Below are 144,179 nucleotides of genomic sequence, written 5' to 3'. Positions count from 1 at the left end.
AGAAAGTTAACCAGAAATATTAATAGAAATAACATAAGTGGGACTCTTACTAGGATATCAGATTGTAAAACAGGTTAAATAATGAGGGCTGGAATTCAAACTGTCGCTAAATAATAAGACAGTGTGCTTTGCAGAGTCTTCGCATATAGGCACTGGACTGGGACAGGATTTGTGGGCTCTTGGTCTAACAAGGGACATACATGAGTTCCAACCTCCTCAACCTTAAAAAAAATGACACTTGAAATTCCTTCAACTTCTGAGAATTCTTCCTTCAATAAGATATAAGGGGCATAAAGTACAAACAGATTGTTTTAATATGATATTGTGAATGAGGTTCAATAAAAGCATAATTTAAAACAAAATCAGACTGGTTATCAAACTCTTCCTCCTTAAGAGGACTGGATCTTTGAAGATGTTCTTCAAATATCAAAGGGAAAAGGTGCAAAAAGCTGACTTCAATTGAATTTTCATATTCATTTTCAAACAGGTTGGAAAAAAAGCTATACTGCTTTCTTTATGCATTTATGACATGTTCTGCATGTTTACAAAGCAGTGATCTTTATATGTTGTTGACGGCATATCATCATCCTTTTTCAGCACCTGTACTCTAGGTAATAAGGCTTGCTTAAGATCCTGCCACATGCTGTTACCACGGAGCTTCTCCCACTGAGTTGTAAAACCCTAAAAGATACCTGTTTTTGAGGGCATTGTCAGGCAGCTGTGTATCTAATAAAAACAATAATGATTTAATTAATTTGCCTTCCTTCAAAGGGTCTCAAGTGCGTTAAAAGGTACTATTTCCCAAACTTGACTGAGCACCAAAGTGAACTGGATGATTTTGAAAACACAGGTAAATAGGCTACACTCTGAAGATTCCATTTCAATTTGTATGGAGTGGAGCCTAGGAATCTTCTATTGTCACTATGGTTTTATTTAAATTCAATAGGTCACTTCCAACCAGGGAAGAGAAACACTAAGAGACTTCCAATCTGTTGCAGAAGGAATATTTTAAATTACTCTGGTAGTCTACCTTAGCATTTCTAGGTATTGGGACACTAAGGAATTAATCTGGAGGAAGCAAATGTATACACCAGGATTTTTCTAAGCCACAAGATTTATAGTAAATTGACTTGAATTCTAATCCCAGACCTGTCATTCAGTAGCTACAGAGTCTCATGCAAATTTCCATCTCTGAGCATCTTTTTCTTATATATAAAAATAAGATAACAATATTTATTAATTCACAAAGCTGTTGATAATTGATGTAAAGTTATTCTGTAAGCATTAGACAAATATTTTTGTTCTTCCATTTCAACCTCAATCTGATCCTTAGTTAAAAAGTTCACGGCTTTAAGTGCACAAATTACCAACTGGCGTGTTTATTTTTCTCACCCATTACCATTCCTGAGCTTTGAGATCTACAAGCAGCTGAAAATAGTTGGAATATAGCTATGTAAAAAGACAATGGGGCCAGGGTTGTTTCTGGTCTACAGAAAGAAAGAAACCATTCTGATTTGCAACAAAACTCTTCTGCATAACAAAATTAACAGCCCCTCTGGGAAAAAATTAGATTTCATAATAAAATGCTTAAGCAAATTTGGGGTAGATTTTAATGTAATTAAGAACTCTCATCTAGAAAGTTAGATTTACCTCGACTATCAGTTTTGAAGACTTTAATAATCTTTGTTGTGTTACTCACTCAGTTATGTCCAACTCTTTGCAACCTCATGGACTGTAGCCTGTCAGGCTCTTCTGTCCATGGAATTCTCCAAGCAAGAATACTGGAGTGGGTTGCCATTTCCTTTTCCAGGAGATCTTCCTGACCCAGGGATCAAACCTAGGTCTCCTGCATTGCAGGCAGATTCTTTACTGTCTGAGCTACCAGGGAAGCCCAATTAATAATCTTTAAATACCAGGTATTTTTTCAGATAAATATCACATTCAAAAAGAGCATGATTAAAATAAGAATTTGAAATATCCTTTAATTTATGAAGCTGCTACAAATCTGAACACAATAACTTTAATAATTTCTTTTTTGAGCTTTGTCAACATTAGTACTAACAAAAACAGTAAAAAGAAAGCCCAGTGTTAGCTATAATTCTTTCATACCAAAGAGAAAAGGGATCAAACAAGTATCAGTTGTGGGACTTCCCTGGTGGTCCAGTGGTTAAGAATCTGATTTGCAATGCAGAGGACATGGAATCCCACATGCCTTGGAGCAACTAAGCTTGTGGGCAGCAACTACTGAAGCCCACGATGCCTGCAAGAGACTCCATGTGCCACAATGAAAGATCTCACATGACTCAACAAAGACCCCATGGGCTGCAGCTAAGACCTGATGCAGCCAAATAAACAAATATTTTTTTAAAATACCAATTATAACAATTACAAGGGTGTGCATGTGTGGGGAGTGATCAGGTTATAAGAAAAGAGAAAAAGAAGAGCAAGAAACAAAGGGTAGAAATAAAACAATTTTCTAACATTTAACTATGGTCTTCAAAGTTCCCATAAAGATCCAAAATTAAGGAGTCAAATATTATAATAAACAGTAGGCTAACTAGAGGGTTATCTTTCATAAAAAGTTAAGATTGGTTAGCTGTGCATTAATTCAATACGAAACCACAGCAAGCTAACATATGGCATAAAAGGTGTTATGGAACAGGTGATAACATATAAAGAAGGCAAACTTTTATTTTTAAAAGGAGATACTAGATATGATAACATCTTAAATTTATACCCCCCTTGTTCCGAATGGCATTTAAGATGACTTACATTGGCAATTAATTCCTCAGTTTGGTAGTGGCCTAAATCATGGGGAATCCAAAATCATTAGAAGCAATATTTAACTGGGGAAATCTTGATTCTGGAGCCAGAAAAGACTAGGAAAACCTAACACAAGATAGGAAGCTGAAATCACAGTCCATGTATTTAGACTGAATCCCCTTACCTTTGATCAGAACTAGAATGCAGCAATTCTCTATAAAGATCAACCTATTTAAAACTTCTTTGGAAATTTTAAGGGTGTTTTTAGTTTTATAATCTTAAATGTTTTTTAGCAAAAACTTAGTATCAGAACCATTAGTCAAAGGATGTTATTATAAATTAAGATCTTCTTGTCAATCCAATCTTCTGGCAAACAGCACTCATCAAGAACAAATTCACTTTACATTACACACCACAGCACAGCTTTTAGAGTCTCCACCATTCACAAAATCCATGCACATGCACAGAAAAGTCACCTGAAGCATCACCTTTAGACAGCAGGTTAACAGCCCAAACTGCGCCACAAGACTGCATCTTACAGTTCCCTTTGATCAGTTACTGAGCTCAGCTTCTGCTGTTAAATCTTCATTTTTAGTAAGCAGATTAGAAAGGAAGAGATTAAGTGAGAGAATGAAATGCAGAAAGTAGTGAATGCCAATCAAACAGAACAGAAGCAGGTTTAGAGTTTTCAAAACATAATGCATTTAAATTCCTGCCTGATTTCATAGAAACAACCAACATCTGAGAATCTAGATAAAAAGAAAAATAAGAAAACTATTTAAACCAGTGTATACTTCATTTTTCCTAAGAATGTCTGAACAATGATGTTCTGTCCTAAAATTATGAGAATCAACATGAAAAGAAGGCAAAATATTCAATATTTTGTATTTCCAGTGAGTAGGATGAAGGAATCACTCATACGTTGACTAAAATACAGTAATTCAATATTTATTTTAACTAATCAGAGCTGAATCTTTATACTGTAATATGACTTAAGATTCAATAGTATAAAACCTGTAGTACCAACTTTTAACTTCTCTAGTAAGGTTGCCCAGAAATACCAACCTGTCTTGAAACTGTGTGCCATTATATTTGGCAACATAAGCACAGAATGCAGAGAGGCAAGTTAAGGCAAAAGACTACTTTGTCTGACCATGGTTAACCTGGGACATTAGGCAGCTAACAATTCTGAGACTTCCCATTTTAAACCTGCCTCTTTTTAAACTCTTGTTAATTAGAATTTCGACTTATCAGTTACTGACAAAGGGAATTCCCCAGTGGTCCAGGAGACTCAGCGCTTTCACTGCTAGGAACCACAGTTCAATCCCTGCTCAGGGAACTAAGATTCTGCAAGCCACAAGGCGAGGCCAAAACAAAAAAACAAGTTATTGACAAACACATAACATTTTTAATAAGGATCTGTGCTTTTTGCTTTTAGGATTCAAATAGTAGCAAGCTAAGAGAATGGCATTTATTCACAGTTTTAAAGTTTAATCCTGGTAGTCTGTTTTTAAATTCTAGTAGTCCTTTAAAAAGAATGAGCTAAAATTAAAATTTCCTTCTCTTATAATACAGTTCTGTTAAGTGAAGCTATTTCCATGTTTTATTAAAAAAAGATCTGTTGACATGTCTTCAATGAATACCAGTGAACAAAAGAAATCTCAAAAAACAAATCTACTGAAGACATTTTCTAGATAGCAATACATCTAACAATAGCAGCAACAAAAGGTTTCATTCTTTTCTTGCCAGTCAAGCAACGTATCATCATACAGTTAAAAACTAGGGCTCCGCCTGTTTTTTAATCTCAGCTCTTCCACTTGCTAGCGTAGCATTTTGGTGCCTCTGTTTCCACATATGCAAAATGGTGATAGTAAGAGAAACTATCTCATTATTAAGGTTACTGTAAGGATTACATTTCAAGTGTTCAGGATAGTAAGAACCTAAATTAATATATAGGCTCACAACTCTCATCCAAATCTTTGGATGTGAGACATCCTGAGCAGTACCACATAATCACATATATCAATATTTCTGCAGTGAAACAGATTAACATTACACTGAGTGGGATAGATTATTAAACAGCTTCAGTTCAGGTTACATCTTGAAGCCTAATTAAAAACAAACCTTTGGCTTTCAAAAATTTTTAGATTTCTAAATGGCAGATGAGAGATTATGGACCTGAGCTGTTATTACTAGTACCATAATTAGTACTAGCTTTATACAGAAAACTAAGATGCTGTCTCTGCCTTTGAGAAGCTCATGTTATGGCTATTTATATGATAAGTCTAACTGAAACACAGATTAGCAGATAAGCTTAGAAAGATCACGCCCCTGGCAGGAGTGAAAACAGAAGAGATACCATAGAGGGCAAGGGCTCAATGGTATAAAGGAGAAATGGGTGAAAGGAAGGCAATTAAAATCAGTCTTTAAATTGAAATACTATTCTCTTCTCTTCAAGGAACAACTGAGGACGGACTACTTTAAGAGCATACTCTACCTATGGTCCAAGAAAATCCTGCCCATGTTTGGCTGGGTACACAAAGAAAAATAAAAATAATACTTCTATAGCTCCATTTCCCACCTTCTATGATATTAGACCATCTCAGGATTCATTCAGAGATAATTTGCTCTAGGCTCTACAGAGAACTTCCTCTTCTTTGCTTTTCTCTAATACTTATCTCAAGGAAGTTCATGTACTATTTTTTTCCCCTGACCTCTTCTAAGAGGGTATACAGAACATAGAAGAAAAGCACAAGTGAGTGTGAAAATATAGCTAAGAGTTTAATCAAAAAGTCTGTGTGTTTCTAACTTGTTTGCTTAATATGGTAAACCCTGACTCACAGGTGATTGCTATTAAAATATACACTTTTGGAGAGTCAACCAAGGTCTAAATAAACAGGTCAACAGACTTGTCTTTCTTGGCTTCTTATGCCCAAACACTAAAGCTGACTAATAAATCATTTAACCAGGTTTTCTTAGGTAGAAATAGCACAAAGAATATTGTCACATGAAAACACTTAACTGAAAGTATGACAGAACAAAAGCTCCTCCATTCCTAACTCCTTTAGAGGAGTAAAAAATGCTGAGTCTGTAAACCTTTGTATCTTGGTCTTGCTATATCACAGCGGCTGAGACAACTGGATAGTTACAAAGCTGTTTTAAAAGTGAATATGCTCAGCAGAACAGATAAGTCATTTAATCCTCAGATGATGTCATTTCGGCCAAAGGTGAAGTTCAAAGTTGATGGATGACTTCTCATCTTTGTCTGAATAGGCATGTTATTTGTCAACACATGGAGGTTGTTTTACTCAAGATTAAGGAGAGAATTGAAATATTAATAATAAAGTCACTAAAAAGAATGAAATCTTTTTTTGTCAAGTATTATCTCATACATTATACACAAATATTTGAAGACTTCTCATTTCCTAGTTTACTAGAGGCTTCAAATCTTCAGTCTTCTTTTGATGTTTCCTTAGATCCCCTGGAGAATGAAATGGCAATCCACTCCAGCACTCTTGCCTGGAAAATTCCATGGATGGAGGAACCTGATAGGCTACAGTCCATGGGGTTGCAAAGAGTCGGACACGACTGAGCGACTTCGCTTTCTTCACATTTGACACATAATCAGTTGGCTTCCCTGGTGGCTCAGATGGTAAAGCGTCTGCCTGCAATGCAGGAGACCCGGGTTTGATCCCAGGTCAGGAAGATTCCCCTGGAGAAGGAAATGGCAACCCACTCCAGTATTCTTGCCTGGAAAATTCCATGGACAGGGAGCCTGGTAGGCTACAGTCCATGTAGTCATAAAGAGTTGGACACGACTGAGAGACTTCACTTTTCTTTCTTTCTTTCAGTTGATTTAAAGAGAATCTGACTGACACTTTTCTCTCTAATCTTAATAATAAGGTTATAGCTCACAGGCCTAGTTTACAAAATGTTCCTAATTGGTCTCCTGGTGTGCAGTTATATCCTCCACTCCAATCAATCAACCCCTTAGGCTGGCATTCAACTTCCTTTACTGCCTACTTATGTCTTATTTTCCACTTCTCCATGTGAATCATGTAGTACAGTTGAGTCAAGCTCCTCTGTAGTCTTTATTTACATTAAATCTTCCACAGGAAATGTCTTCCCACTTCTGCCAGGCCCATCCAGATCTTTCTAATCATTCAGAGCCCAACTCAAGTCCACTCTGTCCTCTAAGATGAACTCCAAAATAACTTTTAGTAGTTCTGTACCCTTAGCCTCCATTGATATCACAGATCTAGCACTAGATCTCTATAGCTTCTACTTTCTGCTATTCTGTCTCATTTATCCAACCACATGGTAAGTCCTTTGATGCCAGGATCCAAGTCCTTTATTTCCTTGGCCATCCCTCATGTGCCTACCACAGAATACACGTTTTATTAATTCTCCTTATTTGAAAGGAGAACACACTAATTTCATCCTGCTATGTATTATCCAGATGGATATTTCCTAACCTTTTCATGTATTATTTAAAAATGGAATTGGGACTTGATCAAAAGATTGATCAAATTTAAGTGACGGTTTTCAGCGAGTGTGCCCATTTACATAAAAAGTTCGATCTGCCTGAAGGAGAAAGAGATTAAGTTGATCTAACCAAGTTTCTTATTTAGGCCCTGCAACACTTACTGGGGGCTGAAAGGGGGGGTTCTGAGGGTAATACTCTCACTTTGGATTTATTTGAAAAAGATTTGGATTTACCAACTCACCTACTGCACGGGCATACACAAAGGCCACAGCACTTGTTGAGTTCTGTTAAAGTCTTCTCTGCTTCTCTCATGTCTTTGTTTATTTGGTCCATGCCTTCTTCTATGCGTTTTAGTTGTTCTAAGAATAAGTTGTGGAAGTTAAATTTTATGTTACATTCATGCTGCCAATCAGAAAGTGCTATTATTAGTATAATGGAAGAGCAAACTTTAACCCTGAATCCACCAACAATTCATCACAGTGACTATATCAGGGCCAGATGGCATTACATGCTGCCCAGAATTTAAAAGTCTTTCACATACTGATCCTAGGGTATCTGGCCTCTGACTGTGGAAAGATTTGTTCTAAAGAAATTTGTATAATAGGAGCATGTGAAGATTGGTTTAGGCCTCACTGGACCAGATTCCTAGCATTTCTATTACTGAATAAGCTCAAAACCTAAAGACTGTCCTAAGATGAATAAAAACTAGACCAGATTGCTCAGGGCCAAATCAAATGCAATGTTTCCAATTCCACAAGGATGTAACTTGATTTCTGAAAATGATGAAAGAATATCATAATGTCCAGGACACAAATGACCAGTGCACACAATAAGCCCCGCTACCTAATAAATAAATACTTGGTGGACAATGGGATATTGTGACCCCCACCCCAAATAGGCAACAAAACATGATATAAATTAAATCAGAAGAAAAGAAGCAAAATATCACTCTTATCTTACAAAGGAAAGGTACTCCCAAAGGCTTAATAAATTTTAAATGTGGCTGATTTGAAAAGGCTTTTTGGCATTCTAAATCAAATCAAGAGTTCCTGCTAGGGGGTTCAGGATGGAGAACACATGTAAATCCAAGGCTGATTCATGTCAATGTATGGCAAAAACCACTACAATATTATAAAGTAATTAGCCTCCAACTAATAAAAAATAAAGGAAAAAAAAAAGAGTTCCTGCCAATGACTGCAACTCACCCCCTTGCTCATCCAGAATAGTGATAGTCTTGATTCCTGCATCCTGTGACTAAAAGAAGGGAAAAAAGCTGATAACACAACTAAACCAAACCAACAGAAACAAAAGCTACAAAGTCTGGAAAACAGCAAGGCAGAAACACTAGAAACTTAAGTTCTCAGAGGATTAGAAGAAAACTAACCTCCCCAAACCAACATGCCCTAACATATTAACGCCCCCCCCCCCCAATAATTAAGTCACAAACTCATGGTGAATTGTTTTCCCTATTATATTCCAATACTATCAATTAGAAAAGCCAAAAAGGCCCATTAGTGCATGGTTTGACAATTTCAGCAATTGCCGATTTCAAATAATAAAGCTTATTGATACAATATCATTCTAACTCAACAGTAATTCTAGTCTGTGTTATCAAAATTCCTTCTATACAGTTTCTATACTTAACTTGATGATTAAATACGTTCTTACCTCAATGGCTAAACCCAGGATTCTCCTTGTACTTTCCAGAGACTAGGAAAAAAAAAAAGAGTTTTAGCATTCTAAAATATGTAGCACACCCCCACCTGTCGGGAGCCGTTATGGGAGGTCCTGCCCGTGACGAGGTCACGAGGAAAATACCTGACAGGCAAGGCCGTCTAGGATAAGGGACCCTCCAGGTTGGCCTCGGCCTCTACCCTACCCTCTATCCTCCCCCCTTTTCTGCTGTTGTTCTTGTTTGCCCTGCTGCGGATTTTTGTGTTGCCTGCCGAGAGCTCTCCTGCTCCTCTTTCACTGAATGAAGACCAACTTAAAACCCTAATTAATAAATCTTGTGGACGCTGGTACCCTATGAAGGGGCCAGAGATGAAGGAAATGCTTCAGTTCAAACATTTTGCTGGCATTCTGGCTTGTTTGATAAATGTGTGATCTCATTGCACAAAATGCTCTTGATTGTTCTAAACATCCTAAGCACAGTACGCTAACAAAAACTATTAAGCATAGGCCCCTTCACGGGGTGAGAAAAGCTCCACAAATATGATAGCCACAAATGTGCCTAATAGAAAATACTTTAGATAGAGATTAGCTGGTGACTTCTTGCAGGTGGTTAACTTTTAGACTAAGAGCCTGTTTTGTGCCATATCTGCTGTTTCTGCAGTCCTTCGCATTTCTGTTCTGTAAAAATTTAATCCTATCTAGTTCCCATAGAGATGACGCTTATTAGAAAGAAAATAGATTAATTATAAGAAAAACAGGGTCGGCTACTCAAGTTGCTTAAGTCACACCAGGTGCAAGCCATAAAATGTTAGCAGGCCTGAAGGCCAAATGATAAGAAAGACTCTTGTGAATGAAAAAGTATGTGGGTGACATCCAGTTTCTGTTGAAGGTCAAGTTGCTGTAATGTTTTGAGATGCCCTGTGTGTAAGCAATATGCACTTCCCCCAAAGATGTTGTTAAGGGTATAAAGGAGCCGTGCAAAAATAAACTTCAGACTTAGCCCCGAGCTTTGTCTCACTCACTCTCTCATTCGCCCACGCCGTTCATCCTGAGGGTTCCCCTGGATCCTGCTGGGGCTGGACCCCGGCACCCACCCCCCAAATCTGATCACAGGCCATACTCATGATGCTACTTTATTTTTAAAGATTGCTAGCCCATCCACTCCTCCCTTCTTTAAAACAAAAAATAAAGTTTACTAATATAACTTTAGTTATTTTCTTTCTACCAGATGCTTAAGAGAAAATTTGAAAGAGTATAGTTAATGGGATTTATAAAAATGTAATGTCAGCAGAAATCCAGGGATATTACACAGATATTAGAAAATTCTGTTAAAATTAAACATCCAGAATTCTTCATATCTATCTTTGTTCTAAGTCACTATTCAGCAATGACTATTTAAAAACAAATCATACAGATTGTTTGCACTTATTTAGTTTTTGGATGAGTTGGCAAAATAAGAGGCTAGTAGTTACGGCACTCAAGGGCAAATGCATTCTTTAATATAAACAGACTAGGGAGAGGCCAAAATGGTCTTCTAAGAAGGTCCCGCCATGCTTCCACTGTGAAAAGTGAAAGAGAATGAATGACTTATTCCACATAAAACCCTTACCTCATCAGTAACCTGGTTAGCCCTCAGCTGCATTTCTTCTGCTGACAGATTATCCATGGTGAATTAAAATTCTTGAAAGGTGCAGAAACTGAAATATGGATATTCTGTAAGAATAAGAAAACAAGCTCATTTGCAAAGACTGTGGAATTTAGGATGCTTACCTAGAAAACATGATAAAATAAACCTAACTTTATCTATCTATATCTTACAGGTGAAGAAACTAAGGCTGAGAGATGGTAAACAAATGCAAGTTAGTACTAGAGCTGAATCTAAGACTCAGGTTTCAGGACTTCCAGGGAAGCACCAGTTCTAATAGGAAAGTGGTCCCTCTACTTTGAGAAGGAAGGCATTATTAAAGGACAAGCTTCAAGAAGCTATCAAAATGAATTCCTGGTTGTAGAATGCTCTTTGTACATTGTTTGAATGTGGAAAAGCAATAAGGTGAAGAAGTCCAAGCCAGGTAATATTCCATTAGTAAAGTAATAATATTCAAAGTCACATGCCTACAGAATACAAAGACCATTCTAAAAATGTGCTGGTCTTCCGGGTTTTTCACCAGAGAAAATGAATACTTCCACTCTTAACAAGAAAAGGATAATGCTGATACAAAGAGCTCAGAAAAGAACTAGTTTTTATTAATAGTAGACTCTCCCTTTCCAATTACTATATGGTTTGTTATTTTAGTGAAGTCCCTAAGAAACTGTACATTATTCTCGCACATAGTAACTTAGTAACTCATAGTAACTCAGGAAGTGATCTTATAGACATCCAAATTGAAAAATAAAACTTTTAATAGGTGAAGATTCCAAGAGTCTTGCCTTCTAATTATTAACAGTGACACACTGTGTATAGTATTCCTCTTTGAGCCCTCACCTGTAATAATAAGCACTGTGTGACTTAACTAGGTTGTGTTCTTTTTATTACATTTGCTAGCTTTGTAGTGAAATGTTGAAAACCAATTATACAAAAGCCTTTTATCAATGACACATAAAAGTGTGGTTCACATTCTGGATTTATCATCAGGGGACATCTGTCAATACCTGGAGAATTTTTTGATTGTCAATAGTTGGGGGGTAGGTAGGAGCAGTGTTACTGGTATCTAGCTGATAGAAGCCAAGGATGCTTACTAAACATCCTATAATGCTCCTTGACACAAACCTCCTACAACAAAGAATTATCTGGCCCCCAGTGTCAAAGTGCTGAGATTGAGAAATCCTGCCACGCAGTACACTCATTGACAAGCAGGGAGGCTTGTTAACTGAGAATATACTAGACTGAACTCTTGGAGGGAAAGGACTTTGTTATGTCTTTGTACCTATAACACCTAACAGGATCTGAGAGTTGGTACTCCAGTAAATGTGTGCTGAATGAACAAATAAGTAGAAAAACAAGATGTACTCTCAAAAGTGTTTAAGAGGATCTTAGAAAGAAAATGACATGTAATAGTAGCACAAAGCCTTCAAATAAACAGAACTACAAATCAAAAACTGCCATAACATGTGTATGATCTAGAATGGCCTGCTGGTCACATATAGATCTTTTTAGTCACATCCATAGCTAACCAACACTTTTATTAGAACCATCTAAAAAAAAGTGATAATATCCCATTCCCAGGACAGGAAGGCATTACATTTAGAGTTTTGTTTATAATTCTACTGTCCTTTCTAACCATTCCAAGATTTAATTTAGATTTTGAGCCTTGATTAAAGACATTAATGCTAATAAAATTATTGTTATTAAAATTATTAAACTGCCAAAGTTGCAAATTTAACTTCACATCTTATGTGCCATAGTAGGACTTGTGGCTCTAGCAAAAGGTTCATATACTAAGATACGTAATCAAGATATAGGGGGTTCCCAGATAGCTCAGTGGTAAAGAATCTGCCTGCTAATAATGCAGGAGATATGGGTTCAATCCCTGATTCATGAAGATCCCACATGCCAAGGAACAACTAAGCCTATGCGCCACAGCTTTTGAGCCTGTGTTCTAGAGCCCAGGAGCCGCAACTACTAAAGCCCATGTGCCCTAGAGCCTGTGTTCCACAACAGAAGTTACTTCAATGAAAAGTCCACACACCGCGCACGGCAACCTAGCGAGCAGCACCCAGCTTGTCACAACTAGAGAAAAGTCTGCAAGTAACAGTGACCCAGCACAGTCAAAAAATAAAAATAAATACAAAATTTAAAAGATATAAAGGTCTTTCTTAAATTAAGAACTGATCATTAGATATAAGTATAAACAGAACCACGTTTTACTACTTTGCTCGTTGTTTATGAAACTTTAGCTTTAATCACACATGTTCATGTTACATACAATTTCTCTTTTGTCAATCTTTCATAGCTGTAATTATGAAAAGAAAAGGAAGCTGCTTTGTACCCTTTCATCTTTTTTATACATTTTTCTTTTCTAGAATACTCCCATCTGCCTGCCCAGGCAGCCTCGTTCTTCCCCATTACTTCCTAGAGCCCCTACAAGGTACCTTTTAAGCCTGTCCTTCCTAGGCAGGATGCTCCAAAGTTATCTATCCCTCTCATATAAAACTCCTAAATGCCCCACAATGCAGAAAGTGATAAGAAAAGCAGTACACACTAATCAATTAGTACCTGGAAATGATATCCCTATTAGGTTTTCCCACGTAGTATCCTATGGGTAGGAAAATATTTGGCAAGTAAAGAAGCTCAGATCTCTCAAATTGCATAATTTTTAATTCCACTCCTACAGATGACTCTTGCTAATTACAAGCCAGTATTTGTTACTCTCCTAGTACATATGAGCAAAACTCCAGGTAGGTTCAAACAGAGGTTTGAATGCAAAACTGACCTCTGTCAAACTTGAAGATTCCATTGTCTTGCCTTTAATTATCAAAAAGGCAGATTAAAAAAAAAAAAAAGGGCAAATATAGCTGGGAAGCAGATGCGAAGAGTCATTCCTGGCACAGCAATGGTGCCGTCTCGGAGGACACACCCTTCACTGAACTCAAAGTGCTGCCTAGGCTCTCTGGTTCCTCCCTGAGCAGATGACACCAAGACAAGAAACGGGCTTCTGTGAAGTTCTCACATGTTCGGCATGCTGCTCTCAGGACAGAGCTGCCTAAGACTGCTCTACTCTGGAGTTTTGAGGGTGTTGAGCACATGATTTATAGTAAACGGGAGTGAGAGAGACAAAGCAGAATTGTTAAGGGGAAGGCCCAAGAGAGACAAAGAATAATACTCCCCAGGCTTTTTTAGCCTTTACTAAACTGATCAGAAGTGTCAGGCAGGGTGTGAGCTAGAATGAGCTACACAGCTTTACTCATATTTATCATCTCCAGAAGTTTTTCTCATAGAATCAGGAAAGGCTATCCAGAATGTTAAGGAGAATCAGAGAAGAGGGAGGGGAAGGAAAATGAAACATCACTTGACACAATGATCCCATTAAACTTACTTTGCTTAGGTATTCCCTAATAGATTAAAATATCTGTGTTGTTTTCCCAGTGCTCCTGGGATCTTATGCTGTTTGTATGCCTTTGACATGAAAATGTAAGATTTTTCATGGTGCTTTTACACTCTATTTTCCTTATTATGGTTCATTTGGGCTTACTAGTACACTCCTAATTTACCTTCCTTAACTTCTTTTCTATTATAAAACCTTGGGGGAGAGGGAAGGAAGAAATGCTCACAGATCATATACTATGTGTCTATACTCATCTAAGTTATTCATATATGTTCACATTCATATTATGTCTGTTATACTACTTTATAGGTGGGGAATCTCAGGCCGAGTTTACATAATTTGCCTAAGGTGACTGAGTCAATAAAGACCAGATTGATTATTCAAGGCTGAATCAACTCTGAAATCAAGGTTATTTCATGGTCTAGTAAACAGTCTTACTGCTGAATGCACTGTCCCTTAATAAGATATGAGAACTGTTGAATATAAGAAAATAAGCTAAACACTCTACCTGATGACTCATTTCAAAATTTCAGACACTTCCTTTAGTAATACCATGAAATTTTATCTCTTCCACAGACTCAAAGATGGTTAAACTGAAGGAAGAACTAGAAAGACCAGAATAATCATGGTTTTCAGCTGTTTTATAATTTAGAACCTGAAAAACATCTATGCTAATTTAGAAAAAGAAAATAATACTCCTGGGAAGAAGGAATACAAAGAACAAAGGACTTAGAACTTAACAGGAGATCTAGGTCTCCACTGATAAAAAGGGAGAGACAGGAAGTAATGAAGAAACAGCACTTTAAATCGATTCCTGACAAGACCAATATAAGAATGATTTTATAAGGTATTAACTCAGTTTATACCAGAAAGCAAGGAGTTTGCATTAAGATATTCTACCAAATTAGTTTCCTACTTTATTCCTTCTCTTAAAGTTAATCACAGATGTAAATTCCTCTATGAGTTATAGTTATTACTGTACTCTTAACAGTTTGATATAATTTGCAATTCTCTTTGGCATATTTTGATTAGACTTTCATGGTAAGCAATGTATTTACAAGTAGAAACTTCCATTCAGAGCAGGTTAGCATAGTGATGAGTAGCAGGAGCTCCAGCATCCAAACTTTGATCCCAAAATATATTTGCTGTGTGACCTTGGGCAAGCTACCTCTCCCCACTAAAGCTCAGTTTCGGCATTTATAAGATAGGTAACAGATCTATCAGACCTATCGAACAGATGTAAGGCTTTTTTGGTGAAGATTAAAGAAAATGATCCAGGGACCTCCCTGGTGCTCCAGTGGTTAAGATTCCACCTTGCAATGTAGGAGACATGGGTTTGATCCCTGGTTGGGGAACTAAAATCCCACATGCCACAGGGCAACCACTGAGTCCAAGCACTATGGAGCCCATCGGCCATAATTAGAGAAGTCTGGGTGCTGCAATTAAGACCTGACACAGCCAAATAAATTAAAGAAAAAAGCCATTTAAATAAAAGTCTGTAGGATTTTCTTTAAAATAATTCGAAAGTAAGGAGATGAGTGGAAGTTTATAGAAGATGCAAGAATGGCCATGATTGCTGAAGCTGGGGGAATAATACATGGACGGTCATTATGTTACTTTTTTAACTTTATATTAGGAAAAAATGTTAAATATACAAAAAAATTTGTAAATTACAGCTAACTTTTTAATAATCTTTACTCATCATTTTGAAAGTCTAGATAGTGGGTAGGGGATTGAGAGGACTCTACAATGGTTAACACTTATAAAGCATCATACATACATTATTCTAGAAACAAAAATATATATAAATACACATACACACATTCATTTAATCCTTACAACACTGAGTCTATTAAGGCTGCAATAACAAAATACCAGACTGGGTATTTTACAAGTCCTTGTGAGGGCCCTCTTTATGATTTAAAGCTGGAGCAGCCACACATGGTGGGAGGAGCTAGCAACTCAGGAGTCATTTTTTTTTTTTTTTTTTAGGAGTCATTTTTATAAGACACTAATCCCACTAATGAGAGTTCCACCCTCATGGTTTAAGCACCAACCAAATGCCCTACCTACTAACACCATCACATCCAGCGATTTGGATTTTAAACATACGAATTTTGGAGGGGAGGACACACAAACATTAAGACCACAGCAAACACTATTTAATCCCACATTTTACATATGTGCAAACTAAGGAACAGCGAGGTTAAGCAACTTTTGCAAGGTCGCACAGTACAGCAAGGATGAAATCTAGGCAGATTGCTCCAGAGCATGTGTTTTCAATTACTATTAAGCATATTACACGGAGAATAGAGAGCCATATTATTAAGTCAATCAAATCTGTAGCCACAAAGAATCTTTGCCCGAAGAAAACTACAGTTGACCCTTTAACCATGCAGGGGCTAGGTTAGTACTGTAGTAGGTATTCATTGGGAAAAAAAAAATCAAAGTATAACTGTACACACCCAGTTTAAACTCACCTTGTTCAAGGGGCAACCAGTATATACATGAAGTCCCTGTGAGACAGGAAAGGGCCAGGGCACAACCTTTAAAAGAATGATAGCCATTGAAGACATAAACTGGTTAGAACCAACTAGATTCAAGATGGTGGATAACTGACTTCTAGGCCTTGAGCCTCAGTATACACTCCTTACAATATCAATACATATGCAAACTAAATAACACACCCATAGGCACCATAACAGTTCCAAGGCTGACCATAAATGGCCAAAAAGTGGATGGTGACCCAATTCTGGGAAATCCCCACCCCTTTTCTAAAAGAGTTGGAATAATCCTCCCACTCATTAGCCTATAACACTGCAAACCCCTATAAAAACTGACAACTCTCCTGTACCCAGGGGCCTCTCATTCTGTATATGGATGGCCCACATTCTGTCTATGGAGTGTGTATCTCCCTGAATAAACCTTTTTTCACTTTACCATGGCTTGCCCTTGAATTCTTTCCAGTGTGAAGTCAAGAATCCACAATAGGTGGCCATCCCAGGAACCTGCCTAAGACCTGGGATGTGAAAATCCTCTCGTGCCCCACTTTCCTTTCTGCAGCACCTGCTATCTGTTTTTCAAGTTGCAAAGCTTAACTTCAGCCTTAGAGTACATTTTAGAGCAGTGTTTTCCAGCACTGGCTACACATTATAATCACCTGATGAGCCTTTATAAATTTGGAGGCCAAAGCTGTTGCTCACATGAATTAAATCAGAATCTCTGGGGGTGAGAGCCAGGTACCAGTAGATTTTAAAGTTCCCCAGGTGATTCCAATGTGCAGCCAAGGTTGAAAACCACCGTTTCAGATAAGTTTTTGCTTTTTAATGTACAAATAAGTACTACTGGATAATATCCTACCCCGTTATAATTCTGGTACCTAATGGAGGAAAAACCTTGCTAGCACTTAACGACCCAAGACAAGAACAACTTGGGCTTCAAAAAGTTAAACCCAGAATTACCGTATGATCCAGCACTTTTATTCATATGTTAGAAATAAATGAAAATACTGTCCACACAACTGGTACAGCAATGTTCAAAGCAGCATCATTCATAATAGCCAAAAACTAGGGAAAAAAATGAGAGGGGGATAAAGATGGCAGAGTAGGAGGACGCTTAACTCACCTCCCCCCACCCCAAAATACATCTACATATGCAACAATTCTCAAGGAAAATTGCTGGAAATCCCTATGCAACCAAAGCTACAAGAGAGATCTCCATTTAACAGGGAAGGGTGGAAAAAGGCATCAGGTTGGAATCTACACCCTGGGAGGGATCCGGAAGAAAGAGAAGGTCTGCAGGGGCAGACTCTCGCCATGGGAAATAGGCAGGTCAAGAAACAATGTGGGCATCTCAGACCTGTGCACAAAGGAGACAAGCTCTACTGGCTGCAGGGAGAAACAACATGACAGAATGAAGAGCTGGAGAAGCCTAGACTCTACTCGGAGGAGTGCACGTGTACTGGCTTGCCAACAGTCAGGGTAAACAGAGTCTTGCATGGTGGCTGCTACCTCCCTGCAGATCCTGAGTTCAAAAGGCAGTAATAAAAATGCTAATGAATTAAGAAAGATTATCAGTAGAAATGCAGGGCTTAGGAGGCTCAAAGATCATCTGGAAGATCCCCTGGAGAAGGAAATGTCAACCCACTCCAGTATTTTTGCCTGGGAAATTGCGTGGACAGAGGAGCCTGGCAGGATACAGTCCAAGGGGTTGCAAAAGAGTTGGACATGACTTGCGACTACACAACAACAATCAATCAACAGAAATGCAGGTCACTGTTACAAAGATCTAGAAAATATAAAGATGAACCAGTCAAAATAGATAATTCAATTGCTGAGATAAAAAGCAATCTAGAAGCAAGGAATAGCTGACTAAACAACACAAAAACAAACAAGTGATCTGGAAGATAAAATAATGGAAATCACCCAGTCAGAACAATAAAAAGACAAATGACAAGAAAAAAAGAAAGCAACATACAAGATCTATGGAAAATTGAAAAATGTGCCAACCTATGAATAACAGGGGATTCAAAAGGAGGAGAGAAGTAGACCAAAAATGTTTAAAGAAGTTATGGCTGAAATCTTCCCAAATCTAAAGGAAACAGACATTCAGGTACAGAAGCACAGAGGGTTTCAAACAAGATGAATCCAAACGACCCACACCAAGATATATCATAATTAAAATGGCAAAAGTAAAAGAGAATTTTAAAGGAGAAAGAAAAAAAACAAAGTATCAGTTATAAGGAAAGTCCCATAAGGCTATCAGCTAATTTCTCTGCAGAAACTCTGCAGGCCAAAAGGGAGTGGCATGATATATTTCAAAGTGCTGAAAGGGAAAAACCTGCAACCTAAAATACTCCCTAGTAAGATTATCATGTAGAACAGGAGAGTTAAAGAATTTCTCAGACAAGCAAAAACTAAAAGGATTCAGCAATACCAAACCTACCCTCAAAGAAGGGAAGAGGTAAAACTATCACTATTGGCAGATGAAATGAGTGCCAAAGAATTGATGCTTTCAAACTGTGGGGCTGGAGAAGACTTGAGAGTCCTTGGACTGCAAGGAGATCAAACCAGTCAATCCCAAAGGAAATCAACCCTGAATATTCACTGGAAGGACTGATGTTAAAGACTCAATAATTTGGCCACATGATGCAAAGAGCTGACTCACTGGAAAAGACCCTGATGCTGGGAAAGATTGAGGGCAGGAGGAGATGGTGCAACAGAGGATGAGATGGTTGGATAGCATCACCGACTCAGTGGACATGAGTTTGAGCAAACTCCAGAAGACAGTGAAGGACAGAGAAGGCTGGCATGCTGCAGTCCATGGGGTCACAAAGACTTGGACGTGACTTAGCAACTGAACAACAATGATGGATATCTATACAGAGAACCCTTACGCCTTGTGTGTGCTGCCATGTCCAACTATTTGCAACACCATGGGCTGAAACCTGCCAGGCTCCTCTGTCCATGGAATTTTCTAGGCAAGAATACTGGAGTGGGTTGCCATTTCCTTCTCCAAGAGAAACCTTAAGTCTACACAAAACTAATTATGTACCAGAACTAATAAATGAATTCAGAAAGGCAGCAGGATACAAGATTAATAGAGAGATCTGTTGCATTTCTTTACACTAATAATGAAATAGAAAAAGAAAGCAATAAAAAAAAATCCATTTAAAATCATATCAAAAGGGAATTCCCCTGGTGGTCCAGTGGTTAGGACTCTGTGCTCTCACTGCTGAGGGCCTGGGTTCAATCTCTGCTTGGGGAACCAAGATCCCACATGCTGCAGGGTGTGGCCAAAACAATCAATCAATATCCTTAATTATTAGAGAAATGTAAATCAAAATCACAATGAAAAAAAAAAAAATCACAATGAGATATCACCTCACACCAGTCAGAATGGCCATCATCAAAAAGTTTACAAATAATAAATGTGAGAGAAAGTGTGGAGAAAAGGGTACCCTCCAACACTGTTGGTGGGAAAGTAAATTGGTGCAGCTACCATGTAAAACAGTATGGAGGGTCCTTAAAAAAACAAAGCTACCATACGATCCAGCAACCCCAGTTCCTAGGTATGTATCTGGAAAAAATGAAAACTAATTCAAAAAGATACATGCACCCCGATTTCACAGCAGCACTGTTTACAATAGCCAAGACATGGAAACGACCCATGCGTCCACTAACAGATGACTAGTTTAAGAAGATGTGGTATATACATATATAATGAAATATCACTCAGCTATAAAAAAGAATGAAATATTGCTATTTGCAGCAACATGGGTGGACCTAGAGATCATGCTTAATGAAAAGAGAGCAAGACAAATACTATATGATATTGCTTATATGTGGAATCTAAAAAATAATACAAGTGAATTTATATACAAAACAGAAACAGACTCACAGACACAGAAAACAAACTTATGGTTACCAAAGCGGAGGGAGGAGAGAGGGACAATTAGGAGTAAGGGGTTAACAGGTACAAACTACTACACCTGAACGAGATAAAACAACCAGGATTTACTGTATAGCACAGGGAATTATAGTTATAATCTTGCAATAATCTATAGTGGAATATAATCTAAAAAAAGAAACTGAATCACTATGCTGTACACCCAAAACTAACACAATATTATAAATCAACTATACTTCAATTCTTGGAAGAGGAAATGGCAACCCACTCCAGTATTCTTGCCTGGAGAATCTCATGGACAGGGGAGCCTGGCAGGCTACAGTCCACAGGGTCGCAAAGAGTTGGACACGACTTAGCAACTATACACATACTTCAATTAAAAAAAAAAAAAAAGGCAGGGGAAAACTCAAATGTCCATACAATGGAGTATCATTCAGCCATAGAAATGAATGTTACATGCTATAACATGTTGTTGTTGTTCAGTTGCCAAGTAGCGTCCGACTCTTTGGGATCCTATGGACTATAGCACGCCAAGCCTCCTTGTCCCCCACCATCTTCTGGAGCTTGCCCAAATTCATGCCCATTGAATCAGTGATGACTTCCAACCATCTCATCCACTGTCACCCTTTTCTCCTTCTGTTTTCAATCTTTCCCAGCATCCGGGTCTTTTCCAATGAGTCAGCTCTTTGCATCAGGTGGCCAAAGTATCTCCTTGCAGTCCATGGGACTCCGAAGAGTCTTCTCCAGCACCACAGTCCAAAAGCATCAATTCTTCAGTGGTCTGCCTTCTTTTATGGTTCAGCTCTCACATTCATACATGACTCCTGGAAAGACCACAGCCTTGACTATATGGACCTTTGTGGACAAAAGTGATGTCTCTGCTTTTTAACACACTGTCTAGGTTTGTTACAGCTTTCCTGCCAAGAAGCAATCGTCTTCTAATTTCATGACTGCAGTCACAATCTGCAGTGATTTCAAAGCCCAAGAAGAGGAAACCTGTTACTGCTTCCACCTTTTCCTCTTCCATCTGACATGAAGTGATAGGACTGGATGCCATGATCTTAGGTTTTTAATACTGAGTTTTAACTGGCTTTTTCACTCTCTTCTTTCACCCTCATCAAGAGGCTCTTTAGTTCTTCGCTTTCTGCCATTAAAGTGGTATCATTCACATATCTGAGGTTGTTGATATTTCTCCCAGCAATCTTGATTCCAGTTTGTAATTCATCCAGTCCAGCATTTTACATAACGTATTCTGCATATAAGTTAAATAAACAGGATGACAATAAACAGCCTTATTTTCTTTCTCAATCTTGAACCAGTCAGTTGTTCCGTACAAGGTTCTAACTATTGTTCTTGACTTGCATACAGGTTTCTCAAGACACAGGTAAGATGGTCTGGTATTCCCATCTCTTTAATCCCATCTCTTTAAGAGTTTCCACATCACTGCCTTGTCATGGCAAAGGAACTCAATGAAGCTAGGAGCCATACTGTGCAGAGCATCTCAAGACGGACGGGTCATAGTGTAGAGTGCTGAGAAAATGTGATCCACTGGAGGAGGGAATGGCAAACCACTCTAGTATACTTGCCATGAGAACCCCGTGAACTGTATAAAAAGGCTATAACTTGTATGAGCCTCAAAAGCATAATTCTTACTGAACAAAGCCAAATACAAAAGGCCCCATATTGTATGATGCCATTTATATAAAATGTCCAAAATAGATAAATCCATAAAGGCAGAAAGTAGATCAGTTGTTGCCAGGGGGAGGTGGGACTGACTATCAATAGGTATGGGGCTGTTTGGGGGTAATGGAAATGTTCTGGAATTAGTGGTGATGGCTCCAGTCATACAAATATGCTAAAAGCCACTAAATGGTATACTTTAAAATGGTGAATTTTAAGTTATATGAATAATATCTCAAATTTAAAAAAAACTGAAAAAGTCTTAAGAGTAGAGAAAGACTACATGAAAGAATAGACTAATAAAAGAAAAAAGTTTGAGTAGGAATTAAAAGGAAGACAGGAAGGAAAACATTAATTTTGTAGCTTTTCCTATGCTAAACAAACTATTCTCTGCCACAGTGTAAAATCTAAGTTAAAGATTTAGTTAAAATAATAAATGATAGCAGCTAAAGAGTAGGCACCACTGAAATAAAAAGTATATTTTAGATTAAATTGATCACCTTTCTTTTCCAGGAAGAAAAATGGTTGGAAAATGGCAGAACAACTATGTTAAGAAATACACCTTATAGCCTTCTTCAGTAACTTCTTCCTTCCAATTTCTTGGAATTCTGAAAACGTGTATTTCTGTATTTTTATTTTTTTTTTTTTATTTTTATTTTTTCTGTATTTTTAAAAGGGAAAAAACTTCCAAGTTTTACTTCTTGTAATGAGAGGAAATTACTTTAAAACTGGTATTCCTGGCTATTATTAATAACTGTGCAATAGAAAGTGAAACCTAAATAAGACAACAACCAATGCATTACTTACATGCTAGTCTATTTGAAAACACTGATTTTTTGGAAAGACTTAAAATGGTCATTACAAAAGGTTAGACACTATTATTTCTATCAATAAATCTTAATGCTACATTAAAACTAAATATAGTTTAATATCAACAACCTCAGACATGCAGATGAACCACTCTAATGACAGAAAGTGAAGAGGAACTAAAGAGTCTCTAGATGAGAGTGGAAAAGGAAAGTCAAAAAGCTGGCTTAAAACTCAACATTAAAAAAAACCAAGATCGTAACATCTGCTCCCATCACTTCATGGAAAATAGAAGGCAGAAAGGTGGAAGCAGTGATGCATTTTGCATCCAGATTATCTACGGCCATTTCAATTCTTACTCCTAAAAATTAAAGTTTAACTTGAACATTATTTAAGAAGATAAAATGCTGATTTAAAAAAATCAAAATTCTCAAAAGATAATGAAATATATACAAGAAAAATTAAAATATCCCTCTTCTCTGGCCTTTTCTCATTTTTATCAATTTAGAAAAAAATCACAGATAAAGACAAAAATACCTAAGTGCCAGTATTACTTATAATGTTAAAAAATTCAGAGAGGTCTATATAACCAATGATAAGAGAGATCTGATTGAAAAAGTATGGTATAACTACATGATGGAATGTCATTCAGCCATTAAAAATTATTTTTGATGATGTGATATTCTTCCATGTTTAATTTTAATGAAGTATATACACGTGGTTTGAGATATCAAATAGTTATACAGCAGTAATAAATAGCAGTTCCCCTGCCCTCCCTCTTCCCCCAAACCAATTCCTGCTCCCAGGACCCCAGAGAAAAATTTTCAACAGTTAGTCGTTTTAGTATTTAACTCCCAATCTCTAAATCATGCTTATGGTGTTGTTTCTTGATGTTTGTCAGTTTTGGGTATCATCCACTGACTTTCTACGATGAAGATATTTAACTCTTATATCTTCCCATCTCCTCTGAGCGTTCATGTTTATCCTCACATTATAGACTGGCTGGCTCATTAAATTCTTGACTGGAAATCAGAAGTCTTAAGCAGTGAAGAAATCTGTTCAACTCTGTCCCACTCACACATAGATGACCATAAAACCTTTCCTTCCAATAATGTTTTTTATTAATCCCAAAGAATCCAGGGTTCCACGGAACACCAATTGGAAAATACAAGCCTACAGAAATTTTCTGCTTAATTAACCAATTATGTGTGAATAAAATTTCTTTTTAATTCTCATCTCAGAGAACTCTCTAAAGGGAAATAAACCTCAGAGATCACCTAGTCTAACTTTTATATGCTATGAGAATAAAGTGTAATTCTTAGGCTCTCTATATATTACACAATCTTTACTGGAGAAGTGGCAGGGGTGGGGGTATACTTTTTGGAACAGACTTGATGTTAGCTGAGAAAGAAAAGGCAGAGGAGTGTGGTCATAAGATGGCAAGAGGGAACAGAGTCCAGCTGAAGAGGGAAACTGTAGGCCAGGGCTCTCAGAAGGGAACGGGTAAAAAGTACCATGTAGCTATGGTGACCTCCCCAAGAGAGCTGAAAACTCTTGGAGAACAAGATGGAGAGCAAGGAGGAGTCAGCAGCCTGCCTAGTCTGAAAGCACAGCAGAAAGGAACCCTGGTCCTAGAACATGTCTCTCTCAATACATACCAGAAGCACTTTTCAAGCATCTGTTGTCAAGTAAAGGAACATATCTGATGTTAAGAAAATTACCTTTGTTTCTTTTGCAACGTGTATTTTATGCTACACTGTAGTTAGGATATGGAAAATAAAGCATTCTTCTCTATTGCCTCCAAATATATACAGTTTTCCATTTCACTTAAGTTTTCTAATTGTTTTATGCACATAAATTCTATCTCTCTATAGGACTATAGTCTTCCTAGACTGAGGTGACTGTGAGGCTGCCAGGGCTAACACTTTGACAGGCGGCCCAGACCTAAGTTTAGATTTCCCCCGAAATGGTAAGATTCCCTACCCCCATCAGGCCACCTGGAGCCAGCCAATCAATATGCGCCCAGTAAGAAAAAGGGAACCTATCAGGGGAAAGCTGAAAAGCCCGAGAACGCTCAAGTTTGCAAAAAGCCCTTGAAGGTTTGAGCCAGTAAGATTACTTTGCAAACATGTAACCAATCTGCTTAAGCCAGCTACCAACTGCTTATGCTCACCCTATAAATTTGTGTAACAGCTTGAGCTCAGCACTTTCTGACCCTGCACCACTGCGTTGGTTACGGCAGTAAGCCCTGACTCGAGTCAGCAATAAACTTCCCTTTTTTGCGAGTTGCATTGTCTTAGAAGCCTTCTCTCTTCCCGCCCAGGGATTCGGACATCGGGCATAACAGTGAAGACCATCTGAAATGCTGTCAAGGCCTCGTTGGGTTGAATATGACTTCAGCCACAATTCTCCAGTGACTACACTTGCTGCTCCCAGATAAGGTGAGACACTTTAAAACACGGTGTTGGATGAGCATAATGTGGTGGTCCATAACACAGACTCAGGTGTCAGACAGACCCTGAGTTCATTCTCGCTCTGGTACCCAGGCAATTTACCTAGCCTATTCAAGTCTCAGTTTCCTCATTCATTAGGACAACAATTCTACCAAGAGGGTTGTTTCAGAAATAAAATTATTAATAGTTAAGCTACATAACATGCTTAGCACAGAGTAAAGACTCATGAAATAATGATTATTAATGAACTACCCATTTTCACTCATGTTATCTGTTACGTACTCCGTGGCATCTGACTCCTAGTATCAGAATATTCGAGAAGTTAATCAGAAAGCTTCCAGGCAAACTTAGAATCAGAGCCACAATACTTGGATGGTTGTGGTGAATATTTCATTCAGGCTGTTGGAAGCCTTGCCAATCATCCCTACCTCACACGTGGTACCTCATGTCATGAATTATTAGGTATCTGGGATGGCACCTAACAAAGTACAAGGATATGCACAATACGGACTTCCTAGGTGGCATAGTGGTAAAGAATCCTCCTGTCCATGCAGGAGATGCAGGAGACGTGGGTTCGATTCCTGGGTGGGGAAGATCCCCTGGAAGAGGAACTGGCAACCCACTCCAGCATTCTTGCTTGGAGAATTCCAGGGACTGAGGAGTCTGGTGGGCTGCAGTCCATGGGATTGCAAAAGAGTTGGACATGATGGAGCATGCGTGTGTGTGCGCGCGCACATGCAGACACACACAATACATCTAAGCAGCTCTTTTTTTTGAAGACTCCTAAAGATGAAAAATAGAGGATAAATAGAAAGAATAGAAAAAAAGGATTAGAGAGAACAAAGCAGAAGTTCAGACATGAACCATCATTTACTGCATAAAAGAATTTAGTTTTTCTTTAGATTTCATTCTTAAATTCCTTTTTTAACATGGAACAATAGAAGTGCTGACATACAAGGAAGGAAGAAAATAAGAAAAAATGTTCACATGTATACTCACAAGGTACAGGCACATTGTATTCCAAAATACTCTAAACATCCTAGGGTAGGCCAAAAAGAATCCATGCTCTGATTAGGAAATTTAATTCTTCCTGAAAGCACTTAGATGAGACGAGAGTCTTATTTATATTAAGGTTAGGTTCCTCTTTTCACTTCCTCTCTCAAGTCTCCTTTCTACTTCCTCCTACAGGAACAACTTTATTCTTATACCAAGCACCCTCGCACCCCCCCGACCAAAAAAAACTATGCAAATATAAGAAGTACACCTTTGAATCATATCTATTAAATACCTTGGTTTCAAAGACCACTGAAGCACATGATTCAAGACAGAAATCATACTGCTGAGGGAGAAAGTACCACTAAAACGACTAATCAAAATGATCAAAATTACACTTCAGTTTTACAGAAACATCTATTATAACTTAATTGCTTGATGTCCAACACCAGGTTTTCAAGTTCTGCCCAACCTTGGCATTTCCACAATTATACTCTAAGTAACCAGGATATAATCCTGAGAAGGAAGATCTAGATGTGATTATAATCAATTACGCTGACCACATCTAAAAGAAAGGCTGTGAGAACAGAAAAGGGATGATCTGTAAGAAAGATAAGAGGCTCAAGAATGTAGCATTCACTCCCTGGGGAACAGAGAGACACAGTCTGGCAGACATACCTATGGTATCTGCCAGGGAAATACCAAGTGTGAGGTGGGAATGACTGGCAAAGCTTTATCCTGCTTGAGTGAAATATTCACCTAAGCCATCCAAGTACTTTGGCCCCGATTCCAAGTTCACTTAGATGCTTTTTGGTAAGCTTCTCAAATATTCTGATATAAGGAGTCAGATGCCACAGGTAGAAAACATAAACATTCAAATCCCCGGAAAGGAATACTCGCCCTCAGCAGATTGAATGGCATTCTTGTTTATACAAAAAGCAATACAGTATAGGGACTGCTGCTGCTAAGTCACTTCAGTCGTGTCCAACTCTGTGCGACCCCAGAGACGGCAGCCCACAAGGCTCCCCCACCCCTGGGATTCTCCAGGCAAGAACACTGGAGTGGGTTGCCATTTCCTTCTCCAATGCTTGAAAGTGAAAAGTGAAAGGGAAGTCGCTCAGTCCTGTCTGCCTCTTCGCGACCCCATGGACTGCAGCCTACCAGTCTCCTCCATCCATGGGATTTTCCAGGCAAGAGTACTGGAGTGGGTTGCCACTGCCCTTTCCGACAGTATAGTGATTAAGCGCCCAGTATTTGGAGGCACAGTAGTTTCCAATGGTGACTACGCTTTACTCAACTTCTCTGTGCTTGTTTTCTCACTAATTACTTCAAGTGTTGTGGTAAGGACTAAGTTAACTTATACAAAAAATTTAACACCTTGCTAGATAGAATGTAGTGCTCAGTAAAAGTATAATAATTTTTCATAATAATTATGAAACATCTCAGGATTGTGATCTGGGAATCAAAGCACAATCAACTCTAAAACAAAAATTGTGATCTTACACTGTTGGTGGGAATGCAAACTAGTACAGCCACTATGGAAAACAGTGTGGAGATTTCTTAAAAAACTGGAACTAGAACTGCCATATGACCCAGCAATCCCACTTCTGGGCATACACACTGAGGAAACCAGATCTGAAAGAGACACGTACACCCCAATGTTCATCGCAGCACTGTTTATAATAGCCAGGACATGGAAGCAACCTAGATGCCCATCAGCAGATGAATGGATAAGGAAGCTGTGGTACATATACACCATGGAATATTACTCAGCCATTAAAAAGAATTCATTTGAATCAGTTCTAATGAGATGGATGAAACTGGAGCCCATTATACAGAGTGAAGTAAGCCAGAAAGATAAAGAACATTACAGCATACTAACACATATATATGGAATTTAGAAAGATGGTAACGATAACCCTATATGCAAAACAGAAAAAGAGACACAGAAGTACAGAACAGACTTTTGACTCTGTGGGAGAAGGTGAGGGTGGGATGTTTTGAGAGAACAGCATGTATTTATCTAAGTGAAACAGGTCACCAGCCCAGGTGGGATGCATGAGACAAGTGCTCGGGCCTGGTGCACTGGAAGGGCCAGAGGAATCGGGTGGAGAGGGAGGTGGGAGGGGGGATCGGGATGGGGAATACATGTTAACTCCATGGCTGATTCATGTCAATGTATGACAAAACCCACTGAAATGTTGTGAAGTAATTAGCCTCCAACTAATAAAAGAAAAAAAAAAGAAAGAAAAAAAAAATTGTGATCTTAGACTATTAAAGAAGTGCCACAGGGAATTCCCTGGCAGTCCAGTAGTTAGGACTCGGTGCTTTCACTGCCAGGGCCTAGCTTCAATCCCTGTCAGGGAACTAAAATTCCACAAGCTGCAAAGCATGGCCAAAAAAAAAAAGGGCCACAATACCGACACACAGGAATAAAACACGTATGTATGTGTGTGCACGTGTACAGTGGCGAAGGTGGCTTTAACAGGCAGACAGGACATAGGTTGTGAAGGGCTTATATGCTATACCAAGAAATTTGGATTTTCTTTTTCTTTTTTAAAAATATTTATTTGGTTGCTCTGGGTCTTCGTTGTGGCATGCAGGGTCTTTCGGTTGCAGCATTCAAATGCTTAGTTGCAGCATGTGGGATCTAGTTCCCTGACCAGGGATCAAACCTGGGCCCCCTGCATTGAAAACATGGAATCTTAGCCACTGGACCACCCGGGAAGTCCCTGAATTTTATTTTAAAAGCGTCAAATTCAGTTCAGTCGCTCAGTCGTGTCCGACTCTTTGCAACCCCATGAACCACAGTATGCCAGGCCTCCCTGTCCATCACCAACTGCCGGAGTCTACTCAAACCCATGTCCATTGAGTCGATGATGCCATCCAACCATCTCATCCCCTGTCATCCCCTTCGCCTCCTGCCCTCAATTTTTCCCAGCATTAGAGTCTTTTCCAATGAGTCAACTCTTCGCATCAGGTGGCCAAAGTATTAGAGTTTCAACTTCGACATCAGTCCTTCCAATTAACACCCAGGACTGATCTTCTTTGAGATGGACTGGTTGGCTCTCCTTGCAGTCCAAGGGACTCTCAAGAGTCTTCTCCAACACCACAGTTCAAAAGCATCAATTCTTCAGTGCTCAGCTTTCTTTATAGTCCAACTCTCACATCCATACATGACTACTGGAAAAACCACAGCCTTGACTAGACGGACCTTTGTTGACAAAGTAATGTCTCTGTTTTTTAATATGCTGTCTAGGTTGGTCATAACTTTCCTTCCAAGGAGTAAGCGTCTTTTAATTTCGTGGCTGCAATCACCATCTGCAGTGATTTTGAAACAGCAAAAAATAAAATCAGCCACTGTTTCCCCATCTATTTGCCATGAAGTGATGGGTCTGTCTAGAACTAACACCCCAAAAAGATGTCCTTTTCATTACAGGGGACTGGAATGCAAAAGTAGGAAGTCAAGAAACACCTGGAGTAACAGGCAAATTTGGCCTTGGAGTACAGAATGAAGCAGGGCAAAGGCTAATAGGGTTCTGCCAAGAGAACACACTGGTCATAGCAAACACCCTCTTCCAACAACACAAGAGAAGACTACACATGGACATCACCAGATGGTCAACACTGAAATCAGAATGATTTTTGCAGCCAAAAGCATTAAGAGGCAATCTAAAGGTAATCTCAACTGTCAAAACATTTTTAAAATAAATTTTAAACAAGTTTTATATCCAAGAACTCACAAAAATCAAGAAGATGAAGGAATTCCAGAAAAATATAGTGAATAGTGACTTAAATATTTTAGTAGTAATTCAATCTAAACTGAAATCAAAACCAAAATGTCAGTGAACTTAAATGAGTAAAATGGAATCCCATCTCCACCCCCACCAATATTACAAAAGAACAGTAGATGCTGTTTCCTGGCTCCACAATCCACTTCCTCCAATTGTTACAGGCACTGGACCCATCTGTTCCAAGGCCCTACCATCACCACCCCCAAGACAAAGAAAAGACCAGTCCCTGTCATTTACTTGTCTATCAATCTACAGACCTGAAAACAAAATAAAAATAATAAAAAGTTCTGGAATAAAAAGTTCAGCACTCTTGGATGCAAGCAACATCATATATTATAAATGCAAACACATACAGAATGCAAAGTAAACACAGTTAAAAAACAGATTTCAGAATGTTTAAGACATAGGAACCACAGGAGGAAAACAAAGAACCTTAATTCAGCTGATTTCACAAAAATGTCAAAGAGCAAAATCCTCTTTTTCCCTTTTGCTAGTCTACTTTTATCTGGTTTCACCAGATAATTTGTTAGAACTGTCACAATAATGAATGCCATCACAAGGCTAAGAGAATTTTGGAGTCCATCAACATTAAAGTTTAGGTAGTTCAATTTTCATTTTATTTTAAAAATGATTAGATAAGACCCAAAACAGCATTTTCCAAAGTGCAGAGCAAGAACAAGAAATGATTTTGCGTGGAGGGAGGTGGGAGGTTCGGGAGGCAGGGGACATGGGTGTACCTATGGCTGATTCTTGCTGATGAATGACAGAAAAACACAAAATTCTGTAAAAAGCAATTATCCTTCAATTAAAAAACATTTTAAAAAAAGACACTAAAGCTGAAAAGAAATGATTTTGTTATATAAGCAATGCTTATGTACTTAATAGCTACATATTATAATGTGTACCAGAAAAGGTATAAAATATAGCTAAACCATGATTTCACAGATTAAAACTTGTAAGAGGGTAATGTTTTTAAAAAGTCTATTAAAATCTGAAGTAAAACTTCTAAAATGCAAAATTTATGATGGCAGTTTAGTTCATGGGCTTCCCTGGTGGCTCAGTGGTAAACAATTTGCCTGCAAACAAAAGAGATGTGAGTTCAATCCCTAGCTCGAGAAGATCCCCTGGAGAAGAAAATGGCAACCCACTCTAGTATTTTTGCCTGGGAAATTCTATGGACAGAGGAACCTGGTAAGTTATAATCTTGCAACCATGGGGTCGCAAAAGAGTTGAACATGACTTAGTGACTAAAATAACAAAAAGCAAATGGTTCAAAGCAAGTGAAGTACCATAAATGTCCCATAAGCAACAGGGCCTGTTTGTTTGCTTTCTTCTTGGCTCAAGGTATTGTTGCCAATGATTAGAAAAGATGTGACCTTTAGTTCAGTGAGCTTGTTACTAAAATTGATTTAGAGTAAAAGAAACAAACACTAAGATGCATACAGAAATTTTCCTGTTTACAGGAAAGGGTGTAATATTGTTTAAAAAAAAAATAATGGCACAAATAAATCATTCCTACACTGGAACTAAGACAAGAGCAATTTTCTAGTGCATATTCACAAACTATAAGCATCTAAAAAAAGAACTCTAGCAACACTGATAAACATTTAAGTTGTAGGTTAAATGATATGATCATTTTATTTACTTTCACATGACCTGTCAAAGGAGCAGAGTAATATAAAAGGTTTTTCTCCTAATTATTTACATGAATGTGTTTTTCTCATTACCTCTCGCCAAAGGAATGAATGACAGGTGATCACTGCATGCCTTGGCATCAACTTTGCTGGCGGCAGAAACAGTAATATTTAAAAATTTTACTATGAAATGTTTCAAGATGAGATGTCAAAGTATTCTTGCTAATGATGTCTCAAGAATTTCCAGGCAAGACAAGAAAGTGGAAGAACCATTTCTATCTGGCCATACTTGGAGCATCTCACTGGGACATCTGAAAACCGATCTTAAGGGCACCACAGCAGATGGAGTAATATCACTCTCAATTCTTGAACTATCTGCTACTAAGACGCTACAGTATTTTCACAGGGCTGAGGGATCACTGTCAGAAGCTGCCAATTTCCACACTCTCCTCTCCCAAGTGCCCCCACCCTTCCCCGAGAGATATAAGTTAATACTCCTTTCTCATCTTCTTTTCCCAACTTTGACGAATTTCGGTTTCTTCTAACTCCCATCTGCCTCTCCTTGCATTGTGGTCACTAACGATGAGAAAAAGTCCCCTGTGAAACACTTTCCAGGACTTTCCCCCGCCCCGCGTCCCCTGTGGAATTCGATCTTTTACCGACCCTTTCCTTCGTGTGTCTTCAGTAAAGCCGCGAAGTAAAAATGGACCTCCCTGGGCAGAATAGACTCTCCAATGCTATGAACCGCAGAACCCTCCTTCAAACAACTAGTTCAGAGTTTCTCTGATCACTGCGGCCACCATACAGTCTATTAAATCCCGACCGCAGCAACACCGAGAGAGTGGGAAGTCAGAGAGTGGGAGTTTACTTCTGCTAGGTTTATAGGAAGAGTCCAGAGAACCATCATCCCTCCACCCTTCCTCCTCTGGCCGCTTGATAAGTCTCCCGGCGTCCAGCGTCCTCGATCAGGGCCGGACCTGCCCAGTCCCGGTCAGAGCGCCACCTTCTTCCCTTAAGCCCTACCTCACCAACTTTTCAACCGTCACGATACACTCTTTCTCCTTGGGATTATGATCCCAATCTTCTCCCCGGCCAGCTCACTCATTCCCACCCCTGGAGACTCACCAAGCGAGTTCCAGCCACTCCTCTCCGGCCGCTACAGCTCGGACACCCGCAGGCCGGACTCCCAGCTGCGCCCTTCTTGCGCCTGCGTTAGCCAGACCGGCGCGCCTGCGCACTTCCCCGGCGCGGCGAGCCCGGACACACCCCTGCAGCTGGAGCCAATCACCGTGCGAGGGCTTTAAATCTCCTTGCCACGCAGGCGGCGAGCCCTGGGACTCACCCGTTTACCGGATAATTCGAGTACCGCCCAAAGGTGGGCGGTGTTCAGGCAACAAACTTTCACTGGGGGCAAACCGTGTGCCAGGCCTTGGGCGGATGAATGCTGAGGAAAAGGCGGCTAATAGAATGCCTTCCCTGACCTCTGTCTCTACTGGGAGATAGATATGTAAACATATTATAGTGGACAGAATATAGTGCTTGGCACACATAACATCCGAGGCGCCGCTGGCGCACAATGAACTAAGAGCTTTATTCTTAGGGTATCTGAAAGGGTTCCCGAAGGAAGTGAGTTTTGAGTCATGAAGGATAAGTAGGAGTTGCGCCGGAGGTACGGGAGGGAGATAAAGGTTTCCAGACTCTGGGCATTGGAGAGTCCAAGAAGACCACAGCGCCTTCTGGAAGTTTCCTTGTGGTTCATGCTATTTAGAGGCTTAAAGCTCCTCGTATATCTTCCGGTGAAGCGGGAAATGAGTTCTTAGAAGTTGGCAATGGCCAAGTCTTGGAAAATCTTGTACTTTTGGACTAGTGAGCCTACACTTTACCATGATCACTGAGAATATTTAAAGGTTTAAAAGCAGATCCGGCAACTGCTCCAGGCTCCTCTGAGAGTACAGCACAGTGCTGGAAATAAAAGGAGTTTCAAAGGAGTTGTCTATTCCTAAGGAGTCAAGGAAGATGCAATCTGAGAAATACCACCACAGAGTTATTGGTGATCTTAGCGAAAGCTATGTGATGAAATGACAAAAGAATTAAAGATAGATTGCAGTAGTTTGGAGAGAGGAGATGCAGAAATGGGGACAAGTGGTAGAATGCTTTTGGAAAGTATGGTCTTGAGGGGAATGGGGAAGGAAGACAAGTGTTCAAGTTTTTTGTTTCTGCTTTTTTGGTTGCTATTAGAATTAAGACAGGAAAAACTTAAGCATGCTAGGTAAGATGCAACTGAGAAAGAAAATAGTTTTAAAGAGAAGCGCTAGTCAATAGATCTTGAGTGGGTAAGTGTAGAGGCAGTCCAAAGTACTGAGGGAAGGAAAGTTCTTGGAAACAAGATAGAGAAGATATCTCCTCAATTTTATAACAGGAAGTATTTGTAAATCTGTATGTTTAGTAACAGGAAGTTAAAGAACTTCTCATCTGATGGCCTCTTATTTTCTCTGTGAAGTAGGAGACAAAGTCATCTACTGATAGAGAATTAGGAGCTAAGTGAAGAAGATTTGAAATATTGCTGTAGAAACTGATGGAGCAAGTCAACCAGAGAATAGTAGTAGGAGTGGTAACTGGTGTTGAGGGCCTGTATGGTGGTGGTCTAGTCCCTAAGTCGTGTCCGATTCTTTTGTGATCCCATGTACTGTAACTCACTGGGCTTCTCTATCAGATTTCACAGGCAAGAATACTGGAGTGGGTTGCCATTTCCTCCTCCAGGGGATCTTCCCAACCCGGGGATGGAACCCATGTCTCTTGTGTCTCCTGCATTAGCTGGAGGATTTTTTTAATTAATTAATTTGTGACTTGCTGGGTCTTTGTTGCTGTGTGAGCTTTTCTCTAGTTGCAGAGTGGGGGTTAGTTGTGGTGCATGGGCTTCTCATTGCTGTGGCTCCTTTTGCTGTGGAGCATGGGCTCTACCATGCTGGCTTCAGTAGCTGTGGTACGTGGGCTCAGTAGTTGCAGCTCTTGGGCTCAAGAGCAGGACAGCACAAGAGTTTTCTCCAAAATGTCAACAGAGCCAAGGTTGAAAAACCCTCATCTGGGATTACCTTGATGCTCACCAACAGATGACCTTGGTCTTCTACAAGCTTTCCCTTGGACCATGGCCCTGAGCTTATAAGGTAAAGCAGTTCTTCCATTGCATGCCTTTAAAAGAGAGAAGAATGCGCTTCATACCCCACACCTTGGTGTTTCAAAGACTTGTGATGTCACAAGTACAGAATGGGAATAAATTCTTTAATCCTCCAGAAGCCAATCTGGACTTACACATAGGTGGAGGGAGCTGCTTACTTTCATCTGAGGCGTTGAAGGTCTTGTCAAACAAGCAATATTAGAAGTTCAGTAATACAGGAAATTCACATCATTATCAACTTTAATGTAACTTGGTTTATCTGAGTAGTTTTAGTCACTAAAAGAAGATCCTGAGGTAATGGGCATGGGCTAAATTTAATGAATATAAATAAATCAAGTACTAATAAGAATATAATTATTGGTGTTAATGGATTATCTGCTTTATGATAGGAACCAATTATCTGCTTTACGGACAGGCACTTGACCTATGTTATGTCACTTAATCTCAGCAACATCCTGAGAGATTGAGGTATCTATCTGAATTTTAACTCTGCGGGAAGTAAGGTTCGCGAAAACTTGTAATTTTCCCAATATCACAAATTACTAGTACTTAAGTCAAGATTTTCAGACTTAAATTGAAGAAAGTAGGGAAAACCACTAGACCATTCGGGTATGACCTAAATCAAATCCCTTATTGACTATATTGTGGAAGTGAGAAATAGATTTAAAGGACTAGATCTGATAGACAGAGTGCCTGATGGACGGAGGTTTGTGACATTGTACAGGAGACAGGAATCAAGTCCATCCCCATGGAAAAGAAATGCCAAAAGGCAAAATGGTTGTCTGAGGAGGCCTTACAAATAGCTGTGAAAAGAAGAAAAGTGAAAAGCAAAGGAGAAAAGGAAAGATATACCCATTTGAATGCAGAGTTCCAAAGAACAGCAAGGAGAGATAAGAAAGCCTTCCTCAGCGATCAATGCAAAGAAATAGAGGAAAACAACAGAATGGGAAAGACTAGAGATCTCTTCAAGAAAATTAGAGATACCAAGGGAACATTTCATGCAAAGATGGGCACAATAAAGGGCAGAAATGGTAGGGACCTAGCAGAAGCAGAAGATATTAAGAAGAGGTGGCAAGAATACAGAGAAGAACTGTACAAAAAAGATCTTCACGACCCAAAAGATAATCATGATGGTATGATCACTCACCTAGAGCCAGACATCCTGGAATGTGAAGTCAAGTGGGCCTTAGGAAGCATCACTACGAACAAAGCTAGTGCAGGTGATGGAATTCCAGTTGAGCTATTTCAAATCCTGAAAGATGTTGCTGTGAAAGTGCTGCACTCAATATGCCAGCAAATTTGGAAAACTCAGCAGTGGCCACAGGACTGGAAAATGTCAGTTTTCATTCCAGTCCCAAAGAAAGGCAATCCCAAAGAATGCTCAAACTATCGCACAATTGCACTCATCTCACACGCTAGTAAAGTAAATCTCAAAATTCTCCAAGCCAGGCTTCAGCAATACATGAACCCATGAACTTCCAGATGTTCAAGCTGGTTTTAGCAAAGGCAGAGGAACCAGAAATCAAATTGCCAACATCCGCTGGATCATCGAAAAAGTAAGAGAGTTCCAGAAAAACATCTATTTCTGCTTTATTGACTATGCCAAAGTCTTTGACAGTGTGGATCACAATAAACTGTGGAAAATTCTGAAGGAGATGGGAATATCAGACCACCTGACCTGCCTCTTGAGAAACCTGTATGCAGGTCAGGAAGCAACAGTTAGAACTGGACATGGACCAACAGATTTGTTCCAAATAGGAAAAGGAGTACGTCAAGGCTGTATATTGTCACCCTGCTTATTTAACTTAAATGCAGAGTACATCTTGAGAAACACTGGGCTGGAAGAAGCACAAGCTGGAATCAAGATTGCTGGGAGAAATATCAATAACCTCGATATGCAGATGACACCACCCTTATGGCAGAAAGTGAAGAGGAACTGAAAAGTCTCTTGATGAAAGTGAAAGAGGAGAGTGAAAAAGTTGGCTTAAAGCTCAACATTCAGAAAACTAAGATCATGGCATCTGGTCCCATCACTTCATGGGAAATAGATGGGGAAACAGTAGAAACAGTGTCAGACTTTATTTTTGGGGGCTCCAAAATCACTGCGGATAGTGATTGCAGCCATGAAATTAAAAGACACTTACTCCTTGAAAGGAAAGTTATGATCAACCTAGATAGCATATTAAAAAGCAGAGACATTACTTTGCTGACAAAGGTCCGTCTAGTCAAGGCTATGGTTTTTCCAGTAGCTATTGTATGGATGTGAGAGTTGGACTATAAAGAAAGCTGAGCGCCAAAAAATTGATGCTTTTGAACTGTGGTGTTGGAGAAGACTCTTGAGAATCCCTTGGACTGCAAGGAGATCCAACCAGTCCATTCTAAAGGAGATCAGTCCTGGGTGTTCACTGGAAGGACTGATGCTGAAGCTGAAACTCCAATTCTTTGGCCACCTCACGTGAAGAGTTGACTCATTGGAAAAGACCCTGATGCTGGGAGGGGTTGGGGGCAGGAGGAGAAGGGGACGACAGAGGATGAGATGGCTGGATGGCATCACCGACTCGATGGACATGGGTTTGGGTAGACTTCTGGGAGTTGGTGATGGACAGTGAGGCCTGGCGTTCTGCGATTCATGGGGTCGCAAAGAGTCGGACACGACTGAGCAACTGAACTGAACTGAAGTCAAGATTTGAACTCGGGACTGTCTGTTCTGAAGCTCTTGCAACTTTCAATAAGCTTCAGTAAATTTTACAAGGAAAGAGTTATTGGAAATTTAGCCACAACAGTTAACACTGCCTCGGGGAACGGTCAGAACTTAGGAAGAGTGTAGGAGCAAGAGGGAAGCCTAAAAAAAGCAAAAAGAATGGGAAAAAAACGAGGGAGGCTGTTTACAGCGTTACAGCCGAGTCCGGTGCAGCGGGATAATTCTTCTGCTAACTGGTCTGCCTTGTGATCTTCCATTCTTTTGAAGTAAAGCCTCTGTGTCCTCTGTGTCCGTTGTTCACTCTCCTGTGTTCAAATAAAGCTAGGTTGTTGAGAAAGGCGGACCGTAGAGAGAGGGGGAAAAAAAGTGAGAGAGACGGAAGCGCTGTGCGCCTGCGCTCTGGCGGTGGCGGCGGCGGCGGCGGTGGGGTTTCCCGGTGGGGAGCGGGTCCGGAGCGGGCCGCCGGACCCAAAGCTGAGAGGGGTGGCTGGGGCGTCAGTGGGCTCCCTCGCCGGCGCCTCGGGGGCCTGATGGAGTAAGAGGGGTCGGCTGTGAGTGTGAGTATCAAAGGGCCGGGCGGCGCCGAGGCGTATTGGAACCCCAGGGACCTGGTGGTCTGCCACTGTAGGGAGGATGTGGGGGTGCAGGAAGCGGCGGGTCTGTGCTCCTGAGGGCCGCGGCGGGGGGCTGCGGGTCGTCCTCTCTTGAAGGGGTCGCGCGGGATTACGGGCAGGCGGTGCTTCTGGCCTCGGGATACAGTGTCTCGCGGGGGCGTTCCGGCTCTGCTCCCAGCTCCGGCGGGAAACGTGGCTCCAGAGGCTTGACCTTTCGGGGAGGTCCTTGACTTTCGCCCCCCAGGGCAACAGGGAGCCCATAGACCCAGGTACCCCTTAAAGGCCTACGGGTCTCAGGCCGCGGACCCCTTTCCACCTCTTGTGACAGACAGTCTCTGTTCTTTTTCCTCCTTCGGACTTCTTTTCTGGTGGGATGCGTCTTAATAATAGCTACTAATTAAGAAGAACTTACTGTGTGTCAATTTAACATTTAGTCGGAATCTCAGTGCATAATTATGGAGAGGAAATGCTTTGCACGCCACTCCCCCTTCAGTCTGCTCAATTTAATCATCTTTGAGAATCAGATTAAGCCGTCTTGTTGGAAGTTTATTTCCATGGCTTTTAACAATTTGGAACTCCATGGTAGCTAAGAAAAGTTCTCTTAATCTAGCAAATGTCTTTATCCACCATAAAGTTTTATATCAGATTTACTCAAGGCAAAATAACTTTTGAACACTTACCAAGAGCCTAATACTATTCTAAGCCCCTTGGAAAATCTTAAAATTTGTTTTAAACGCTGGTCTCAAGTTAGTGAAACAATAGAAGATAATAATTAGGTTCAGTTAGGGTTTATCTAGCACCTACTACACATGTGCCAGATACACTCAGGTCTGTCGCAAAGAATTAATGAGATATTATAATGGAAATTGTTTTTTTTTTTTGGCGCACATTTCAGATGAGGTGGCTGAAAGTTTGATGATAATTTGCATAACCCAGCTAGGGAAGTGGTGAAATTCAAATACGATGGAAAGGTTATTTTCCCCATGTTACATCAAGTTAGATATTGTTAAGCACTTTTGTTGAGAAGCAGCTATACTACAGTTACAGTTTCTAGAGTTAACTACTGAGTCTAGAAAATGATAGCCTTAATTAAAGATACTAGATGGTTTTAAAGTGGCTTGGAAGGAGTTAGGACGTGTAGAGTCTGATCGGGTTAGTTCAAATCCAATTGCTTTGATTGAAAGGAAGACATTTAAAAAGGAAGAACTGTGAATGGTGATTATTGCACGTATATATATATGCATAGAATATCTCCGTTAGAATACATAAGAAACAGTGATGAAGTGGAGGTGGCTAGGAAACAGTAGTGGGAGAGGAATAATTTTCTCTTTTTTTGTAAGCTTTTTTGTTTTATTTTTTTATTATGAAAACTTTTAAGCATCCAGAAAAGTAGAGAAGATACTATTTTGAACCCCCTGTAAATTGATCACTCAGATTTTAAAATTCCTTAATAGTTTGCTGTATTTGCTATTTTTATTCCTGATATTTCACCCTAAATACTTAAATATGTGTCTCTAATGAAAAGAAAAGTTTTTCTACGTAACCCTATATAATAATCACACTGAACAACAGTTTATATTATCTAATACCTGATCCTTATTAAAAATTTCCCCAAATTATCCCGTTTTCTTGTTTTTACAATTTTTGATCCGTCTATGCATTGAGTTGACTGTTACATCTCTTGAAGTCTTTTTAAATCTAGAAGTTACCTTTTTTCTCTTCTTTTTTCATCATGACTCAATGAGAGTAATACAGTTATCCAGATCTCTGATTGATTCTTAGTGTTATCATTTAACATGTTACTATAAAGTTGAAGGTAAAGGTAATACTTGATTCATTCAGGTAAACACTTTGGGGACTATGTCAAAGATCAGACTGTGTACTGTAGTTTCCCCCCAGTAGTGATGATGAGATTGCTTAGTGGGTTATGGTAGTTAAGTCTGAGTCCTTTATGAAACTGCATTTCACCTCCTTAAAACCAGCTGTAACCTCAGATATGCAGATGACACCACCCTTATGGCAGAAAGTGAAGAGGAACTAGAAAGCCTCTTGATGAAAGTGAAAGTGGAGAGTGAAAAGGTTGGCTTAAAGCTCAACATTCAGAAAACTAAGATCATGGCATGGCATGGTCCCATCACTTCATGGGAAATAGATGGGGAAACAGTGGAAGCAGTTTCAGGCTTTATTTTTGGGGGCTCCAAAATCACTGCAGATGGTGATTGCAGCCATGAAATTAAAAGACACTCCTTGGAAGGAAAGTTATGACCAACCTAGATAGCATATTAAAAAGCAGAGACATTACTTTGCCAACAAAGGTTCATCTGGTCAAGGCTATGGTTTTTCCAGTGGTCATGTATGGATGTGAGAGGTGGACTGTGAAGACAGCTGAGTGCCGAAAAATTGATGCTTTTGAACTGTGGTGTTGGATAAGACTCTTGAGAGTGCCTTGGACTGCAAGGAGATCCAACCAGTCCATCCTAAAGGAGATCAGTCCTGGGTGTTCACTGGAAGGACTGATGCTGAAGCTGAAACTCCAATTCTTTGGCCACCTCATGTGAAGAGTTGACTCATTGGAAAAGACCCTGATGCTGGGAGGGGTTGGGGGCAGGAGGAGAAGGGGACGACAGAGGATGAGATGTCTAGATGGCTTCACCAACTCGATGGACATGAGTTTGAGTAAACTCCGGGAGTTGGTGATGGACAGGGAGGCCTGGCGTGCTGCAATTCATGGGGTCTCAAAGAGTCGGACATGATTGAGCAACTGAACTGAACTGAAGCCCTTTTGTACCTTTATAACTTTAAAACTAGTGTTAACTATTCCACAAATAATTACCTTTAAAAAGACAAAACTCACTGCAAGAAATTGTCTTTTTTTTTTTTTTTAAACTGAAGCTCTAATAACTAGGTGGCATTGTTCTCAAAGAAGAATTGAAGTTTAGAGAGATCAGAATTTACTCATGGTGGTAAACATATTAGGTATTTTTGTTTAATTCCAAGGTCACACAGTTTCCCACCATATTTTGTAAACTATAAACTAGTGTATAAATGTAAAATTGTTATTACTCTTGGTAGTTATACTATTTGTCCCCTTGTATCTTTTTAGATGGATAATCACTATCTAGTGAAATTACACTTTTTGGAGTATCAGTAAATTGGAATTGATCTATGTCGTGTGATAGCCAGATTAGAACCACTCTGAAAGTTCAAAATATGTAGAAGTCAAACTTCTTGATATTATGAGTTTTAAAAATTGCTTTTATTTAAAAAATGATAATACAGTTAACCATTGAACAACATGAATTTGAACTGCGTGGGTCCACTTACATGCAGATTAAAAAAAAAATACTACAGTTTTGTACCGTCATGGTTGGTTGGATTTGTGTATAGGGAAGAAAGTGCAAAAGGGCTTATAGTGAAAGTAAATCCTTGGCCCCCAGGTCCTCAGATCCTTTTCCCAGAGGCAGTGACAGTTAATAGTTCTTTAGTATTCCAGTAGGGATCTTCTACGTGTGTGTATATGTCATCTGGGTAAATTCTGACATTCATATAAAGAACTATCTTAGTAGTATAACCTAAAGCAATAATACCCTTGAAGGTTATGCTCCAGTTTTTATTGTCTCTAGTCCAAATATCTTTGCTGATTTCTGCTCATTCATTCAACAGATATTGAATACCTATTCTGTACCAGATGATGTGCCAGGTAATGGGAATAAAATGGTGAACCACACAGGCATTCCTGCTTGCCGTCATGGAGCTTGCACTCTATTGGAAGAGGCATTCATTAAGCAAATAATTATACTAGTAACTAAATATAGAAAAGATTTAGTACCTGCTTTGTATAAAATAATATGGATTTTCTAATTTATAGAGGACTCCTCATAGCAGCCCTCTGACATTGGTACTGATATTTTTATTCTATAAATGTGGAAACTGAAGTATAGAAAAATTAAAATGGAGCAGAGTGAATAGAGGATGTTTAAAATACTGAAAGAAAAATCTGACAATCCAGAGTTGACTCATTGAAAAAGATCCTGATGCTGGAAAGATTGAAGGTAAAAGGAGCAGGGGGCGACAGAAGATGAGGTGGTTGGATGACATCACCAACTCAGTGGAGGTGATTTTGAGCAAATGCTAGGAGATAGTGAAGGACAGGAAAACCTGGTGTGCTCCAGTCCATGGGGTTGCAAAGCGTCGGACACGACTTGGCGACTGAACAACAACGTATGGGTATACAGTAAACTGGGTGTAGGATATTCACTATAAAATTCTTTTAACATTTCTGCCTTTGCAATTTTCCAAGATACCATATAGGGACAAAAATCAAGGGACTGTTATGATCAGGTTTGCATTTTAAAGAGATTACTTTGGCTGTGGGTATAAGGAATTAGGAAAAGTACAGGATTCCCTCTCAAATATTTTTTTTTTCTCAAGTAGTTTTGAAACTTAGCAGGCCTTGTGGGGCTCCCAGGCACAGAGGCCTTTCTGTCCTCCATTTCTTGCAGTCAGGACTCTAGTTTCTGTGATCTTCCTAGAGTTCTAAAGGGCGGATTCAAACAGTTGCTAGTCAAGGGAGGAGCAGCCAAGAAACCACCTGAGGCAAGATTAAAGCTCAGAGAAGCTCATCAAGATTAGGAGACTGAGACCACCTGAGATGAGATTATGGGCATTCACACCCTAGTCTTGTCAGAGACCCAACCTTTGAGCCACTGTTTTGAAAATCCTCATCCAGTTGAGACAGTTTTTTGAGGCAAATACCAGGGTGTGTCTTCCCTTGCTTGGCAAAGCAGTAAAGCTATCATTTTCAGCTTCACCCAAAACTCTTGTCTCCAGGGTTTCATTTGGCACTGGTGTACAGAGGCCAAGCTTTCAGCAAGTTTCATAGGGGTTGCTGAGACCACTTAGGATATATTATACAGGTATTCTTTTTAGGCTGATACTTTTAAGCTAAGTTTGAGCCTGGGAAATTTTTCAAGCCCTTGGAATACTATACTTTTTAACAGCAGCTAATTTTGTCTAAACATATTTTTTACTACATTGCTGACATTTTGGATATGTCATTGCCTCATTCCAGAATGCATGTAAACTTTTCAGTTCAGCTCAGTTCAGTTGTTCAGTTGTGTCCGACTCTTTGCGATCCCATGAATTGCAGCACGCCAGGCGTCCCTGTCCATCACCAATTCCCGGAGTTTACTCAAACTCATGTCCATCGAGTCGGTGACGCCATCCAGCCATCTCATCCTCTGTCGTCCCCTTCTCCTGCTCCCAATCCCTCCCTGCCTCAGGGTTTTTCCAATGAGTCAACTCTTCGCATGAGGTGGCCAAAGTATTGGAGTTTCAACTTCGACATCAGTCCTTCCAGTGAACACCCAGGACTGATCTCCTTTAGGATGGACTGGTTGGATCTCCATGCAGTCCAAGGGACTCTCAAGAGTCTTCTCCAACACCACAGTCCAAAAGCATCAATTTTTCGGCACTCAGCTTTCTTCACAGTCCAACTCTCATATCCATACATGACCACTGGAAAAACCACAGCCTTGACTAGACGAACCTTTGTTGGCAAAGTAATGTCTCTGCTTTTTAATATGCTATCTAGGTTGGTCATAACTTTCCTTCCAAGAAGTAAGCGTCTTTTAATTTCATGGCCGCAATCACCATCTGCAGTGATTTTGGAGCCCAAAAAAATAAAGTCTGACACTGTTTCTACTGTTTCCCCGTCTATTTCCCATGAAGTGATGGGACCAGATACCATGATCTTAGTTTTCTGAATGTTGAGCTTTAAGCCAACTTTTTCACTCTCCTCTTTCACTTTCATCAAGAGGCTTTCTAGTTCCTCTTCACTTTCTGCCATAAGGGTGGTGTCATCCGCGTATCTGAGGTTGTTGATATTTCTCCTGGCAATCTTGATTGCAGCTTGTGGTTCTTCCAGCCCAGCGTTTCTCAAGATGTACCCTGCATATAAGTTAAGTAAGCAGGGTGACAATATACAGCCTTGATGTACTCCTTTTCCTATTTGGAACAAATCTGTTGTTCCATGTCCAGTTCTAACTGTTGCTTCCTGACCTGCATACAGGTTTCTCAAGAGGCAGGTCAGGTGGTCTGGTATTCCCATCTCTTTCAGAATTTTCCTCAGTTTATTGTGATCCACACTGTCAAAGGCTTTGGCATAGTCAATAACTCTACACATGGACATCACTGAAATCAGCTTGATTATATTCTTTGCAGCCAAAGATAGAGAAGCTCTATACAATCAGCAAAAACAAGACCGGGAGCTGACTGTGGCTCAGATCATGAGCTCCTTATTGCCCAATTCAGGCTTAAATTGAAGAAAGTAGGGAAAACCACTAGACCATTCAGGTATGACCTAAATCAAATCCCTTATGACTATACAGTGGAAAAGAGAAATAGATTTAAGGGACTAGATCTGATAGACAGAGTGCCTGATGGACTATGGACGGAGGTTCGTGACATTGTACAGGAGACAGGGATCAAGACCATTCCTATGGAAAAGAAATGCCAAAAGGCAAAATGGTTGTCTGAGGAGGCCTTACAAATAGCTGTGAAAAGAAGAGAAGTGAAAAGCAAATGTGAACTTTTAGTAAACTAAATTTGCAGATACCACTACTTTGTGCATTCCTGACAAGTCGCTTCAGTGGTTTCTGACTCTGTGCGACCCGTTGGACTGTAGTCCGTCAGGCTTCTCTGTCCCTGGGATTCTCTAGACAAGAATACTAGAGTGGGTAGTCATTCCCTTCTCTGGGGGATCTTCCCCACCCAGGAATCAAACCTGCATCTCTTAACGTCTCCTGCATTGGCGGCTGGATTCTTCACAACTAGCACCACTTGGGAAGCCCTTTAAACCACTACTGTACTAGCTCGTAAATTCCTTCTTAAAATATACTAAAATACATGGTGACCTTTTCAGAGGCTTAATGATTTTTTAAAATACAAGACAAAGGCATTTAGAAAGCTATTAACATCAATTAAAACTACTAAAGTAAATGCTTTACTATGTTACACATTACACCAATATTGTGATATGATCACCCATTGACTTTTCTGTAAAAAGAATTATGAAAACAATTGCTGTTATAATCATACTTGTATAAAGTGGATGAAAATTATTGAATGAACCATTAGCAGTAAGATGCATGGAGAACAACAAAGCTTTTTGAGAAGAAAGGTGAACAATTGTCAAGGCCTCCTCAGCTTGCAGTGCTTGTAATTCATGTTATAGAACTTTAAATTGCTTTGTGGATCTTTGGGGTTGCTATGATATGTTGAATACAGGAATGCAGACTTTTAAAATGTTAGTCGCTCAGTCATGTCCAACTCTTTGCAACCCCATGGACTATAGCCCATCAGCCTCCTGTGTCCATGGAATTTTCCAGGCAAGAATACTGGAGTGGGTTGCCCTTTCCTCCTCCAGGGGATCTTTCCCGCGTAGGGGTCAAACCCACGTCGCCTGCGTTGGCAGGTGGATTCTTTACCAGTGTGCCTCCTGGGAAGCCCAGGTGGGCTGGAAAGAAAACTTAAAACTATTAAATAAATGCAACAAGCTACTCAGTTAAACTTTTAAAAGTGTTTGTATAAGTTATCTTTGGACTTATGACCAACTCTGTTACCCGATAGTAACCTTAGATAGCCTTTTTGTTACTTTGTTAGAGCTGACGTTTTTCCCGCTTTGTTTCTCAGTTATTTTTCCCTCTAGGACATAATGCTTCCAAGTTCCAGAATTGACAAGTATTGGAATCTGATCATAGTTCTGATTCCAAGATAAAGAATCCGATTGTGGTCTGCCCTGTCTATTTTCTTGCCTCATGATGGGCAATCTGAACAGCTTCATTAATTGGATGCTTGACTTTGAATCACTTTTCCTGAGTCACAGCCTTAACTTCCTGTCTTTGTTTTAACCCTGTGTTTTCTAGTAAAGAGTGGTTGGTATATGTATATATTCCTGCTGACTGTTGTGTTAGAGAAGATAATATAAAAATGCTAGTAAGTAAATGCTTATGAGCTTATGCTCCATCAAATATACTGGATTCAGGAAATCAGCAATCACTTGCCTTGGGAAACAAGAGCCAGCCAGAACTCAGACCTAGTAAATAGGACAGTCTTTGAAAGTTACGGTTATAGGTTCCTGTGCCCCAAAATACTTCCTGACCTTTCTTGTCACTTTACTAAAATGCCTTCCTCAGCTAGGAGCCTTGAAACTTTCTGAGGAGTCCTACTCAACAAAGTGAGGACTTTTTGGAAGTGCCAGTCATATCTTTGATCCATAAACTGGCCAACCTAGGGGTAATGGCGGAAACTTGTTCTGTCACTGAACACTGTCTTTCTGTTATTCTGTCTAGATCACCAGAAGTCCATTAGTTTTCTTTCGGGGTTGAGGTGGAGACACAGAAAGTTATCTGTGAAATTCAGAAAAGGGATTCTAATCTGAGTACCAGTCCCCCTACCCCCAAGAAACCAATAATTAAGCTTTTATTCTTCGGCATTTTACAGTATATTATTGTCATTTGGCTTTATATCAAAGTTGAAATATCTTAAGTACTACTGTGCTTAATTGTAATCTGTGTTATAGGTATATGAAAAAACAGATTCCTTCCTCATGGTAGGGTCAGGGAGATCAGACATACCCACCATCAAACAACCTGTTATTACTTAGGTAGCAGATTGTTTTAACAGTTAAATGGGATAATGTGAAAATATTTCAGATAAAGTTCTTTGACACTAAATGATGTTTTCCAGCCTTGAGTTTCATAAATATTTAGAGGAATAATCTGATATTGATGTTTGAGATGGACTACAGTGTTATGAGATAGTGATTACTTAAAGGCTGACTTTGCTGACCAGTTTAAGTCACTTTTGAGAAACTAGCTGAAGGATGGGGAGAGCATGGTGAAGTGCAGAGTGGAATGTCTGGAGACTCTAATGCAGTAATAGTTCTGCTCTGCCTTAACAGCTGTATTTCTTTTTATTTATAAGCTATGTAGGTGATTCTAATGAACTGCTTTAAAACTTGTTCATATATAGGGAGCAAGAGTTAGGGCAGGAAATGTTAGTGAGTATAGCAGTTGGGGGAAGGGAGAAGAATAGAAATAAGTTCCTGCAGGTTTATCACATTGAAGAGTATATAACATAAAATTAAAAAATTGAAATCTGTCAAGATTTGTTGACTAAATGTGAGAAACTGAAAGAAAAGAATCTGATATGTAAGGTACTTACTATAGGATTTTTTTTAGACTTATGACTAAGAAATATTGCAGGTATTTCTCATAATTCATTGGAGAAAATTTGAAAGATTACATAATGAGTATATTTAAGTGATATGGGGGAAATATAAGGTGGTCCAAGTGAGGACAGCAGTTGTTTATTCACACTTACTTGACCTGTATAATGTAACCTCTCAAGCATTTTGAGATTGCAGAGTTGGATGGTTTCTATTTCCTTGACTTCTAATCCTTGTTAAGACCATTAAATAGAGCAGTAGTTCCCAAAGGGAAGACTGTGAGTTAATTTCAGTATTTCAGAAACTGTAATGGAAATTATATTTTTACCCAGTTTAGGGATGTGCAAGTTAAAGTGCTTTTGTCTTTTTAGCTGGAATCATATCAACTCAGTGTTTTTAAATACAAGGTCCTTCTTAGTAATAAATACTTTGTTAGCAGTTTACACTTTTTGCTTTTTTACGAAAGTTGAAATTTTTACAAAAATGAAACTTAATTTATGCAAGTTAGAAACATGAAGCTCTTGAAAAGGAAAAAGAGCTGTTGCTTGTGCCAGAAAATCTCACTTTTTCATTGATTTTATTGCTTCCAAGATTCTGTTTTGCTTTAATGGGTAATAATTTGAAGCGATATTAAAAGCATTTCTGGCTGTATTATCACTGTTTATGCAACTCCTAGAACAATGCTTGCTGAACGAAATAACAAAATAGTGCTTGTAAATAGTAACTAAAGTTAAACTAAATGTTAAGAGAGAATTAGAAGAATAATTATGCTTTGACACTTAGCACTAGAGTGGTTTGTGTTAATTTTGAGATTTAGGATAAATTAGTAATATTGAAGGCATAAATAGTACTATATCTATCTGAAAGGTACATTTCTTTGTTTTAGTAGCTAGTTGACATTCAGCTTTCTCCAATGTTCACAATTTTATCCTACATTTTTGTTTTGATACTTTGTTATTGAGTATAATTATTTCAGACATTCAATAGTGGTATGGAGTGGGTTGCAATAGAAGGAAACTACTGTGTGTCAGGAGAAGTAGAGGACCCGTAGGCTTCTTTTTCATGGGTTCTTTCACCGTGTTGTCTAGGGCGTTATAGATTAAATTAGGGTAGTTTATAACTTCATTACCTCACAGTTTTAAGTCCCATAAGGAACTTAAAGCCCAGATGAGGATGCAGATAACTCTATTAAATAGAGTCTGGTATTGTGTATGTGGAGAGAAAAATAAGTTTGCTTGGGGAGTGGAATTCTCAGGTAGGGCATCCTTGCAGAGATGCAGGAAGAAAGTATGGTAGTGCTGGAGGGTTGTAGAGACCCTTCTGGTCTTAATCCAAACCTCAGTATTTATCCAGTTATCTCTGACTCATATTTAATAACCCAAGAAAATCCTATTTGGAACAATTCAGTAAATAATTACAGAGTGCCAACGGTATGCCAGACACTGTTTTCAGTGTTAGAACCTGTACTAGTGAATTAAATATACAGTCTCTGTTCTTGTGGAACTTAATTTGTAATTGGGGATACAGAGAATAACAATATATACTGTGTTAGGTAGTAAAGGTGTTTAACAAGCTATTGTGAAATTCCTGAATTGAAACTGTTATTTTGTTGATTCTTACAATTCTTTGGGTTGAAAAGGGCTCATTTACCTGGTTCTTTAACTGGTCTCACTTGGGACACCTCATTGGCAGCTGGGCCTGGAGAGCCCAGCATGACTGTCAAACGGCCCTGGTGGTTGTCTGGGTGCTCAGCTGTGCCCTCAGTTTTTTCCCGTTTGGCCTCTCCATGTGTCTGGGTTGTAAGAGGAAGTGTTCCAAGTGCGCAAAGGCCAAAGCTGCAAATTTTTTAAGGCATAACCTCAGAAATTGCATTGTCACTGCCATTGTATTTTATTGGTCAAAACAGCTCACAGAGAGGGACTGTACCTTTTGATGGGCAGTGGTGACAAAGTCACATCGCAAAAGAGAACATGGGGTGGGGAATGATGTTGTGGCCATCTTTGGAAGCTGTCTACCATTGTACTACTAAAAAGTAAAAAATTAACCAGGTTATTAGGGGGATAGAAGAAATGGGGGGCAGGAAGTACAATTCTATAGGAGGACAGGGAAGGCCTCTCCGAACGAGGCAACTTGAGAGAGTGATCCATGAGAACCATAAGTATATCTGAAGGAAGACTATTCCAGGCAGAGAAAATAGGACATAAAGAAAGCCACAGGTGGGAAAATCCCCAGTGTGATCAAGGAACAGCAGGAAGGAAGGCAGTGTAATTTGAATCGAGCACTACAGGGAGAGTGATCGGACATGGAGTCAGAGTGTGAGAGAGAAACGGATTTTTATTCCATGACAAAGGACTTTGTATTCTCTATTAGTGAGATGGACATCTGTTAGAAGATTCTGAGCAGAGGAGTTAAATGATCTGACTTAAATTTTAAAAGAATTCCATATAACTTCGTGGCAAATAGATGGGGAAACACTAGAAACAGTATCTTTATAAATAACAAGAGACTTTATTTTGGGGGGCTCCAAAATCACTGCAGATGGTGACTGCAGCCATGAAATTAAAAGATGCTTGCTCCTTGGAAGAAAAGCTATGACCAACCTAGACAGTACATTAAAAAGCAGAGACGTTACTTTGCCGACAAAGGGCCATCTAGTCAAAGCTATGGTTTTTCCAGTAATCATGTATGGATGTGAGAGTTGGACCGTAAAGAAAGCTGAGCACTGTAAGAATTGATGCTTTAGAATTGTGTTGGAGAAGACTCTTAAGAGTCCCTTGGACTGTAAGGAGATCAAACCAATTAATCCTAAAGAAAATCAATCCTGACTATTCATTGGAAGGACTGATGCTGAAGCTGAACCTCCAATTCTTTGGCCACCTGCTGCAAAGAACTGACTCACTGGAAAAGCCCCTGATGCTGGGAAGGATTGAAGGCAGGAGGTGAAGGGACAACAGAGGATGAGATGGTTGGATGGCATCACTGACTCAATGGACATGAGTTTGAGCAAGCTCCGGGAGTTGGTGATGGACAGAGTGGACTGGCATGCTGCAGTCCATGGGGTCGCAGAGTCAGACACGAGTGAGCGACTGAACTGAACTGAAAATCTTTGGTTGCGGATTTGAGCATAGATCATTGTGAGGATAGACGAAAGTGAGAATAAGGAGTCAGGTCATCCATGCTCTCCTCCAGGGAATCTTCCCAATCCAGGGATGAAACCCTGGTCTCCCGCATTGCAAGCAGATTCTTTACCATCTGAGCCACCAGGGAAGCCCAAGAATACTGGAGTGGGTAACCTAACCCTTCTCCAGAGGAACTTCCCAACCCAGGAGCTGAACTGGGGTCTCCTGCATTGCAGGCAGTTTCTTTACCAACTGAACTACCAGGGAAGCCCTAAGTGATCTAACTTAAATTTTAAAAGAATCCCATTCTGAGAATCTTTGATTCCTGATTTGAGAATGGATTATGAGAGTATAAACAAGAGTGGAAATAGGGAGTCAGGTCAGTAGGCTGGTGCCATGGGAGTTGATGAATGTGCTGAGCTGTGAAGAGTGGCTAGATTTTGGAAGTACTTCAAGATGGGACTGGCAGGATTTTCTGATGAGAGTGAATATGGGATGAGAAGGAGGGATCAAGGGTGGCTTCCAAAGCTTTTGCCCTAGGGTCCTGCAAAATTGGAATTTTCATTTACCAAGATGGGAAGACTGGGGTAGGAGCAGGGTGGAGGTGAGGGAGATGCAGGACTTGTATTTTGGGGTGTGTTAAGATGAAACTCAGGACACCTGGGAAGAAAATGTTACTGAATGTTACTTCCTCATTGCAGGTGTGACGCTGAGTGCTTCGGATCTGGTCGCTATGGTACGAGAACGAAAATGCATATTGTGCCACATCGTGTACAGCTCAAAAAAGGTAATAATAGAAGAGAGAGAATCTGAGGCTTCTATGACTGACCATTTTTTCAGAGACATCATATGGAATTTATAGATGGGTAAAAGCTTTTAACAACATCTCCTTTATGCCTCTTTCCTAAACCTTAGTCTTATTTCACTGGTTTCTTTCTAATTACTGCCTTATGAAGATAGTAACTATATTGTTAAACCTTTACCTGGAATTTGAAGATACTCAACAGTATGATAAAGCTAAATTAATCTAGTAACCAGTTATGGAGAGAATACATTAAAATTCAGGCTGAGATTGTAACAGCTTTCTGATTAGCTAAGGGAGTGACATTGATTAGTAGCCTGTGAGTTCTCTGCCTGTGCTTGTGGGAAGCACAGCACAGTAGCAATGGTTCTGACTATATCCTCAGACATCCACAAGGTGGGGATGTTGCTCAAAGAAAAACACTGTTTTAAAAACAAAGAATTTACCTGTGCTTTAAGGAAAGTGTCTGCAGTTTGTCTCATATTTTGCCACCCACCGCCACCCCCCTACCCACTGCCTCTTATTTTTGCTTTCCAAGAATTCGTCTAGCTTAAGTACTGAGGAACTTTCCCTCTGTGCTTTTAAGATGTTCTCGATTGCCATTGGAAATACAGACAACTAGGAAAGTTATCATGAGTGAGGTTAGCCAGGCAATACTGAGTGAACCTTGAAAGATGTTTGGGAGTGAAATGGCTTACAGGAAATGGAGAAGAGGTATTTTAGGTGGAAGAAAAATACAAAGATTCAGCTGTAGAATGGAGTATAACAGCTCTAGGAGCAGGTGAAAAAGCTTATCTGACTAAAACAGTTTCATCCTGGAAATAATAGGATCACAATTTAATTTGTAAGTTAAGTGAAGATAGTTGATAAACAGTATTGATTGCCCCACTGAGGAGTTTGATTGTGATCCATTTAGTAGGCTGGGGGGAAGAATTTTTTTCTTTTTTCCTATTTTAGGATTTCAATTAGTGTTGGGAAAATCAGCTGAGATTTTAAAATCATGTTTAGTAATATACTTGCTCCCTTTACAAATGTAAAAGAACTGCTGTTCTAATTTTAAAAATTTAGACCAGGTTTACTCAAATTTTCAATGAATAAAAATTTTTTGTGCCTACTTTCACTTCATGGCAAATAGATGGGGAAACAGTGGCTGACTTTATTTTTCTGGGCTCCAAAATCACTGCAGATGGTGATTGCAGCCATGAAGTTAAAGGACGCTTACTTCTTGGAAGGAAAGTTATGACCAACTAGACAGCATATTAAAAAGTAGAGACATTACTTTGTAAACAAAGGTCCATCTAGTCAAGGCTATGGTTTTTCCAGTGGTCATGTATGGATGTGAGAGTTGGACTATAAAGAAAGCTGAATGCAGAAGAATTGATGCTGTTGAACTGTGGCGTTGCAGAATACTCTTGAGAGTCCCTTGGACTGCAAGAAGATCCAACCAGTCCATCCTAAAGGAGATCAGTCCTGGGTGTTCATTGGAAGGACTGATGCTGAAGCTGAAACTCCAATACTTTGTCCACCTGATGTGAAGAACTGACTCATTGGAAAAGATCGTGATGCTGGGAAAGATTGAGGGCAGGAGGAGAAGGGGACGACAGAGGATGAGATGGTTGGATGGCATCACTGACTCAATGGACATGAGTTTGGGTGAACTCTGGGAGTTTCTGATGGACAGGGAGGCCTGGCATGCAGCAGTTCATGGGGGCGCAGAGTCGGACACGACTAAGCGACTGAACTGACTGACTGATGCCTACTTTCAGATTAGAGGGAGAAGGGAAGATGAGAAGATATGAGATGGATAGGCAGCTACTCAGAGGTCTGGTGTCAGACTTTTGTGGAGTCTGTAGCCTATTTTGTTATATCTCACAACTTTTCTATTTTAAGTCTTTTTGGCATTTCTTCTACTCTGGATTAAAACATGTTTTGTCTCTTCATATTTTTCCATGGGTCATAATAAAGTTAGATAAGAGCTGAGTAGTTAAATCTACTCCTGCCTTAGGGAAAGCCAACAGTAGTTTTTTTAAGCAAGGGAATGGCGTGATTTAAATGTTAAGATAGGATCTAAGAAGTTAATGGGTTAACTGAAAGGGATAAACTCAGATAGACTAAGAACAACTTATGTTGATGTGCTTTCCTCTAGTTTCCCAGACTATTATAGTATTACCATGGCTGCTTCAGGTGGCTCAGTGACAAGAATCCTCCTGTCAATGCAGGAGACACAGATACCTGGGTTGGGAAGATCCCCTGGAGGAGGAAATGGCAACCCATTCCAGTATTCTGCCTGGAAAATCCCAGTCAGAGGAGCCTGGCAGGCTACAGTCCATGGGGTCGCAAAAGAGTCAGACTTAGCACCCACACACATGATTTGCTCCAGATACACTGAGGAGGAGAAAAGAATCTAGGGTTACTGTATGTTACATCCCTGAGTATCCTGATGTTTCTTAGCTTATGAAAGTCTGAGAAGCCTTGGAATTTAAAAATATTTTTAAAAACTTCTGTGTTACTCATGTTTTCCAAATTTTTTCAACCCCAAATCCCAGCCCCCAACTTCCTTCTCCTTTTAAAAACATAAACTGATAAAAGGAACTAAATAGAAGCTTCATACATCTGCAGGTATGCATTTGGAGCTGTGCCTGTAGGTCTTTCCCAGTTATTTTGAAAACTCAGTTGTCTCATTATTTGCATTCTTTCCTTGGAGCAGGATGGGCGAGGATTTCACACGTAAATTTAGAAACAGATTATTGAAGTATTCTAGACAATCAAAAGTTACATTAAGGACTTCCCTGGCCTCCAGTGGTTGAGACTCTGTGGTTCTACTGCAGGGGGCAGGGGTTCCATCCCTGATCAGTGAACTAAGATCCCATAAGCCATGTGTCATAGCCAAAAAAAAAGTCTCCTTAAAACTAGTTTTGAATGATAACATTTTTTATAACTGAAATAGAATATAGAATTGGTTTTTATATCAGAGGGAATAACCCATTTCAATTAATACTCTTTTGGTTAGGAATGGTTTCATTGCAAGAAACAGACCCACTTAAATATAGCTTAAGAAAAGGAGATTTGGCTTATGTTTAGTCTAAGGAAAAATTGAACAAGAGAAAACAAAAACTGAACAGCAAGAAGCATAGGGATTAGAGCAGATGTTGTATATTGTTTTTCAATTTTTTCATTCTCTATCCTGTCACTAAATCCACTCAGTTTGCAGCTCTTTAATTGTTCATTCTGGTTAATGACCAGTCAGTTGTAGCTAGCATGTAATGGCCAATCTTGGATAAAGCATTTGTAAAGATAGGAAGGGAATGATGATCATCTTCAATAAGATTGCCATTTAAAGGAAGTGTTTTGAATCACAGCACTGTATTATCACTGTGTATAGATAACTTAAAGAATAGTAGTTGTACTTTTTCTGACAAATGAACTGTATATAATAAAAATATCTCAGTGCATTAGGTGCTTGCAGCTGTGGCATGATCTTTGAAACATTGGCTTTGTTGTCAGATCTGCCAGAGTTTGAGAACTTGTTTCACCACTTGATAATCTGACTCTGCAAGGGCACGGCTGAATATTTTCACATTTATCCTTTTAATGCCTAGCTTTGTACTTAACACCTAATAAGCACTGATAAGTATTTGGTGAATAAACAAGTTAGCTTCTCTGTATCCTTGTGTCCTTATGACGTTAATAATCCACTTTTGTGGTTCAAGTGAAAAAATGTTTGAGACACTTAGCACAGGGCAGAGTTAATAGTAATGCTCAACTTGTGTGTGTGTATTAGTCGCTCAGTCATATCCGGCTGTTTGGGACCCCATGGATTCAAGCCCACCAGCCTCCTCTGTCCATGGAATTCTCTGGGCAGGAATACTGTAGTGGATTAGAATTCCCTTCTCCAGAGGATCTTCTTGACCCAGGGATCAAACTCAGGTCTTGCACACTGCAGGAGGATTCTTTACCATCTGAGCCAGTTTTATATTTGTAAACAGCCATTCTCTAATTATGACGTACTGGCTGTATATATGCTTTGTGTGGCAAAGAGACCGACATTTACAACTTTGAGTTTTTTGAGGTGTGTGAGTGTGTGTGTCACACTTGCACATTTAAATGGAAACTCTTGCCATAGATTTTGTTTCTTTCCCAGTGGGATGGGGGTGGGGGGAGGAATCTAGTACATTTTCAAACTTTTCGTTGGAACGAAACACATCAGTTGTTGTAGGCAAGGGAGTGGGTAGTGAAAATGAAGCCATGCTAGAACTGCTGTGTTCAAGGCATTTTTAAAACCTTGATCTACCATAGGAAAATTCCCTTATGTCTGTAACTTCTGTCTAGAATTGATGTATCCATCTGTTCATTCAGCAGCTATTAATAACTATATGTCAGGCCCTGGCCAAGACATGGATAAGAGTTGTACCATACTCTTTAGAAACTGTCAGTTGAGTGGGGAAAGAGAATATGAAGAAAAGTAGCCAAGTAGTTGAGAAGTTATGTGATTTCAGGCATTTTTGTTGTTGTTTTTTAATAAACTTAAGTAAATACTTTGTAAGGGATAGAATTTTACCTATTCATTTATTATTTAGTCTTTTGCCTCCTAAATACAATAAACTTTTTAACCTTTTTGGAAAGCCACTTAAATAGGTCTTTTAAAATTATTGCTTTATTTAAAAATAAAATATGTCAAAAACAGGCTAAAGAGTTACTTAATAAGGAAATGTTTTCAGTATTGAATTGTGAATAGAAACCACAAACACCAGTTTAAGGCAAAGAGCTTGAGCCCTGATTGTTGATTAAGTAAACAGAGAAATTTTTTTCTCCAAAGCAGGCCCCCTTAGTTTAATCTGCTTTCTTTAATTTTGAAGGAGATGGATGAACACATGCGGAGCATGTTGCATCACAGGGAACTTGAGAACCTGAAGGGCAGGTATGGAACCTTTCTCTTCCATAAACTTGTGGATGTGGGGGAATCTGAGGGCCTGTTAGCTTATTTTATAGTAATGCTTCAAAAGTGAATGTTGTCTTGTGGCCTTGAACTGTCTTTTGGAATTAACAACAAGTACAATAGCTTTTTTTTTTTTTTTTTCATTCAAGAAGGATAAATTGTTGTACATCTCAAATGTGTAGAATTCATAACAACTTTGGCAAATAGATTTGGCAAAGGTGGTTGGGGATGAGCTAGTTCTGTCATTAGTAAGCTTTCTCATTCCTGCACACCAGCTTTGCAGCTAGGACATTCACATTATTGCCTAACCAGCTTGCAGATTATCACATGCCATAAACCTTTACTGGTTGTTGAAATAGTCTGAGAAGTCCAAAGTCTGCTAAATAGCACTAAATCTCATTAGTGTAAATAAAATCCATGTATAAACCTGTATTTAAGAATGCTGTTTTGTGAATTAAAGCTTGAGATGTTTAAGGAAATTAAGACACTAAAGGTAGCATGTATGTATATTCCATGTCTTTTTTCCCAACTAAGTTTCCGTTTTTTGATGTTTTGAATGTATGTGAATTGTTTGGAGACAGTATGGAACAGAGAAACTTTGGAAAACAAATAAGAATTATACCTTAGTCCATGAATAATGGTTACAGACTTTGATCAAGATGCCAACCTAGGTCATTTGGAATTACCTGTATTTTAAGTAATATAGTTTTAGGTTGTATGGGCAAATTAACATGTTATTGAACTTTCAGCATCTGTTTAGCATGTAAGAGGAATTTTTCTGTGATCAGTCCCTTACTGTGTGTAGTTTAGGTCTTCACAGCAGTGTAAAAGAGGTGTTCAGGCTTCTTGCCCTCTGGGATGGCCACACTCTTTCTGTGGAGTGTGTTTCTCTCTAAATAAACCCACTTCTTACCTATCAAAAAAAAAAAAAAGATGTTCACTCAGATTTAGTGTGGAGAACCCTTATAATATCTTGAACATATCTGATCTTTTTTTTATTTTAATTTTTATTATTATTATTATTATTTTTTCCAGTGGGTTTTGTCATACATTGATATGAATCAGCCACATATCTGATCTTTAACTCATTATCATAGGAGCCTATGAAATACAGTCAACCTTTGATTACCTATTTGTGGATTGTCTTAATTATTTGATCCCATTTCCCATTGACTTCCTTCAGGAATTCACCTTTTTCTTGGCTACTCAGTGACCTGTATTGTGTTATGAAATGAAACAAAACAAATGAGCCCAGTAAGTAATCATTAGGAGAGAAGCCCATTTTTTTCTAAGAGGAATGCCTTGTTTTATTAAAAAAATCACCAATCAGCAATTAAAACATTTAAAACTTTTTATAGCTTACGATTCATGTTCATAGTCAATCAGAATCATAATGAGTAAAGAAAGTAGAGGCCCTTTCACTCCCTCCCCGTCTTCCTACTCCAATCTTAGAGGAAAGTCAACAGTGTAGTATATACCCTATCCAAACCTCTCTTCTGCTTGTAGACAGATTTATATCCATTTGTTCACACTCATGTACGTATGTTTTGATTTTGTTTTGTCTTATTAACAGAATTGAACTACATGCCATACACATATTGTTCTGTAACTTGGTCCCCTCTCCTCCCACTTGTCAATTTAATTGTGCCGTGGAGATTTTGTCTACTGTTTACAGTTATTTGGAGCATAGTCAAATAATCAATAAGCATTTGAAGCCTTTGAACTGACAATATTAACGTCAGCATTAGCACCCAAACTCATTTAGAGGAGGGTACTTAATTTACTCATATTTCAGATACAGTGCTATCAGGTTTGGAAACAGGTTTGGTATGGTTTTCTGGCCAGTAGTCAATTATAAGGGAGAAGGCAAGTAGGTAGCAAGGAAAAACAGCTGGCAAAGCTATAAAAAAAACAACAGAATCTCAAACATCATTTACTGACTTGGAACATTTATTATCATGATGAACAGTCATCACTAGTTTGTACAAAAGGGACAGATAGTTATCAGTCATCTTTTTTCTTCCTTTTCAGTTTGTGATTATTTCCTCTGGATTTCATGTTTAAGAACTGGCTTTCTGATGTTAAGTATCACTTAATTTTTGGTTGTGATCTGGTTAAAAAATGTAAAGTGAGAGTTGCTCAATTGTGTCTGACTCTTTGCGACCCCATGGACTAATACAGTCCACAGAATTCTCCAGGCCAGAATACTGGAGTGGGTAGTCTTTCTCTTCTCCAGGGGGATCTTCCCAAACCAGGGATTGAATCCAGGTCTCCCGCACTGCGGACAGATTCTTTACCAGCTGAGCCACACACAGAAATGTAAAGAGCCACACACAGAAATGTAAAGAGCATATTATTTACTTTTTGAATGCTGGCTTGCTGAGAAGTGCGTGCCTTATTTGGTTCACAATTGGAGACATCAGGAACATTTCCCTGTTTTTTTCTAATGTATTTGTTCAGATGTATAGCCTGTAAGTAGTTTCTACAGATAGATGCTATTAAAATGGCACAAACCTTAATTTATCAACCAGCTGTTGTGGTATAGATAGAGCAAGCTTAATAAAGAGGAGCTTATGGATAGAATATCTGAAGGCTTTGCCTTTCACATATGAGAGGAAATTGTGTGGTAACAGGATGTAGCTAATTTGGGCCCTCTGTTAAACACTGAGGAAAATTATTGCCTTTATTAGTCAGGAAGTACAGCAGTACTTTTTTCCCAACAATTACTTTGTATACTATGTGAAGTAGTATTTTAGCTGTTTATTGATAAAGAATTGGAAAATAGCATTGTTAAAATGTTATTTAATTTGCTATTAACTTTAAAGAGCATGTGGTTTCCCAAACACCCTATTTGGAAGCACGAATGCATATTGTAATTAATATACTTAACCTCAGACATAGACACATTGGAATTTTTATGAGATGTGGTCAATCTGTCCTGTTCTTTCCCCGTATAAATGTAGATTCTTTCTTTTCTCTTTATGAAGTTTCTTGTAAAGTTTATCTTAAAAAAGGAAAAAATCCCCAGAAACCTGATTTCATTTCTAAGAAAAATGTTAGAGATTTCTGTGTTCTGATAAATCATTTTTAGTGCTGGCTTTTATGTTGCTCTTATTGCTGTACCCATCTGGGTAGGATCTTGAGGTATTCTTCTATCAAGTATTCAGAATTATGGTTAATACACTTTCTGGCAATGAAACCAAAAATGTTTTAAATATCTGTGTTTGAGTATTTGATGCATATCTAACATATAATTGTGCTTTGGAAATTGCAAATTAGGTGTGTGGTTATGGATATTTATTTTTAAGAGTTAATTACTATCTACTTTACATTCCTTAATATGTTAAAAAGCCAATGTGGTCTTCCAATTATGTTTTTTAAAGAAGGATTTTGATGGCTTGGACAAATGAAAAATTCTCTGCGGGAATTCCTTGGCAGTGCAGTGGTTAGGACTCAGGGCTTCCACTGCAGGGGGCACGGGTTCCATCCCTGGTCAGGGAGCTAAGATCTTGCAAGCTGTAAGACACAGCTCCCCCCACCCCACCCCCCACCCCCCCACCCCCCCGCAAAAAAAAACCCTCTGCATTTTCTTTTTTTTTTAAACTCTGCATTTTAGAAGTAAGGAAAAAAAATCAGGTTTTTTATTTAAGCATACCTTTTAAATGAAGTCCCTTGCACTGCAATATAATTTAGTGTTGTATAAATTTTTAGGTAGAAAAGTGGACTAAAAACATATTCCAGTTGTAGAGAGATTAAAGCCCAAAAGATTTTCTAACCAGAAAATTGAATTGATCTGAGTTGTTATTATAGGGGAAATTATGTATTCTAAATTTGTTACAGTCTTCAGATTGTTCTGATGCTGCCCTTTGGGGATAGATTTCTATTTATATATTAATTTTAAAGTTCGTTCTTTGTTGCTGTGAGAAAAGACTTGCTTTCTGTTACAAGTTACATTCATGAACTACCATAATTTTAGTTGATTGAGAAATGAATGTGGTAAACTGGAGAAAGTTGAGGATTATTTTTCTTTTTTTAAAGTATATAATTGTAGTAAGTACAGTGGAAAACTCTGAAAATAATATATTTAAGTTCCTGGAAAATTAGAAGGAATTAGTATATAGATATTCAGGGTAATTCGAGGAATCTGGTCAGAACTCATTAAAATGAATGTTAGTGTCATAGACTATATTGCATTCAGAGCATTTAAGTTACAAAGTCAGAAAAAAGGAAGCTTGCGAATTTTCTCCATTTTTCTGAGGTGTTTTCGTGATACGTACAGAGTGAAAAAAACAGCGGGTTTTTTGTTTTGACTTATTTGGCATTGTTTGTTTATAATTTGTCACCATTAACCATATACATAGTTTTTTGCCTGGAAGTTAGTAGTTGCTCGATAAGTTGTTTTTTGTTTTTTTTTTAAATGAATGTTCAGATGATCTGTGGCAGAAACCATCTTCTAGTAAATGAGGGGCTTTATTTTGAGGCTCTCTTCTGGTTAGCTGAAATGAATTCTGCCCATGTATGGATGGATATGAGAGAAAAGATGAAGCAGTCATGCGTGTGTGTCTGTGTCTATCTTATTAAAGACAACATATCTTTTTGTGTCTGTGTTTGTGTATTTTTATAGAAGGGCATAGGAAGTGCAAAAATATCACTAGTATTAACCCAAGACAAATGATACAGAGATAAGCCAATTTGTATTATTGAGTGGACATTACTGTCTATTCATTACACATGTACCCATGGTGTTCTGATGTTTCTCATAGTGACTGCATGGGACTCAAGAAGCTAAAAATGCATTTAAATTGTTCATCTACTACAGCTCTGGTCATTGATTCAAGACTTTGGCTTCTTAAACTGGCCACATATGAGATACATTATTAAGTATGTAAAGTAAAAGAAGAAAAAGCCTGCTCAATTATCTTTCTTAACTGAGAACCTGGTTTTACGTCTCTTTAAATGGTGTTCTTTTCTGAAACCTGAGAAAAACCATTTGCCTAGCACAGCTGTTAACTTCCTACAACTGAAATGCTTTCCATTCCCTTTAAAATAAACCCTTCTGAAGCAGAATGTAGATCACATGTATCATCGAGACCAAAAAAGTTTGCTGAGACTACTCCTATCATTTGTCCTGGAGTCCGGAATCTTCACATTCCAGGCAGAGCTCCAGCTGTTCCGATTTAGTTACTAGGCTGTGATTGGCTCTGCCTCCTACTCTTTTCTCCACCCCTTACTTTTCACTGGGAGAAAGCTTTTGAGCCAGAGATTAAATGTGAGCGCTGTCACCTGGATTTCTGAGTGCAGTTGGCATCATGGGTGTGCTCCAGAGCAACTTCTGTTTGCTCTGAGCCCCCTGCCCTGCCTCCCCTTTCACCACGTTTCCTCTGGCAAGATTTTAAGTACAGCAATTCAAGAAGATTTCTCCTAAACTATGTTATTCTGAAGTGTATTGCCTCTTGATTGCTGGAAAAGAATCTTTAATTCATTTCAAAAGTAACTTATGAACAAACTTATTAAAAGTGATGAAAGGAGCATTGAGATTGATTAGCACTAATTTTTCACTGTGCCAAAGTGTGCAGTGTCTTTCAGAGGAAACTATAACAGATCTGGTGAGTGTGCCATGCCAGTGGGGAGCATTGAATGTCCCTCATCTCCCTCTTTCCCTAGGGACAGTAGTCATGAGTGCCGAGTGTGCGGGGTTACTGAAGTGGGTCTTTCTGCATATGCAAAGCACATTTCTGGCCAGTTGCACAAAGATAATGTTGATGCCCAGGAAAGAGAAGATGATGGAAAGGAAGAAGAAGAGGAAGATTATTTTGACAAGGAACTCGTTCAGTTAATAAAACAAAGGAAAGAACAAAGTCGGTGAGTAATAATTTGATATTTTTAAAAGCCTGTGTGAAACAGTGTAGGAGAGAATACATTTTCTTTTTTTGTTTTTTTTGAGAATACATTTTCCATTTCCATTCTTTTCAGCCTGTGGCATTCAGATTTATCTTTTTTAAAATTTACTTTAATTTTTAATTGATTTGCAATGTTGTGCCACAGATTTACCTTAATTATAAAGTTTACCTTGAAGTTGCCATCTTAATCTTAAAAGGCAATGGAATGCTTGCTTGAACTACTGTATTAACTCCTTAAACAAAAACAAACCTCAGTATTGACCCTATCTAAAAACTAGCCATAGCTGTTACATATCTGAAATTTTTACCATGCTGATAACTATGTTTAGAATTGTTTGTATTAGTTCCAATTTGAGGGGGGGTACCAATAAATTCATGTTTGGTATCTGAATTTTCTAGTGGAAATATATTACTAAATAAGTTTCATTTGAATATATTATATAGCATTTCTTATTTCATGCCTTAAGAAAAAATCGTTTTGCCTAATGTGAGTTAACATGGTGCTTCTACTAAGTTTGATTTATCCTTTTATTATTAATTTCTTCAGTAAATATTTCTTGAATAAATTTATGCTGTATATTGGACAGTGTCAGAAACAATATAAGTTTTATAGCTTGTACTAGATGGTTTCATACCTACATCCATAATTTAGGTATTAGCCTTTTGTATTTTAACCTTACTGATTCATGGTCTAAAAAGTTTAATGAAGCAGAAAATTTCAGATATGAATGAAAGATACAGTACCAGTTATGAGGTGGAGTGATTTTTTTAAGTTCTGGAACATGATAAAAAGCGTTTCAGATTCTAAAAATTTTGAAGATCCTTCTAGAATACTAGTTATACCTGATCTGTATTTCATTTTCAGTTAGAATGCAGTTTGAATATAAAAAAAGTAGTTGTTAATCTATATGCTAAAAGCTTTTTGAACAGGTCTTTGAAATGGACTTTCTGAGTTTTGGAATGTTCATAGCAGCATGATTCTTAAATTGTTTAGTTGCTTATCCTTCAAATGACATTCTCACTACTTTTATATAGCTGCAGTTTACTCTTGTTTTAGGGCGTTGGAGCCTCTAGAAGACTAACTTCTATTTTTGTTCTAACATTCTTGTGCCATTATTAGCTTATCTGTGTAAATGATTAAACATTAAGTCAGAGAGTAAAAGCTTCTCGGTAAATTAGACATTCATATTGCAGTCACTAGTCTTTGATTATTTTAATAAGCCTCTTTGGTGACATACTTATAAAGTCATCTACTTACTTGTTCATTAGGTTTTTTCTTTTTTTCTTCATGAGGTTTTTAATTTAGATTATTCTTTTTGACCTGTGAGTTTAGCTACATGCTATTGTCCCCCTGACCTAGCCAATTCATGATAATCTAGGAATTTTACTTTGTGACTGACTTATTGCCCAATTCTCATTTCTGGATGATGTTAGTAGACCTAATCAGTGATCTCCTTGGATGTCAGAAGTTGCATTCAGCTTAGAAACAAAAAAAAGCAAATTGGTTAATGGTGGTATAAAAATCTACCAAGTGGAAAAAAAAAAAAAAATCTTCCAAGTGTCTGTAGGAACACTTGGGGACTTAGGATCTCCTGTTTAGCAGTAATTCATAATGTAAGTAGATGCTTGAACTTTAAGGTGAATTAGCTTTTATCCTAAAAGTGAAAAACAGAAAAACTCCAATTTGTGTCCAAAATCTTAGAGACATTAGAAGCTGTTAAAGTCAGTACTGAGTTTAAAATTTAAGTCAAGTTCAGATTCAGAGGAGGGAACCCACTTGCAGAAACTTTGAGATTTTCATTCTATCAAACTTTAGTTTTTGAGATTTTCATTCATATCAAGGTCTAGTGGTAAAGAGTATGGGCTCAAAACAGTTATGGTTGCCAATGGGGAGGGAGATGGGGAGAGATGGATTGGGAGCTTGGGATTAGCAGATACAAACTGTTACATATAGAACAGATAAACAACAAGGTCCTACTCTATAGCATAGGAAACTATGCAGTCTCCTGTGTTAAACCATAATGGAAAAAATATGAAAAAGAATATATATATGTATGTATACATATATAAATGAATCACTTTGCTTTATAGTAGAAAAAAACACAACATTATAAATCAACTATACTTCAGTTTGAATGTAGGCTCTAGAGTTAGACTGCCAAAGTTCAAATTTTGCCATAACACTAACTAGGTATCTTATTCTAGGCAAGTTATTTAACCTCTCTAATCCTCAGTTTCCATATCTAAAAAGTAGAAATAATAATGCTTGCTGCAGAGTTGTGAAAATTAAATGAGATAATCTTTGTAGTGTTTAGCAATAAATGCCTTATGATAAGTAGGTACTCAGTAATTTTAGTTAATATTATTCACTTTTTTGAGCACCTTACCACATGTGAAGCGTTGAGTTAGGCAAAACATAGGTACTTTTTGAAGGAAAATGGTTTTATGCCGATTCCCATGATGTTTGCTTAAATTTATTCACATTTCTGTGGGCTTCTTGTCTAACATGAATAGTTGAAACAACTGTAGCTTCTTTTAAAAACCTCTGGCTCATGAAACTCCTTCCGGCATTTGTCGTGGATGCTGCTTGCTTGTTATGTACTATTTTATTCCTGTTTGTGACCTTACTTATTTCCTTAGCTAGGTTATAAGCCCTTCAGAAACAGGAACTATGCATAAAAGTTTTCTATTACTGCTAATAGTCATTGAATGTGTACTTGATAAAGTGTTTATTAATGAAAGTTATTATGCAGAGTAAAATCTTACCATTTAAAATAGGTTAAGAAACTGGGCTTTCAGAAAGAACCAACTTTTGAAGAAATCATGGTATTAAGAACAGCTGGATTTAAATTGTGTTAACTATGATAACCATAGCTACCAAGTATACTTGCTTCTCTTTTCTAAAAGTTGTGTAATATAAAAATAATTGGATGATAGGAACACAATCCTTGAATATGCTAAGAAAAACAGGAGCAGGAGAGGAAAGATAGTATAAATGTGCCAAGTTTTTAATATTTTGAGGTTGATAAATATAAGATATTAATTTTAAATCAGTAAATAGTGAAATATAAATTTATATTATTTAAAGATATGAAAACAATCACTATTTGAAATAAAAATAAAACTATTACATACTCTATAAGTTACATATTCTAAGTGACAGAGGAAGAAGGCAGAGTGCATGTTTGGTGGGTTATGCCTTTAAAGGAATCATGAGAACTCCTTTAAATCACTAATAAAAGACTGTTTTTCTTCTAGACAAGATGAACCTTCCAATAGCAGCCAAGAAATAAACTCTGATGACAGGCGACCCCAATGGAGACGAGAAGACCGAATCCCTTACCAAGACAGAGAGAGCTACAGCCAGCCAGCACGGCATCATCGTGGGCCTCCTCAGCGGGACAGGAAGTGGGAGAAAGATGGCTATAGTAACACTAGGAAAAACAGCTTCACACATTCTTCAAGGAATAATGGTGGATCAAGAGGATGTTCTGGGTGGCATAAGGGTAGTGCAGGAGGTTCCTCACCTTGGTTTCACAACCATAGTAATTCTGGAGGTGGTTGGCATTCAAATAATGGGACAGTAGATTGGAATCATACTGGTACAGGAAGGAATTCCAGTTGGCATTCTGAAGGAACAGGTGGCTTTCCCAGTTGGCACACGAGCAGCAGTAACGGAAATTGGAAATCCAGTGCACGTGGTACAAATAGTTGGAATTACAGTGGCCCCGGAGACAAATTTCAACCGGGCAGAAACAGAAGTTCTAGCTGTCAAATGGAAGACATGAATATGCTATGGAATACAAAATCTAAGTCAAACAAATACAGTCAAGACAGATATAAGTGGCAGCGGCAAGAAAATGACAAAGTTGGTGCAGTTGCCACATACAGAGGTCCTTCTGAAGGATTTGCAAGTGGTAAGTTTCATTCAGAAGGCTTGCTTGACTTCAATTTTGAGCAGCTGGAAAGCCAAACCACTAAACAGACAGACACCTTCACTTCCAAAATTGGTGGGAAGAGTGTCAGTGTAGCAAGGGAAAAGCTCCGTCGCTGGACTCCTTACCCTTCACAGAAGACTCTGGATTTACAATCAGGAATGAAAGAAGTCACTGGTAATAAGTCAGAAATGATAGATAAGCCTCTCTTTGATTTTAGCTTGATAACCGTGGGAATAAAAGAGCCCCAAAATGATAAAACAAATAATTCTCGAAAACTGAAAACAAAAAAAGAAAAACATGCTGGATCTCTTAAACACAAAACCTCTTCAGATTGCACTGCTTCCTGTGAGGTGGTAAGAGAATGTCCCATTACAGAGAAACCTGAACAAGAGCCTAATTTAAATAAGACACCATTATTAAAATCCCCACTCCTTCCAACTCCAGGCACTAAATCAGTTCCTCAAAAGCAAGATTCAAAGAATCCCTCACAAAACACCAAAATTAATTCTTTTTTCCCTGGGGAACACTCAAATCCTTTGACTAAACCCACTGTGGAAGATAACCAGAGTTCTTGCATATCCAAAATGCGAAGTCCAGGCCCTCATGTTTTAAAAGGAAGTAATAAAAGTCCACTTGGAACTCAAAGGGATCCTGACGAAAATGTAAGTGATACATTACAGAAAGCCAAAGATGTGCTGCAGTGTCATGAGTCACTGCAAAACCCACTTAGTGCTTCTAAGAGGACCAGGAATTACGCAAAAGCAAGTAGGAATGTAGAAGAGTCTGAAAAAGGATCTTTGAAGATTGAATTTCAAGTACACGCATTAGAAGATGAAAGTGATGGAGAGAGATCTGACACAGAGAAGCATGGGACAAAAATCGAAACCCTGGGTTCTACAACTACAGAAGTTTTATCCTGCAGTACTCCTGCTGCTGATGAGAAAAGGGGGGATGACCAAAACCTGGAAACATCTAGAAAGCCATCCACTTCCCCATGTAACTCAACAGTTCACCAAAAAGAAACTGAGTTGCAAATGACATCTGTAGCCAGCCCACAGTCTGGTTTACTGCTAGATTTGAAAACCTCTCTAGAAGATGCACAGGTTGATAACCCTGTTAAATCTCATGAATCTTATGAAACTGAAGGCTTTGAGAGTACTAGCTTGGATGCCGAGCTTCAAAAAAGCGATATAGGTCAACCCTCAGGTCCCCTTCTGCCTGAACTAAGCAAGCTTGGCTTTCCTGCCTCACTCCAGAGAGATCTAACCCGGCACATTAGCTTGAAGAGCAAAACGGGAGCACACCTTCCTGAGCCAAACCTCAACAGTGCGCGCCGCATCCGCAATATCAGTGGTCATCGAAAGAGTGAGACAGAGAAGGAATCTGGGCTCAAGCCAACCCTTCGACAGATTCTAAATGCGTCTCGAAGAAATGTCAACTGGGAACAGGTCATTCAGCAAGTAACCAAGAAAAAGCAAGAGCTAGGCAAAGGCTTACCCAGGTGTGTGCCTCTTAGTATCCATTTCCTTTTTTTTTTTTCTTTTAAACTTACCCTTTGGCTGTGGTCAAGAGAATTCTACTTGTTGAGTTTAATTAAATGTTTGCAAAAAATATCTGTTGTAGATGTCTGGTTTAAATGTCCAAGAGTGACTGCTACTCTATAACAAATGGAATAAAGTGTTTCCTAGCAGGGAATTCAGGTTACAAAGAAGCACACCTACTTCTGAGAAATGAAGTGAGGGGAGTGCCATCAGAAATCCATCACTTTGGTGATAGGGGCCATAAAGTGACAGCATTACAAAAATGTCTATCTGTAGCTCTGTATTTAACTATAGATCTTAACGAGTGATGCAGCTTTTAGATATAACTTCTCATTACCTTTTACTTAGAACGTATAAATGGTTATCTTTCTGTATCTGCTGTGGGCATTGTATTTGTGATCACAAAATACATTCTCCTGAGTACTTGTGTAATAGTTTGGCTGTTCACCTTACGTTAAGGCACTAAACTTTTCTGAATGGGAAAGCAGTGTTCAACATAGGTTTGCTACTTGCAAATCATCCTGCTGTGTTTTAATTATATAGCCCTCCAGGCTTAAATTTCCATCCTTGTTGAAATAACATTTATTGTACCTTCTTTTCTTTTCCCATAACTTGTGGGTATCATTGAAATTATGAAGTTCTTAGCATGGTGTCTGTTGCTTGTAAATGCTTGATGAACACTTTTGTTTGTTTGCTATTAAAAATTACATACTGTTGATTTAGAGCTCCATATTAAATAAAACCTTCAGTTTTTATTCCTTCCCTTTGTATATAGCTATATACAAATATCTAATTTACTAGTTGTTACATTATAATACTTAGCGTTAACTTACTTTATGTTTAGAATTACTCGACTCAGTTCCTTGAGGGCAGAAGCCATCTATTTACATTTGCAATCTCTGCCTAGCAGAGTTTGGCACATTAAGCGGTGCCCCCTCTCCCAGCTATGTCTGATTGATGATTTTTTTTTTTTTTCTTTTTCTTTCTTTCTTGAGGTTTGGCATAGAAATGGTGCCTCTAGTTCAAAATGAGCAAGAGGTCTTGGATCTGGATGGGGAGCCTGATCTGTCCGATCTAGAAGGATTCCAGTGGGAAGGTGTTTCCATTTCTTCATCCCCTGGGTTGGCAAGGAAGCGAAGCCTTTCAGAGAGCAGTGTGATCATGGACAGGGCTCCTTCTGTGTATAGCTTCTTCAGTGAGGAAGGCACAGGCAAAGAAAATGAGCCCCAGCAGATTTTTTCACCTAATAATTCATTCAGATCTGCACAGAGTCAAAAACCAAACATGAGCCTTAAGCAGGAAGTGACACCTCTGGCTGCCTCCCTAAGAACAGATGAAGGAACTGAAAATGTTGCTACTCGAAGGCGACATAGTGCGCAATTATCTCCTGACCGTACAATACCTTTGATGCATTTGACAAAAGAGCTGCACAGCCAGGAGAGCTCTCTACTACTTTCAGAGAATCTCAATGCCCAGGAGAGTAATGGAGAAGGAAACTCTTTATCATCAAATGCATCCTCAGCACTCGCAAACTCCAGTTTGGCAGATGCAGCCACGGACAGCAGCTGTACCTCTGGTGCTGAACAGAATGATGGGCAGAATGTTAGAAAGAAACGAAGAGCCACTGGAGTGAGTATGATTCCTGTATGTTTTGTAGAACATTTCATGTGGTGACTTGACTATGATAAGAAAAACTTAATGTTTTTCTTGGGTACCTGGGCTTGTGTTTTGCCCTACTCTGGAATAGAAGATTTCTGAGGCTCTTACTTTCATATTGTCCTACTGGTTTCTTTCTTTGAGTAGCTCTACTAAGTTAGATGTAATTGAATATGAATGTACAGTACTGGGAAAATATGAAGTCATCTCTAAAACTAGTCTCTAAGCCAATGATTCTTTGTATCACCTGACCAAGGAATGAGCCACATCTTCAGCTGTAACTTTATCTGTTTTCATGATGCATTCTGTACTGCTATTGAAGAAGGGTACTCTAGTGTTGTATTTGTAGGGCATGTATGCTTGTTGGACCCAGAACTATTAGGCTTAATAAGGTAGTTTTAATACTATGAGAGTACATCCATATGAGCATAGTCTTAGTCTCTGTTGCTTTGTCTTTTGTACTTGAGTTGCCTAGCCTGGTCTTTTTAGAATCCATTACTTCACTGACACTTCTCTTTTGGCACCTCTGATGGTTAATATTGCTTAACCCTTTCAGAAACCCTTTCTGTAAAGAAAGAGTTGCTGATAGTAGTATAGACTGGGATCTGACACTCAGAAAAGGACTGTTTCCTTTAACATTGAGACAATATAACAAACTAGTTAAAGGCATGGGTTGTAGACCTGGATTCAAATTCCATCTCTGCCCTGTTGAACTAGATGTTGTAGCAGATAGTATTGGATGAGAGATGGATTGTCTTATGACATAGCTGATGTCTTGGGTCTTATCTCACAGACTGTTGAGTTTTTTGTTGTGAAGATTTTCTTGCTGAATTCTAAAGTAGAAACTATGAAATCAGATATGTTTTACTAGCTTTTAGCAAGGTGAAGTGCTTTGCCCAAGCCCTTGGGCTTTACTACCTCTAGGATGCTAGGGAGGTACTTGACCTTGATTGTATTTTTTTTTGTTAAATACATTCAGTCAACTAATATCTGAGCTCATACTGTGTATATGAAACTTCTAACTATCCTGATGGTAGCAATCATGAATAATAATGTATGACTGACTTAGTATTGATTCTTTTTCCCCCTCCTGGATAATGGCCTTTGAATATTTAATATTGTTCTTTTTTTTTTTAATCTCCTTAGGATGGATCTTCTCCTGAACTGCCAAGTCTTGAGAGAAAAAATAAAAGAAGGAAAATTAAAGGAAAGAAAGGTATAGTATAGACTATTCTGCCAAAAATAAACTGTTCTTATATCACTTCAGCCTTTTACAACTTGATATACAAGTGTAGTTTATCAAACAGAGAACACCCATTTATTAATTTATGATATTTTTGTTGCCTTGCTTAAGGGCATAGAAAAGATTTTATTTTCTACTGTATCCAGTTGGAGCTATAAAAGAAATATGTGATACCACCTAAACCAGAAAGCTGAAATTAATATATATCATGGACAAATTGAGTTCAGTATAAAACCAGAAAGTCTCACTGGGTCTTTTCAGTGGAATGAAGAGAAACAAGACATTTAGTAGAAGTTTTTATCCCTCTTGGTCATTTACAGCCATTTCACTCACTTTCTGAGGAATCTTGGTTGCTTTTCTCATGTAAATTAAGGAGAGAAGTTATTTGTGGAGCTCCTTGACTGATAGGCTTTTATGACTCTTGCCTTTCACTGATTCACACACCATTTCAGTATAAGATCTAGTGTAGGAAGTGACTGGATGAACTTTGGATGGCTGGATGTGACAAGGCAGGAGTCAAAGATGATACCAGTTTCTAGCTGGAGCAGTTGATGGCTTTATTTATAGAGCTAGAAAACTTTATAAGAGTTACAGGTTGAGGGTAGAAGAAGATGGGAGTTCCCTTTTGGATCCCTTGAGTTAAAGGACTTTAGAGACACCTTAGAAGTATCCGGTTGGTAGATATGTGGGTCTGGAATTTAGGGGAGCGGTCTTGGCATATTGCATGGGCAAGAGACAGATATAAAATGACAAACAAATACATGTAGTAGGACATTTTATTTCAAAGCTATATTTTCTTCAGGAAAATATATATTATTTTATATTAAATATATTTTTATTTATTTAAAATTTTTATATTAAAGTTATTTTATATTAAAGAACCTTAATATATTAAGGTTTTAATTTTATATTAAAGAGAACTATTTTAAATTAACTAACAGACTAGAAAAATAGGAATCCAGAAGAGAGTGCAAGCAGTTTAGGTTTGGGGCCCAATATAAGCCAAAGCCTTGATTGAAGAGGGTAGTAGATAAAGGAAGATGGGAAGTGAAACCTATAGGAGTTGATTTCCCCAGGGCAGAGGTTTTGCTTGGAAGCGTCATTGTGGAACATGGTGATTTGGTAAGATGGTACGATGTGGTGGTACACTTGAAACCATGAGGCTTGGTCTCTAGCTCTGATAGCATGTGGCTTGACTATGTGATTTGTAAAAAATTTGATGAGTCTCCTTTCAGTGACCTAGTGGGGAGAAAATAAAGGCCTATCCTAGATAATTGATGCAGTTCCCTGGATTATTGAAGAGAAATCTCCAATATTAAACTAAGCCTTATGGTTTCTTTCGACAGAACGTTCTCAGGTTGACCAGCTGCTGAGTATTTCTTTAAGAGAGGAAGAACTAAGTAAATCATTGCAGTGCATGGATAACAATCTTCTGCAAGCTCGTGCAGCACTTCAGACAGCTTATGTTGAAGTTCAGAGGCTACTTGTGCTTAAGCAGCAGGTAACAGCAGATGGGATGTTTAATGAAAATGGATCATCTGAAAGTTGAATTTAAAAATGCTTAACAAAATACTTTATTTTTAGATAACTATGGAGATGAGTGCCCTGAGGACCCATAGAATACAGATTCTACAGGGATTGCAAGGTATTCAGAGACTCTCATGGATTGTACTGTCTGTAACTTGTCTAGAGGGGAATTAAAGTAGTTATGAAAAGTTAATATGATTATTCTCATGTCTCCTTGATTCCATCCTTCTGTAGAAAGGCCTATAAGACTATACGTCCCCAAAATGCTTAGCAATAGAAATAATGTTATAGAAAGAGTCTTGGGTTAGGCATCCCAAGACTGGGGTACAAATTTGGCTCTTCTACTAGTACCAGCATGACTTTGGAGAAGTCACTTAAAATCTGAAAAATTAGAATATTAATGCCTGCCTGTCCGTATCCTCATTGGTTGTACGTATAGCTTACATAACAGTCTATTTTATTTTATTTTATTTTTTTTGTTCCTGGAAGTACTGCAATACCAGGTCGATGCGTGGAGTGGACGGAGCAAGCTCCCATTCCAACTCCTAATTCCAAAAATCCATTTAATATATTGTCCTCGGATAGAGGACGTATCAGATATTAAACTGATAAGAACAGATACTACACTTGATCTTAGCCAAAAGGTCGAGAAGCGATAACAGTCTATTTTAAAGAACTATGAGCATCTTTAAAATTCTCTTGTAATTTAAAAATACAAGTTGGCTCAGTAATGAGTGGCTTTTCAGATAACATTTTTTTTTTTGCATTTGTATGTGTGTACGTTTCCCATTCTAGAAACATATGAACCTTCTGAACGTCCAGACCAGGTTCCCTCTAACCTTACACGAGAACAGAAGAATGTTAGATCTCAAACATCTACTGATGGCACACTTCTGCCTAGTCCTTTTTTCCCGAATTTCCTGGAACCTCTATCTTCCCACGTGTCTCCATCATCCACTGGAACCCCTCTCCAAGCAATCACATCTTCTTTCCAAGCTCATGGCAGTGTTCCTGCTCCAGACTCATCAGTTCAGATTAAACAAGAACCCATGTCTCCTGAACAAGAAGAGACTGTGAATGCTGTATCGCAAGGCTCTGCTTGCAGTCTGTCCAAGGAATTACTGCAAGCTAATAGTATGTAAACTTTTCTTTGTGCTAAGGGCAGCCCTGTAGTGAGTCTAGGGCAATTTTATATTAGTGATGTAATGTCATACTTGTCCATTAAAACTAAAGTTATTACAGGACTTCCCTGGTGATCCAATGGCTAAGACTCCACACTCCCAATACAGAGGGCCTCAGGAACTAGATCCCACATGCTACAAGTAAAGATTCTGCATCTGCAACTAAAAGAATCCTACATGCCGCAATGAAGATACAAGATCCTGTGTGCCGCAACTAAGACCCCACACAGCCAAATAAATGAATAAATAAATAAATATTTTTTTAAAAAGTTACTATAGTTTTTCTTTAAGTCTTCTTATTTAGGAGCATTATTTAAATATTGGTAACTCTTCCTAATTTTCTCTAATACAGGATTGCTAAATTGACTTTGGGATTAGCATGTTACAGGTTCCATTTATTAGGATTGGTGCAGAATTGTATGTTTTTCATGAGCTAAATGGCATTGAAGTTGTTCAGTCAGTTTTCTAGATAAGATTCATCTTCTGGATTTCTCAGTACTTAACTGTTTTTATCATTTCGAGTACAGACTAAGGTTAATACAGACCTGAGGAACTGGTGGCCGTGATGAAAGGGCAGAGGGCTCTGGTGTTTGGAACCATCTAACAGGAACTTGGGGGTTTTGATAAATAGCCAGAGATTTTACTCTCTTTATAAAATAATCCTTATCTGGTTACCATTAGAGAATTAACTTCTAAGTTGTTTAAAATCTTATCTAAAGTTTGTATAACCACAATGGTGCTATATTGAAAAATTAAGAAACAAATTGATATTGTGTGGTATTCTTTTTTTTTTTTTTTAACAAAAACAAAGTCTGAAGAAGCATCCTAAATTTTGCTATTTGTTACAGCACTAATCATTGATATGTACATCAAATATATGTTATCTTTCATATTGAATTTTGTTACTTTTATATGGATAGTATTTAGTATTTTTTTTTAATGTGGTGACACTTTTTTCAAAAATAGCTTTTATTAGATTTCCTTTTCTGACTGCAAAAGTAATTCATATTCATTTTTTCAAACAAGAAAGAGAAAACATCAGTAGAAACAATCTCTGCCCATAAAAGGAGCTTTTTAGGATATAAGACATGCACATTATTTGCAAGGCAAAGTGTATAGATACTGTACTAGAAATACATGTAGGTTATGGGAAGCTGAGGAGTGAGATAACTAAACCATGACTGTTAAAGTTGTTAACATATCATCAAAGTATCATATTATTTGATAGAAATTCAATCAGCGATAACTGTAGTTTATGACTACACATAGCAGGCACAAAGACGATGGAATAATTTTTTTTTTCCTTCTCAATTCAGGAGAGATCAGTGACAATTGTCCAGTTTATCCAGTTACCACTGCAGCATTGTCCTTATCAGAGCTAACAGAGAGATTCCATGAGCCTAGCCAAGAACTGAAGTTTTCTGTGGAGCAAGGAATTACCAGAAACAGAGGGAACAGTCCCTCTTCCCAGTCAGCTGGTCTTCCTAGCATAGATAAAGAAAGTGAAGAGCCAAACAAAGGCAACAGTGGGTCTGAAGCCTGTACCAGTTCTTTTCCAAGATTATCCTTTGCTTCAGAAACCCCTTTAGAGAAAGAACCCCACTCTCCAGCTGACCAGCCAGAACAACAGGCAGAGTCCACTCTGACATCAGCTGAAGCTAGGGGGAACAAGAAAAAGAAGAAACTTAGGAAGAAGAAAACTCTGCGGGCTGCCCATGTTCCCGAGAACAGTGACACTGAACAGGATGTGTTTACCGCTAAGCCTGTAAGGAAAGTAAAAACTGGAAAGTCTGCTAAAGGGGGGAAAGTGACAACCTCCAGCTGGGAAGATGGCAGAACTGGCGCGGAACAAGAAAGTGTCAGAGATGAGCCAGACAGTGACTCGTCTCTTGAAGTCCTAGAAGTGCCTAATCCTCAGTTAGAAGTGGTAGCCATTGATTCTTCTGAATCAGGAGAAGAGAAACCAGATAGCCCATCTAAAAAGGATATTTGGAACTCCACAGAGCAAAACTCATTAGAAACTTCTCGCTCTGGTTGTGATGAAGTTAGCTCTACCAGTGAGATTGGCACTCGCTATAAAGATGGCATCCCTGTAAGGTAAGGATACTGTGTTGGTCCAATCAGAGCAGCTTTCACCATTCTTTCATTAGAAAACAGAACTTTTTGTTCCAAATCAGAATTTTTTTTAGAGTCACATTTATAGAAAATCAGTAGGGATGACAGGTGTGGATATCTCCTTAGCAATGGCGAGTTTCTGCTTTCTCACTTGTGTTGTAAATATTTACTGTGTTTTCCATTCATATAAAAATTTCACATGCAGAAACTGATCTTGTATCATTGCTATTTTGTTCATTGTTTAGAATAATTTTTTGAGTCAGGAAAATACAAGTTTTCCTCCCTGTCCTGTTCACACAGATATTAAGACTTTTGCTATTATTTTGTAGTGTGGCAGAAACTCAGACTGTGATCTCCTCCATAAAAGGATCAAAGAACTCTTCAGGTATTTGGTTGTTCGGTTTTATTTAAATGAATTACAGGAGGGACTTCCCTGGTGGTCCAGTGGTTGAGAGTCAGCCTTCCAATACAGGGGATGAGGGTTGGATCTCTGATCTGGGGACTTGGATCCCACACATCTTGGGGCAACTAAGCCCATGAACCACAGCTATTAATCACTATAGAGTCCATGCACTCTGGAATACATAAGTAAATAAATAAATCTTACATATTAAAAAAAAAAAGTGAATTGATAAATTAATCACAGGAAAAAAGCTTTGTAAGTATTAAAGCCAGGGTTTAAATCTACTTAAATATGCTTATAGAATAGGGGATGGGGACTGGGCTTATTACCAAGAGGATGGATTACTTTGACCAGCAGTTATTGGTATCCGTGAATCCTCAAATCCTGGCATTTCAGTTTCTTATTCACATCTCTAATCTGGATCTCTCGTGTGTTCAGCTAATTAGAATAGTTGGCCTTCTGTGTCTTCAGTTCTGCATCTATGGATTCAACTAATCACAGATCGTGTAATGGGCATTTATTGAAAAAAAAATTTGTGTGTAAGTGGACCTGCACAATTCAAAGCATGTTGTTCAAGGGTCACCTGTAAACGGGAGTATGTATATAGGTTATATGTAAATACTATGCCATTTTATATAAGGGACTTGAGCATCTGTGGATTTGGGTACATGTTGGGTGGAGGAATCCTGAAACCAATCCTCTTGGTTACCAAGGGACAATTGTATTAAGGTTTTGTTGGCTCGGGGGGTTTGGGGGGTGGTGGGCTTTGCTTTGAGAAGGAATTACTTTAAAAATAATGCCTTACTCAGTAAAATAACTGGCAGCAGAGGAGCCTGGATGTGGAAAGAAAGGTATTTAGTGCCTTAAAGGGTATCATTCAAAGACTCACTAAGTAAGTATTTTTCCCCTAAGACAGAGGCCTTCCCTACCTTTTCTTAATATGAAATCTTCATAATGAAGGTCACTAATGCGAATGTGGTATTTTGCTAGGCGAACCAGGTTTTTAGGAGAATCCAGGGACCACTTTTTGATGATGTTTTAAATTTCTTATTATCTTTTGAGATACAAGCCGACACATTTCTGAAACATACTGTTGTTTTCTAGAAATATCTTCAGAGCCAGGAGATGATGATGAGCCCACAGAAGGGAGCTTTGAGGGGCACCAAGCTGCAGTGAATGCAATTCAGATATTCGGGAATTTGCTGTATACCTGTTCCGCAGATAAAACTGTCCGAGCTTATAATCTGGTGGTAAGTTGATAGATCAGTTTGAATGTTTTTGTTTCTTTACAGGTTTTAGAAACTCCCAACTTGTTCTCTTTTAAACATGTGTCTGTTTGCTTTCCAGAGATGGAGTAGGCTCTAGACTAACTTCAGATACAGTTGATCTAAGTGACTCAGTGGGGTCACCAGAGACTTAAATTCTTTCTTTCTCTCCTTCTATTTTCTCTGGTATCAGCTCTTCCTGAAGCAGGTTCTCCTGCTCACAGATGTCAATAGCCACAAGAGTTTCTTTTCCCTCCTACCGCCAAAAAAGGGTCCTGTGCTTTCCTCCCTAACCAGTCACTTGGCAAAAGGAGATGGAATTATAACAATAGGCTAGGTACAGTCAGGTCCCAGCCCTGGAGTAGATGCTGAGGTCTGTCACCTAGTTGTTACGGAAGGGATAGAATGAACATTGGGAAAGTGTCAGAGGAGGCATTTTCCCTGAGAGTTGATGAATTGTGCAAGTTATTAAGAAGAGCAGCAGTCTTTCATTACCCCACACTTAATCTGATGCTCATAACTCTTAATTTTCTTATAGTGGACTTTGGAGCTTTGAGTCTGGTATTTGTGCTTCCCTGGTGGTGCATGGTAAAGAGTTCGCCTGCCAATGCAAGAGATACAAGAGACATAGGTTTGATCCCTGGGTCGGGAAGATCTCCTGGAGTAGGAAATGACAACCCACTCCATTATTCTTGCCTGGAAAATTCTATGGACAGAGGATCCTGGCGGGCTGCCGTCCATGGGATGGCAAAAGAATTGGACATGACTGGGCACACACAGGATATCAGTTCAGTTCAGTCGCTTACTTGTGTCCTATTCTTTGCGACCCCATGGACGGCAACATGCCAGGTCTCCCTGTCCATCACCAACTCCTGGAGCTTGCTCAAACTCATGTCCATTGAGTTGGTGATGCCATCCAACCATCTCATCCTCTGTCGTCCCCTTCTCCTCCTGCCTTCAATCTTTCCCAGCGTCAGGGGCTTTTCAAATGTGTCAGTTCTTCGTATCAGGTGGCCAAAGGATTGGAGTTTCAGCTTCAGCATCAGTCCTTCCAATGAATATTCAGGACTGATCTCCTTTAGGATGGACTCATTGGATCTCCTTGCAGTCCAAGGGACTCTCAGGAGTTCTCCAACACCACAGTCCAAAGGCATCAGTTCTTCAGCGCTCAGCTTTCTTTAGTCCATCTCTCACATCCATACTTGAGTACTAGAAAAACATATGTCAAACTGATTCTGTTTATCAACAATGATAGCCAAGAAACTTTAGGAACACTATGTTATCTGAACAAGTACAGTGAAAGTATATGAAATTGATGAAGTCTTTGAAAGTCGAAAGATTAAATGATGGACTGAGAAAATGTGTTTACTATAGGCAACAGGTATATAGGTTCCTTTAGCCTAGTAATGTATGAAGGGCAACAGAGATGACTGAAGGCAGAAAGCAATGGTAGTACCAGGAGGTATGAGTGTGAGATTTGGGGAATTGGCTCTAACTCTAAATTGTAAGGTAGGTATAGGTATGTATGTACATTGTAAATATATATAACAGTGTGTGCACAGAGATAACAGGATGTTCCATTATGAAACCACACCTGGGACACTAGGACCTGTGATGGCATGTCTTTGAATATTGTGACGCTTTCTCTACACACTGATCAAATGCAGCAACTTATCTGGGTAATTAGCTATAGTTTGAATTTGCTTGCACTTTAGTCCATATGCTAGAGAGACTTGGCCTAGCATTAATTAAAATTCTGATCTATCTTATAGCAAATTGCCCTGAGTAATTTTTGGTATGGCTCAGTTAACATATAAGTTACATATAAGTTAACATATAAATTAACATATAAGTTACAGGTCTGTTCACTGGGCATTCAGTGAACAGGTACTTACTGAACACTAGATACTAGGTACTAGTCTAGACTCTGGGGACACAAACATGAACTGTATGTTTTAGTTTTTTTTTTTTTTTAAGGAAATACATTATCTTATCCATCTATAGCCACAAGTAATGATCTGAACTGTGCTTGACTTTAGAGTCGAAAGTGCATTGGTGTCTTTGAGGGCCATACCTCCAAAGTGAACTGCCTCCTGGTTACTCAGACCTCTGGGAAAAATGCTGCCCTTTACACTGGTTCCAGTGATCATACTATTCGCTGCTATAATGTTAAGGTAAGTGGGTCCAGAAAAATCAAAAGTGATGATATTGAAGCGCTTTGACTATATTTACTGTGTAGAGTGGAGACACTGAGACTGATGCTTCATACTGTTCACCGTCTTGCTTTTAAATCTGTTTCAGTACACTTCTAACCTTTGGTAGAAATTAGGCTTAGGTCTAAACCATGTTTTCTGTCTCTGTCCACATATCTTTTCACTTGCTACTTAATAATATACCTCTTTTGATCTTTCCAACAAATATTCCTCTTGATTTTTATTTTCATGTCATATGCCAAAATTAATATTAGATAGAAAAAGAAATGTTAAAAGAAGTTTTTAAACTTAAAGACTTAGAAGTAGATCTCTCCTCTGAGCAAGAATTTTCTAAATGAATTATAAGAAATGAGAGAAAATTATTTGCATTAGAATATACATATATATACACAATTGCATAATATTTAAAATAGAAAAATCAGTGAGCAGGAAAAAATATATACATATATTCTTAACTTTAAAAGACTTAATTAAGAAAATTTATGATACCATGTAATTAGGTTTTTAATGTATATAGATGGGATATGTGAGATAACCGGAACACAGGAAAGGGAGAGGCTAGAACTATGCTGGTACAAAGTTCTTATATTTTGTTGAGGATAAGTCAATATTAACTTGAACTAGATTGTTACAATTTAAAGAGGTAATCTCTAGAAGGCTGCTTTAAAACTTCAGTGTACATCAGATGAACCTGGAGAGCTTGTTAAAACACATATTACTAGATCCCTCTCCCAGAGTTTCTCATTCAGTAGGGTTGAGATAGAGCCCAAGAACTTACTTTTCAAACATGTGATACTGATGCTGCTGGTCTAGGTCACACTCTGAGAACAGCTGCCCTAAAGCAACCACAAAAAGAATAATTCAAAGAAAGATAGCGTAAAAATTTAATAGAGGAATTAAAATGGCATACTAAAAAAACTGTTTAATACAAAACAAGGTAGAAATGGGGGAATAGAAATAAAAATGAGACAAATAGCAAATTGGAGTCTAAATCTAACCATGTTTAATAATCATATTAAATGTGAATTAACACTCAGATTGAAAAGGAGATTGACTAGATAAAGAACAAACATCAAAATCTATGCTGTATACAAGACTCTTAAATTCAAAGACACAGGTAGGCTGAAATAAAAGAATGGGGAAAAAAATGTACTGTTGCAAATAGTGACACAAAGAGCTAGAGTAGTTATATTAATATCAGGCAAATAGACTTTAAGACAAAGAATACTACTGAGACAAGGGTAGCTTTCTATAACGATAAAAGGGTCAATATAGATGACATTCAAGATAGGAAGACAGAACAGTGACCTATCTTACAAGAGAATAACAGAGCACCAAAATATGTAAAGAAATATTGATGACAAATCCACATTAACAATTCTTTTTTTATTATTTTAGTCACTTAGTACCATTCAACAGCATTCAATCTTGAATACTTACTATGTAATTGGCCCCATTCTAGGTAATTAGATTTTATCAATAAAACCCAGTTCTGGGAATTCACAGAAATCATTTTATGAACATCAGCTCAAACTGTGTTTGTATAACCTGTATATTCATCAGGATTATGAAGGAAATTTTTTAAAAAACATTCCAGGGCCTACTGAGTCAGAATCTCAGGGTTTAGGGGTGAAGCTTGGTGTTCTATATATTTTGAAAACTTTTTGGGTATTTATAGACCAGCTAACCTGATGCTGGTTTAAAGGAGGCATTTGGGAGCTGTTGAAATAGAGAATCAGTTGCAGGAAAGCACATAGTACTTAATTAATGCAATTATCAGATAATACAACTATAATCTTTATTTTCTTTTTTAGACAATGAGTGCAGCTTTTTCTTTGGCTACTTAATTTAAGAGGCTAAAACCCAGTTCATAGTGCCCTTTGAAGAATTTCTACATTCCAAGTTAGAAACATAGGTAGCATTATTAGAAGTTACATTTGTTTACTATGTTACCTACAGCTTGAGGTTCCTTGGCCACAATTTCAAAGCAGAAAACAGTCTAAGATACTTTTCTACAAAATGGAGGATGCAGCATTTTCTTCCTCATAAAAAATAATTTCACACTCTTTTTCACAGAGGATTGTTTTCATATCTTATTTGCTTTTAACCTCTACTGATCAGGTGTTGTGTGCTTTTATCAGACTCGAGAGTGTGTGGAGCAGTTACAGCTGGAAGACCGGGTTCTCTGCCTCCACAGTAGGTGGCGAATTCTCTATGCAGGACTGGCAAATGGCACTGTGGTCACCTTCAACATAAAGGTTAGTGGTAGGGGAGAGAAGGCTGAACTCCCATGCCAATTAGAAGTGGTGTGTGTGAGGGAAGAAGTCGAAGATAAGGCCATTTTCCTGTTTTTGTGTGTGTAAGAGAAAGCAGCAGAATTAGCCACTGCTCAAAAACTTACCTTCTGTTGTAAGTGAAACAAAATGCATTCTGTCTGCTCAGGCCCAAGTGTGCCAGGAGCGAAGTGTAACTCTTACTAAATTAAACCAAGCCTAATGATTTGGGGCCAAATAATGAGTCATGGGTTAAACTAGTTTGTCTCATTTTAAGAATGACACCATGAAAAGTGAGCTTAAATGCCTTTGAGTATGACAGTGATGTTGTTTAGAACTGATTTAGGGTTTCATGAAAGTAGCCTGTTCTGTAAACTGAACTAAGTCAAAGTTTGCCTTCACGCCCTTGGGCCTCATTCTTTCCTGACCCAAATATAAATCCATTTGTTAAGCAAACCTTTATTGAGCACTGTTATGTGGTAGGTCTCAGGATAAGGCTTAGGAAACGAATACAGGCCAATTCCTGATGGCTCTCTGCTTTGTTAATGTAGTTGAACTTGTAAGCTTTAAAGCATGAATGACGTGATCCAACTGGTATTTTAGAAAAAGTCACTTTGGTGTTGAACAGATTGGAAAATACTGGTAGTAGTAGAAGCTTGGAGACCATTTAGGAGGCTTTGTTAGAGCAGCTGACATGTAGACTAAAGTGAAGAGAATGCATAACAAATATAATCAGAGGTAGAAGTGATAGGTGTGGTTGCTAACTAGTTGTGGCATTCTATCCCAAGGCCGTCTGGTCATCTTTTAACAGTGTATTAGAAGTTTACTGTATTATGCCTAGTTATAGTATCATATGTTTAGTTAGCATCTACTGTCTCCTTCTACTAGGTATCTGGAACTGCTTACAAGAAATGCAGTAAAATATGCTATGGTTTCTGCCTTTAAAAAGCTTAGAATCAAGTTAGAAGAAACTAGCCCATATATGATCAGATATCAGGTTATCTGGTTCACTTGATATGAATAGATCACAGAAGACAAAATAGATTTAAAATGTTTTAAAGGCTAAAACTTGATAATTACCCAGTTCTATTTTGTGAGATTAATGTAATCAAAGGTAAATAGAAGTTAGGAGCCAGACTTTTGGGGCAAAATGATGAAAAATTCAAATGGGAATGATCTTTATTTTTGGTTTTTTTAAATGGTCTTTAAATGGTTGAAAAGCCCCAGCAAAGATGGACTTTGAGACAGAGATTTGAGAGTTTCTATGGAGGTGTGAATTTTGAATCCTTGTTAGGGCTGGACCTTTTTCTGTTTTGCCCACACTCCTGGAATGCAGCTGCTTCCTGGAGCTCATCAAAAAGCCAGGGCTGTTGACCTTGGCCTGTCTACCTTTGGGCCCTGAATGCCTTTCATCTATCTCCCCAGCATTTTAAGATGGCTGAGATTGAGGTTCCCAGCTGCTGCTCTTGGCTAGTCTCTGGGAGTTTTGTCTTATACTTGCACCTGAAGTACCTTTTTAGAGTTTTGGGAAAGTAGGAAACTATGAACAAGATTGGTTTGGGAGTAAAGAAAGCAAGTCTAAAATCTGAAGTAAAGGAATGTTTATCCACATCCACATTCAGGATGTGACCATGCTACGCTGACTGAGATAAAGGCTCCTATAGTTTAACTTAATGTTATGAGAGAGAAACATGGAACCAGAGGTCAGAATAAGGTCAGAATAACAGAAAGGTGGAGAATGAGAAGCTGTTGTCTAAGAAAGTAGTTCTCAAAGAGAATTTTGGAAGCAACCATGACAAATAGAGTACATACATTTTGGATGACAAAAATCAGACTTCTTGGGTCCTTGGCATGGAAAATGTATTCAAATATGGAAAAAATGGTTTCTCTTTCACGTCATTGACTTAAGGGAAGTGAGAGAGGACATAAAAAGAGAACCAGATTTTAATTATGATCAGGATATCATGGGTCAAAGATAGAAACGAGTTTATAACGTAAAACTGTCCCCACTAGAATGGAGGAAGAAGGTGTCATGAATACAGAGAGTGTTGGAATGGGGATGGCAGAGGTTGGGGAGTTAGGGATACAGAGCGGATATGAAAACTTACAGATAGGTGTTAGAATTTAGAGTTTGTATCAAGGTAGTGATTTGGATTAGTTGATGCTGAGTTTTTCCAACTAAGTGGTTTTTACTTCATGTAATGGTGGCTTATTTTTCAGAACAACAAACGACTTGAAATCTTTGAATGCCATGGCCCTCGGGCTGTCAGCTGTCTTGCCACAGCTCAGGAAGGTGCCCGAAAGTTGCTGGTTGTGGGTTCTTATGACTGTACCATCAGTGTACGCGATGCACGGAATGGATTGCTCCTTAGAACTCTGGAGGGCCACAGCAAAACCATCCTCTGCATGAAGGCAAGTATACAACAGGAGTTCATTGCCTGGTGCAAACAGAAGAGTTCAAATGAAATTTCCCATGTTTTCTAATGCCTTATTTAGAATACAGGAGGTTACAATCCTTTTCCTTAGGCCTGGAATCACCACAGGGTGTACTGTTTTTTAGCATATTAATTGAGAGACAAATATCTTATTGTTGAGTGTAGATACACTCAAATGCTGTTCTAGGCTACTTCATAATCATTCCAAAGAAGCAACAAACCCAATAATATGTTGTCAGTTCATCAGAGTACTTAGTGGCAGCACATAAATTTCAGTTCAGAAAATTTGTCTGAGAAACTTATTTTATACCTCATTTCATGCTTATCTCAAAATAGGGTGGAAAGGAGAATTTGCCAATGTATATTACAAGTTAAAGGAAACCTCAGAACTTAATGCTGAGTCTCACTCACTGAATATTTTTTCTTTAAGGTGGTGAATGACCTTGTGTTCAGTGGCTCCAGTGATCAGTCGGTCCATGCTCATAACATTCATGTAAGCCTTGTTGGTGTATCTTTAATAAAATGGTGGATAAAGCTTGAAGGGATTCCTTCAACCTCTTGCAATTTAAATTAAGCCTCCTTTCTAGTGAAAGACTTAATAATAATCCCTGTGCATAAGCTCTTGGATACTGTTAAGCACTGTAGAAATCAAAATTTTTCGTGGGGGACAGACTCAAAAGTTTACGTCAGGTTTAGTTTGAATGTCTCATTTAAACGTGAGACATACTCAATATCTGAGGCTCTGAGAAAGTAGATATGATATAGTTTAAAATAGCACAAATAGAAACAGCCGTGAGACTCTGCTTGGGTCATAGAGGCCACTTTTTTTTTTTTAGTTCTACCAGTTTATACTACCAGCCCATCTCCCTCCACTCTTGTGCACACATGCTCAGACATGTAACCCCATGGACTGCAGCCTGCCAGGCTCCTCTGTCCATGGACTTTTCCAGGCAAGAATACTGGAGTGGGTTGCCATTTCCTTCTCCATAGAGGCCACTTTTGAAGTTCAGTTCCTAGTCTGAACTTCTGAGGTTATTCAGCCTCAGGAACTTTTTGTCCAGATCCAGTGAAATGATAAAAGTGAATATACTTCAAACACTAGAAAATACATACACACAGAGCTGTGGCCCTTCTCTCTCTGTAACACTGGGTTCTCTCCATCAGGATACAGTGCATATAAGTGTTATATAAAATACGTCACCTGTCTAAAATTAATACAGTTACATGTGTGTACAAGTAGTCTCATTACCTCTTTTAGAATTACAGAATTATAAATCTCAAAAGTCAAGACTCTTAGAAATCAGTCTAGTGACTCTTGTCTCTCTTCTGATGCAGACTGGTGAGCTTGTCCGGATCTATAAAGGTCACAATCATGCAGTGACTGTGGTGAATATCCTAGGGAAAGTGATGGTGACTGCTTGCCTGGATAAATTTGTTCGTGTCTATGAATTACAGGTAGAATTTAGAGTCACTATTTTGTTGGAATGATTTGGAGAGATGGTCTGTTTGGATTTGGTGTTTGTTTTTGTTTTTAATATGGAAAGGCTGGGGTGGAACTCAGGAATCTGTGTTCTTCATAAGTGTTGTAGATAATTATGAAGTAGTTTGGTCCTTGGACAGCACTTTCAGAAATACTGCCCTGAGGTACCTGGTCAGGTTCACAGGTGTCAAAATTTAATGGTTTCTGGAGGGCAGCTGTAGCCTGTCACATCTGTGTGGTTTTCTGTGTACACGTTCAGGTTTGGGACTTTGACACTGCACAGAAATTGGTGGGGATTTTTTTCCCCCAATTACCAGCTCTTCCCTTGAGGAGGAGGACTTATTAAAAAGATTGCTGTTCAATTATGCTTCTGTTAACAAGTGACTAGTGCTTCAGCTTAATACCTCAGGTACAGTTTTAAACTTGCAAAAACCTTCAAGGACTATGCTTATTAAACACAAGGTATAAATAACCTTCATTCTCTTTCTTTTTTCCCCCCTGCCCTGCCTCCACTTAAGTCGCATGATCGGTTGCAGGTTTATGGAGGACACAAAGACATGATTATGTGTATGACCATCCATAAAAGTATGGTGAGTTTAATTTGCCATGCCACATATTTGCCTTTGAATGTGTTTACTAAAAATTCTGCAGACTCTTAGTAATGTTACTACTTGTTACTTCCAAAAATGACATCTGTTTTTGCTATGCCTCATTATTGAATGTTTTCTATCTCTTGGTATTATAATATTGAGAAGTAACCCAGTAGTGCCCTTGAATATTCCATTTTTATTAAGAACTAAAATAGTTACAATAAAAAAATGTAATACCACCATTAAATAGAAGGTAAATTTAAGGTGTTTCCAGAAAAGAGTGGTGTTTTTTCAGAGACATTATGATCTGGACAATACATTGGAATAGAGTCAGGAGATTTGGTCAGTGTGGCATAGTTATAGCAGACCTAAAAGTAGAAGCTAACACATGTAACCCTACTAATCCTTGATTTATTTTATTTTTAAATTTTGAGGTTGAACCAGAATGGATATTTTTCTAACTTTAAGCAATAGAGCCTTTGTCCCAGTGAAATACAGAGGCCTGATATGTAATGCCCAGCAGAAGCCAGAACTACGCCAATTAAAATATAAGCAGTGCCTCTGAGCCCTGCCACTTCTGCTGTAAACAACAGTCCAAGGAATGGCTTTCTAAGGAGCATAGCTTCCAAGTATCCAGACTAGAAGCTGTATAAGATACTTTCCTATTATGGTACTCTGGGGCTGGTTTGGGTTTATGGTTATAGTTTCCTGTTGTAGTGCTGCCAGCTTTTGGCTCTTACTTTGAGGATGTTCATAGTATTTTATTGTGTGTTGTTTTGGTCTGATAATATAAACATTTTTCTCTAGATTTATACTGGCTGTTATGATGGCGGTATTCAGGCTGTGAGGCTAAATCTGATGCAGAATTACCGCTGTTGGGTAAGGATTGAAACTGTTCTTGTCACCAGACTTAGATGTTGCCCAACCCTAGGCCAATTTATAGATCTTCATTATCATTGGTTTAACATTTTCATATTGAGTCTTCCACCATAGGACAAATAAGCTTATTTTTTAAAAAGTACATAAAATGCTTCTGTAATTCTATAGTGAAAGTTCAATCTTAAGGTTAGATACAAACTATGTTTAAGTGTCCATCCAGAGGCTATTTCCTTTGTGTTTTTTATTTTGCTTTATTATTATATTAATACATGCCTACAAAAACATTAGTAGTACAGAAGTGTGTGAAAGAAAAGTGGAAGTGCTTATTTTCCTAACCTGCCTACAATATTTTACCCATTCCTCAGGCATTTACATGTATTAGTAGTTTGGTTTGTTCATTGGTTTTTGAGAAATAGACAGATAAAAATTTGCACTCTTGAACTTCTAAACCTCAGTTCACTAGACTAAATTTCATGGTTTTTATTTTAGAGTGGAGGATGGTAATTAAACCTCAAAACTTTCACACTGTTTCTTATAAACCTTAATTTGTTTCATCAGTTCTAATAGTACTGACCAGAGAAAAGTGGCTGGCACTGAATTTTTTTTCCCTAAACCCTAATCCCCTTTTCAGCATTGATGAACTGGATGCTCACATTTTAAAATTCGAGTTTAGATTTGTCTCTGGCCTAATTACTTTTCAACTTTTTATACATCACTATTTTTGATTTTTAGTGTTCTTAGTGAAGAAAGGCAAAATCTAGTAAAACAGTATCCAAAACATACAAATAGACTTAACTTATCTAGAAAAATGAGGAAAATACCTTCTGGTTTTAAAGCTGGGGGTATGAAACAGTGTTTACAGAAGGAATATTCAAAATGGCATTACTTTTTAGAAATGAACATGTTAGAATCATTTCTTAAAAGCCTGTGAGGAAAAAAAGCCAAAACAAGGGTCTTTATGCTTTCTGACTAACAATTGAAATATAGCCACATTTATAATACAGTTAAAAAAAAAAAAAGATCACAAGACTGTGATTCAGGTGATAAAAATTGTGAGTAAAGACAGGCTTCCTTGGCAGTTTTCTGCCAGTATTTCCACAAATGTAGTTTTCTTTATCAAACATTTGTGTTTTCAAGTTTACAAGCCAACAATTCTTAGAATTGTTAAAAATAACTCCAGTATTACAGGGAAGCTCTTTGTCTTTTTAAATAAATGGGCTGAGAAGCTCTTTTTATGATGGCAAGGTGAAGAATTGTTACGATTTACCACACTGACAACCTGGAGGGCTGGGATGGAGGGGGAGGTGGGAGGGAGGTCCAGGAGGGGTATACCTGTGGCTAATTCATGTTGACATATGGCAGAACCAGCAGGATATTGTAAGGCGATTACCCTTCAGTTAAAAATAAATCTTTTAAAGAAGGATAAGTATAGTTTAAATTGAATTTTATTTAATCTGTCTGTCAGTATTTGCTAACAGCTTCATTATTTAAAGACGTAATGGCTACATTAGTGCTTTGCCTTCTCAAAATACTGAACTATCAAAAGACTTCCCAGTCTTTTCAGAGTTTCTGAATAAATTCATGATTAATTTGGTTGCCTCTGGCTTTGTTGAATTTGCCAGCCAAGAATAAAGAATAGGGGCATACTCATAGGATACAACGAGGAATATTGTCATTGCATGTTTCCCGTACTCTTTATAACTTACCCTTTCCAATCTCTCTCTCTCTAGTGGCATGGCTGCTCTCTGATATTTGGTGTTGTAGATCATTTAAAACAACATTTGCTGACTGACCATACAAATCCAAACTTTCAAACTCTGAAATGTCGCTGGAAGAACTGTGATGCTTTTTTTACTGCTAAGAAAGGATCCAAACAGGTATATCAGTGGGATTGAGGTCAACCCGGGGTCATTTGACTGCTCAGAGCAGGGTTCAGTAAACCTTTTCTGCCTTATTAGAATGTTCAGACTTGCAGTAAACAGGGAGAGTGTAAGGATTTTTCTTTTTATTATTAATATTATTCACAGATTTGAGAGATAGCTTAATGAGATTTCAAGTGAAGAATTAGGTAATTTCTGAGAAAGTGCCTACAGAGAATGTTTTCACTTGTTCCAATCCAGTAACTGAACCTAGAGGTTTATTACAGCATTCTTGTGTTAAGAACTCAAGTGCACAGTTCCATGTGAATTAAGAGTGATGGGTCCTAACTGCCTTTCATAGATCACAGATCTATGGGAAGCTCTGGGAAGCTCTCCGTGGCTTTGACTTTCTTTTGACCTACTACCAACCTTTCTCTCATGGGTCCTTTTCCCTTTATTTCTAGGATGCTGCAGGACACATTGAACACCATGCTGAGGATGACAGCAAAATTGATTCATGAAGTTTTTTGCCTCCCATGTTGGGAAGTCTTTAGTTGAACTAATATCACATTGGCCCCTTACACAGGCCAGTGTCCTCCTTTCCCCAGTGAATCAGGGAAGGAGAAAGTGGTTACTAGCCAGGCTTACTACTAGCATAAGTCTGGGCAGCTCTATGGGATGATAGGTTATACTTCTGAGTTTTTGCTGGAGGTTTGTGAGATTTAAACAGATGTTTAAGGAACCATACTCTTCTGGGACAGCATGGCATATAGTAATTTATGCTACTGGTGTTCTCCAGATGTTTATTAAAGACACAGATCTTAATTGGTTACCCAGTTTGACCCTAATCACACATGTATTTTATTGATTTCAGTTTGTAATTTTTAGTTTCTGTTCTTAATGATGGTTTAAACCAATAGTCACGCATTTAAGTACAAATTTGTTCAAATGTTAGGTTTTTAGGATCAGTCTTAATTTCTCCGTAATTATTGCAATCAGTTAATTCTGACCACTGGGTATTTTAATTGGAAGCAACTATTTTCCTTTCTTAACAATTATGTACAATGTGTTTCAATATTCTCTTCTTAGATGGACAGAGCTGGCTTTCAATGCTAAAGGGACACACAAGAGATTTTTAACAGCTGGAGTAGCTGCTCTGCTGATTTTATTTTAGGAGCTCAGACAGCAGATCACATAATGACAAGTCCTTGCAGACAATAATTCCTATTGAACCTCCACAGATTTTGATTAAGTCCTTGGTTCAAGGCAATGCACAGACCTGCCATCTACTTGGAGATCTCACTGTTAGACCTGGGTACTCCCTGCAGGTATTGGCAGGCTGTTTGAACTGGAGGTGTAGCCTTTGTCTTTCCAGGTTCTGACTCTCCAAGTGGGCAGTGGGTTTGAAACCTTTTAGTTTGGTTCATTGCCAACCCCTCTCCCATTCTCTGGTTGTGCCTAGACTGACAGCAGCCATCATATAGTTCCTCTGGGCTCATGAGGTATTTTCCACCCACCCACAGTACACAAATGGGGGGATCAGGATAAAGCATCTGAATATAGTTTTTAAGGCCTCAAGCAGACTTCTTAAAGACCAGTGTATTGCCTTCACCTCCCCCACTAAGCTGAGAAGGAAGGGTGGAGTGGGGTGAAGGGAAAAAGACTCTCCCTATCCTTCAAGAGCAGCCAAATTAACAAAGCCTTCTTGACACCGCTTTGTTTTTGAATTCTCTCTGGACTCTTAAGCGTAGCCATAGAGGTGTTACTTTCTAGCCTTTTGTTTCTGTGATCGTCAAAACTCTGAAAGATTCTACAGAGAGAGGGAGGAGAGGAGAGAAGAGCCAAGTGCCACATACCGAGTTCCGGATGTGATGCCCACTCTTTCCTAGAGGAGAGCAGCCAGGTTTATCTCCACCTACCTTAGTGTACATGCTTCTTCTCCCATGTCTTTACTCAGGCTCTCGGGCAGGGGAACTTCACCTGGAGTTCATGGATAGGTTTCATGAGGGTATTCAGAACCCCTGGAATTGAGTGTAAGACTAAGTAGCTGTTCTTTTTTCCCAGGAAAGCCTCTGGTGGTTCCTACTGGATCCAAAATAAATAAATAAAGAAAGAAAGAACTAATCTGGAAAAAAAAAAAAAAGAACTAATCTGGGAGATACATCTAGATGATGAATGGCCCCATGAATTATTTACTTCTGTCCTTATGAACAGCAGGACTCTTGTGTTGACCGCATTACTGAGATTTGCATGATATTTGAGAGAGCAGAGAAGATCTTTTTGCATAAAGTTTATGAGTGCTGTTTCTGTCTGAGAACAAGCATTCCCTTCTCTTACCTGATTTCCTGTACACGTGACCAGAGAAGCTAAGCTGTTCTGTGGGTTTGGGAATGGTGACTCCTAGGAAAGTACATTTGGATTTATTGCTAAACCTGGCATTTCCTTTGGACTGTAGTGAACCCACATTCCCACATTGGCTGAGCAGTGTGCTGAGAAAAGTCTTGCATACTCTGTTGCATAGGTGCCCTTCTGTTCTGCCTGAGGACATGTCTGAAAAGATGAGAGTGGTGGAGCCTTTGTACAGCAGGAAGGGGATATGTGAGGTGTTGGGCAGTCGTGGGGAACTGTTGTAGGTACGAACAGATTGATAGAATCAGTAAAAACTGATTTGAGCTTAACTTTGATAGAATCATGCACAGTCTATCTGCCTTTATGTGTGCACTTATGGATGTTTCCTGTACGTGTGTGTGTGTGTGGGCACCTATACTTAATAATACTTCTCCCCATTTCACAGGAATTTTCTTTGAAGCTGTAGCAATAATGTCTTTGTTTCAAGAATGTGTAAAACTCACTTAACACCAGGTTAGGTTAGTGTATTGCCCTAAATGCACTGTTGTAGCCATCTGTTTAGAAATAAAGGCACCATAAGCATCTTGGCTGCTTATGGTTGTGTGTTATTTTAAGTGTCTTCAAAGTTATGCAGAAGTCTTTTTTTTAAGTCTTCTATAATGTCTTGGCTGATTCTGGCCTTCTCTTCCCTCTCAGATTAGAGCAATGGTTCAGGGGTTTGTGTTGGCGCTGATATTTCATACTTAGTGGAGGAAGGAAATTGTTACATGACGTGACAAAACACAACTCATTTCTTCTAAGGAATCGAATGTTAATTTTAATTACTTGTGTTTACTTCTGACAACAGAAGCCAAGAAAACCATAGCATAAATCCTTTTCTGTGTATATGCTAGCATTTTAATGGCAGTTTGTTCTGATGAAATAATCAGTGACTTCAAATTTTATCATGAAGTTTTTAATCAGGTTCAAAATTTTGGCATGCTACTCGACTCAGTATAAAGCAGTTAAACACAATACAAACAAAGGGTTGTCCTGACCTGATGTTACTTGAATTTGAGAGAACGTCATTGTTACTGCACTCCTGCTTTTGTGGAGAATTTGTTTTTCTGCCTCAGAAGTTGAGTGTTTAGCTCCTGACCTACCTATAATTTGTAGGCAACATTATTGCTATTTAAGTGATTATTTGCCTAACAAAGGGTTTTTTGTTTTTCTCTTTTTAGTAGATGATACAGTGGACAACTTTAGTGACTAGGAATGTGGATGATTTGGTGGGAGTAGGTGTACAATACTTAGCGGAATGGTAATGGTATATCTTATGGAAGAGTTCCATTTGAGGGGAAATCAAACTATATTGTGAAGTGGGATTTAAATAGCACATCCCCTCTGGTTTGCAGTTTATATATGCTGACTTATAAATTTTGTACCTGTTACCTAAAGGAGAGCTCCTAAAAACTGTTAAGGCCATGCCTGCCATGTTGTTAACAACAGTGATTTTATCCCAGCTGCAAATCCTCAGGATCCCGAGGATTTCAGAGATGCTGTCTGATTGATGGTCAGAAACAAGCTGTGGTGTAGGTGGTTTGGGCTATACTGCGTTCCATACATCAGTGGATGTGAGATCTTGATTAAACCAAACCTGCTACTAATCAGACAGTAACCGCTAACCTCACTTCCAACCCCCAACTCTGTGGCCCTGCCGGGTCTCATGGTGACTCACATTTCCCAGATTTCCTCTGAATTCACAGCAGTAGCCCAGTTGAATTGGGGGAGAAGGAAGCAAGGAGGAAAGGCTATTGAGGATCTTTCCTCCTGCTTCAGAGAAGTGCATGCCCTCGAGCTGCGCCAGTGCCCTTGGTGTCTTGATTTTTTTTTTTTTTTTAATTGAATATGGGTTAGAAGACTGAAATCAAATGACATTTGACTGCAAAATGTTTATAAGCAAATAGCTTAGCCTTCTTAACATTTTGGTATAAAGCTGTGAACTTCCTAACTTTGTAAAGCAACATATAAAGCAAATATAAGAGGAAAATAAAGTACTTTTACTAATTGTTTATTTTTGTTACCTTATCTACATATTCACGGCCAACCCTTTTCCATGTTGATATAGAGATCAAGAAGGAAATTGGGTGGAAAATGCAAGATGGTTATAGATCATGGTCCAGATAAGCAGAGCAAACACCTTCATTTAAGGGTTTGTCTAAGGTCATACAGTAGGTCAGTGTTAGTAGAGGAGCTCTGCGCCCTTACAGTCCGCTAACTTGCGCTTCCAGTTAATAGTGACCCATTTTGTCTTGATCTAGACACCAACAGCTATTCCCCTTCCTTTCCTGGTGTATCTTGGAAAGTATTTGAGTGATTCCTGTGCTCAAGAAATAGCAAAAAGGCTTGATTAAAGTGGGGTTTGGGATTTGTGTTTGTGTGGGTGTGTGTATTTTCCATTGCTGTATTCTGAAACTAGAGCTCTATACCTGATGGGTGAGATTGGAGCTACTCAGTCTTGCTGTAGCTCTCAATGTGAGAAAACAAAACACAATCAAACCAGCAAAACATATGCCTTTATTTAGATGAACTTTTTTCAGAATGCAACCTAACTTATGAGTCAGATAACCCAAAGTGTCCAAACCTCTTTTCACTGAACTAGTTTACTCCAGCGCAGGCCCATCCTGAAACAATCAGGCAGAACCAAGTGCTCATTGGGCTGCTGTCCCACTGGTGGGAGAACATAGAGATGATGGGGCGGACGTGGGGTGGGGGTGGGGGTTCTAGCACCAGGAAGTACTGAGTGCCATTGGCAAATGCTTCTGCAAACAGCTGCGAGCATCTAAGGAGAGTACTTGTCGTCAGAGCTGAGGCCATCAGACTCCAAGCAAAGCTCTCACTGGCCTGTGGCTAGCCGAAGCAGACAGAGGCACTTGGCTCCATGTGGCACAGGGACAACACAGCTCTCCCTTCCCCATTCCTTAACTGAAGGGCCAGGCTGGGCCTGACAAATGGATAGATGCCCTAAGGCTGGGAGGGAAGTGAGTAGAGGAGGAACTAGACTGATGAGGTGCCTGGAGGCTTCCTGGGGGTACAGCAACAGTGTCCTTTGAGGTAAGTGACTTTAGCTCTGTTGGATGAAGTTGAAATCCTGAGTGATCCTCCATGCCTTGGATGCAGCCAGCTTGGTTCAGGCATACATGGTGAGCTGCAGCCACTGCAAGAGGAAGTCCCAAGATCAGAATGCACATAAAACAAGAGAGCCAAGCCCTAGAGATTTAAAGAGTAGAAGAAAAGGCCAGTCCCAGCATGCCAGACACTGGGAAGATTTCCTGAGAAGCATCCTTCCCACAGATCTCCTCTAGAAAGTACAGATTTTCCAGCATAAAGCCATAACTGAGGCTTCCTTAGAGCCTTCCCCTAATACGCGTTCCCCATGACCACATCCTGCTGAGCTCTGAGCTTCCCTTTATCATCCCATCCCTCCACCTCAAATTTTAAAGTGCAGGGGGAGTGTACTGTTTCTGTTAGGCTTTACCTCGAGAACGTTGAGTTTGATGATACCGTCCCCATCCTTGTCAAATGCATTGAAAGCTCCTGCTCGGAAGAATGCACAGACCAGAGGCCAGTTAAAGGCACTCCCCCCACCCCCCACCCCCAACCACTTCATCTTTTCTTAAGAGGACCATGTGCCCGATGCTGCCCTTCAGCACCAAAATAGGCCAAAGTATCACCAATAACTGTCCCTTGCTATCCCATTCTGAGCCTAAAGAGGGCCTCCACCTTTGTTCAGCCTGAACAGTAGACTGGGATTTGTCCAGGGTCATATAGTGAGGTCAGTTAGTGGAGATTCCCTCCACCACCGGAGAGGGAGCAGGGAGGCACAAGAGAGCAGAAGGGTAGCTGTCCACTTACTGAACATGCCCTCCAGCCTGACAAAGCAGCAGATGAAACTGTCGAAGTCAATGTTCATGTGCTTGTCTGCATAGCGCATGGTAATGATATCGTAGAGCTGGTTGTTGAGGTGGAAGCCTGTGGGGGAGAGCACAGGAGAGGAGGAGATAGGGGTGAGTCCTCAGGCCTGCTTGCTTTCCCCTTAGGACCTCCTGGTCATGCTATGGCCTAGGAGAGGAGAACAAGAAGCTCCTTCTCATCCCTTTCTCTGGTAGGGCCCCAGTGGCCCAGTCCGCCCCTCTCATCCCCGCTCCTACCACCTCCCATCCGCATCCTGGCCACTCCACTTCTTCCCCATACCTGCATCATTGACTGCATTGCGCATCTCGTAGCTGTTGATGGTGCCGGATTGGTCTGTGTCATAGTGTTTGAAAATTTTCTGGCAATAGAAAATTTGAAGACAGAGGTCACACACTCAACCTCTGAATCAGTCCCTTCCTCACTCCCACCCTCTTTCTCTCATCCCACCTGCCACGTCTTAATCTTCTTCCAGAGGTGATGAAACTCTTGCAGGTTCAGTCTCCCAGAGCCATCTGTCTGGAGGAAGGAGGTCAGGGCTACAGGGCACATAGCAAAATCCTGTCTTGGGAGCAGACCTTCTGGGGGGCTGTGCAAGGAAGGTCCTCTATAGGAGGGCTTTGCCCAGGATATCCACCCTTGCCCTGACCTAGTGTTTAACACCCCCCTCCATGCTTCCCTAGTCAGAATCAGTGCCTGCTCTAGAACCCAGGAAACGTTTCTCCAAGGACCACTCTTTTTGGGTAGGGCCTCAGAATCTCAGGTCTGAGGTTGAGAGCAGGGGCCAGTGTTCTCCCAACTGTGCTTCCTCCAACAGCTCCTTAAAGACCAGCAGCCAGGAAGTTTAGCGCAGGGCCTCCTTAAATCTTTGCTTGAGCATGAATTTGGGCCCCTGTGCTTGACTGGGCCCCCCTCACTGTTGCCCTAGCCCCAGAAGACTACATAGGGGCTGCCGACAGGGCTGGGAAAGGGTGGCAGGAAGGATACATCCATGAGAGCGATCATGCTACGGCAGGACTCCAGCGTGAAGCCTTGTGTCTTCAGGTCCTTATCTGAGAGGTATGGAGAAGAGTGAGGAGCTGCCTTCAGATAGCTGGACACACACCACCCCCACTGCCCACCTGCCCTTGCAGAATTAAGCTGCTCACGTTTGTTCACAACTCTGTTAAGGACGTTCTTGAGCTCATCTGCACAGATCTCCATGTCCTGAGGAGGAAAGGGGAAGAAAGTCATGGTTCAAGAGTGCAGCAGCTGATGGAGCATAGTCTTTGCAAATCAAATCCCGGCCGTCCATGCTTGTATAGTCCATGACAGGGCTGTTCTGTCATGGGGAAGCTGGGGCTTTTCTGATGAAGACACTGTACCTTCAGCTGTCTAGAAAGCAGTGGGCAGCTCAGAGCCACCCAGTGGGTGTGTTGGTCTAGAACTCAAAGGACTTCACTTGTGGATTTCTGTGCTACACTCATATACCCCGTTTCCACCAAAAACCAAAATGACCTCCACTGAACGATCATGAAATAACTGGCAAATTGAGCAATTCATCAAGGAGAGGATGTCCGAGTGAGTCAGAGTTGGAGGTACTCACGTCGCCTGCTATCTGCCTGAAAATATTCCGGAACTGCCGCTGTTCCTCACTTTCCTGGTCAGTGTTGCTGGGCTCTGGCTGTGGAGGCACAAAGGAAAACTGCTCGGTGGGGACCAGGGAGATGGACAAACCTGAGAGGAAAGTTCCTTCTGGGCTGAAGGAGCCAGGGTGACTAAACCAGCCGTAGGTGGCAGCAGGAACTGGGTACAGAGTTGATGCTCTTCTTTCTTGGTTGAACCTACTGATCTGGAGTGAGAATCATCTAGGTCCCAATGACCCTTCACTCCGTACCTCCCCAGCCTCGCCAGAGGAGGTATATCAGCTGTGCAGACACGTAGACAGCCGCCTTGGTCCTCTTCCCCCATCCCCACCAGCTAGAGCCCTCTCCTCCTTTTACAGCCTGACCGTCCCAACCAAACCAGCCCCAGCAGGACAAAGCGGGCCAGGCCAATCTGATACCTCCAGCCGTTTCTGCCATCAAGGCCAAATCCTCAGAGGACCCTCCTCCCCTCCCCACGCTGCTGCATGGGCACCACAGGGGAGATGTCCCTGGGTTTATCTGGAATCTGGCCTGTCAGTCTCACCTCCTGTATGCTTTATATGACCCCCTGTCCTCACTCCAGTCTAACACTGTCCCCTGAGCTCTGGAGGACTCCACTTCCGGTGTCACCCCCCCTTCCCACTACTATTCTTTATCTTCCCCATTGTTAATGACACCAGGAAACAAGCTGTTCTGTCTCAAGCTGTGTCTGTCACAGGCTTTGCATCCCTCTTCTCTCATCCTCCTGGCTGGATGGGCTTCAGCAGGGAAGCTCAGCCTGTCCTTCCCAGGACCAGCTTGGCGTGGCAGCCAATCCCAAGACATTCATCCAAGCAACACCCCAAATTTTAGGAGAATTTGATGAGGGAAAATGTCAGTGGGACAAACCTAAACCTCTAGATGTTAAAGGGACACCCCACCCCTATGGCCCCTCCAACCCCCATGCACTCCTTGAACATAGGCCTTGGCTGTGTACAGGCCACCCCACTCATGCACATGCTCAGAAACCTGTGGGGATTTCGCTTCCTTATCAGGGCTTGCTTTGTCTTTGCCCTCCTCTGTTTCCTGGTCCACACCCAGCTCCTTATTGCTGTTTGCTCTGTCTGAAACGAAGATGATGGGCTGGAGAGAAGAGGGGAAAGGGGAGGGGGCAGGAAGGAAACAAGGATTACTGGCTGAGTGGGCACATGAGGCAACCTCTCTCCTGGAGCAGCTTTGTCCAGTAAGGGGGGGAAGAGCAGAGCTGGGTCTTCTTGAACCTCTGTTCAAGCTCCATCTCTGCAACTAACAAGCTGTGTGACTTGGGGAAAGATGCTCGGTCTCTCTGGACCTAAGTTTCTTACCTCCCTGTAGAGTTATGAGGATTAAACATGGTAGTTAGTACACGCGACAATGCTGAGAATCCTAAAAGCAGCATGGTATAGTGCAGTGATTTTCAAGTATTTGGTAGATTTTTTTTTTTCAAATGGAAACCTCGTTCAAATTAAATTTCCCCAGAAGCTCTAAAAACAGGGCTTCTCTGCTTAATGAAGAGGGCAGAGCTCTTTTCCCTTGGCACCCCCACATCACCATGGCAGCTATTGAGGCTTCTCCAAGGAACCTCTAGGACTTGGCAGAGGACACATTGAGAGAAGAACTATCTACATGGTCACTGAGTGGGGTCAGAATACTTGACTGGAGTCCCAGCCGTGCCCCTCCCATGAAAAATATCCTCTGGCCTCGGTTTACTCGCCCATTAATGGGGGTGATAAAACCTGCTTTGCCCTTTTCATAGGGCTCTTGTGGGGATCACACAAGATACTGAATGTATGATTGTACTGGGAAAGCATTTAAGATGCTGCCCAAATAGAAGGGGTATTTGCCAGACATGCTCGTGCAAGTGAGGAGAATGTGAAAGGGTGGAGAGCGGCTGCCATGCTGTGGTGGCACTGGTTGGGGTATACATCCCATGGAGAAAGCCGGAGGAGGAAGGCAAGGCTCCTGTCAGTGGTGCAGAGAACAAGGGGCAATCAAAGTCTCTCAGTGCGTAAGAGTTCCTGAGCACTCTTGAGTTCCCGTTTGCCTTTCCATACTGTTCCTCTAGGGCAGCACCAATGGACAGACCCATGGAGAGTGCTTCCCCAGCTTTGGCTCCCAGCAGGCCCCAAATACCTTGGCTTGCTCTGCTTTCCAAGCAAGGGGTCTTGTTCAAGTAACTGATACCTGTAGGGAATCTCAGAGCAAGTGTGGCTAGCAGTCTGAGGCGGGGAGTGTGGCCATGGGGCACCTCCACCAGGCACACAACTTGGGGCCCGAGTGTGGGTCTGGGCCACACAGGCCATGGAGTGTAAAGGTCCAGCACCGGAGAGCTGAGGGCGAGAATCACGGGTTCAGAGCAAATATGGTTTACAGTTCAAGTTTCCCCACTCATTAGTTGTGTGTCCTCAGACAAGGACTTCTGAATCTTTATCCTCATCTATAAAAGAGGGATCCTGACAGCACCTACCTTGTAAACGCTGTTGTAACTGAACACAATGTATATTTTACCCCCAGCACAGGGCCTTAATATGCAGTTGGTGCTTGGTGAATGTCAGCTCTGGTCTGCACCAGCACCAATGCTTGGAGGACCCCTATGATGGATCCTTCCAGACGCTGTCATGAACACTAACACCAAACGTTTTCTGATGTCCTATGGCTATTGCTCCATTGCTGTGAGGATGCCCAAAGGTCAGTCATTTCTCGATGGCACTCTGGGTGACCAAACCAAAGTTGTAAAAGGGGTAACATTATTGTAGACATTACTGCCCTGAAGACCATGGGGGAAGTTATGAGGTGAAAGGAGCAAGGATGGGTTGATTGTAATCTCAAGTTCCAAAATTACACATAAAAGCTTTCCTCTGAGGCCCCAGAGATGCTTTTAGCATGCATGGTTAGCTTTAGTGATGATGTCCCTGCAGCAGAGTGGTCTTAACCAGGACACCCAGGAGGGCAAGCTCCCCAGGTATCTCTCCTTATCTTTCCCCCTGAAGCCAGTCAAGTTGAGCAGCTCCTCTGGGGCCATGCACGTGAAACTTCTCTTCCCCTCTCCCCTTTCCCATCTGGACATGCACAGCAAGCAGAGTCCATCAGGGCCCATGACTTCGAGGGGCTTAGTTCAGAGAGAGAGGTCACCATCTAGGAGGGAGTTGGCAACCTGCTTCACCTGAGATGATAACCCTGGCAGTGACAGCCCCTCTGGGTATCCTCTGCTACCCCCTTCCCCAGAAGGCTAAGGAAAAAGGAGTGGGGAGCAGGCAGGGAAAACAGGAGGAAGGAGGAGCTGTCCTGTCTGCAGAGCAGGCACTGGTGTCGGAAGACAAGGCCCTCCCCTGCTGCCATGGAAATCCTCACACAACTCCGTCACTGCTCCCCGAGAACCAGGGCCCATTGCCATTCCCACAAGAATCAAGTCTAAGCTTAGCTTAGTCACACCCACTTCTGAGAAAGAAGAGGTTCTCCTGTGGGTTTTTGCGGGACTCCCATGTCAGGCCCATTTTCACTGGTTGGCCACGTTCCCTCTCTCTTCTAAGCAGGCAGCAAAGTGTGTGGTTCAGAGCACAGACTGCGGAGCCAGACCTCCTGGTTCCAAGGTGACTCTGCCACTGGCTGTGTGGTCTTGGGCATGTTGGTCAATCTGTCTGTACCTTTCCTTCCTCTGAAAATGAAGGTAATCATAGTACAGGCATCCCTTGCTTTATCATGCTTTGCAGATACTGCATTTTTTACAAATTGAAGGTTTGTGGTGATTCCATCTGGAGTAAGTCTTATCGGTGCCATTTTCTGAACAGCACTGTGCACTTTGTATCTCTGTGTCAACATTTTGGTAGTTCTTACGATATTTCAAACTTTTTCATTACTATCTTATGGTGATCTATAGTCAGTATTCTTTGATGTTACTACTACAACTTGCTGAAGGCTCAGATGATGATCAGCATTTTTTAGAAATAAAGTATTTTTAATTAAGGTATGTACTTTTTTTTAGTTTTAATGCTATTGCACACTTAATAGACTACAGTATAGTGCAGACATAACTTTCATATGCACTGGAAAACCAAAAACTTCCTGTGACTTGGTTTATTCTGATACTTGCTTTTTTGCAGTGTTCTGGAACTGAACCACAATACCTCTGAGGCCTGCATGTACCAATCTCATAGAGTCATTGTGAGGATGGAGAGAATCCATGGAAAGCACGTACAACAGTGGCTGGCTCATAGCCTCCACTCAGCAAGTGTAAGCTATCAATGCTCTGCACCCATAGCTGCCAGAGGAGCTCAGAGAAGGAGGAGGAGGGCTGGGGAGAGGAGGCAGGTCCAGTGCACGCATGCTCACTCTTACACACTCACACCATGTGCTGTCTGCCCACTCACCCCGTTACACCCACCTTGGTTTTTTTCTTTTTCTGCACAAGAAAAGAAAATAATAAATGCAATATAAGTGAAAAGCAAGTTCCCAGAAAACCCAGTGGCTTTTGGCTTCCCTGTGAACCTGGTCCTCAGTGTCAGGTGAAGTTCAGAAATCTGGGTCATGTGGAGCCGAACGGGCCTGGAGGGTAAAGGGAGAAGAGAATTCTCCAGGCCCAGACACCGGCAGCTGATACAGCTATGCTTTTATAGTCCACTCTGCTATTGGTCGTGGCCAAGGAAGGGGAGCTTCTGGCAGATGTTCTGTATTTTTTAATGAAGTTGGTTACTAAAACACCCCAAAAGTGACTCACCTAAACTGGCCTGAAAATGAATTTTATTTGATTTATAGAGTTTTTGGTTTTTCGTTAAAATTAGAAGGTCAGGGCTTCCCTGGCGGCTCAGACGATAGAGTCCACCTGCAATGCAGGATACCTAGGTTTAATCCCTGGATCAGGAAGACCCCCTGGGGAAGGAAATGGCAACCCACTCCAGTATTCTTGCCTAGAGAATTCCATGGACAGAGGAGCCTGGCGGGCTACAGTCTATGGAGTTGCACACAGTCAGACACAACTGAGTGACTAACACTTTCACTGGCAGCAGGCATGAACCTGTGACCCCGTGACAGCAATCTGAGGAGCTGAGAGCAGCAGCTCTGCATCCCCAGATTGCCACAGTCACCATCACTCCAGCGGTCTGAAGCCAAGAGGACTACAGGCAACTGTACCCACGCAGGGACACCAAAACCCCACAGGTGCCTGCTCTGCTCCGTTAGGTGACATACGAATTCAGGTAAGCTTTTGAGTTTGCTGCACCTGATAAATACACTGCACTGATTACTGACATCTGAAAGATAAATAAGTATTAAGACAGCATCAAATGCACTTAATACTAAAACCAACATCTGTGATAATTCAAAAGGCCCTTGGGGATCTGCCACTAGCACAGGGTCAGGGTTAGAACCATGAGCGTCACTACCCAGAAGACAATTCAGTGGGGTATTTGCTGTCCTCTTATTGGCCCAGGACACACCAGCAGAGCCCAAGGGACTATTTATTCACCAAAGCGCAAAGTCCAAGGCAGTCATAAGACTCCTCTCCATGGAGACTCCAGCAGACACCAGCTCTGTGCTCCTAACCCTGGGCCTCCCACCCCCGGGGACAGGCCTCAGCATGGGGTAGGGGTGAGAGCCTGACTCCACTCAGAGAATCTGGCTGTGAGTTCCAGCCTTGCCACTCACAAGCTCTGTGAACTCAAAGAAACCACTTAACCCCGCTGAGCCTCTGCTTCCTTACTTGAAAACCAGGGATAATAACTTTATTACATGTCAGAAACCTTTCAAACATCAGAGAGATGACACATATGAGAAGTACCTTGAAGATGTAAAACATATGAACCATAGCCATTTAAAGGCCTGTGCTATGCCAGACCCTTCATGCACATGATCTCATCGATTCAAACCTCACAAAAGCCCTGTAAGGCATGTATTATTAATATCCCCCCTATTTTACAGAGTAGGAAACTGAGTCAGAAGGGTTACATAAGTCGTCTAGGTCACCGGGCTGGCAGGTGGAGGACCTGGGTTTTGATACTGACTCCAGAGCTGGTGTAGTGCTGCCTTTTTTCTGTGTGAGATTCTAATTCATAAATCCAGTGCTGGCTGTAGCTGTTGTCACCCCTTATTCCTGTGGCCTTGGTCCCTCCCTCTAATTGTTCAAACTGCTTTTCCTTCTAGGACTCTCCTCTGTCCTTCCAGCCCCTAGACTGACTAAATGGCCCCAGGACACAAGTCCCATGACTTCAGGCCATGCCACACAGAAGTTGCAATAACACAGAGTAATGACTCTGCACACCCCAGACTCCTGTGTCCCGCTGCTACCCCTCCATCACCCGTCTGTTCCCTGGTCCTGTCACATGTGAGAGCCAAACCACTCACCACTGGCCGATCCACGGAGATTGTATTCTCAACTTCCCTGTGAGGAACACAAACATGAGGGGGTCTCAGTGTCACCAGGTGCAAGTAGGACGCAGAGGGCTTTTGCTCAGGCCACCTGGCTTCTCGGAGCCAAGTCTGGACTGACCTCAAGAGAACCCCAGGGACTAACATCCCATACCACAGGTGCCATTCCCTGAAGCCAAGTGCAGACACAGGGCTTCTTTTTGGCTTTGTCTAGGTTTTCCCAGATGCATGACCCAGCCACCTATTCATGGACCTAATGCTTCTTTTAGGGACAGAGGTCAAAGTGGTAAGGGCCTATGAACTCATCCCCAGTGACCAAGAGGGCAGGATGTGGCCTTGCTGGCTTCCCTGGTCACCGTACCTAAAAGTTTAATCACCCCCCAACTGCTCTTATCCTTCTTCCCACTTTATTTTTCCTCCTTATCACTTATGTAAATCTAATATACTCTATATACTTTTTCCTATTACATGGTCGTCTCATGCTAGAATGCTAAATTCCATGAAGGCAGGGATTTCTTTCTGTTTAATTCATTGCTCTGTCCTCAGTGCCTAGAAGAGTGCCTGCGACATAGCAGGTGCTCAGTAGCTATCTGTGGGATGAATGGGTGGGTGGATGGATGTAGGGGAGATGTTCCCAGTGACAGGGGAAGAGGTCCTGGTCAACAGGATTCCTGGAGGAGTCTGTCTCACTGTCTCAGCTGTCCAGCTGTCTCACACCTCCAGTCTCTGGTATGGGTCATGTGGGCTCTTAGGGACAGGTGGGGAAAGCCAGGGTGGGACTTACTCAGAGAGGTTCCTCTTTTCTGAGAAGACCCGGAGGATGAACTCGCCCTCCTGGTGGGGCTCGTAGGTGGAGGGCACAATGACGTACTCGCTGGGAGGCAGGCGGAAGCGCTCGGACACCTCCCGCATGTTGATGTAGGTTCTGCTCCTGGCCTTGGAGGCGTTGTACAGGAAGAAGTCCTTCTGCAGGTGCTGCTTGTTGCCATGCATCTGAGGGAGAGAAGAGCCCAAGGTACCTCAGTCCCTCGGGAGGGACACCCTGTCCTGCTCACAGTCCTCCTCCAGGGAGTCCTCCTTCCCAACTCCCTGGTCACTCATTTCATAGTCACGACCTACCAGCTTCTGATTCCCAAGGCCTCGAATAGCTCAACATCCCTGGAACTCCCTACCCCATATCCTCTTCCTTTTCTGCTGTGATCCAGAAGTGAAGGTCAAGTCTGGCATCCCCCACTCAGGGTCACTTACCAGAATTGCTGCTGTTCAGCTCCAGAACACCTCTGGATTGGGGAAAGACCCCAAGGAGGCGGGGGCGGGGGTTGTGGGCAGGGTCTGAGGGAGGTGATTCCTCCACCCCCAAAGAAGGTGATCAGCCTCACAATGTGTCTGTGGGATTCTGTGTGTGAGTGTGAGCAAGCATGTGAGTGTGTGATGGTCTCTGGTGGGCAAGGGAAAGGGCACGTTGTGGGGGTGGGGGTCAGGAGGCCATGCAATAGCCTGAGGACCTGCTCTGGAGTTAGGTAAGGAGGGCCAGGCCCTCTCCTATCACAGTCCTGCCCCCAGACCCCACAGGAGGCACCCTGATGTGCCCCAGGCGGACACAGGGCCCTGGTAACGCTGCACACACTGCTGGCTGCTCCACTTCTATACCTCTTTGGGAACCTTGGGGAGAAACAGAAAAGGAAGGTGCTCAGATTTTGTGGATTTCAGGTCTTAATAGGGATGGACACTTGCCAAAGGGCATGCTAGCAATCGTAGAGCAAATGAGGGGCTCTGATTCCCCATATACCTACCTGGACAGCCCCAGCCCCACCCCCACCTCCCCTAGGTGGGTTTTTCCCCCACTGGTTACAAACTTCAAAGAGGTTCTGACACAAGTGGGCCTGATATCAGGAGTTTGTGGGGGGCACTGGATATTGGGGAAGCTGGGGAACCCCTCAGGAGGCCCTCTGAAAACCTCTTCCCTGAAAAGGTGGTCTGAAGCTCATCAGGGATGGCACACCTCGTAGATGGCAAAACCGATGGTGAAGAGGTTAGCCCCCAGCTTCCGGTCCTTCCTCCGGTTCTTCTGCATCAGGGCCACTAGGAAACTACAGATCACCTCGGAATCATCGGGGTCGTCGTCCTCCTCTAGGAGCTTCAGACGGTACTGTGGGTTGGTCCAGAAAGTGTCTGTGCCCCCCCAAAAGGAATTGCACTTTCAGATCTGCCTCTCAGAGAAAGGAAAGGACAGGAGATGAGACGGAGGGAACCTATTCGTCTCTAGCCTCCTCATCTACAGGCTCAAATATGTATGAAAAATAAAAAGGATCCAGCCATTTGTTTAATTTGGTGTGTGTGTTGGGGTGGGGGGCGGGTAGCCTTTATACCTTTATACAGATGGAGCTGCGCTGATTGGCTATGTGGCTCCTCTCCTCTGTGAATTTTCATTCTCTGTCTTTGCGGATGGCTTCCCTTTTCTCACCTGCTCCCTCAGTGTTACTAGTCCCTGGGATTTGGTCCTGGGCCTCTTCTCTCACTCCCTAGGCTGTCTTATCCACTCCTACTTTCTAACTGCTCCCTACATGCTCTTGACTCCTGAGCTGTAGATCCCAGCTTCAATCTCTCTTTTGACTCCTTCCCATCATCCCTTCTTTCTTCTTTCCCTCCTTTCCTTCCTGTCTTCTTTCCATCCTTCTTTCCTTCCAGAAATATATACTGAGTCCCTATCATAGAGCTAAGTGCCACTCTTATCTGTGCATCTGGTTCTCTTTCATGCATCTTCACCTGGATATTCTACACATGCCTCAGACTTCCCATGTCCCAAACTAAACTCCTCTGCAGAAGCCCACAACCAACTCAGTCAAAAATAAGAAACCTATTTTTTTCCTCTTGTGCGTTTCATTGACACCATCTACTCAGGCTCCCAATGAGAGAATCTTGAAGTCATTCTTCCTTCTCCAGATCACCCAATATTTTCTTCCCTCAACCTGCCTCATCCCCCCATCTCTGCTGCTTCTGACTTGGCCTCAGCTTTCATCATTTCTGGCTTAAACTCTTGCAGCTGCTGCTAACTCAGTTCTCCAGTTCAATCCTCAGCATAATTAACACGGTCCTGTTCTGACATAATAACCTGGATGACAGAGGACGAGATGGCTGGATGGCACCACCGACTCGATGAACCTGAGTTTGGGTAAACTCCGGGAGTTGGTGATGGACAGGGAGGCCTGGCGCAAAGAGTCGGACACGACTGAGCGACTGAACTGAACTGAAAAGTTGTTACCAGCTCCTTAATGTAAGCTACTCAGAATGGAGGTTTCCTTCTCAGTAATGTTGTTGTTCTTTGGTCACTGTCGTGTCTGACTCTTTGTGACGTCATGGACTATAGCCCACCAGGCTCCTCTGTCCATAGAATTTTCCCAGGCAAGAATACTGGAGTGGGTTGCCATCTCCTTCTCAAGGGGATCTTCCCGACCCAATGATCAAACCTGCGTCTCCTGCATTGGCAAGCAGATTCGTTACCACAGAGCCACCAGGAAAGTCACCTCTCAGTAAAATGGGGACAGTTCAATAAGAGATTGTATGTCTGGAAGTTAGTAAAGACTCAGCAGATGCTAGTTAATATTTTTCTGCCTGGAACCTGTTCTGCTTGGACCCTTCCCCCATCCAGAGCATCTCCCACCTGGGAAGTTGCGGCAGCCTCCGGCAGAGCAGCCCCTCACCCAGCGGCCCTCATTCACGGACACTGTCCAAGTCTGAAGCTTGTCGGACTCCAGGGCATCAGCTGTGAGGTTGCAGATCTCCAGCTTTGTGAAATGGTAGATAAAATCATCGTAGGACATCCTGAGAGGTTGGAAGAAGAGAGAGATCTGTTTGGGAGGCCGGGATAGGGAAGAATGCAGGGCTAACACAGAACAATGAAATAGCCCAAAGCAACTTTGTCATGGTCCTAGAGAGGACCCTGTCCTTCCTTTCTTAGGGTCAACACTGTGTCAGTTCTTTTTTTAAAATTTTTATATATTTATTTTTTAAAATTTGGCCTTGCCATGTGGCTTTTGGATAGTTCCTGACCAGGGATCGAACCTATGTCCTCTGCAGCCGGAGCACAGAGTCCTAAGCACTGGACTGCCAGGGAAGTCCCAACACTGTCAGTTCTGATGTATCTCTTGCGTTAACAACTCAAACTCATGCGTTCTTGCTGGAAGAGCTTGGCAGCAATTCAGTTCTCCACAGTGGTCCTGTTTGCCCCTCCACTGGGCCCAAGCACTGTACCAGGCACAGGGGAGGGGTAGTTGGGGAAGCACAGACAATTAAGCCAGCAATTTTAAAGGTGATGAGTATCACAAATTAATCCCAATCCTGAGGAAAACAAGTGGGTCCAGAAGAAAGTTCCCTTTAATCTGAGACTTGAAGGCTCAGTAGAAATGATCTGAGTGGCATTGGGTGAGCTGAGTAGATAGGGCTTCCTCCACTCAGAAAACAGCTCCACCAAGGCCAGGAGCAAGTGGCTGGAGCAGTGCGTGTGGTGGAGTGTCACAAAACGGCAGGAGCCCTAGCGCACTGGCTTGGTCCGGGGCCCAGTCATCACCATAACACTCAGGCTGCTCTCAAAACCCTCAGTCGTGCCGGGTCTCTGGCTGGATTTGGAGAATAGGGCTCAGATGTCCCAAGGGCTGAATCTGACGGCCACTTTCTGGGGTTGGAGGTTTGAGATTTCAGTGCCCACCCCATCCTTTACCCTTCAGAGTCCTCTTGGGTCCTGCACTCACCAGAACTCCCCATCTTCAGTGACTTGGTGCTGCAAACGGGCCTTCTCGTCCTTGTCCACATAGCTCCAGTCCTTCCAGCTGGAGGGAAGTTGGAGGTGTGATGAAAGGGAAAAGAAAGGGAAGGCCCGATATGAGCTGGGCCAGGAGGTGTCTGGGAAATATGAACAAAATAGCTCCTCTCCCAACTGCAGCCAGTGTGAACCACCAAAAAGCAAATCTGACCTGATACCCCATAATCGCTTCCCACCATCCTCAGGATTAAGACCAAGCTTTTAAAATGGTTTATGAGGGCCTGACTTTTCTCTGATTAAAATTTTAACCATTCCTCACCCTTTCAAGTTAGGAGCTGGGCCCTGGAAATAGGTAAATTGGGATTTCAATTTAATTATACCAGTACTAGCTGTAACCCTGGGCAAGAAACTTCACCTCTCACAGCTTCTGTTTTCTCAACTGCAAAAGGGAAATGATTATGTCACCTACTCACAGTGCTGTGATGAGCAAGAGATGAAATATTGCATGTAAAACTTTTAGAACAGGCCCATCATCTAATAAGTAACTGTCTGAGTTACTGAGAGAAAGACTAAACAGGTAAACTTTTCCTTCCTCCTGCCACCCCACAAAACATCCCAGTTTTGTATTTTTAAAGGCTGGGCAGTTTTACACACTGTCTCCCAAAGAAGGAGGAACTAAAGCACCTTTGTGAGGAGAATGAAGCTAAACTGGATCGTCTCTGGAGAGGTTAGGGATTGAAGAAGTGCTTGGAATCAGGGAATACTGGAGGGGAGATGGAGATTCCTGAGGCCAGCAGGAAGGACGCAGTGGGTGGGGGAGGGAACTCTCCTTGAGTGACCGAGGCTGAGTCCCACTTGTCAGCAGTCCCTGAAGTGGAGGAGTTGGCAGAAAGTGGACCCCAAGTTCTGAGACTGGAGAACATAGCGAGGGTCCCTGTGGGTGACTAGTGGGCTGGTAGACTTATGGGGCAGCAGGGACCCTTCCAGAGCAGAGAACCCAGTTCAAATGCCATCCCTCCAGGCAACCTTTTGCTACCTTCCTGTCCCCTCAAACTATGAGAAGGGCACCTGCTTTGTGACCCTAACTATAGCATTTATCTCAATGATTACTGTTTTTCTGTCCTTCCCACTAGACCTTAAGGCCTATAGGGCAGGGTCTGAATCTCTGTTCATTTCTAAGTCCCCAGACAGAAGCATGGGGCCTGACACACACTGCACAATGAGGTGTCTGGGATTTGCCACACGGATAAGAGAGGGAACAGTAAGAAGACCAGGATCAGCACCTTATTGGTCTATCCAGCAAAGTTGCCTATTCACAGAATGCCCCCAGTGCTTAGGATTGTGCCTGGGATTCAGCAAGTGCTCAACACATACTTGCTAAATGAATGAATGGCCGAACAAGCCAGTAATTACGGTGCCCTGAGATGAGAGGTATGTTAAAATTAGCACAGGGTCTGAGGGCACACACCTGGTTGTGGTCCTTCTCAGCTAAAGAGGCCTGCTCTGCCCCCTTGGGAATAAAGGAGCTCCAGGACCCACTCTCCCTGCAGAGAGGCAGTCAGGAGCCAGCAATTGGGGTGGAACAATAAAGGTTTTGTGAAGGTTCTGGAGCCTTCACAATAGCTTCCTCCCTCTGTGTGCTGTTTTAGCTGCTCCCAGTCACTTGCTCCCAGTAATAAGTAGTACAGTTCTTTCAAAGGACCTATGCATCTCTTCCTGGGGCCAGTGAAGGAGAGGAAATCTTAGCACTGGCTAAGCTCTCTGCAACACCATCACATTTTCTCCTCATAACAGCCCACCAGGTAGGTGCTAACATTTCCCCCATTTTATAGATAATTACGAGAAAGGAAGTTACTTGTCCAGTCAGACCACTGCATCCAGACTCCCCTCCTGCCTGGACATAGCCCATGCTCTCTAGGATCTTTCCTTTCCCCTCAATGGCTATCAGTAAGTTCTTGGGGTCCCAGGTTCCCGAGGCTCTGCTTTCAGCCCTAACCTGGAGCCACACCCCTTCTGGTCCCAGCCCTTCCCTGGAGCCATGCCCTCTTCTGTTCCCAGTCCGTCCCTAGAGCCACACCCCCTCTTCTCCTCTGGATCATTGGTTTTAAGGGTGATTTTAGACCAAGCATTTGTCGTACTCTTATGGTTTGGTCCCCAACCCAACCTTGTCCCAGGTCCTGTTTTCCCCTGCTCATGGGGTCCCCTCACCCACCTGTCACTCCAGGAGCCATTCCACTCCACCTGGCCCCAGGGGTTCCGCAGCCGCACCAGCTTCACTTTCTCATCCTTGTACAGGGCCTTGGGCAAAGAGGAAAAGCTCTCTTGCTCTGGGCCCTTTCTGAAGTGGGGTGAGGGTGGGGGTCTTCTGTCTTGCCCTGAGGGTTGGGGTGGGAGTGGGGAGAGGATCCCATACAGGGAGCTGTCCTGCTTGGTCAAGGAGACTAATCACAAGTTTGCTGTGAAATGGCAGAACCTTAGCACGAGCTTACAGGACTCAGGCTTGGCCATCACCTTGCCATCTTCTAAGAAGTGATTTTCACAGTGCACATCTGGCCATTTAGAAATCTGAGTGGAGTGGGTGGAGGAGGCAGGGCATATAATGTAGGGCTCTGCTGGTAATTAGGTGTCTCTGCATGAATTATTAATAGAAAAAAATGCCCCTGCTGGCTGAAGAGTGACAGAAAATGTCCCCTCTAAGTAGATCGATCAGAAAAAGGGGCCCCTTTTCTCCTGTCTGCGGCATGGGGTGCTGTGGACAACTGCCTCTCTCTGCCCATCCATATGACCAGGGCACAATGGCCCAACTGTGCACAAGGGGCCTGACAAACTCCCTGTCTCTGTCATGATCCAGTTAAGGCCAGATGTGCCAGTGGGAGCAAGACATCATTAGTGACCATGAAAAACAAGAAACACAAGAGCCCATGAAATTACTTTCATAAAACCAAAGTTATTTCTATTTGTTCTTTGGAAATGTTGGGGCAATTGCTATGTTTAGCGCTAAAAACAAACATAGAGTGAGAACTGTCTTGTGGCAAGATCCACCTACAAGTCCCAGTAGTCTCCAACCTGCTACTCAGCCTGAGTACCTGATTGGAGGCAAATTCTGCAGATGCAAAGGGGCACAGAAAGCCAAGACCTGACTTCAGGAGGTTCCCCCAAGTAGCCCCTCAAGTCCTATCCCTCCATATCCCACCAGGCTCACCTCCTCCAGCCCAGTGACTGAGTAGGCATGGCCTTTGACCAGCCCACAGGCCATTCTTGTCTCATACTGAACTGGAACAATCGTCTGTGGAGTGAAAACCAGACAGCCTATCAGGGCTTGTTTCCTGAGACAAAGTTCACACTGGTTCACATCCTGGGTCCAGTGAGGACAAGGACTCCTCCATGCCCTGGAAGCATGCCTACTAGCCCTGAGAAGACCCTCACTAGCCCTTTAAGAGAGCCAAGTATATGCAGCCCAGACAAGGTGTTTCTGTCAAGCTGGTCCCCTGACCACTGGAGAACAATGTGGAGGCTGGGGCCGCGAGGTGAGTGAGAGCGTGCCTGGCCCTCCTTTCTGGATCCCTTGGGGTCTTTCAAAGGAAGAGGTGGCGGGGATGGAGGCTGCCTTGGGTCAGGCTCCCCTTCCTTGAGCCCACCCAGGGTTGACTATTCCTGGAAGAGAAAGGGGTTGAGAAAAGGGGTTAGATGAAACATGGAGGTCTAACCTTTTATCTTTATATCCCCTCACCTTCTCCACCCACCCTAGAACATGTTCAAGAGATTAAAAGTAGACTTCCTTAGTGGTCCATGCCTGCAATGCACGGGGTGTGGGCTGATCCCTGATTGGGGAGCAAAGATCCCATGTGCCATGTTATGTGGCCAAAAGTTTTAAAAAAAGAAAGAAATTAAAAGTTCCTGCACCCAGGCAGAGAATTCCAAGGCAGCCAGAGGAAAGTTCTGCTCAGACGTGACTGTGCCTCAGGGAGCAGGGAGGTCTCTTCCATCTGAGATTTGCAGCCACAGGAGATCCTTGGCAGAAGGGTAGGATGACCAAAACCCAGTGAGCCCTAAATGGATCTCTGTGACTTCACTCTGCCTGGTGATATGACAGCTTTAAGAGGTAGCCTGGAGCCCTTTTCAAAGTGAGGGCTATGTGAGGAGCCAAGGTTTTTGGCATCTCAACCTCTTCCAGATTTCAGTCTTTAGAGGACCGAGACCATGTGAATAGAAAGGGAAGGGGGCAGGAGGTTCATGAATCTCTCAGTTCTAGACCAGGGAAACCACTTGAAATGACTCTTGTGGCATTACATATGCATTCCTGGCTATTCCACTACTGGCTATCTGTGCAAAGAAAACTGTCCTGGATGGACACAAAGATGTATCTAATAGGATGTTCGCTGTAACATTTAAAAATTACAGCCAAAACAGAAAAAGAAAATATTTAAATTCCCAATAATAAGTTATGGGGTAAAAAAATTATAATTTATCTGCATGTTGGACTATTGTACAGCCACTAAAAGTGTTATAGAAGACACACTAAGAACGTGATTCTTGTTGGCACATTAGGTATACAAAGCTAACTGAAAAAGAAGCATGCTGCAAAGAGGCACATACAATACGACTGCATTTTTAAAATAAAAATTTAGATTAGGTGTATGCATAGAAAAATCCTAGTAGGACATATGCCAAATGTTATCATCCTCAGATAGGGAAAAAAATAGGTTCGTTTTTCCTCTGCTTTACTGTATAGCGTGTATTACTTCCCAAACTAGTAGAATATAAGCTCTGGGGCAGGGGATGGGGAGTGTGTGGAGACTGCTCATTCCTTAGAATCCTAAACAAATGGGAGAGAATTTTCTTTGTTTGTTAGAAGAGTGCCTAGTAGGAACTCAGTAAATAAGTGTCAAATACATAAATGAATGAACTAGAAGGAGAGAAATAATTTACAAATAAATGAAATCTCTCTTGTAAATATTTATGCCAGTTAATTCATTATCAGAGAAACTGCCTGGACCATGGAGTATGAAGGAACCCCACCCCACCCCCACCCCGTCCCCCACCAGAGATTCCCTCCAAAAGCTGTCTCCCCCCATTCCTCAGGAGCCTTGGAGCGAGCAAGAGATTCCAACCCAGACCCCTGGAAGGCCCCAGGAGGAGCCCAGGTGGGAGGTGCCAGCTGCTGGGGAAGGTCTGACACCACACAACACACCCGGGCAATGCAGGTGGGAGGAGTACACACCCGAGTCGGTCTGTCATCTGAGCATCCCTCAGGGATGAGGTCTGAGTCCCTGAGCCGCGAGTTATCCATATTCCTCACCATCCGCTCAATCAACTCCCCCATTTTCAGCCCAGAAGGAGAGGTTCCATAGGTCATGTTTGTGCCATCCTGAGGCCCAACAGGGAGGGCAGGGGACAGTCCAGGAGAGGGAGAGAGAGTAAACAAAGGTGGGTGATAGAAAGGGAAGGAGAGAGAAAGAAGGGAAGGGATAGACAAAGAAACAGAGGAGAGATAAGTAGAGCCTGAATGGAGAAAAGATGGAGAACAGTGATGCAGAAAGAAAACGTTTGTCTGTGGGCGCTTCATCTTCCCAAGCTTTCCCATCTACTGGGTGTACTAGGAGAGGAAGGAACAGGAATTCAGCTGGGGCCCCTTCCTCACCAGCAGAGATAACCAAGACTATTAGAATACATTGACTACCCCCCAGGGAAGGTGTATCTCCTGGGCAGTCTGCCATCCCCTTCCCCTTGGCTCTGGTCTCAGTTCACACCACTTCGTTGAGAGGTGGACTGCAGGCTGAGCTTTTCCCAGATTACAACACAAAGCCTGTGTCTCATGTGAGAGATATGATCAAAGCTCAACGACTGGGAGGCTTTCTTAGGGAACTGGTAGGTTCAGGTCCATAGCCCAGTGTGTGGCCGGCTTACTAGGGGCATGCTGGAACTGAGAAACACCAACCTCGGAGGCCTATTTCCACCTAAATTCCACCTCTTTATTGGAAATCTCCAGAAACTTCTCCCTTGAGAAATTCCCAGTTCTCAAAGTTGAGGCTACTTTTTTGCGTCCTAAAACAGAACATTCACCCTGTCCCAGAGGAAAGCCCTGTGCTGCTGTTCACCGGGTAAGTCTTCCCAGCAGGTGGCAGCTCCCTGTCCTGCTCCCCGCACCGCAGACTTACATCAATGGAGCAGCCCATGAGGGAACCCCTCTCGATGGCCTTCTTCATGATCTTGTACATGTCTCTGGGAGCATCCTTGATTTCAAAAAACTCTGTCACTCCTCCTGTGAAGTCCTCCATGGCCTCTGTAGTGTTCCCACCTTTCAGGGCTTCATACGAACCATGGAGCCTTAGAGAGAGGATGAAGACTAGTCTGGGGTCACAGGGTTCCAGGAAATATGACCCAGGTACCCCCGGCTCCAGAACTTTACTCTTGGGTCCTGTGATGCTGTCTTGTCCAAATTCTCCAACAACTCTCTAAGCTTTTGAACAGATACTGTGATTCTGTTTCCTCACAATGGAGCAACTGAGCCCCAGAGGCTGTGTGACCAGCTAAGGCCACAGAGAGGAGAAACATTGGGACTGGAACCTGCTATTCCCACTTCCTGATGGTTCTCTTTCCACTACACCCGGAATCTGAAGTAGGGCTCCATTAAAGCCACTAGTAGCTGGAGTGGAGCTTCTGAGAGGCAGCATGGCTTTTATTCATATATTCTGAGCTCCAATGTTATGTGGCAGCCTGGATGGGAGGGGAGTTTGGGGGAAAATGGATGCATGTATACATATGGCTGAGTCCCTTCGCTGTCCACCTGAAACTATCACAGCATTGTTCATCAGCTATACCCCAATACAAAATAAAAAGTTTTATATATATATATATACACACATACATATATGTATACATAGTGAGCTCGTGAGGTTGAGCCAACCAAGGCTCTGGGATTTGAGTTCCAGAGAAATAATGCTGGGATCCAGGATCTGTAGTGCCACCAAGAAGGGATGATTAAAGAGCTCACTATGGAAGCTAAAGATTTCCTATCCCCGTCTTACTTAGCATAAGCCTTCTCCAGCAGAGCACTCCAGAACTCATTGCGATGGTTGGATTTGGTGAAAACCAGTTGATTGTTGTAAGTTGGCAGGCAGTCATCAATAACCACGTCCACCCAGTCTCCATAGCGCCAGAACTGCACAGAAGCATCAAGCACAGTGCCATCCTCAGATTACCAGTGGGAAATGCGTCCCTATCCCACATTACTTTTGTTCATACTATTCTGGGTTTAGAGAGGGTGAATCTTTCTTTAAATGGACCGTGAGCTCTTTGAGGGCAGGAAGTACGTTACAAACCATTATGTCTCTTCGACACAGTCCAGCTCAGTACAGGGGATGGTAGGTACTCCATGTGTATCTGAGGGCTTGAGATTTTCCTGCTGCTCCGTAGGTCTGGGGAGGGGCTAGGTATCAGTATTTTTAGTTATCTCAGCTGATCCTCATATGCAGTCAGGGCTGAGAAGCACTGGTCTAGGAGAAGGTGATGTATAATGTATGTACTTCTTGATGACAAATAAGGTAGGAATTGTTGAAGAAGAAGGATTGACATGGAAATGGAAAGTGACCCAGAATATACTCTGGTTAAAGCAGGAACACTGTCCAGTAATCCCGATTCTAGATGATGTTCTTTCTTGAACAAATCGGTATTAACCCAAGAAAGCCAAAAGTAGTTTAATTTCCTTCTAATGACATTTACTCTCCTATGAACAAGAGGGCAAAAATCTGTGTGGTCTTTGTGTTTATGTCCTTTTAAATACCCAAGGGGAGTGAGCAGCTTGATGGCATTGGGAAAAAACAAGACTCGGGACCCCGCTGCCCTGTCTGCATTGGGATGGCAGCAGGACTCTGATCCTAAACCTGCAGAGAAGACCCCTTCTGAGGCCTTCCATCCTGGGATACAAGATCAACTGATGATCCGGGTCAGTCCAGGACATTCGGAGCCTTCAGGGCTGTTCAGAAGCCTCAGAACACCCCTAGATACAGATGCCCACATACGAAGCTCATTTCAGTTCTGGGTCAGCATGGGGTTTGGTTCTTTGCTAGGACAATTTGGATCCAGAAAGTTTCCAGTGTCTGAACTTATTCTGAAACCAAAAGACTCATTGCTGGGCCACACCAGAAGCCTGGTCCCCAGATTAACCAGACTTTTATTCCAGAGCCTGGAAGGGATGAATGATAGAGTGGGTATAGACTTGTGTTGGCATTTCTTTTGCAGCCTAAAGGGCCCTCTGGATTTCCAGTGCTAGTGTCTTAGGGATTTACTTGAGAAGGGCTTCTGGTTATCACATAGAAGCCTGACAGCTGGAAAGGTAAAAATAGACCAACAGGCCAGTGAACAGGATATCCTCCAACCTTGCTGGGGCCTAACGGAAGGTGTAGGGGTTTGAGGGTAGGAAGAAATAAACAACTACTTCCTCACAGGCTTGAGGCCTGAAGGGGGTCACTGCCCACAGCCATAGCCGGGTGGGTGGGTGGGGATCTTTCCTGGAGCCACTGGGAAGTCAAGGTTGGGAAACCAGTGGTAGGTGGATGGCCCGCTGGCCCTCTTAACTACCCTCACCTGGAGTCCCTTGACCTCACCTGGAAGTGAAAAATCCCCGCATAGTTTTCGGTGAAACTCTGATCATGGGGTATGACCCGGAAAAGCAGACGCTTGTTCAAGGTCAGGCAAGCGATGGCTGCAAGAAACCAGCAATCCCCTGCAGGCAAACACATGGCATAGGTCACAGGAGGGCCCACACCTCCAGTGGAGAAGGAGACCCATCCCCGTCTGCTTTCTGGAGAAGGGCATGCACTTGGCTCTCACTGTCCTGCTTTCAGATCTGACCTTATGGAGGTGTCAGCCAAGGAAAGGGGTGTGACCGCAGTCCCTGGACCATGCGATCAACAGGGTAATTTACTCCCTCATGACTGCTTTCCTGAAGGCTATAGGCAATTCCTCTGTCTGCAGTATAAGCTCCATTTGGACCTCAATGGAAACAGCAATGGGGGGTCATAATTGGGTCATCCTTTCTAACACCTGTAGGAAAGCTGCCTGCCCTGCACCTTTGCAATGTGACTGCAGAATCTGAGCATCTGAGAGCCATCAGTCCAGCCCATTAGTACTGCAAGGAAAGCTGGTTAGTATTTGGAGGCGGCACTTTGCCCTGCTTTGTGTGTGTGTGTGTGTGTGTGTGTGTGTGTGAATGCCCAAGTGGCAGGTTAGGAACACTAACAGAACACAGGCTAGGTTATGCAAGGCCTTTGTTGTGCTGTGTAGGATGTCATGGCATCTTTGAGACTGCAGAGGGGAGGCTGAGAGCCTCCACAGGCCTCCTCCCACCACCGTTACCACCCTCCCCACCTGCCACCTCCCAAGCAGCCAGCCTCTCCTCTGAAACAGTGTGTTGGTTGGAAGGCCCAGGTTATTAGCTGGCCAGGGCTCTGCAGGCAGCCTTCCTTCAAGTGCAGGAAGTCAGATATTCAAAACCTCTTCAGCCTCTCCTTCCGGGACCAAATTAGCTAAATTCCTTTCATTTGGCCTTGAGTGCCTTTTCCCTCAAGTTCTAAATTGTGTCTGTTGATATTTGTTTCCTCCAACTTTATTTCACAGAACTTTGTTGCAGTTTGCACTAAAGACAATGCCTTCCATATAAGAGGCTGAGACGAGGAAGCAGCCAAGCTAATTAACCAGACAAAAAATTGGATGCTCATCCACATGGCAGGTGTCATCTTTGTTGAAAAGCTTCTTTAATACGGAACTATTCTGGGGCAGTTTAAACAGGAGTTTGAGTTATGAAAGCATTTTTTGTGAGCATATCAATTCTGCATGCCCAAGGGACATGCATGGCACACAATTTCAGAGCTGCCTTCTAAGGAAGGTTGTTGTTGTTTAGTCTTTAAGTCATGTCTGACTCCTCGTGACCCCATGGACTCAGCCTGCCAGGCTCCTCTGTCCATGGGATTCTACCAGGCAAGAACACTGGAGTGGGTAGCCGTTTCCTTCTCCAGGGACTCTTCCTGACCCAGGGATCAAACTCCCATCTCTTGCATTGGCAGGCGGATTCTTAACCACTGAGTCGCCAGGAAAGCCCTTTAAGGAAGGTGGGTCCTGCTAGAAACAGGGTTTTTGTCTTGCTGAGTGGGGTGTGTGAGTGTCCTGGAGACTCTGGAGAGGAGGTACACCTCCTGTGGTGACACAAGGCAAAGAGCTGGTAAGAAAGGTGGGAGGGACAGAAATTAAATGGAGCAATGAGTTTAATGAGCTGAATGAGTTTAAATAATATTATCAAAACTACCTCCCCCAAGTTCATTACAAGCAAAACCAGATTATTGTCCCTTTACTTACTGTAAAAGGATCATACCTCTTAATCACCCCTTGATTGTTTGGCTAAATAGGACCAGAGGAACTTTCCTACCTAGATCTCCTTGGCAGATGTCAGTTCTATTGGCTCCACCAATGATAAATCGGGGATTCTCACAAATTTCCTGTGAAGCAAAAAGGAAATAATAATAGTAGTAGTAGCTATTATTTACTGAGGTTCATATGCAGTACTGGCATCACATATCAGGAGTTTTACACACACCGCTCATTTAAACCTCAGAAACGCCCATGAATTGGATACTATCATTCTTATTTTTCAGATGAGAACACCAAGACTGAGAGACGTTAACAATTTGCCCAAGGACACATAGCTAGCAGGGAGGAGAAGCCAGACGCATGGCTCCTTTTCTCACTGATCCACGTTGCTCCCTCACATATACTCAGATATACTGTCTGAGGAAGGAAGCACCTTGAGAGTTAGGGCAGTGTCATTACTGTCACGGCTTTGACCAAGTGACAGTCAAAAACACAGCCCTTGTTTGTCTGTTTTCTAAGTCAGGAAAAGAGGTGCAGGAGGGAAAGTAAGGATCTTTTTCCCCAAGATGTGGTAACACAGATATTTAGTATCAGCATGTGTCCCAAGGGCCACAGGACTTGAGAGCTGGGGAGAGCCAAGAATAAATTTGACATGGGCCTCGAAGGCCTCCCAGTCTGCTGGGAGCTATGTTTCTTTAATAAAGCTAACCCAACATGACACCCTGGTCTCAGCAGTTTTCAAATCCAGGCACTACCAGTTATATGCATCCCAACAGAGCCCAACAGAGGGTGCTCTTGTGTTTGTTTGGTTGTGTCATGCTTTGCATTTTAACTTTCGAAATAATTATAGATTCTGTGTTTTGGTTTTAACTTCATCCTTCACAGCTTCAAGAAGCCTTGCTATCTTGGTGATATAGCCCTCTCTGTTTTTCTGTCTTCCCTAATACAACAACCTGGGTGAGTGAGCTCAGTGAGTGAATTTTCCTGAGCTCAAGGATCTGTCTCACTTACTAGATGGAAAGTCGTGCATAGATCACAGTACACACACCACCCCCTTGAAGCTCTTATCAATGGAAGGATAAACCCCAAATAATAATTTTTTAAAAGGTTATCTATAGGAGAAGAAAGGATTAAGTGGTGAATATAGGGATGGAAGTAAAACTCTGAATATATCTGTTTTAAAATAATTTTGACTTAGGAACCATGTACATTTTATAGAATTAAAAACCAAAATCGAAGAAAATGCAATTTTAAAAAGCAATCTGTAACTGTGAAAGAATAAAATTCTTATTTTAAGCTACAAAGTTTATGGTAATATACTACAGCAGCCATAGGAACCTCATACAAAACTCCGGGAGCCAGTGATGGTCAGGGAGGCCTGGCGTGCTGCAGTCCATGGGGTCGCCAAGAGTTGGACACAACTGAGCAATTGAACTGAACTGAACTTTGCGATCCCATGGACTACAACACACCAGGCTTCCCTGTCCATCACCAGCTCCCAGAGCTTGCTCAAACTCATGTCCATCGAGTCAGTGATGCCATCCAACCATCTCATCCTCTGTCGTCCCCTCCTCCCGCCTTCAATCTTTCCCAGCATCAAGGTCTCTTCAGTGAGTCAGTTCTTCGCATCAGGTGGCCAAAGTATTGGAGTTTCGCTTCAGCATCAGTCCTTCCAATGAATATTCAGGACTGGTTTTCTTTAGGATTGACTGGTTGGATCTCCTTGCAGTCCAAGGGACTCTCGAGAGTCTTCTCCAACACCACAGTTCAAAAGTATCAATTCTTCGGCCCTCAGCTTTCTTTGTAGTTCAACTCTCACATCCATACATGACTACTGGAAAAACTATAGCTTTGACTAGATGGACCTTTGTTGGCAAAGTAATGTCTCTCTTTTTAATAAGCTGTCTAGATTGATCATAACTTTTCTTCCAAGAAGCAAGCGTCTCTTAATTGTATGGCTGCACTCACCATCTGCAGTGATTTTGGAGCCCAAGAAAATAAAGTCTGTCACTGTTTCCATTGTTTCCCCATCTATTTGCCATGAAATGATGGGACCAGATGCTACGATCTTGGGTTTTTGAATCCTGAGTTTTAAGCCAGCTTTTCCACTCTTGTCCTTCACCTTCATCAAATGGCTTTTTAGTTCCTCTTCACCTTCTGCCATAAAGGTGGTGTCATCTGTATTTCTGAGGTTATTGATATTTCTGCTAGCAATCTTGATCCCAGCTTGTGCTTCATCCAGCCTGGCATTTCGTATGATATACTCTGCATATAAGTTAAATAAGCAGGGTGACAATATATGGCCTTGACGTACTTCTTTTCCAATTTGGAACAAGTCCGTTGTTCCATGTCCAGTTCTAACTGTTGCTTCTTGACCTGCATACAGATTTCTCAGGAGGCAGGTGAGGTGTTCTGGTATTCTCCTCATGTCTTTAAGAATGTTCCATAGTTTTTTGTAATCCATACAGTCAAAGGCTAAACCTTACATCCTAAGGTCGAACCCCAAACCATAATGAAATGTGAACCATAATAAATAAAAATAATATTGCTACTACTTCAGAACTTTGACATATAGGATAAAGTAAATAATGTACATTAACGTCATTAGGAACCAGGATATTTTTAGTGTAAAAGAGAATATGTAGGGGGCCTCCCTGCTGGCTCAGTGGTAAGAATCCACCTGCCAATGCAGGAGACCTGGGTTTGAACCCTGGTCTGGGAAGATCCCACATGCTCTCAGAGTAACTAAGCCCTTGGGACAAAACTATTGAACCCTCGTTCTGGAGCCAGTGTTCCACAAGAGAAGCCGCTGCAGTGAGAAGCCTGTGCACAACTAGACAGTAGTTGCTTGCCGCAACTAGAGAAAAGCCCACATAGCAACGAAGACCCAGCACAGCCAAAAATAAATAACCTTCAAAGAGATTTCATTAAAAAAGAAAATATGTAAAATTATAAAAGTGAATAACTTAAGTAAAAACCCTGCAATGTTAAAGTTGAGTTGGATATTTAAGTATAACTCATGATTTATTTTTGTCTTTCTAAAAAAATTTTCTATCTCCCCGCACTAAAACAAAACATAAAAACTAGAAGCCGTAAAAATCTAGTAAAGAGAATATCAACTACCAGAATGTGGTCTTTAAAAACCATTGCCCCCTAATAAAATATAAAACTCTCATTATTTCAAATAAGGCTCTTTCCTCTTAAAAAAACAAAGAAAGCAATTAAGGTATAGTTAACGCATGTTATTTCTGTCTCCCCAGTGCTTTGCATCCTTACAATACATTCCCCCTTCTCCTGATATTATACCTCAATTTTCAGCTGGAGAGAAATCCTACTGTCAGCACTTTTTCCGGTGGGCTTCCCCTTTCACCCAGCTCCACACGGCTGTTAGGGGCAATTAGAGTGAGGGTGATTAGTTCAGGAATGGGCAGATGACCAAGTCTAGGCCAAGAGATATGGCCCAAGTCTTTTGTTGTAACTATTGAGAAAGAAATACATTCTCCTCCAGGAGTTAGTAAGCTAGAGAATGTCAGCCTGAAGCTGCTTGTGGCCATTTCTGCCCCTTTGTGAAGGTAACCTGCTTGAGAGTAAAGACAACTCAGAAGCAGCAGATGGAGGAGTGGGTGGAGAGGGCAGAGGTGATAAATAGACAGACAGATAATATTAGGAAGTGTGTCTTGACATGGTTTGAGGCCTGGATTCAGTGTGTCTAAACCTGATCATCACCTTTGAAAATTCAGTTATAGAACGCTTTTTGGTTTAAGTTAGTTGGAGTTGGACCTCTGTTACTTACCAGCTGAGACTCTTGACTACCGAGTGTCCTGCCCCTCTTATAAGGGAATTTATTATAGAGTGACTCAAATAATGGAATTTTGGCTACATTTTTTAGCTGTCACAGAGGTAGCTTTCTCTCCTTGGGTCTACAGGTTCAGAAGCCTTGTCCCCTCCGCTGCCACCAATTCCAGGGCTGACAACTTGGAAAGGCAGCAGCAGCTGCACCGCTTTCTCTCCCATCAGCTTAGAGGTCCAGCTATTTGAATGGAGTTACATTCTTTGCAGTGGTAGAGATTCCCCAATATACTACATTTACCTTCAATACTACCTCAGCTAAATTCACCAAACACTAATTGGGCTTCTGAGTATGTACAGGGCTGGGGGATTTAAGGGTATAATCAAAAGTGGAGATCATCCCTGCCTGCCCTCCGGGAAACCCCCAGCCTAGAGACCCTCAATTGTTTGTCCTCATGAGAGACGTCTGTTTGGTGAGGGTCAGTTAGCGAGCTTATTGAGGATTAATTCATAGAATAGCTAGATTTGCCTAGATACCCTCCTCACTGCCTACTTTTATGGAGTGTCTGAGACCTGTTTTTGTTGGTTAATATGAACAAAGGGTAAATTGTGCTGGCTCTGTCATTTTAGCTTGGGGACCTAAGGCTCCTGGTCACTCCTTTGGCTATAATTTGGCCTGAGACTGGATCTGTCAGTGATGGAGCCCCAGCAATTAGCAGCAGGTAACCATTTCCTCCATTTCTGAGTGCTGTGATTTGCACAGTGTCTCCAAACATTTTTTTTATTGTATACCTCCATCGTAAGAGCACTTCCCTGGTGGCTTGGATGGTAAAGAATCTGCCTGCAATGCAGGAGACCCAGGTTGGATCCCTGGGTTGGGAAGATCCCCTGAAGAAGGGCATGGCTACTCACTCCAGTATTCTTGCCTGGAGAATCCTATGCACAGAAGAGCCTGGCAGGCTACAGTCCATAGGGTTGCAAAGAGTCAGACACAACTGAGCGACTAACACTTCCACTTTCTTTCCATCATTAAAATGTTCTGAACATGCAACTCTACAAAAGTATTTTTATTAGTTTTAAATTGTCCGTGTGTATTATCCTAACTTATAATGTGCATTATAAGATAAATAAAAACATACATTTAAAAGGGTGGTCTCATATAGATGTAGGTAGGGGACTTCTGGTTTCAGCTCCAACATATAAAGAGCTTGGAAGTCATCGCTCCCTTCCTTACCATAAGAAAAACCCAAACACCTGACAACCAGTGACTTTGCTTGGACCCATCAGAGAATTGAGGTTAGAGGTCAACCCACTACACTGAAATAAAGAAGCAAGTGAAACCAGAGGGTTATAGCCAAGATCTGTTTATCTGGGGCAGAAGCTGCCTCAGCCACAAACTGGGAGAAACACTGAAATGGTAACCTTGATGAATTTCTGGAAGCTGAGTGAGGACTGGCACAGAGTGAGAAGCTTCTGGAGGCCACAGTCTTTAGAAGAACCCCACTCCCCCATACTTTCATGGTCTCTACCTCCAAACATTCCACTAAGTTCTCGTGGTAAAAATTCAAGAAAGATCCTCCTACAGGGGAAAAGGCTTTTCCTGTCTTACCTATGTTGGGGGAAGTATATTACTCCCACTCTAGCTCCCTCTAGTCTTTCTCACCAAAGAAGGGGAAAAAGCTATACCAGTGGAGAAACGTGTGAAGGTCACAGCCCAGAGAGACAGGCCCATTGAAAGACCGAGCTTTAATCATTAGATTATAGAGCACTTCCCCTCCCCCACTGTACTACCACATCAACAGGGCTCCAGTGAAATAGCAGTGACTTACAGGGGAAAGAGCTGCAAGATGTAAGCTCTGATAAGTACTTAGGAAAGCCCGAACTCAAGAGAGGAAACAAACCAAGGATATTAAAGGAATTTGAAGCTTCTGACATCTGCAGCTATAAGAAACAACCACGGCACAACCACCTTCTAGCCAGCCTAACATAAATCCTCACACCAGGGTTTTTCTAGTGGTCCAGTGATTAAGACTGCACTCCCAATGCTGGGGGGACGGGTTTGATCCCTGGCCAGGGAAGTTCTGCATACCGTTATGGTGTGGCCAAAAGAAATCCACCTCATGCCAAAGGATTCTTTATCTCAGTTCTTATTACCCAAAACAATGTCTACTTTCAGCCAAAAACTACAAGAGATGTCAAAAGGCAGGTAAAAGCAGTCTGAAGAGGTAAAGCAAACATCAGAACTAGACTCAGATATGGCATAGATGTTGGAATTATCAAGTAGGGGATTTAAAATAATTATGACTAGTGTGTCAAAAAGTTTAATGGAAGAAGTAGATAGCATTCAAGAAAAGGTTGGTAATATAAGCAGAGCGATGGAAATCAAGAAAGAATCAAAAGGAAATGATAGAAATAAAAAATATTACAACATATATTTGATGGACCCATCAGTGGATTAGACAAAGACAAAGAAAAAAATCAGCGAGATTGAAGATGAAACAATAGCAATTTCCTAAAGTGAAATGCAAAGAGAAGAATATAACAACAACAAAAAACAGAGCAGAACATCCAAGAATGGTGAGACATTCAAAATGTGCAACATATGCATAATTGGAATACTGGAAGGAAAAAAAGAACAGAGCAGAAGAAATATTTGAAGTAATAATGCCCAAGAACTTTCCAAAATTAATGACAGATAACCAAATCACAGATCCAGGAAACTCAAGGAACATCAAGCAACATAAATGCTGGCAAGATAAAATGTAACTACATTAGGCATATGATATTCAAACTGCAGATAAGCAAAGATAAAGAAAAGATCTTGAAAGAAGCCAAGAGGAGGGAAATGCTCTAGAGGAAAAGAGACAAGAATTATAGCAGACTCTTCTTCAGAAACTATGCAAGCAAGAAAGATTGGATTGAAATATTTTAATTGATGAGAGAAAAACCCATCAACCTAGCATTATATTAGCAGAGCATTAATCTTTCAAAACTGAAGGACAGGTACTTCCCTGGTGGTCCAGTGGTTAAAAATTTGCCTTACAGTGCAGGAGACGTGAGTTTGATCCCTGGTTGTGAAACTAAGATCCCACATTCCATGGAAAAACAGCCTGTGTTCCATAGCTAGAGAGAAACCTGTGCATCACAACAACAAAGATCCCATGTCCCACAATTAAGATCCGATGCAGCCAAAAATAAATGAATTTTTTAAAAACTGAAGGAGAAATAAAGGGCTTTCAGACAAATAAAACCACATGGAATTCATTTCCAGAAGACTTGCCTTGCAAGGAAGGTTAAAAGAAGCTCCTTCAGGAGAAGGAAAATTATTTAGAACAGAAACCTGGACCTATATAAAAAAATGGAAAAGCATCAGAGAAGGCATAAATGAAGGTAAAATAAAGCTTTTATTTTTCTTAATCTTAAGATAACTTTATTTAAAGTAATAAAAACAACTACAAGTTGAGTACTTATAACATATGGTAAGTGAAATGCGTGATAGTAATGTCTCGAGGGAAGGAAGGGAGAAATTGGGTATTTTCTATTATAAGGTACTAGACTGCATATATGGATTTCCCCAGTGGCTCAGATGGTAAAGAACCAGCCTGCCATACAGGAGACCCAGGCTCAATCCTGTGTCAGGAAGATCTCCTAGAGAAGAGAATAGTTACCCACTCCAATATTCCTGCTGGAGGATTCCATGGACAAGGGAGCCTGGCAGGCTACACTCTATGGGGTCGCAAGGAGAGTACACATTTCTGCTCTCAGTATCACATGGAAGAGTCACTAAGACCACATTCTGGGTTATAAAACACACTTTGACAAATTTCAAAGAATATAAAACATACAAAGTATGTTTTCAAATGACAGTGCAATGAAAATAGAAAGCAATAATAAAATAACTGAAAATAAAACAAGATAACTGAAAACCCCCAAATTATTTGGAAATTAAATGACACACTTCTAAGTAACACACAAGTCAAAGAAGAAGTTCCAGGAGAAGTTACAAATTATTTTGAACTAAATACAAATATAACATCAAAATTTGTGGAATGCAGTGAAACCAGGGCTCAGAGGGAAATCTACAATATTAAATGTATATAATAGAAAAGAAGAAAGATCTGATATCAATACCAATATTCTACCTTAGGACACTAGAGAAAGAAAAAATTTAAGCTCAAGGCAAGCAGAAAAAAAGAAATAATAAGAGCAGAATCAATGGAACGGAAAATAGCAAAACAATAGAGAGAATCAATAAAGCCAAAAACTGGTTCTTGAAAAGGTCAGTAAAATTAATTAACCTCTAGCCATGCAAACCAAGGGAAAAAAAGGGAAGACACAAATTATCAACATCAAAAATGAAGAGATCACTACTACTGATCCCATGGACACTAAAAGGATAAGAAAGGAATACTACAGATAACTCTATGACCACAGGAACTGGTAACTTAGATAAAACATACTAATTCCATGGAAGACACAAACTACCAAAACATGCACAGGACAAATAGATATCTGAATATGGCCATACCTGTTAAAGACATTTGTTCAGTGATTAATAATGCTCCAAAAAACAAAGCACCAGATCCAGATAATTTTATTGGTGAATTCTATCAAACATTCAAGGAAGAAATGATACCAATTCTCTACAATACCCCCCAGAAAAATAGAAGCAGAGGGAACACTTGGTAACTCATTCTATGAGGCCAATATTACCCTAATACTCAAAACAGAAAAAGACAGTGCAAAGTAAAACTACAGACCAATATCTCTTATGAAAATAAAACCAAATCCTCAAAAAAGTAACTCAAAAACAATAAGGTATAAATGAAATTATACACTACAGACAAGTGGGATTTATTCCAGGTATTCAAGACTGGTTCAACATTTGAAAATCAATCATCACAACAGGCTAAGAAGAAAAATCAATGATCATATCAATTGATGCACAAAAAGCATTTGACAAAATTTAATACCCATTCATGATAAAGACTCTAAGGAACAGAGGGGAATGTCCTCAAGTTGGTAAATAAAATGTGCTTTTTTTTAGAGACCTACAATTATCATCATATTTAATGTTGAGAAATGAGATGCTTTCTCCTTCAGATTAGGGACAAGTCAAAATGTCTCCTATTACCACTCTTTTTTTTCTTTTTTAAAAAATTTATTTATTTTTTTGATTCAAGAATAATCACTTTGCAGAATTTTGTTTTCTGCCAAATATGAATCAGCCACTGTGCTCTTACCACTCTTACTCAACATCATACTGAAAATCCTAGCTCATGCAATAAAACAAGAAAAGGAAATTTATAAAGATTGGAAAGGAAGAAATAAACTCTTCATTCACAGATGATGTAATTGTCTATGGAGAAAATCCTGAACAAATAACAAAAAGATAAAAAACATTTCTGGAATTAATAAGGAAATATAGCACGGTTGAAGGATAAAAAGTTAGTATATAAAAATCATACACACACAAAGAGAAATATTTTGGTATGAGTCACTATGAATTCGTGTTTCACTTAGTATAAATACAGTCAGTCAAATACAGAAATACAGAGATGTCTGGGATTAGCCCTAGGACTCTGCATTTTAAACTGGCATCCCAGGTGATTCTGATGCAGGTAGTCCAAAGACCACACTTTTGAGAAGCAGAAAGTAGCTGAATACAGTTGAAACAAATGGGCTCTTCAGTTGCCGGGCTGTAAGGCATCCTTGAGCAAACTGCTTCCCCTAGTAAGGAGTGTGGCAGGTCAGCACGGACCTTTTTATTTAAACAGAAGTGACATATCACTAATGAACCAGCCTTAGGCAAACAGTTAAGAAGGCAAGTCTCCAGCCTCCTGCAGCCTCCTATTCCATAACTTTTCACCACCTTCTGTGGAACTCCTTTTGTAACTGTGAGCCCTAATTCTGTTCACCACTCCACATTCCCACCCCAGAGACCTGCTCTCGAGAAGAGATGTGATAATGATTCCTTACTGTTTTACTATGAACTTAAATCAGTGCATTAGCTCTCTCAAAGATATTTATAATCTCAGGCATTTATAAAGTATTAAATAGTCTCTAGTTCAGAAATAGAAGATAACAGCTCCAGTTTCAGGAAGAAGCAGGAAAGTATTTGGGGTCAGGAGTATGTTAATAAGCCACTTGGTCAGATGCAGGATCTTTGATCTCAGGCTCTGGACCACTTGATCTCTCATCCCCAGGAGCTGTCTCCTGCCCTGTCCCTCCTATCCCTACCTTTGGCCTTTTCCACGTGATGGCCTTCATCTTGGTTTTCTGGCTCAGCTCATGGGAGCCCAGGGATTGGATGCCTGCTGGGAACACAAGGTCTTCAAAGAGGCACTTCTGAGCCAGGCACTGTTGCCTGAGAACAACAAAATCCTGCCCCTCATACTTGATGGGCTGTGTGGCAGTGCCCTCTCCGTTTCTCCTGTCCCTCTCACGGATCACACGGTCACAGAAGAATCCTGGCAGCAGGTAGGGCATGGTGACCACTCAGGGAGTGGAGCTGGGCCTTCGCTATGGCCTCTTTCCTGCTGTGCCCTCGGTCCAGGCCTAATCCTCCCGTGAATAGGCCGGAGCCTATATAGCTCCTCCGCCCTCAGCAGCGCAATGCAAATGAACACAGCCCAGAGAAAGGCCGTGGTCAGAGTCAGCAGCTTTGGCTGGAGGCCCCTGAGCCCACGGTCAAGGGGCAACACCATGCCAGTTGGACAGGGAGCCGGCAAGGGGAGCAAGAGAGCCAGGGACAGCCCCAGAACAGGCCACAAGGCCTACAGACCTTCAGGCTACCTCCATCAGCCTTGCTGGGATTCTTCCTTTAAAAAGAGAAAATATAGTTACAGAGAGGCTTACTCTGCCTCAGCAAAAGGCATTCAGGCCTTTAACACTGGCGGCCAATGGGATATAGCATGGGGCCTTCGAAACATGCTGTATACACTAATCCTATACAGGCTGCTGAATGCATAGGAGGAATCTGCTCCGGGCCATTGTCTGAGGTTAATGAAGCCTTCATTCTCCTGATGTCCCTGCCCCATCCCCCCAAAGACCTTGACTGACCATTTCAGAACTCTAATCTGTGAGAGGAACCTAGAGGGTAGGTAGCTTGACCTCAGATGAAAGTCCCTGTGAAAGTGGATTCCAGTGGCTGTGAACCGACATACACTGTTGTGAGTTCAAGACCTTTGAGGCAGAGAACGTGGTGGACCCGGAAGGAGGATAAATGTGTGTCAGAATTATATTCACAAGAAATCTCGGCTTTTTCGAAATTTCACCATGCTCAAACGGGCAGTTCGAGTGTGAGTGCAAGGAGCTGGCCCGGGTGGAAACTCTGTTCTGTCAGCCCGTCCATCAGGAGGCTGCATCTCCCTGTCCATTTGTGCAGGCTCATCAGTCTTCATCTACTACGTGTTTCTCAGTGTGTGGTCTTTGGACTACCTACATCAGAATCACCTGGGATGCCAGTTAAAAATGCAGATTCCCAGGGCTCACCCCAGACCTAAGGATTCAAATCCTCTTGGAAGGGGTCAGGGACTCTGCAATTTAAATAAACACATGTGGAAATTCTACATTCACTAGTGTTTGAAACTATGGCATTAGTTTTACAGGATACTATAATAACTCAGAATAATTTTTAAAATTTATTATTCTTTTTTAAGTTTATTGTTATTATTTTTTATTTTTGGCCAAGCTCAGCAGCATGTGGGATCTTAATTCCCTGCTGCTGCTGCTGCTGCTGCAGCTAAGTCGCTTCAGTCGTGTCCGACTCTGTGCGACCCCAGAGACGGCAGCCCACCAGGCTCCCCCATCCCTGGGATTCTCCAGGCAAGAACACTGGAGTGGGTTGCCATTTCCTTCTCCAATGCACGAAAGTGAAAAGTGAAAGTGAAGTTGCTCAGTTGTGTGCAACCCTTAGCGACCCCATGGACTGCAGCCCACCAGGCTCCTCCATCCATGGGATTTTCCAGACCATGGATCAAGACTGTGCCCCCTGCAGTGTGGAAGCCTGAAGATCTAACCCTGAACTGCCTGGGAATTTCCTCAAAATACTTTTTGAGGTCAGTTTTTTTTAAAGAAATAATTTTATTTTTATTTGGTTTATACATGAATAAAGTTTAAAAAAAAATCAAACAAAAGTTGTCTAGAGGAAGAGCAGTCTCTTGCCCTGCAAATCCCTCACCTCAGATGCAGCCACTTTTAATTCTTTTAACTACTTTTTCTGGTATTTACCTCTATGTTTTAAAATAACATGCTTATACTACTATTTTTTAATTTACTATCTTTAGAAAGTATCAGTAGAGTTCCTACTTGGGGGAATAAGGTTTAAGTTTCTCACATTATGCTCTGCCCATCATCTTCCCAAAATAACGTCGTAAACTTTAGAGAAATGAAAAATCAGTATTTACTTTAGTATAATTGGGTAAATATTGTTCACTTAGCTAATTTCAAAATTCAGGCTTAAATTGAAGAATGTAGGGAAAACCACTAGACCATTCAGGTATGATCTAAATCAAATCCCTTACGATTATACGGTGGAAGTAACAAATAGACGCACAGGATTAGATCTGATAGACAGAGTGCCTGAAGAACTATGGACGGAGGCTTATAACATTGTACAGAAGGTGGTGATCAAAACCATCCCAAAGAAAACGAAATGCAAAAAGGCAAAATGGTTGTCTGAGAAGGGACAACAAATATCTGAGAAGAAAAGAGAAGCGGAAGGCAAAGGAGAAAAGGAAAGATATTCCCATCTGAATGCAAAGTTCCAAAGAATAGCAGGGAGAGAGAAAAAAAGCCTTCTTCAGTGAACAATACAAAGAAATAGAGGAAAACAATAGGATGGGAAAGACTAGAGATCTCTTCAAGAAAATTAGAGATACCAAGGGAATATTTCATGCAAAGATGGGCACAATAAAGGACAGGAATGGTATGGACCTAACAGAAGCAGAAGAGATTAAGAAGAGGTGGCAAGAATACACAGAAGAACTGTACAAAAAAGATCTTCATGACCCAGATAACCATGATGGTATGATCACTCACCTAGAGCCAGACATTCTGGAATGCAAAGTCATGTGGGCCTTAGGAAGCATCACTACGGACAAAGCTACTGGAGGTAATGAAATTTCAGCTAAGCCTTTTCAAATCCTAAAAGATGGTGCTGTTAAAGTGCTACACTCAATATGCCAGCAAATTTGGAAAACTCAGCAGTGGTCACAGGACTGGAAAATGTCAATTTTCATTCCAATCCCATAGAAAGGCAATGCTGAAGAACGTTCAGACTACCACATAATTGCACTCATCTCTCATGCCAGCAAAGTTATGCTCAAAATTCTCCAAGCTAGGCTTCATGAACTGAGAACTTCCAGATATTCAAGCTGGATTTAAAAGAGGCAGAGGAACCAGAAGTTAAAATGCCAACATCCGCTGGATCATAGAAAAAGCAAAAGAATTCAAGAAAAACATCTACTTCTGCTTTATGGACTACGGCAAAGCCTTTGACTGTGTGAATCACAACAAGCTGTGGAACATTCTTAAAGGGATGGGAATACCAGACCGCTTTACCTGCCTTCCGAGAAATCTGTATGCAAGTCAAGAAGCAATAGTTAGAATTGGACATGGAACAATGGACTGGTTCCAAATTGGGAAAGGAGTACGACAAGGTTGTACATGTAACATTGCTTATTTAACTTCTATGCAGAGTACATCATGCGAAATGCTGGGCTGGATGAAGCACAGGCTGGAATCAAGATTGCTGGGAGAAATATCAGTAACCTCAGATACTCAGATGACACCACTCTCTGGCAGAAAGCGAAGAAGAACCAGAGAGCCTCTTGATGAAAAGTGAAAGAGGAGAGTGATAAAGCTGGCTTAAAACTCAACATTCAGAAAACTAAGATCGTGGCATCTGGTCCCATCACTTCATGGGAAATAGATGGGGAAACAATGGGAACAGTGCCAGATTTTATTTTCTTGGGTTCCAGAATCACTGCAAATGGTGACTGCAGCCCTCAAATTAAAAGATGCTTGCTCCTTGGAAGAAAAACTATGACCAACCTAGACAGCATATTAAAAAGCAGACACTACTTTGCTAACAAAGGTTTGTCTATTCAAAGCTATGGTTTTTCCAGTAGTCATGTGTGGATGTGTGGATTCTTTTTTGTTGTTGTTGCAGAGACACATCTTGTTTATTGTGCATCACACAATACCTGACCTAAGATCTGTTAACTGCATGAACAAATCAGTATCATGGACCATAAAGAAAGCTGAGCACTAAAGAACTGATGCTTCTGAACTGTGGTGTTGGAGAAGACTCTTGAGAGTCCCTTGGACAGTAAGGAGGTCAAACCAGTCAGTTCTAAAGGAAATCAGTCCTGAATATTCATTGGGAGGACTGATGCCGAAGTTGAAGCTCCAATACTTTGGCTACCTGATGTGAAGAACTGACTCCTTAGAAAAGACCCTGATGCTGAGAAAGATTGAAGGCAAGAAGAGAAGGGGACTACAGAGGATCAGATGGTTGGATGCCATCACCAACTCAATGGACATGAGTTTGAGCAAGCTTCAGGAATTGGTGATGGACAGGGAAGCCTGGTATGCTGCAGTCCATGGTGTCCCCCAAAATTGGACATGACTGAGCGACTAAACAACAAAAACAATAAACATAACAAATGTTCAAGAACTACATGAGTTATGTACAATTCTCTTCCTTGTTCATAATCAACAAATGCATCGTCTCATAAATTTCTTGGCTATTTCTGTCTCTGTCCCTCCCATTTGCAGCATAATACTGCTGAGTTATTTCAGCTTATTCCTCCTATGATGTCTAAAGTCCTGTCCATATTATGACTTCTGGGAAAAGCTACTGTCTTATGGGATATAATGGGAAGCAGTCCTAAAAATTATTTATAGAATTGTCACTTTCACTGAAACTCATGGTCCCCATCTGCGCTCCAGGATGGAACTGTGATGACTGATTTTCTGCTTAGAGAGAGGGCTGACTCTCAATTGGGTACCTCATTTTGACTTTCAATTACCATCATCAGTACTTCTTGATTCATTGTGCTGAGCAAGTCATATACAGTATCTCATTTCATCCTTACAACAACTATAAGAAAGTAGGATCTTTGATTTTCTTTTCACAGGTCAATCAAGGAAATCAAGACCTGGGAAAGGTCAGTAACTTACCTGAGGTTACACTGGTAAGAGGTAGAGCTGGGATATGAATGCAGTTTCTTTGACTTGAAAGCATGTGCACTCCCTTTGCTGTCTATCCTGATAGTAATTGCTGGCTTACCTTGAGCACCTACTTGGACTTTATGGATACTGGCTCAGAATAGCCATTTGATTATAGAGTATCACTATCTGCATTATAGAAAAGACTAAAAGCTTGGAAACTTTATGTGACTTGCTAGGGACAGTGTCAGGGTTCAGACCAGGTCTGTTTGCTTCTAAATCCATCTGACTTAACCACTCTGCACCATGCCCCCAATTCTTCCTCTTTGTGGCTAGTCCAGTGATGCAACTTCTCTCTAAACTGTCTGACAGATGATGACACTAAAATAGATTACAAGAAGACCTCCTCCCAGCCGGGTTCACTGGAAAGATACTAATCCTGAGAGAAGCAGCTGCCCAGTGACTGGGTCCTAGACCCAGGGACAGAGTGCTCACTGCGCACAGCCTCAGGGTCCCTCTCTTCCTTCTCTTCTCACGCTGGAATGGAGTAAATCTATTTTGTGCCAAACTAGGATTTCTTCCTTTCAGAATTGAGTAACTCAGGTCATGTGACCCCCCCCAGTAGGGAAATCACACAGGGTAGAGTGTTAATTTTAGCGGTGATGGGCAGTGGCAGCAGTCATTAGAGCAAGAGACCTCCAGTGTCCCCACAAGTTGCCAGAAAGCTTCCAAATCCAGGGTGCTCATGTAAAGGGCAAGCCCTGGGTCCTAGGAAGTCAGTGGTCAGCTGTGTTCTGCATTTCACTCCTTTTCTTTAACTCCAGTTCAGACTGAAAGGAACCAGGCTCCCGAAAGAAATGATTCATTCCAGGTTCTAGAGCAAGAAATGTACAAGATGAGCCTGGAACTTTTTGTTGTGGCCAGAAAACAAGGAAGCAGTTGAAGATGAATGGTGTCATGTCAAGTGATAACAGGCAACAATGTCTGAAGATGGGACAATTTGAACGTCAAAAAGAATAATGACTGCAATGGATTAAAACATGTTGCAGAGTTTCCTATTGATCACACTGTTCATAGGGTATTATTTCAAGCTGTGATCCTCAGGAATAGGGAGAAAATAGGAAGAGAGTTGATTCTCATTATTCATGGTAGTTACGTTCTATAAATTTACTGTGAATGTTCAGTTAGTGAATATTGAGCCATCATACCTGGTGGAAACACAGTATTAGATTCCTGGGAGTCTCTGATCACAAGATTTTCATCAACCCATCAATATACAAACTTATTTTATGTGTATTTCTGTTTAAATACACCTTGTGTAATATGTGTTATTAATTCACTAACATTGAACTGACAACACCATAGCTCATGCCTGAACGAAGCTTATCTAATATACATATTTTCTCCTTAAGGCACATCCAGCCTTCTTGCACTTTAGAACACTCAATAGTCCTTCAGTACAGCACATGGGGGGGTGGATTTTAAAAGAGAAATCATCAATAAAAAGTACAGAAATGTGACAAAACGTAACACCAAACAGACCGTGAGAAGGACTCTTGTTTACAGTCTGAGAGCTGAAACTAGCAGGCAGAGGGTCACCTTGTCTGACTTCAGCTAGGAACGTGTATGAAGGGAGACAAATTTTTCACTGCCCTACACTTGTCAGCAAATGATTGAAGGAGCCCTATGGGTATTGACTTAGGGGTTACAAATGAATTTCAGTGAGTAGGTGAATTCACAGATAAAGAAGTCCTAAGGGTCAACTAATCCTGGATCACAGCATTGACATCTCCAGGAAGGGAAAAACCACATTCCTTTACAGTCAGAGTAATTTTATGACGATTTGATCTGAAGCAACTAAAGGAAGGATGGCATTATTCACAAATAGGGAGAATTAAAATATAGAGGAAATCAGATGACTCTCTTTCACTGTCTACTGGGTCAGAGTTGGATATAATGTGCTAAAATTGTGGCCAGAAAAGTTCTGGCTAGAAATAACGATGAACTTTCAGACTGTGAAAGGTTAATGCAGGAAGGAGATGGGTACTTTGTTTTGCCTTCAGAACCTTAACATCAGGAAAGGAGCCCCTCTACCTGGAGTGGGGAAAGCAGTCGCTTCCAAAACTTTTCAATTCGGTGATTTGTAAGTTTTTTATAGCAGTTTTTATACTCCTGTATAATATATACTATATATTCCTGGTGCTCTGGGGGTATATAGTACACTTCTAAAAGTTCTATCGTGATTATTTAAATCTGAAGTTTGGATGAAAATGGTAAAGAAGTGTCAGCTTTTTTTTTTTTTTTAAAGTAGAATGCTTCCCAGGTGTGAGCTGAGTCCTCATGGTTCCTTGGAGATCTTGAACCCCCATTCACAGCCTCTGAGAGGTCAGGCCCTCTTTGCCTCCACTTGCTTCTTTCTGCTTCTCTCCTTTCCCCATTCCTGTGCTTTCCACATTCTGATTTGCGGGTATGCTGGCCCAATACAACTTGTGAAAATCTAAACACTAACTTCCATCCTTTACCGAGAAAAGTCACATACTTGCCTCCAGCATTTCACAAGTTCATCAATAAAGGGATCTTTGAGGTTCAGGTCAAGGGGGGGATGACCCTGGCAGGGGAAGCCTCCTAACTTGTTGCTTCTCCCAGCCCACTTTGGTTTCTTTTCTAGCTCTCCTTTCTCTTGTAAGTAAATCAGCATTTTTTTTTTTTTTCTTTTTCTCCCCCAGAAAACAAACATGTCCAGCTCCCTTCCTGTGATTACAAGAATCTTCCTACATTTTCCTTGGGCGTTTTCTTCTTGAAGAGAGAAACTGAAGATTCGACCATGCTGAGGATTCACATATAAAAGCACATTTGCATAAACATGTATAAAATATCAAAGATAATTTTGTGGTGGTAACAAGACCTAACCTGAAGAATGTAATGATTTATTTTAGTTTAGTTTTTTTTTTTTTTTTTAGTTTAGTTTTTGACTGTGCCATGCAGCATGTGGGATCTTAGTTTCCCAACCAGGGATTGAACCCGTGCCCCCTGCATTGGAAGCGTGGATCCATAACTACTGGATCACAGTTCATGGAATTCTCCAGGCCAGAATACTGGAGTGGGTAGCCTTTCCCTTCTCCAGGGTATCTTCCCAGCCCAGGGATCAAACCCAGGTCTCCCACATTGCAGGCGGATTCTTACCATGTGAGCTACCAGGGAAGCCCACTAGACCACCAGGGAAGTCCTATTTTATTTTAAAATTTTGTCTGGTGTAACAACTTGGGACAGGGAGAAGTTAGTTCTGCCTGGATAGTGGGGACTTGGGAAGGGGCAGGAGACCAGGTCAGACAGACAGCAGCAAAGTCCAGCTTCAGGGGCTGGATTCAGGTTGATAGGAGCCCAGGAGAAAGAAATGGTTTGGGAAGGGGAGTATGAAGGGAATGGCAGAACTCTGAGTTTAAGAGAAAAGGGGTCTTATTTGTCTTATTTCTCTATTCTTTTTTTTTTTTCTTATTTCTCTATTCTAAAGGCACTTTCCCCGCCCCCCTCATATTTTAATATTCCTGAATTTTTCATGCATCTTATATTAGAAACTTCCTTCAATTGCATTCAGCTGGATGGTGGTTGTGACCTTCCGGGGATACCCTCTGATAAGATCAAGAAAGTACCAGCATCAGAATCTTCTAGACTTGGTGAAAGACAGTTCATGATAAATTACAGCTTGGAAAACTTATCTAAACTCTATCCTTAAAAAGAGTGTAATTCAAGAAATTTCCAGGTTTGGAACTATAAGGAGACAAAGTTGCCTGTTCAGAGTACAGAGGGACTTCTCTCTGACTGGGAAAGAAGTTTCCTCAGGTCTAGGCAGAGGGAACTAGCTGACCCAAGGCAGCAGAAGAGCAAGGCTGAGAGCCAGATTAGAATAACAGGGCAAAGCACAACTGGATATGGGGCTGTAATACTAATAACAGGTTAGAGGGAAGGCAGGTGGGTGAAGCTGAGACCCAGCTCTGAACTGGCAAAGGGTCGGGCCCTGAATAGATGGCATGGGAACAGGACTTGAGAGGAAAAGGTAATTGGGCAGCCTATGGCTAGAGGCCCAGCTACTGCCAGCAAATTATAGAGAACTAGATCTGGAGATCAGGGGAAGGTGGTTAATTCCCCCAACTCCCAAGAGCCAGTGAAAACAAAGAAAGCTGAGCAGGAAGTGGCTCAGGGAAAATGCAGAGCCCCAGCTGTCAGCCCTGGGAGCTTAGAGGGCAGAGGAGGAAGGGAAAGCAGATTTCCTAGGGGAAGAGCTGAAGGGATAAATTAGAGGTGGCTGTATGTCAATGAGGGGTTCCCTGGTGGCTCAGATGGTAAAGAATCTGTCTGCCAAGCAGGAGACACAGACTTGCTCCCTGGGTTGGGGAGATCCCCTGGAAAAGGAAATGGCAACCCACTTCAATAGTCTTGCCTGGGAAGTCCCATGGCTAGAGGCGCCTGGTGGGCTTCAGTCCATGGGGTCTCAGAGTCAGACTTGAAGAGCAACTGAAGAGCAATGGTAGTATGTCAATGATGCAGTTTTGAGCTCAGCTGTGAATGGGAGGCCCAAAGAGGCTATAACCTCCTGGCACAGCCAAGAGACACTGAGGCTGAATTCATCAAGTGCAGTTTAACATGAAGTCTGATTTAACCTGGCTCCCAAATAGAGTTGACCCATCCTTCTCTGGGATCCAGGTTAGGGTGGAGCTGGAATGAGATGGAATTTACTGAAAGGAAACTCTGTGTAGGGTCAGAGACAAAGGAGGCTCAGGAACATGTTGCCAGTCCCTGTTGCTGGAGGCCTTAGTGAGCTGAGCTGACTTGGAGGGTCTGCACCACACAGAACCTTCGTGCCCTCCACCACAAGAGGATGTAAGTCAACTTGCCTGTGGAGGGACCTTGGCCTAGAAGGCAGAGGCACCAGGGAGGGAGGTGCTGCTTCCCAAGGGAGAATTCCCTCATGGGCCTCTGGTCACTGTGGAGTGATCTGGGGATCCCACATTCCCAAGGGTAAGGAGGGCACCAGATGCACAAGGTCTTGCAGCTGGCCCCTCATGCCTCTCCCCTCCAAAAGCAAAAGGGATCTAAGCTGTCCCTGATTTTAGCAGTGATTGCAGGAGGGTATGGAGAAATAATCTGGAATGCACGAGGCAAAAGCAGATGGGGAAATGGGAACACTTGCTTGCCTCCTTAGTCCCCAGGTTGTTACAGCCAGTCGCTGAGTGAGCAGCCATGTTCCCCAGGGCATTGTGATCCCCCATTATGTGGTCACCTTCACACTCCCATGATGCACTCACATTTCACAAACGCACTTTTGTATTTGATGGGGGAAGACGGGCATTGCCAAAAGGACAAGCAGTTGCCTGCCCACAGGGGATGGGTCACACATCAATCCTCACGGTAGGTAGACCGCCTCATTTAGATCAGGCAAAAAGTACTCAAATACATTACTGTGACTAGTATCTTGTTGGTCTAGACACAAATGAAGCTGGAAAGATGTTTCTGACATTGCCCTTTTTAGAGGCTGCACATCCAGTCATATTGGGAGCATTTTAAATTCATGGGCACTCCCCCATGTGTCAGGCACTTGTAAGTCTTTGGTGTGGATTAACTCAATCTTCACAACAGCCTTGTGAGATGGGTCCTTTTATTAGGATTATTCCTCATTTTTCTGAATTTGTGACAGGCAAAGAGAAGAGTATGTGATCAAGATTACCAAAGTGTTATGTATCAGGGTCAGAATTTGACCTCGGGTCAGGACTGGGCTCTTAGCCGCTCTACCGTTCTACCTCCAGCTCACAGGGGCCGCTGCTTCCAGGGCCCAAAACCCCTAAGATAATGCCCAGTTCCTTTTGTGGCTTGTGAGAACCCAGTAAATGACACCCCACTTCTGTGCCTGAGTTTTGAACCAATGGATAAATGAGACAAATGTGTAAGGCAGGTGGGAGTTGAAAATGCTACATATATTGTTCATAAGTCTGATCTTGCCTTCTAAAGCCCACAATTAGATAGATTTTGTTGCCAAGAGTTCAGTTTCTATAGCCAGAATGCCCGGGGACAATAATAGTACTCACCTCTCAGGGTTGTTGTGAAGATGAAATGAGTTAACGTATGGAAGCACTTAGAATAGTTATCGTTGTGTTGAGTTCTTAGGGTTAATTGTGATCATACTCTTCACCAGTATGTATGAGTCTCGGAGTCTGAGGACTCCCCTCAGGGACATGCCATTGGGAAACTTGCCACAAGGAGTAGCAGGTAGCTTGTTCCCAGGAGGAAAAAGAAAGTGTTGGGCTTCACAGATCATGTTCTCTTTACAAACCCACCCTCCCCGCTCGCCCCACCCCCGGGGAGGAGAGAGGAGAGAGGCCAGGAATGTTGTGTGACCGCAGCCCCCACCACATGGAATGGAACACGGGTTTCACCCCACACCTGTCCCCAGTGATACTGGGCAAGAGTCATCAGTCTCCCAGAAGCCTTTTCTAGAGCCATTCTTCTCTGTCCGGGGGTTTGTCATCAAGAAAATTTGGCTTAGTAATGGGGAAGTGGTGTAAGGTTTGATTGCTTTCTGATCCTAGAAATAGATGCTGTAAGTAAAGCCCGGAGGAATCAGATTGTTTGGTTTGGACACTCAGTGTGTGATGCTCTCTATTAGAGGGGGAAAGGCAGTGAGGCTGTGCCCAGTGCGAGGGTGAGGAGAGGTTGCAAGAGGGTGCCGTGGCCTGTGTCTCTCTTCTTTTAAGAAGAAAAGGTTGACGTGCAGCCGTTTATCTTAACTAGAATCATAGTTTGTCCTGAGGAAGTCTCCCTTGATCATCATCATCACCACCTGATTGTAATAAGCAATACTTGATTGTGAATAAAAATTCAGATTGGTGTTGACTGACTCTGCACTTTTGATAGTAAAAGCAGGAAGGGCCTCTCATAGGATATAGTCCCCTTTTCAGACTGTCTGAGCCTGACAAAGGTCACTACATCTATGAGATACACGGAAAACTTATGTCTCCAAGAAGTGCTTTACATTTCAGAAAGTTCTAGTCAACGCAGCAGTTTAGTCTCAATCTCATTGCTGTGTGACTGTAGATAAGTCACATGCCCTTTCTGGACCTTTATCACTGCACCTGTAGGTGAAGGGGCTGGACCACATCTCCAAGATATTCCAAGACTGATCATCTCTAATTCTGTATTCTAGCTTATACCAATGAACCCAAGAGGCAGTGTTCCCCCAAACTTAACCTCAGAGGAACTAGGGACATTTTAACAGAGAGTGGGCTTTGCTATCTGGACCTTTAGAGACAGTACAAATTTCCAGACTTGGGGTGGTGGTGGTGGGAGCACAATTTAGGACAAAGCTTCTCATGGCCTTCCTTTCACACTGACAATGACAGTTTGTTTCGGGACCCATCTAGGGCCTAGAGCATAACAGACCCATTTAAAGCATTTTTATTAATGTGTAGGTCTAAGTTTTAAGGCTAAAATCCACCAACGATTTCACTAAAAGCAGTATTTGTAAGTTTTTTGGGTTTTTGTCTCTGCAGTACTGTTAGAAAAGGCTTTTAGGAACTGTTAGGTTGGAACACAAGACTGTCCTCTCTCAGAGGTCAGTGGTCTGTGATGTGGATTTTCATTCACCACCAGCAGCTGAGTGCCTACTGTGGGCCAGGTGCTTTGCTGGGTGAGGGGCTCCGAAGAGGAATGAGAATGCTCCCCCTCTCAGCTGATGGGAATGGACGTGAGAAAGCTGGACGGAAGTGATACCTGAGCAGGGTTTTACAGCAAGGGTAAGGAAGAACAAAGCAGATAAAAACAAGACGGGCATGACAGACAGCAGGAGCGAAGGCTGAGAGGTACGAGACGACTTGGGACAACAGAGCAGCTGCATGTGTCAGGGTCCAGGGGAGAGGGTGGAGGAGAGATGGACAGGGAGGCCGGGCTGGCTGGAGGAGAGGCAATCCCCCAGGTAGGGAGTTTGATCTCAAGGCCTGCCGGCGGTGGGTAGGGAGAGCGGTGTTGTTAAAGATATTTCAGCAGGGATGTGATGTGTCCCAGTGCCCTGGCAGCAGGGCAGTGACTGGGTTGGGGAATGAAGTTCTTTCCAATCCTCTCTTCTAAACCGAGGGCCCCCAGGACAGTCATGACCACAGAACCAACAGGTGGCGAGTGGGGCCCTTGTGGAACACACAGCGTGAAGACAGGGTTGCTGGCTATTTCAGGTTAAAAAGAAACACATGGCTCATGAATAGCACCGGGCCCCAGTGCTTCTTTTTAGTTTGCCAGTGGCCATGTGGTTCTGAAATATGGAGCCCTGGAAAGAGGAGAGTGGCAGAGAAGATTACTTTTTCTAGCACAAAATGTTAGGATTAGAAGGAGAAGCCCTAGCCATCATTTGTCCTCACCTTCTGAATGAGGAAATAAAGACACACCACAGCGAAGCTGATCCAGTTTAACCTGCTGAAGCTAATAAACAGCACTCAGATAACATGGGTTCCTCAGGAGGGCCTCTCTCTCTCTGACCTAGGTTAACTCTCCTTGCCTTCTGATCCCATAGCACCCTGAACATTGTCTCCTGAAACTTATCCGTCTTGTTCAAAGCATGTCTTGCCCTCAGGACTCTTGGCTGCAGGAGAGCAGGAATTTTTGTTTTTCTTATTTATGCTGACTCCTCAGTTGCTTGCCTGGTTTCTGGCTCTAGAAGGTGTTCAAAAATATTTATTGAATTAAAGAAAGTGTCATGCCAGAGGTGTGATCAGAGAAGGAAGCTTGGGAAATGTGACTTGCCTTCTGGTAGATCACTGTACATGGAAGCCAGAGGCTGGAAGAGCCATTAAGAGAGAAAGGGTTTTCATCCAGGCTGTCATGCGTGTCGAATAGGCTTTGCTGTGGTGTGTCTTTATTTCCTCATTCAGGAGGTGAGGACAAATGATGGCTAGGGCTTCTCCTTCTAATCCTAACATTTTGTGCTTGAAAATGTAGTCTTTGCTGCCACTCTCTTCTTTTCAGGACTCCGTATTTAAGAACAACATGGCCACTGACAAACTAAAATGAACATCACAATTTTCACGCTCCAGTGAGAGAGTGAAAAAAATCCTAATAAGATGCAGGACACCCAACAGAGAGTAGATCTGGACTCCTCTCCAGGTCAGAATTTTGAAAGTTGTTTGGATATTCCAGTTTGGAATCTGTTCTGGGAAAGGAATATTTCCTTTTTATAGGGTGAATTAAATTGAGTTCCAATTGCTTTCGTAAAAAAACAAGATTTTTTCAGAAAGAGAGCAAGGAGTGAGAATGAGCCCTCCTCCCCTGAGGACAGAGCCCCATGGAGCTGCTCCAGGATCCTCCCCACCCAGTGCCCTGTGCCCCCAGGAGCTGTGCTGTGGGGAGGTGCTGAGTAGGAGGTTTTCTCTGAGGGGAAAAAACCCAAGCAGCAAGCAGTCAGCTACTCACCGGAGGTCTCTTCCAGATGAACTGGATGGGGAACTTCTGGCTGTAAAACAGGGAGGTCTCATCCGGTGGGAACTCAGGATCCACAAAAAGAACCTTCTTTTCCAGACATTTCCTGTGAAGCTGCTCGAATGTCTTCTCTTTCACCCCAATAATGGGAAAATTGCGGCTGATGATGGCTGAGTAGATGCCACTTGGGTTTCCACCCCCTGCCTCCGTTCCCTTGCCCTGGGCTGCCTGGGCGATGGGCCCTGGAGACCTGGGCTCAGCCCCTGTCCGTGGGGCCACAGAGGCGCTAATGACGGTCGGCATGGCTGGCAAATTTGGAAAGAAAAGGTTTTTAAAGACAGCAAGATTCAGCTACCTTTAAGGAAAGGAAGCAACTGCAAAGGGGAAGTTCCAGTGATTCTGTCATCGGAAAGAAAAATGTCCACATCCAATTTGAAGTTTAAAACCCATCAGAAGGTCGTCCAGCTTAAAAACTGAGCTGTGGTCCGGAAGCCATCAGTTTTCCTGAGGAAGGAGCACTAAAGGATTTCTGCAGCAGTTTTTACCTGGGGGGCTCCTACCAGCAGCATACATACCAGAGGGGAGAGAAAGAGAGTGAGGGTTGTGTTTCAGTGGCCCAAAGAAGCTTGAGCCAGGAAGACCAAAAATAGACATGAAGAAAGATCATGAGTATGAGAACAAGAGAGAGGGTATTGGTGCAGCTAGACTGCATGGTAGAGAGAGAAGGACCAGGTCAGGGATGTCCCTGTGTTGCCATGAAGTGCTGACGTTATCAGGAAATGAAAGGGGAATATTTGAGTAAGTTGAAACTGAAAATTAGCAAAGAATGGCAGATGCAGTATTGAATCAGCAGACTACCAAACTATTGGCCACCAGATTAATGGAGAACAATATTGAGAAAAGCTAGCAAGTGTGGATGTGAGATACTGAATTCTAGAATATTCTAAGCATTTTTGAGAACATGGTTTTTACTTTTAAAAATCCTAGGATATCAGAACATTATTCGACTTGATTTGGTATCTCTTCTAGAATGGTCTGATGTCAGCGTTCAGTGCAACCGTCTGGGTGGAAAATGCCACTCAGCAGAGTCCTCAGCTGAGAAAATCCCTGTCTCTTCTTGACCTAGGCATCGCTTTTCCCCACCTCCCAAATCAACACTGGGACCAGATCCTCTACAAAAAGTGCACCTGAGCACAGCATATTCAGGCGTGCCACATTAGGCATCTGAGTCAGAAGCTGGAATTGGATACTGAGCCAGGTTGGCTGTCAAGTCCTGGCATGTGATACCTAAAGGGGTGGCTTCGGGCACAAGTGGCTCTGGGGAAGGGAATTGCCTGCCTGGCCTCCACCTTGTCTTCTGCTTATGGTAGCTGCTACCCAGGCAGTAAGGAGATGGCCACATTCCAAGTGTGGCTGAGTGGAATCTAGCCCTAGACTGCAGTTCCGCCTGTCCCCATGTGACCACTTCATCAGCCCAAGGCTAGAGGCTATGAGAGAAGTGGGGAAGTGACAGCTGGAATAGGGAGA

At 41.3% G+C, this 144,179-nt stretch overlaps 3 protein-coding genes and 1 non-coding gene across 11 annotated transcripts in view; 1 reads left to right on the top strand and 3 right to left on the bottom strand.

The window, feature by feature from the left end:
• The window catches only part of SNAP23 (synaptosome associated protein 23), a 38,481-nt gene extending 5,501 nt beyond the window's left edge, over nucleotides 1-32,980 (bottom strand). The window contains exons 1-7 of one of the 4 annotated variants that reach the window (XM_043471586.1): nucleotides 32,860-32,980; nucleotides 16,446-16,511; nucleotides 10,533-10,636; nucleotides 8,918-8,959; nucleotides 8,455-8,503; nucleotides 7,491-7,608; nucleotides 3,480-3,512 (exon numbers count right to left, since the gene is read on the bottom strand). In XM_043471586.1, the coding sequence (XP_043327521.1) occupies nucleotides 3,480-3,512; nucleotides 7,491-7,608; nucleotides 8,455-8,503; nucleotides 8,918-8,959; nucleotides 10,533-10,589 (299 nt within the window). In that variant the 5' untranslated portion in view covers nucleotides 10,590-10,636; nucleotides 16,446-16,511; nucleotides 32,860-32,980. The remainder of the gene's footprint in view (nucleotides 1-3,479; nucleotides 3,513-7,490; nucleotides 7,609-8,454; nucleotides 8,504-8,917; nucleotides 8,960-10,532; nucleotides 10,637-16,445; nucleotides 16,512-32,859) is intronic. The other 3 variants (XM_043471590.1, XM_043471588.1, XM_043471589.1) reach the window with 3 other exon arrangements.
• A 5,032-nt stretch (nucleotides 32,981-38,012) lies between these two features.
• Nucleotides 38,013-93,208, top strand: ZNF106 (zinc finger protein 106). Of its 3 annotated transcripts, none has more exons than XM_043471576.1 (22): nucleotides 38,013-38,166; nucleotides 51,283-51,359; nucleotides 56,231-56,292; nucleotides 61,975-62,172; nucleotides 65,469-67,649; nucleotides 68,685-69,318; nucleotides 70,492-70,561; nucleotides 71,935-72,089; nucleotides 72,173-72,233; nucleotides 72,911-73,249; nucleotides 74,613-75,393; nucleotides 75,741-75,796; nucleotides 76,919-77,064; nucleotides 79,119-79,253; nucleotides 81,434-81,550; nucleotides 83,786-83,977; nucleotides 84,431-84,493; nucleotides 85,336-85,455; nucleotides 85,999-86,070; nucleotides 86,878-86,949; nucleotides 88,680-88,826; nucleotides 89,273-93,208. In XM_043471576.1, exons 2-22 carry the CDS (start codon nucleotides 51,306-51,308, stop codon nucleotides 89,327-89,329), a joined length of 5,712 nt encoding a protein of 1,903 aa, XP_043327511.1. In that variant the 5' UTR covers nucleotides 38,013-38,166; nucleotides 51,283-51,305; the 3' UTR covers nucleotides 89,330-93,208. The 3 variants fall into 3 exon arrangements, with proteins under 3 accessions (XP_043327511.1, XP_043327510.1, XP_043327512.1); XM_043471575.1 differs by having other exon boundaries at nucleotides 38,013-38,167; nucleotides 51,274-51,359; XM_043471577.1 differs by lacking the exons at nucleotides 61,975-62,172; nucleotides 65,469-67,649 and having other exon boundaries at nucleotides 38,014-38,167; nucleotides 51,274-51,359.
• On the bottom strand, nucleotides 72,582-72,772 carry LOC122444485. The gene has a single exon (XR_006270311.1). It is a non-coding gene; the product is annotated as a U2 spliceosomal RNA (small nuclear RNA).
• Nucleotides 93,209-93,695: 487 nt separating the features above from the next.
• On the bottom strand, nucleotides 93,696-143,273 carry CAPN3 (calpain 3). 3 transcript variants are annotated; one of them, XM_043471579.1, is made up of 24 exons: nucleotides 142,647-143,271; nucleotides 118,294-118,363; nucleotides 116,477-116,595; nucleotides 114,899-115,032; nucleotides 114,029-114,197; nucleotides 113,092-113,238; nucleotides 111,073-111,156; nucleotides 110,083-110,168; nucleotides 107,860-107,937; nucleotides 106,773-106,933; nucleotides 105,114-105,283; nucleotides 104,762-104,773; nucleotides 103,896-104,104; nucleotides 103,088-103,124; nucleotides 101,133-101,150; nucleotides 97,742-97,855; nucleotides 96,694-96,771; nucleotides 96,257-96,314; nucleotides 96,096-96,160; nucleotides 95,559-95,627; nucleotides 95,391-95,469; nucleotides 95,052-95,168; nucleotides 94,675-94,733; nucleotides 93,696-94,353 (listed from the first exon to the last, which is right to left on the bottom strand). In XM_043471579.1, exons 1-24 carry the CDS (start codon nucleotides 142,953-142,955, stop codon nucleotides 94,327-94,329), a joined length of 2,469 nt encoding a protein of 822 aa, XP_043327514.1. In that variant the 5' UTR covers nucleotides 142,956-143,271; the 3' UTR covers nucleotides 93,696-94,326. The 3 variants fall into 3 exon arrangements, with proteins under 3 accessions (XP_043327514.1, XP_043327515.1, XP_043327516.1); XM_043471580.1 differs by lacking the exon at nucleotides 113,092-113,238 and having other exon boundaries at nucleotides 142,647-143,273; XM_043471581.1 differs by lacking the exons at nucleotides 97,742-97,855; nucleotides 101,133-101,150; nucleotides 113,092-113,238 and having other exon boundaries at nucleotides 142,647-143,273.
• Between the last annotated feature and the right edge of the window lie 906 nt (nucleotides 143,274-144,179).

This window comes from Cervus canadensis, chromosome 6, assembly GCF_019320065.1.
Source record: "Cervus canadensis isolate Bull #8, Minnesota chromosome 6, ASM1932006v1, whole genome shotgun sequence".
NCBI lineage: Eukaryota > Metazoa > Chordata > Mammalia > Artiodactyla > Cervidae > Cervus > Cervus canadensis.
The sequence above is the reverse complement of the archived record's forward strand: the minus strand, read 5'-3'. Positions and strand labels throughout refer to the sequence as shown.

Bases quoted from the DNA above. Each gene is read 5' to 3' on its own strand.
- ZNF106 (XM_043471576.1), top strand. From the start codon at position 51,306: ATGGTACGAGAACGAAAATGCATATTGTGCCACATCGTGTACAGCTCA. The intron at 70,562-71,934 runs GTATAGTATAGA...TTCTTTCGACAG, and splicing joins GAAAATTAAAGGAAAGAAAG to AACGTTCTCAGGTTGACCAG. The intron at 72,234-72,910 runs GTATTCAGAGAC...TTCCCATTCTAG, and splicing joins GATTCTACAGGGATTGCAAG to AAACATATGAACCTTCTGAA.
- CAPN3 (XM_043471579.1), bottom strand. From the start codon at position 142,955: ATGCCGACCGTCATTAGCGCCTCTGTGGCCCCACGGACAGGGGCTGAG. The intron at 115,033-116,476 runs GTGAGGTCAAGG...GCTTCTGTGCAG, and splicing joins CGGGGATTTTTCACTTCCAG to TTCTGGCGCTATGGAGACTG. The intron at 113,239-114,028 runs GTAAGTCTGCGG...GTTGGGCCTCAG, and splicing joins TCATGGGCTGCTCCATTGAT to GATGGCACAAACATGACCTA.